This window comes from Aplidium turbinatum, chromosome 9 (assembly GCF_918807975.1).
Source record: "Aplidium turbinatum chromosome 9, kaAplTurb1.1, whole genome shotgun sequence".
Lineage (NCBI taxonomy): Eukaryota > Metazoa > Chordata > Ascidiacea > Aplousobranchia > Polyclinidae > Aplidium > Aplidium turbinatum.
In genome coordinates, this window is record NC_137480.1 from 27,667,949 (window position 1) to 27,812,127 (window position 144,179).

General features: G+C 39.9%; 6 protein-coding genes across 12 annotated transcripts in view; 4 read left to right on the plus strand and 2 right to left on the minus strand.

Moving 5' to 3' along the window:
- The window catches only part of LOC145777542 (uncharacterized), a 5,067-nt gene extending 4,091 nt beyond the window's left edge, over nt 1-976 (plus strand). Inside the window, exon 3 of the mRNA XM_082588948.1 lies at nt 1-976. This exon is cut by the window's left edge and continues 1,741 nt beyond it. The gene's annotated coding sequence lies outside the window, so the exon portion shown is untranslated.
- A 29,233-nt stretch (nt 977-30,209) lies between these two features.
- LOC145777287 (cyclin-dependent kinase 2-interacting protein-like) lies at nt 30,210-32,515 on the plus strand. Its single transcript, XM_082588637.1, has 2 exons — nt 30,210-30,348; nt 31,406-32,515. Exon 2 carries the CDS (start codon nt 31,413-31,415, stop codon nt 32,052-32,054), a length of 642 nt encoding a protein of 213 aa, XP_082444763.1. The 5' UTR covers nt 30,210-30,348; nt 31,406-31,412; the 3' UTR covers nt 32,055-32,515.
- Nucleotides 32,516-33,442: 927 nt separating this feature from the next.
- Nucleotides 33,443-50,090, plus strand: LOC145777285 (uncharacterized). Its single transcript, XM_082588635.1, has 8 exons — nt 33,443-33,508; nt 34,394-34,577; nt 38,511-38,715; nt 39,586-39,713; nt 40,004-40,165; nt 40,297-40,343; nt 46,492-46,714; nt 46,785-50,090. Exons 2-8 carry the CDS (start codon nt 34,407-34,409, stop codon nt 46,929-46,931), a joined length of 1,083 nt encoding a protein of 360 aa, XP_082444761.1. The 5' UTR covers nt 33,443-33,508; nt 34,394-34,406; the 3' UTR covers nt 46,932-50,090.
- Nucleotides 50,076-59,799, plus strand: LOC145777286 (metaxin-3-like). The gene is made up of 4 exons (XM_082588636.1): nt 50,076-50,535; nt 53,667-53,925; nt 54,615-54,746; nt 59,554-59,799. The coding sequence occupies exons 1-4, from the start codon at nt 50,159-50,161 to the stop codon at nt 59,695-59,697; spliced, it is 912 nt and encodes a 303-aa protein (XP_082444762.1). The 5' UTR covers nt 50,076-50,158; the 3' UTR covers nt 59,698-59,799.
- Nucleotides 59,690-105,759, minus strand: LOC145777284 (transforming acidic coiled-coil-containing protein 3-like). 4 transcript variants are annotated; one of them, XM_082588632.1, is made up of 13 exons: nt 105,584-105,759; nt 103,100-103,234; nt 84,189-84,373; nt 83,298-83,388; nt 80,061-80,139; nt 75,147-75,208; nt 74,436-74,802; nt 73,742-73,869; nt 71,873-72,040; nt 71,611-71,721; nt 69,549-69,658; nt 61,005-61,065; nt 59,690-59,935 (listed from the first exon to the last, which is right to left on the minus strand). In XM_082588632.1, exons 1-13 carry the CDS (start codon nt 105,665-105,667, stop codon nt 59,813-59,815), a joined length of 1,704 nt encoding a protein of 567 aa, XP_082444758.1. In that variant the 5' UTR covers nt 105,668-105,759; the 3' UTR covers nt 59,690-59,812. The 4 variants fall into 4 exon arrangements, with proteins under 4 accessions (XP_082444758.1, XP_082444757.1, XP_082444759.1 ...); XM_082588631.1 differs by having other exon boundaries at nt 84,189-84,418; XM_082588633.1 differs by having other exon boundaries at nt 84,327-84,418; nt 105,584-105,758.
- Nucleotides 61,667-64,297, minus strand: LOC145777729 (uncharacterized). 4 transcript variants are annotated; one of them, XM_082589171.1, is made up of 5 exons: nt 63,680-64,297; nt 63,221-63,438; nt 62,867-63,047; nt 62,356-62,508; nt 61,667-61,839 (listed from the first exon to the last, which is right to left on the minus strand). In XM_082589171.1, the coding sequence occupies exons 1-3, from the start codon at nt 63,820-63,822 to the stop codon at nt 63,016-63,018; spliced, it is 393 nt and encodes a 130-aa protein (XP_082445297.1). In that variant the 5' UTR covers nt 63,823-64,297; the 3' UTR covers nt 61,667-61,839; nt 62,356-62,508; nt 62,867-63,015. The 4 variants fall into 4 exon arrangements, with proteins under 4 accessions (XP_082445297.1, XP_082445295.1, XP_082445296.1 ...); XM_082589169.1 differs by having other exon boundaries at nt 62,356-62,456; nt 62,867-63,086; XM_082589170.1 differs by having other exon boundaries at nt 62,356-62,459; nt 62,867-63,086.
- Nucleotides 105,760-144,179: the final 38,420 nt, after the last annotated feature.

Sequence of the window (144,179 nt, forward strand, 5' to 3'; positions counted from 1 at the left end):
TGAGCAAAGCAGTGTTGAGATCAGTGTTGCCAACCTTGCGGTTTTCACGCCCAATTGGGCTAGTTAGTAGTTGGGCAATAGTAGGCCTAGGCCTAATTTTATCGGACCTGAACCGGAACTTATAAAACCGGTTTTAAGTTTCTCCGAACCTGAACCGGAACTGAACCTAATTTTGAAACAATCTTTGAACCAGAACCGGACCCGAACCGGAAAAATCAAACGGTTCGACTCCCTGCTCACAATGTTTGAGGTAGAGCAGTGTAATATCTCTACCAGGGGCGTTTCCTCAATGGTTGCAAGGGAAGCATTGCTTTCCCTGTCAAAATTGAAAAAAGAGAAGATAATATTTTCCAGCAAAACAATTTCGTAATTTCTTTACCTGAATACGAATTATAACGGTTTCTAACTCATGTCCCCGTATGATTTCAGCTAGATTTTCATTTTTAAAAAGTTGGAAGCTTACGAAAGCAGAGATTCGTATCGCTTCCCTTGCTCTCGTTTTTGCTATACGAAGAAACAAGGTGAGAAACAAAGGAAAAAAGCAGAGCAAAGTTACGCGATTTACGTTTCTTTTAATTCATCTATGAATGTTGAGAAAATCTAAGGCTTTGGGGTTATATCTGCCTCGGTGTTCACGAAATTATGGCCAAGTTATCTGTCTCCGTATTGTGACAGATTGTCGCGCAATCGTGACGTCATCATTGCGATGCACTGGCACGCTTGAGCGACAATCTCTCGTCATTCTTTCTCTATTTTTCTAACTTGTGTTTTCCAAACGTGTTGCGTCTTTCTTTTACGATGTGTGAATCTAACGGACGGACGTAATAAGAGTGTGAAGTGACTATTCCACATCACAATTGAACCCGTCTCATTTTGACAATATACCATCTTAACTCAACACATGTGGAACTTGAGTCAAAAGTTAGAAAGAAGACAGGTTGGGTAACAGTTAATGCATAGCCGTTACCAGAAAGAAAGAACACTCGGAAGGGAAAGTTTGAGCTCAATGTTAAATTTACACTGTTATCCAGTGTTGTGTACCACCTGCAAACCTCATCTATAAACATGAAATTGCAAAAATTATGTTTAAGTACAAAAGTGAACATCTGTCAACAATCTTTACTGGATACTTCCAAACTCAAAAAGAAATAGGGGAAGGTGGGGCAAGATGGGACGTGGGGCAGGACGGGACACCGTGGATATTTTTAAAAGTATTAGCTTTAGCGTCCTCTACCCATTTAGATGTTAAAGGACACCATGATTCTCGATGACTTGCAAAAAAAAGAGATGTTCAGAGAAAAAACGTGGTCGTGGCAACAAGATAACTGATTAGAGGCTAGTTGCTATAAGAAATCTTATCAAAACTTTTCACATTATAGCATGATTTCAGAAAAATTTGGAAGATGATACGTGGTCTGGAGATACAGTAATAAAAGTGCTTTTTGGGGTATCTGACTTTTTAGATGTGAGTTACATATATAATAAACAAACAGAAAATTTCAAAATGTCAGTCATTGGGACAAAACGGGACAGAGCTGCTTGGGGCAGGATGGGACATCTGTTCTGCTTATAATGGGCGTGGCAATTTTGTATGTGATTTTTATGGAAAAAAGTAGTCTGTCATTTTGCCCTGATGTAATTACGTGTGCTGTAAATGCAAGTCATTTTTGGAATTACAAGGTATTACCAGTAGATTTGTGGTTTTACAGGTGATTCCTCATATGAACAATACGCGTCCCGTCCTGCCCCAGGTGTGGGGCAAGATGGGACAAATTAATTTTTTTTGTTTTTGTTAATTATAAGGTCATGCGATACTAACTGAGTCTTTGTATCTTGCTGGTTGGTAGTGGTGTGCAATAGAAATAACATGATACCAAAGTTACCGATATTGATAAAAAGGAATTCTGCAAAACATCGATTAAAGTTAAGTGTCCCGTCCTGCCCCACCTTCCCCTACACTACCATAACACAAGATCTTTTCAACAGAATAACTATTTTTTGCAAAGAGTTGAAACGAAGTAGTCAAGCTCTGGCCTCAAAGTCCAAGGTCCAAAAGCATGGAATGAAATCCCACACGAAAAACGCACAATTTCCAAGGTCAAAGCCTTCAGTCATAAACTAAAATTACATTATTTAAAAAAGACGACAAACCAGTTCCCCACATGAAAAGCAACTTAGCCTACCTCTACAAACAATTACGCTGTTTAAGTTGATGATATCAAACACTGACTTATTGCCGTTTATTGTTTAATGCCATTAGCCAATTCGAGTGCTTTCTTCAATCCAATTGTGCCTTCATTAATGATCAGTTGGGAGCAGCTGACTTATTGCCGTTTCTGACTTATTGCCGTTTATTGTTTAATGCCATTAGCCAATTCGAGTGCTTTCTTCAATCCAATTGTGCCTTCATTAATGATCAGTTGGGAGCAGCTGACTAGATGTAGATGGCCAATTAGTCTTTCGCTGCTCCTGGTAGCCTAAATCAGATTGAATTTGTTAACACTGAGTGTACTTATGCGTTCCTCTATGTTCATGAACTGTTTGTTATTGTGATGTAAGCTTATTGTGAATCGTACTATTATAGAATCTGATTGGCAAATAAAGTTAATTCTCTCTCTCCTGGCTACTACAGCAGTAGGTATAGCTGTAACTGAGCAGTTAAGCTGAATTTTTGGTGTTCTGTAATTTGAGCCGCAGTTTTTGCCCGTTCGTGTAAGAGCTACCTTTAATAAGTTAATAGCTGTTTATCTGCTAATAAATTTCATACAAACATTATCCTAAAAGTGTTTCCAGAAAGCATTATAATCCATTATTTGAGTGTAATTTTGCAAAAATTTTCCGGTGGGGCATGCCTCCGGACCCCCTTAGAATACGCGTGCCTTTGGCACGCTCTTACCCTCCCCCCCCCCCCCGAGTTTTATTGCTTCTCTTGCTTAACTCACCAGGATACGCCACTGATCTCTACAGTCATCAACTTGGTCATATACAAAAACACAGGCAACAAAGCGTATAACAGAATAACAAGGCTGAATTAACTTTAATCTACGTTCATAGTGTGGTTATATTTTATTTAGCGTAACTTATAAACATGTGGTAATCTTTATTTAGATTATTTAAGTATGAGTTTAAGTATGAGAATGGTTTGTTTATAAGTTGAATTAAGATGAAGGCTGTCTAACTGCCTGATGAAATTTCTATCTATCTAATTTGGCTATCTGACTCCATGAACTAATTTCCACACAATTGTTATTCGAATTATAATTTTAAGTTATCAGAAGGTGTTCATATAATATTGTAGGTCTCTAACACAATTTAAATTTATACATTACAGTATAGTGAAATTACAGAACAGGAAAACATTAGACTATTACGAATTATTACATTTTAACTAAACAATCAATTTAATGTAGTCTTAAACGAAATACAGAGAAGAAGGGATAGATGTTCTTCACCCAATAAAGCAGCACCACACCTGACTGAATTCGAAAAGACAATCAGGGAAAACGGATACCCCAAAGACTTCCTTAAACAACCACCCAGACGACGACGACACCGACAAAGCAAACAACCCTCCCCTCAGACATCATACAACCCAATACATTTCGAATTTCCTTATATGAGCGACGACGCGGACCGTAAAATAAAGAAAATCTTCAAAGACCTGGACTTACCAGTCCGCCTCTTTCGGCGCTCCCGAACCCTCCGAAACGCACTTAAAAAACCACAAAAACCCGAACCCTGCCGGATGCAAAACTGCCAACTACGGAACGACAACATGTGCAACACCAAGAACTGTGTCTATAAGATTATATGTAAAAAATGCAAGGAAAGCTACATAGGCAGCACGATTCGCCCACTCCATTCCCGCCTCAAAAAACATCTCAGCTCGGATAAAAGTTCGGTATTTGATCACCAACAACAATGCCAAGCAGACTTTGAATTTAAAATTATTGGAAGAGAAAATGACGCGGTACAATTACGTTTCAAAGAGGCCATATTCATTATAGCAAACAAAATCCTAAAATCAACAACCGCGCCGAAAGGGAAGAACTACGTCACCTAATCTACTAATCAACTGATTGATTGATTGCTTGATTGCTTGAATCTTTATCCTCGGACTGGGAAAGCTTCTTGCAGAGCTTAATCCTGGCAGTTTCGCATACTTGTAGAGGCTTGGGATCACTGACGCAGGCCCGGTCACCGAGATTGACAGAGTGAAGTTTCCGATTTTTGAAGTCTTGTTGCCGGGGAACTATTCCATCCATTAGATGCCGCTGAATGGGGAGCAGTCCTTAACGTGCGTTGCTCAAGCGCACACCCCGAGAGTCGAACCAGCGCCGCTTGATCTTGAAGTTTCTTCGTTCCAGAAGTGACGCGCTAACCAATTGAGCTATCGGGGCGGACAATCCAACAAAACCTCACAGCAATAACGCCTAACAGCACAGAAACTCAACAGCCGGCAGCCTCAAGCTAAAACAATAAAGAGCCTTTTTAAAAAAACCACTCACTGACTTCAACACCATTCGTCATAGCACATGACTAGGGAACTGTGTTCCGAAAGCTAGTGTAATTTGATATTGCCAAAAAGAACCCGCAGCATCAGGCTATAACAGATCGTTTGAATCTACACTGTGAAGTAATCAATTTAATGTTTTCTGAGAGCTGAACTGGTCTAACTGGACTGGTTTGATGTGAGCTGGTTTCGTGTGAGCTAGTCCGATGTGATAGAGCTCTTTGTCTAATTGAGCTGGTTTGATGTGATAGAGCTGGTTTCGTGTGAGCTAGTCCGATTTGATAGAGCTCTCGTCAAAGGACGAACAAACCATTTTATTGTGTGCGCTCTTTTTTCTATTTTCTTTGGGAGCAGTTGCATGGAAAATTACAGAAACTTTAGTAAAAGGCAGGAAAACTTATATGTTGAAATAATGGATCGCTACAATAGACCTGTTTGTGTCCCAATTAAATAAACCATCAAAATGAAACATTCTTGTGTAGCACAAAAATACATAATATATTAAGCGGCTTAAGCTTTACCGCTTAAGCCTGACTGGATTCAATAACAAGTTGAACTGAGACTTCAGCATTAACTAGATAACAATTCCTGAATATTCATGTCGCCAGATTATTTGAAATCTCCAGCCCAACTTCAATAACAGGCCAGACCAAAAGTAGCTCAATATTTTCATTATCAAGATAGTTCAAAGACTCAATATTTGTAAATTTGCATTGAAAAAAAAAATAAAATGACAACCCATTGACTTACGGTATCAAACCAGTAACATTACTCAATCCATGCTACTTCAAATCTTTACAGCCTGAAAAGAATGTGATACTGTATCTTTAAACTTACACCTTCAAACAAAACTACTTTTAGTAGCCTACCACAAATATTGATGTCATATTACAATGAAATCATAGTCAATATTCTTTCACAACATCATTACCAAGATATTTTTACTTCAAAATGAAGTAGCTACTCAAATCAACATCCTTGATGGAGACCACGATCGAGAGTGTGGCTGGCAAGAGAAAAATTCGAAACCAAGTTCATGAGAAGTTTGCAGGAAATCTTATCCTTGCAGCTTTGCATGATGCTGGTCGAAACGCTGATGCCTCATCACCAAGATTAATTTTGCTCGCTTGAATCGCGGTCACGTGAGTATCTAATCCCCAATGACGTCACGTTTTAAAAATTTCGCGCCAAAGCATAGCAGTTTGCGCTAAAGTACAGCAGAGTAGACCAAGCAACTGACTGTTCTTTAACCATTTGAAGTTGTTGCAGTCTTTCAGTCATGGCTTCCCAGAAGTTGTGTAAAAAATGCTGCAAAAAGCGAAGGATGCAAACCCGCAATTTACTGCTTATTGAAGCATTCAGACACCTTAGTGAGGTTGAAATGTTGGAAACAGAATTTCGTGTCAGCGTGGGTGACTGGTAACAACCAGCAAGATCATTCCTCCGCTATTTTTATTACCCAGTGTACAATGGCAATAGTTTTCTGCTGAGATCCTGTTTTGGATTTGAAATTGGAAAATATTGTGCTTTCTATGGGCTATTTCGAGTAGGCCTACGGTCACCGCCAGTTCAGCCCGCAACATTAATAAGAACGGGTTGGGATCAAAACTTAACGAAATCCTTTAACGATATCGCCCTGCTTTGTCTGGATACTGAGCTGAGCGGGGAAAACATTTCTAAGCAAGAGAACTCACTTAAGCGCCCAGTTTTTCGCTCTGGAGCGTATTTTTTCTCGACGGCTCGCTTACTCGCCCATTTTCTTAAAAGTAAGCGGCACAAACTGCGATTAACTTAAAGAAACAAGAAGTTTGGCTAGCTTAAGCAAGAAAACAGTCGTCGTGTAGACGCACCTTAAGGCTCTAAGCCAGTGGTTCTCAACTGGGGGTCCGCGGACCCCTTGGGGTCCGCGAAGCGATTTCAGGGGGTCCGTGAAAGCTTGCAAGTTTGCAGCATGATTGATAAATTACGAAATGTAAAAATTGGTTGGTTGTGCTTTATTTGTGTATTAGGCTACCGTGATTTTCAAACTGTACTTCCCAACGAACCGGTGCGATGTCCTTTGAAAGTTCAAAGGTTTGGTTTCTAACTAAAAAAATATCATATAAATGAATTATTTTTTTAATAAGGCCATGTTTAACTTAATTTTTTTGAGACAGTAGTCTATTGGTCAATGCTTAACTTAGAAATACAAACGTTGGTCAGCAGTCTATCACCATTCACAGTTTTGCGATGACAAAGATTATAACGAATTAATATTGATTAGAAACGAAAAAAGGAAGAAATTGTTTCTAACGGTCGCAAAATTCTATTGGTTTTTGATAAAATTTATAGAAAAACATCAAATCAACATAATTATAGATTATATAGCCTACTGATTTTTGATGTGCCAACATAAAGCTCATAACATAATTTCTCTAATGTCATCAATAGTCATAAGTGTGTCGCGAGTTCACCAAATTCTTTTAAGTGTGTCGTTTCGAAACTCATAAAACATTTGATTCCATTATAATTATAGGAAAAGCGATATACCAAAAATTCAGATAAAATTTTTTTGGGGGTCCGCGACCGCTTCGAAGGTACCAAAAGGGGTCCGCCAAAACAAAAAGGTTGAGAACCACTGCTCTAAGCTATTCCATCTCTTAGGCAGGGGCGCCGGAAGCGAGGGGGCAGGGGGGGCGGATGCCCCCTGCCCACAATTTTTCTGCAGATGGGGGGGCAGGGGGAGCAATGGTGCCTTTTTAAAGTTATGTAAGCTACTGCACATTTTGCAGTATAACAATTTCTGCTATTCGCTTTTAGCCTATTTATTATCTTTCATTTTTGCCTCAAAATAATATCTATGGCACAAAAATTTGCAACTGCAACACAGTACAGGCCTTAAAACTCGTTTTTTTTTTTTCGGCAGCCATCGTGGCCTACCGGGAGCACCTTCTCGGCGGCCAAATCTGCGTGCTTGGAGGCCAAAATAAAAATAACGATAGCAAAAAGTAATAAAATTAAACTTGCAACAATGCTAAAATGATCACTTAGCGTTGTTCAAGTCTGGGCCTGGGCGACGTCCTACAATAGAATCGTTGCACCACGCAGTAACTGCTTTATCGGGGTTGTAATCCAGTAGGCTACTGCAGGACCATCTAACGACACTCGCACGGGTGTCTCCAATGTGGCTTATGTTAAAGAAGTTCGGCACTCCCCTAGAATTCTTTTTAGCAACGAAAAACAACGTTCGACATGTTGTGTTGACGATGACGGCAAGGTAATAAAATAAGTATTTCAATGATGTGAAGGACATTACTAAAAGAAGCATAATTTTTGCAAAATAGCCTAACTCAGGGTTTCCCAAACTGTTTTGGGCCACGGACCACTATTTGTGAATCTGTTTATTCGCGGACCCCCAATACAAAGGTAAAAATGAATAAAACCGAATTTTGTTTATTTAAAAAACTGACAACATCAATGGGACGGATGGGATTGCTTCTTATTTGTATAAGTGATCAATTCTCGGAGTTATTTGTGAAGGGCAAACTCGTAAGTCAGGGTCCACGGAAAGTCTGGACCTGTATTTTGTCTTCATGTTGGTAAGAGCTGAAAATGCTGTCTCACACATGTAGGTCGTGGAAAAAGGCAATAAAATTTTAGTGGCCTTTTGAGATAGCAATGGGTATTCCTCCACAACACTCAACCAGAAAGATGCAATAGCTGTTTGATTGAAACTAAGCATTAAATTTCGATCAGATGATAATTCGGCTAATTCTTCTTTTTCGCGTCTTGACAGATCAGTCTTTGTAACAACAAAAGGGTTTAAAATCCAGTCAAAATTCTCATATGTCTCTTCTAAAAAGTACTTCTTGAAATGTGCAGAAAGCAATTCCAAATGTTGTGTAACGTCAGAGAATATCAAATCTGTATTAATTAAGGATTTGTTGGTAGACTAATGTAGTCACACAGAACAAAAAACATATCCACAACATTATCATTTATCCTTGTTTTCCATTTGTTGAGTTACTTTATGAATACTGTTATTTTGTTTTGAGTAAGGAAAATGTTCACATTTCTTCCCTGAAGTGACAAGTTCAATTGGTTTACTTTAGAAGGTTAAAAATGCTTGCCAGGTACGCAAGTTTCCCAAGCCAAATCTCATCGGCTACTAGTGAAGCCAAGTCAGCATTGTGCTCTTGCAGGAAAACTGAAAGCTCCTCTCGCAGTTCCAATACGAGTTCTACAAGTAGTCCAGTTTTAATCCGGTGATGTCCCCGTTACCGAAGGTGGCCGGATTCACCTCCAAGTGCCGCAATCGCCTTCACACCCTACCTCCACATCAATCTGTCTAACGCGTCCTCTCTTGTCAAGCCCACCTTGCTGCTTTCCTCCTCAACTTGCCTTTTCCACGTTTTCTTGGGTCTTCCTTGTTTTCTACGACCCTCCACTTGCAACTCCAGCGTTCTTCTCAAAACATCATCGTCATCCCTTCTCAAAAACATGCAGAATGCCCATACCACCCCACACCAACAAGTTAAATGAGAATGTTGAATACGAAAATTTTTCGTAAACAACGTCTAAACTGCAACGAAGGTGCAACAACTAAACAAGTAAGATTTACGATACTGAATAGCAAAAGCTTTCGAAATCATTTAAGTTGTAAAGAACTACGGCAATTATCTTTGACCAGGGTGCGTACTGTATAACGTATATGTATGACTTTCTAATTTCTAATCATATCGCCACGGACCACCTGTGCAGTCGTTGCGGACCACCAGTGGTCCGCGGATCACAGTTTGGGAAACCCTGGCCTAACTTATGATCAAAAAATGTTTTCCCCTCGGATGTCAACTAACCTAGTTCTCCTTTTTAACAACGATTCAATGTCCGACAACATCGAATCGACATAAAAACGACAATATTGCCAGCCGAGGTAAATTAGCACTTCGGATTAAGACTTTGTTAAAATTAACGTCGGGAATTACAAACAAGACTTACAGCGCTGGTGATCGCAGATGGATATATTCCATCAATAACAAATATTCCCGCACAATGCAACAGTGGCGATTATGACGCGCTGACCTAATTCTGCGTCACTCTTTGATACTACATATTTTCGACATTTAATCCACGATCATTCTATTGCGAAATTGAATAATTGGCTAGACCGGCGGCAAAACTTGGCCGACTGAGGAAGTAGCACCGGCGGTCATTCAAGCACTACTTAGCGGCCATGGCCGCCGGCTGCTTTAAGGCTTAACAGTAGGTTACATCATTATAACATAGCATGGTGCCGTTCTTTGTGTACCAGACACTTGTAGGCTATCGTTACTCAATAGCCTACATAGTGAGCTGAAGGATTAGCATTATCGCTATATCTTAACTTAAAACTTGAAAAAAATTGGCCCTTTAGTAAACAAAAGTGCCCTTTTTTTGTAATCTTGCCCCCCCCAGTCAAAAATCGTTCCGGCGCCCCTGCTCCTAGGTGCCGCTGAAAAATCAATTGCTCTAGCGCACACTCGGAGACTCGAACCAGCGCTGCTTTATTTTGCCGTTTCTTTGTTCACAAAATTTCGCGCTAATCTGAAAAAGCTATCGGGGTTGCAATATAAGTAAATTTGTTTTCTTACATTGATATTTTTCAACAAATCGCAACAAATGTCTGATGCCAACCTCGTGATCTGAAGGGTCAGTCACTTTTAGTTCTCCGCCAATGACGTGTTTAATGTAAAGATGCTTCAAAGCGTTATTGTTTTGTGGACTGTAGACATCAAATAGGCCCCAATGATTCTTGCCGATCCAGTTTATTCGTTACATTATTAGCTATCTGTTTGACTGCTTTTATTTTGTGATAATAAATATATGTTGCATAAACAAATTTCAACAGAAATGAAATTGATTGCTAACTATAATGGTGTAGTTTTCTAACTGCTTTCAATTCAGCAGCACCTAGTGGATGGAATAATTATCGGCAACAACACTTCAACAACAATCGAAAAACTTCACTCTGCCAATCTCGGTAACCGGCCCTGCGCCAACTGCTTCTATACAAGTAGACTATGTGAAACAACTAGAAATAACCTTTAAAAGCTTTGTCAGTCCGAGGATAAAGGTTCAAGTCATTTTTCGAAAGGTCGCGAGACGTCTAAAAGTCCAATGTAGGCTATCGTTTTATTTTTGTTTTGCCAGAAAAAATTAAAAACTTTTTTTTTTCGCAATTAATCGACAATTTCTCGACCTGAGGTCATTCTATTTTTTAACCTTTCAGACGTTGCAAAACTTTAACAATCAAAAAGCATTCAATATTTTTTATCTCGTTTTTGTACGTTTTTGTCTTGTAAAGACCAATTGAAATCCGAAATAATTTACAAAAGATTAGGCTTACCTAACAATAATATCGACTGCTTGTGCTGTACTTTCATGTTTGTAGATATTAACAGCAAACGCAACACTCCATAATCAACATGACACGGCACAAAAGGGGATGAGAGCTTCATCAACATCATCAGGACATCATCATCTACCAAACCAGCTCATCCATTCCATCACCCACCAGGACAAGAAACAATAACTTAAACTGGATATCAAACCTCAATCGTCTTAGGCTACTGTGTGATGTGCAGTCTAACCATAGAAAGAGCTCAACACCTGCTCTCCTGGGCCACATCGAAACGGGCGTTTGCCTGAGGATGGGTTTCTTTTATGTCCGTTTTTTTTTCTCCATCCTATTTTCACTATGATGACTGTTCAATGTTCATCCACATCAATATTGGAACTGGCAAATTCAATCCACAACACTTTTCATTAGGCTGTTATTGCTAGGCCTATATGTGTGCTTCTCTTTGCTTTTGATTATTTTTCGCTGTTTGTTTTTTGGGTTTTGTGACCGTGCTAACTACAGACATAGCCTACTGTATAGCCTACTAGGCTGCATGATTTACTATTCAGGCACGTTTTAAATCTTTTAAGGTTTTGCCACCTTTTCCCGTTCATTATTCATTATTGTGCTGGTAGGCCTATATCGACCATTGTAGTTGGTGGTATCTTTTTGCTCCCGGGTGCGATAATGACGAAAAATAAAAGATATGAACGTTGCTTTGTGCAGAAGCAAACCAGTAACCACGCTATGGCAAATATGCAAAGTTGTTTGGAATCCTATATCACATTTGGAGTTGTCAGTAGCCTATTGTTTTGAATGGCATTTAAAAAATTCAGTGTGTAGCCTGCGTAGGCTATGTTGAAGTTCTTTCAGCAACAGGTGCACGCATTGACAAGCTTGTTAAAAATATGCAGCACCAACCATCTCACTGAAGCTGATTTCAATAACGCCATAAAAGATTGTAGTAAATGTTAAATGCGAAAATGTAGCTTAGTTTCATTATTTTTTCTCCTATAATCTAGTTAAGTTTGATAGGAAATGAAAGTAAAAATTGGAGGAAATGTAATGATACCGTGACAAGACGTTTTTGGTTTCAGAAGTTTGCATTAGAAGAACAGTGAAACGAAACATGATTGGATGTCGTCGTGAATCAAATTTGTTTAAATTTTGCATTAAATCTACTTTTATGGAAAATTATTATGGGGTTTGCGAGTCTATGTTGATTGCTCTGAGGAGGTCGCGGTGAAAAAAAGGGTGAAAACCCCTGCATTAGACGGTAGCCACTTAAACATGACAACTCCCTGGACACCGCCAACAAATGAGAACATAGCCTATGTTTAAGTGACTGCCGTCCAATTGTCAACTCCTCTAACATTCAGCTTGAGAGTTAGTTCCACTTTCAGTTCAGTTCTGTGACGAAAACAGAGTTATGATAGAGGTGGGAATCGAACCCACATCATCGAAATGTATTCCCTAGTCAGAAATGTTTGCGTTTTTACTCCGTTTTAACTGTAGCTTTCTGATTGGTTGAAACGCTGTTCCTGTAACTTCTGATTGGTCCTATGATTCCTTTGTCTTACCAAATATTTTTATGTTTAACCCTATCTGTAGCGATACGGTTTTATGAGGACGCTCCACTCCAGTAGTGAAATATTTCTCACAAGGAAATAGGCCTAGCCTATGCTAGAAATGTGAGATTTCTTGACTTTTAGTTTTTATTCTTTTCGAATTTTCTAAACCTTACACTGGTCATTTTTCTACCTTTCTGCCCTTCACAATAAACATTTTGTCTCAGGGGGCTAGACATTTTCGTGCGATGCTGGATATATAATTTAATGTAAGTTATTTCAATAATTTTGTTGGGTAAAAATTTACTTTCTATACGCACAATAGGCTACACAATACACATGGCTATTCTTTGGCTCTGCGATTTTTGGCTCTACTTTGGCTCCCGTTATTAGCGATTAATTAGCACGGGGCTAAGATAGCCGGTGACGTGCTATTCGCGTACCTACGAAAACAGCTCGTATTAAGATAGGGTTAAGTGGCTACCGTGGTTGGGTTAGGGGTGGTAGGGACTTTAACATACTGACATCCAATTCAACAACGAGCCATCAGCAGATGTTACGTTGTCCGTCCAACTGTGACCATTCCAGCATTCAGCCAAAGAGTTGATTATTACTTTGAACTTTTTTGGTAATTACAGAAGAAAAAGGAGCAGTAGCAGTGGTGGAAAGTTGCGTTTTCTTTTGTTCCGAGAAACGGAACCTTGATGACGTCATAAACAGCGTAGCTTCTAATTTGTTCGTCGTCGTCGTCGTGTGAGCGTGTGAGCGTCTGGGGCCGAGGGTCTATCCTTTTACCACCCCAGATTCACGATGTTCCCGGACTACACTGGAAGGCCACTAGAGAGCAGCCAGTCTTTAGTTTCATCATCCCATGACACGCAGACCTTCCACTCCGTTAGGTGGCTTGAAGATGGAGCAGTCATTGATGATGTAGTCTGCCGTCTGTTCCTCGGCACCACATTCACAGGAGGAGGAAGAGACCATTCCAATTGGTGCATGGTTGAGCGGAAAAGCCGACGCCCGTACGAAGACGGTTGAGGCGCACCCATGCCTGTCTTGGTAGTGTAAGATCGGTTGGGCGTGTGTCGGCGTCGGGGATAAACGAATAGAGTCTGGTGGCGGTTGACTTCCATTCAGAACTCCATTTATAGTCCGCCCAAGCAGCCGCAGAGATGTCTTGTACATCAGCTTCGTTGATAAGAAGTTGAGCGGCTGGCACGAATGGTTGTCTTGATTTCAGTCGATGGGGGTGCTCATTTGGGAGAGCAGAGATCTTGTGGTGGAGAAGGTAGTTAGGCTCCAGTGCCCGTAGACCGAGGGACAGAATGGTTTCTTTACGACGAAGCTCAGCGGGTTGGATGCCAGCGAAAATGTGGAGATTGTCCAATGGTGTGGGACGCAGGCATCCGGTCACTGTGCGCAGGGCGCTGTTTATGGCAGTGTCGATGTTATGGCAGTGAGCACTGCGGCACCAAACAGGTGCACAGTACTCTGCTGAAGAGTAGACAAGGGCTAAGGCTGCTATACGCAAAGTGTCAGCCCTCGCTCCCCAGCTAGAGCCTGCCAGGCGCTTGAGTAGCGCAGCGCGGGGTGTGAGTTTCTTGCGCAGTGAAACCAAATAGTGCCGGTATGTGAGCGATCTGTCCACTGTCACCTCAAGATATCTTGATTCGGGGCAGAAGGACAGAGATTTTCCATTGTTCTGGACGTGTAGCTCACGATCAGCTTCCCGATTATGGAGGTGGAAAGTTGTTGCCACAGTTTTGATTTCGCTGAGTTTCAGTCGCCAGTTCCGAAGATAGGCTGAGAGAGTTTTCATGTCCTGGCTCAAGGTGTCTTCTAGATATTTTCACGACTTTGTGGAGTGGAGAATTGCCAGGTCGTCCGCATAAGCATATTTTGCGGAGACCGTAATTGGCAGGTCGTGGGTGTAGATGTTGAAAAGAAGTGGAGCCAGGACCGATCCCTGTGGGACGCCGTTTTTCAGGCGTCTCAGTCTGCTTCGCCGTGAGCTACCGGTGGTGAGGGTGAAGCTTCGATTCCTGACAAGTTCCATAATCATATGAACTATATGTCGGTCAGGAAGCAGGCGAAGCAGGCGAAGCAGGCCAAGCAGGCGAAGCAGGCGAAGCAGGCGAAGCAGCTTGCAAGTAAGGCCGCGATGCCATACGGTGTCATAGGCAGCTGTAAGATCTAGAAAGACAGCGCCAGCCTTCTTTTTTGCCTCAAAGCAATCCTCGATGTCTTGGGTTAAGGGTGTGACCTGATCTACGGTGGATTTTCCGCGCCGAAACCCAGCTTGCTCTTTTGAAAGGAGCGGGTCGATGATTGGGTTGACGCGTGTGTAGATCAGTCTTTCGAAGATCTTAAAAAGAACACAGAGGATGGATATCGGATGATAACTCCTTGGGTCCTCTGGTGGCTTGTGAGGCTTAGGGATCGCAACTACTAAAGCTCTTCGCCAGATTTTTGGGATTGTGAGGTGGTGCAGGCAGGAAGAGAGGAATCTACGTAACCAGGACTTTAGGGCATGGCCAGCATGGAGCACAAGCTCAGGGCAGATCTTATCCGGCCCTGGAGACTTGTGTGGTTTCACTAGGCGGAGGGCGGTGGCGAATTCCTCTGAGATGAAGTCTCCAGAGATTGCTTCCTCTTGTAGTGTTTCCACTCGCAAAAGGGCAAATACTTCCTTGGCAACAAGGCGAGATGCCTTGCGGTCCTTTGTCTTGTAGACCCCGTTCTGCACTAGCTGGGAAGCGATGGCATTAGCAGAAACGGGGCACTGACGAGGGGAGTTTGCTAAGCGCCCAGTGAGGTTGTTGATGATGCTCCATGCTTTGCGGCTTGAGTGTGAGAAGTCGATGGTTTGGACAGCTTCGTTCCATCGCTCAAACTTCTTTGTGTCCAGCCGCTCAAGTAGTCTGGTGGCGGCGGTGTTAGAAGCAGCACCACTTGTGGCGCTTAGGTAGGAGCGATAGAGAGCTTCCCACTCAGAGTCTCAGCATGGTGTATAGCTGGTTCGATGGCCACGTGGTATTGTGGCCTTTGCCGCAGTTATTATGGCATTGCAGAAGTCCTGGTATGCCTCGTCTGCGTTGCATGTTTCAGGTGATGGTAACTTTGGAGCAGACTCATTGGTCAAGACTAGAAGCTGTATTGATTCCAATCGGCTTTTTTTAAGTTCCATCGCTTCACCGGTGAACTTGGGACAGGAGCCACAAGTTTTGGGGCGATGATGAGAGACGGCCGGTGTTGAGACCGCTGGAACTTCTCAAGCACACGTCTGTCTGGAAGAGAGCTGTCGACACTCGCGAAGGTCAAGTCAGGGTTTGTCCCTGTTCCCCAGCGACCGGAGTAGAAACTGGCTGGTTCCTTTGGGTTGAATAGGAGGGCAAGATGGTTTGTAGAGGCCCAGTCAGCCAGCAATTCTCCGTCGCTGCTTGTGTTGTTGTAGCCCCAGTCGATGTGCTGGCAGTTGAAATCGCCAGCGTAGAGACTGGGGGAGGGGAACGTTGAAAGGGATGGTGACAACATTCGCGAGGGTGGGGGCTTGTAGATGTTGACGATGTTGTAGTCTGAGATACAAATGTACACCCACTCAATCTCAGCATCAATTGGAGATTGGTCGACAAAGGGCCACTTCAGGCTCTCATGCACAAACGTGGCAATGCCGTGCTTCCTGCTTAAGGTAGACCCGGCTAGCGTGTAGTTGGGAATAGCTAGCCTATCTGCAGAGGTGCAGTGGGTCTCTTGGAGGAGGATGACGAGCGCCCGGTTGGTATGGGCAAGCTGCTCCACAACTTTGATCTTGCTTGTTGTGTAGCCTTCTATCTGCAGAATGGTGGGGCGTCTGAACTTGTCCATTGCCCTTTGCAGCTGTGCCGTCCGGGTGGAGGCTCTTGGTTGACAAGTTTCGTTTGGCATCTGCTTGGGTGCAGATGTTACTCACAGGATGGGGCACGAGGAGCCACTTGTCGTCCATCCCAGACATCCATCCAAATCTAATTTGTTGATGGCAGGGAATGGGATGGGATGGAAGATGGAATGGAAGACAAATTTTGGGATGGAAGATGGAAAATGTCAAGGATAGAAAGGAATGGAAGATTTCGATGATGGGATAGAAGACAATCTTCCATCCCAATTCCATCATTAACTTTCTAACGCTTTATCAAGACATGAAAAATATTACGTTGCTTGCTGAAATAATCCGAACGGTACGTAATCCCTAGGAAAATATTGCTGCTAAATTTTTAGCTTAAATTTAGCCTACGGTTTTAAGTTTATTTGTGCCATATTCAACGCGGAGATCACAAAATGTGAAGATGGAAGAGATTTCTGAGATGGAAGATTTCTAAGATGGAATGGAAGAAAATCTCAGGATGGAAGATGAAAAAAAACGTCTTCCATTCCATTCCATCCCATACCCTAGTTGATGAATCGTGGTTGAATTGGATATCACTATGTTAGTGCCTACCACATTGTTCATTACGTCATCAAGGTTGTGTTTAGACTTTAGAAAGAACAAAGGAAAAACGCAAATTCTAGCTAACTTAAGTCATCACTTTGCCATCGGTTGACTTGGAGCAGAGGGTTAAGGAGGTGGTAGTCATTTCATTGATGCGGGAATGCTGGAATGGTCACAACGTTGTATCTGATTGATTCGAGGTTGGATTGGATATCTGCATGTTAAAGACCACCGTCATTCTGGCAGAATAATTTTTCCGCTTTCCGCCTAAAAAAGTTATCCGTGAATAAATGCGAGGCACAAAATGCGACATGACATAAGTTTGAAAAATCTTAAATAAAACTCTAATCCACAACATGTGCCACTTAAATTTTACATGCATCGGATTCAGTATTAAATTACCTTTCCACGGATGTGCACCAATAGGATGGCATTTAGAAGGAACTTCCAGCAGAACGATTCAAAGATGCTGGAGGATATATTTACGATAAACATTAAAATAATAAGATTTTTGCAGAATTGACACCTCTTCAAACATCTTCGAATAAAACTATAATCCGCAATACGTGCCACTTAAATTTTACATGCATCGGATTCAGTATTAAATTACCTTTCCAGGGATGTGCACCAATAGGATGGCATTTGGAAGGAACTCCCAGCAGAACGCTTCAAAGATGGAGGATATATTTACGATAAACATTAAAATAATAAGACTTTTACAGATTGGACACCTCTTCAAACATCTTCGAATAAAACTATAATCCGCAATACGTGCCACTTAAATTTTACATGCATCGGATTCAGTATTAAATTACCTTTCCAGGGATGTGCACCAATAGGATGGCATTTGGAAGGAACTCCCAGCAGAACGATTCAAAGATGCTGGAGGATATATTTACGATAAACATTAAAATAATAAGATTTTTGCAGAATTGACACCTCTTCAAACATCTTAGAATAAAATTATAGCCTAAGCATTGATTTCAAAATGGAAAATGATCGCTCCACATAATTATGCTAAAGTAGGAACAAATTTGCCATAGGCTACAATGCTGGAGAAATGTCTCGTTTACTCAGCTTTACAATTGAATTTACATCATGTTTTCTAAGCATTTCTTAATGTTTTTTCTCAATTGCACAGAGTAGCCTAATGGTCTATGTTGAAGTGTCTAGCGAAGCTCAATGAACTTGAACCTCATCAGGGTTCACACAGAAAGAAGGAAATAGCAATAAGCAAAGTCTTTTTCAATTCCAGCAAAATTGCAAAAGCAGTTGTTGAATTCGCTAGCAGAAAAATCAATAAATGCTCGCCTACAAACAAACTTGATCTTGATCATTAAGAAACTTGATCATTAGTAGAAACTACAGTTACATACAACCTCGCCAACATCAAGTTTAATATAAATCCAGAAAAAATTAATTGTCACATATCTATGGTTGTCGTCATTGTTCTGTCAGATTCACTACAGGCAGGTAGAATATGGCTACTGGCGATAGGACCTGCCTTAACAAAAAACCTAGCGACCGCATAAGGTTGCCTCAATGGCGCGGTAGGAAAACCTTGCACATCACACACATAATAGTTCTATTCGAAGATGTTTGAAGAGGTGTCAATTCTGTAAAAGTCTTATTATTTTAATGTTTATCGTAAATATATCCTCCATCTTTGAAGCGTTCTGCTGGGAGTTCCTTCCAAATGCCATCCTATTGGTGCACATCCCTGGAAAGGTAATTTAATACTGAATCCGATGCATGTAAAATTTAAGTGGCACGTATTGCGGATTATAGTTTTATTCGAAGATGTTTGAAGAGGTGTCAATTCTGCAAAAATCTTATTATTTTAATGTTTATCGTAAATATATCCTCCAGCATCTTTGAATCGTTCTGCTGGGAGTTCCTTCTAAATGCCATCCTATTGGTGCACATCCCTGGAAAGGTAATTTAATACTGAATCCGATGCATGTAAAATTTAAGTGGCACGTATTGCGGATTATAGTTTTATTCGAAGATGTTTGAAGAGGTGTCAATTCTGCAAAAATCTTATTATTTTAATGTTTATCGTAAATATATCCTCCAGCATCTTTGAATCGTTCTGCTGGAAGTTCCTTCCAAATGCCATCCTATTGGTGCACATCCCTGGAAAGGTAATTTAATACTGAATCCGATGCATGTAAAATTTAAGTGGCACGTATTGCGGATTATAGTTTTATTTGAAGATGTTTGAAGAGGTGTTCATTCTGCAAAAATCTTATTATTTTAATGTTTATCGTAAATATATCCTCCAGCATCTTTGAATCGTTCTGCTGGGAGTTCCTTCCAAATGCCATCCTATTGGTGCACATCCCTGGAAAGGTAATTTAATACTGAATCCGATGCATGTAAAATTTAAGTGGCACGTATTGCGAATTATAGTTTTATTTGAAGATGTTTGAAGAGGTGTCAATTCTGCAAAATTTTTATTATTTTAATGTTTATCGTAAATATATCCTCCATCTTTGAAGCGTTCTGCTGGGAGTTCCTTCCAAATGCCATCATATTGGTGCACATCCGTGGAAAGGTAATTTAATACTGAATCAGATGCATACAAAATTTAATCGGCATGTGATGCGAATTATAGTTTTATTCGAAGATGTTTGAAGAGGTGTCAATTCTGCAAAAATCTTATTATTTTAATGTTTATCGAAAATATATCCTTCATCTTTGAAGCGTTTTGCAGGAAGTTCTTTCCAAATGCCATCCTATTGGTGCACATCCGTGGAAAGGTAATTTAATACTGAATCCGATGCATGTAAAATTTAAGTGGCACATGTTGTGGATTAGAGTTTTATTTAAGATTTTTCAAACTTATGTCATGTCGCATTTTGTGCCTCGCATTTATTCACGGATAACTTTTTTAGGCGGAAAGCGGAAAAATTATTCTGCCAGAATGACGGTGGTTGTTAAAGTGCCTACCACATTGAACATTGAACAATGCGACTCAGGGTTGCCAGTTTGGCCGTTTTCTCGCCAAATTGGGCTCCTTTTGACCTTGGCTGGCGTTTTATTTTTCGGTTTGGCAGGTGGCAGTTTTTTGGGCTACTTTTAAATGTTTTATTTTTGAAACATTGATGTTGCATTTTCATCTATAACAAGCTTTCAAAATATCTGCTTTGTTAGCTATGATTAAATTTGATAGGCTACGTTTGAAACAATGTTTTTATAGTCAAACTGAGTGAAATAGTGACTAGTGAGCGCTGAGGGTTGAGACTAATAGACCTACCCTACGGTGTAGGCCGTAGCGGACGCGGTAGTTAGCACGCGCGCTCATATGCAGCCGTCCGTGCTGACGGCGACATTCCTGGGCAGAACCAAGATCAGAACTGGCGAGGAATGACCAGGACACGATAGTCTTCTTCACTGTCATATCTTTTGACTGGCTTGACGGAATAATACTTGACACAAGATAGAATTCTTTAAGACCGCGTTGTTTATTAACTTGACCACTAGTTCCAGAAGAACAGAAATCCAAACATAGCAAAAAGAAAACACCGAACTATTGACAATCCCACTACCGAAATACTAGCATGTTGGCGTACTACATTAGGAACTTCATCACAACAAAAAGAACTTCAACTTTGGGGAAAAGAAACTTTGTTTACGACTGCACCTTGATTACAAATAGAATAATAGCGAGTCTGAGTTGAATAATCCTCGAATCGTCTCGAACAGTATAGTAAAGTATAATAAAGTCTAATATAGCAGTCTCGTCTAGTATCGTCTAGTATAGCAGTATCGTCTAGTGAAGAATCATAATTGCAGTTGCTTAAAAAGAACTCTAGTTTAAATTGGAGAGGCGCATCCACAAGCATTGCCAATTCTACATGCGATCATCTATAACGTAATACAACGGTGGATCCACTAGTCGCTGAAATACAGTGGTACTGCAATTCAGGCACAATGCAAAGATTAATTACAAGACTGCATTCCGAAAGTACGCGGTATTTGTTGATTGGGAAGGAAGATTCTGGAATACGACATGACGTCACAGTGACGCGCGTTGCGTCAGAGAAAATTAGCTCTCGGGCGCCACATAGGCCAACTACAGCACTACTGTACCTGTACCATCAGATTGTTAGACCATAGGGTTAGACCATAGATATGACACAGACATCAGTACTCAGTACTAGGGTTGCCAGATTGGACGCTTTTACGCCCAATTGGGCTACTTTTGATTTCTCCAGGCGCCAAAAATTCGCGTTGGGCGCGTTTTTTTGGCTGGCGCCCAATTGGGCTACTTTTTTTTAAAAATATAATATAACTTTTTATGTAAAAATTGTATCATGTTCAAGAGTTTTACCTAATTCGTAGTTATTTCATTGAGGAGCAGCGTTTTTGGAGGCCTCGGTCAGGCAGGGTTACCAATTTGGTATAAATGATTTGCTGTAATGATGCTCTTTTTAATATTGAAACAGAGAAATTAAAACAAATGTTCTATAATAATGGTTATCCAAAATTATACTTTGAAAAAATATTGAATCGCTTTATCTCCACGAATTCCGACCAACAAGAAAAGGCTGAAAATGAGTTAAATATGAAGCATTGTTTGTCCATTCCGTTTGTGGGAAAAGATTCTAAAACGTTTGCTCGCAAAATCGGACAGTTTATGAAAAGTAAATTTGATGTGGACGTTTTTCCTGTTTATAAAACATTCAAAATCAGTTCGTATTTTCAACTAAAGTCCCAGACGCCTTCGCCTCGCTGCTCAAATGTGGTATAATACAGTTTTACATGTCCGTGTGATTCGGCATTGACATACATCGGTATGTCCACCAGACATTTGACCACGAGAGTACGGGAGCATTTGAACTTTAGAGACTTAAAGAAAAGTGCCATCAAAGACCATATTATGGAGTGTTCCTTTTGCACAAATCGAAAATTCTCTGCTGACTCATTTAAAATTTTACGCAAAGGCAAATCCCAATTTGACACAAAAATTCAGGAAGCGCTATTAATCAAACGCTACAACCCAAATTTAAACAAACAATTATTTGCTGGCAGCGCGTCCATTCTACTAAACATTTACTAAGTTAGATGGATCACGTTCCCTGTGGTGCTAATTCGTTTGTAGTCATGTGTGCCTTTTTCTAATGTAATTTTGTTTTCCGTCCGTCTGTTTGTTTTCCACACTATTGCTTTTAACCGCTGCGTATTTCTTGATGCTTACAATTAGTTAGCTAGTTACCTTCAAGAAGTTGAAATTTATTGCATTTTATCAATATTTTCAGATTCCTGATGAGGGCTTAGGTTAAGCCGAAAACGTTTGAATGTTAAACTATTTTGTAAATATGTAAAAAATATATACTGTTGTAATGCCCAACCCTGTGGTATTGTTGTGTCTTGCCTGTCTTTGGTATAAAAAAAGCAAACTCTCTCCCGAAACTATAAATTTGGTATAAAGATGCCAATTTTCAAAAATGTGCATGTTTAGGCTTTAATATCTGGCAATCCTGGCAACTTAACTGATCCAGATTTTCACGATAATGCAGTGGACATCAGTTTAGTTCAGGGTTGCCATATTGGCGTTTTTCCTGCCAAATTCCACAAATTTGGCGTTTTTTGAAAGCGTTTGGCAGGAGAAAATTACGTTTGGCAGTTTGGCATTTTTTTGGCAGTTTTTACTTAAGTGTTTTTTTGGCATCTTTTGGCGTATTTTTGTAATTATTACCTGTACAACTCACCACTAAAGTTTTTCAAATACTTTTATCAATGAAAGTCCATCAAAAAAGTTTAATTTATGGTCTGGAAACTCTGAATTCCTAATTTAATCAAATGTTAGCTCCAGAGGCCACTGGCGGCTGGCCAGTCACCAACCAAAGTTGGAGTTGGACTGGACAGCTGGAGGGATGCGTTTTGACATTTATTTTCTTGCCAATGGACTAGTAAGTGTTAACAGGTTATGGTTAATGATGCGATGTCACACCGTTTGAGTTGAAAGCATAGCGTAGGCCAGAGACCTTGTAGAAATTTGAACCGGAACCGGAACCTGAATTGGTACCGGAAGTTCCTTAGTTAGTAAGTGACAATCAAGACCTGATGCCAGATGTAAAACACGTTTGTAATGGGTCGCAAAAATTATCTGTATTTTGTGTTTTCTACACCAATCGTCCAAGAAGTTGAGGGCGTCAATGCAGATGCCATGTATTTGTGCTAATAACTGTAGCCTCTTGACATGTAAAGTTATCAGGTGTAGGTGTATTTCCTTCATGCCATTAACATTGTGAAAATCCTTAAACCTTAAAAGTGTTTGTGATATTTACCAATGGTGTTTCTTGGCATTGTCCTCTTTTCACATGTTGAAGTTTAACACTGAGTTTTTTGTTTTTCAGACTTTGGCTATTGGTTATAAAGCATGCATTAAATGAATGGCCTACTGTAAAAAGTAGATTGTGGGACAGAATGTTTGTGTCGCCAAGCAAGGAAAACAAACTTGAACTAACATACCACTACCAGTGATTCTGATAATGAGGAATGCTATTGCATGCAGGCTAAACTTGTAAAACCTGCTAGAAAAGCAGCCCTCCCCCATAGATTCCCCCCAGGCCAATTGGTCTTTATCACCTTCTTCTAATTGCGCTTCGTTGATACTTCATAGCTCCAACTATGTGGCTGCCTCCTACAACCTTTGAAAGTTTGTTTTAATTTAGCTTGATACATACAGTTTGTGTTTCATTATTCATACTAAGTGGTCTATCAAGTTAAATTAAGACAATATACCATCAGAGCTACATTTTGCACCATATATAATGGTGTATGGCCTTGCTGGTTAACAGGACAAGCCGCACTAACAGTTTGGCAGTTTTTTTGAAACCCTGAAAAGTTTGGCAGTTTTTTGGCGGTTTTTACAAAACCTTTGGCAGGCAAAGCTATTTTGGATCTGGCAACCCTGGTTTAGTTTGTTTTTATTTCACATATTATATGTCAAACATAGCAGGGGTCTAGAAAAAGGTAGAAGCGACAAAACACGGACGCTATAACGTGCATGATGCCAAAGCAGGACAAATCAGTTATGGCATGGTCGCAACACCTTAATAAAGTTTTTACAAAATTTAGAAAGATGAGAAAAAAAGGGCTGGTGATTTTTTTTTTAACAATTTATATGTACTTGTTTGTAGTTTAGGTTTGGTGGCCCTGCTTAAATTTACTTTCATCGATGTATCCTTTAAATTTACATCGCATGCACGTTTTAAACTTCTTTGGTTTTGCCGCCGTTTCCTTTTGCTGGTTTTATTCCCGTAAACTATTGGTAACTTTATCATTGCTGTTGTTTTCCGAAAAATAAAAATAAATTGAATTGAAAAGTTATTTTAACAAACAGTTGAATTGAATAGTTATTTTAACAAACAGTTGAGTGAATGCATGGTTGCCAATCTGTCTGAAAGACATAAAGAACTGGAAAAACACTTATAATTTGGGACTGATGATCAAGCAATCAAGAAAAATTTTGTATAATAGCCTATTTCTTTGCTTGGGCTCCATTTTAGAACCCCCAAAAAAATTGGGCTAGTTTTGGGCTACTTTTTGCATAAGCTTGGGCTCTTTTTTATATTAACCTCTGGCAACCCTACAGTCAGTAGTCAGTACTCAGTAGTAAGTTAGTCACTCTCTTAGACCACTGTTGGGCGAGTTTAATGATACAAAGTCTGATACAGAGTCACTTTTTATTCACAAACTAAAACAACATTTAAGCAAAACGGACACGCAAAAGAAAGACAACGTGGAAAGGCTTTCTCGCATTCTTGTGAAGATTTTAGTGGAAATCCGAAATTATTTACAAAAGATTAGGCTTACCTAACAATAATATCGACTGCTTGTGCTGTAGCCTACTTTTATGTTTGTAGATATTAACAGCAAAGGCAACACTCCATAATCAACATGACACGTCACAAAAGGGGATGAGAGCTTCATCAACACCATCAGGACATCATCATCATCTACCAAACCAGCTCATCCATTCCATCACTCACCAGGACAAGAAACAATAACTTAAACTGGATATCAAACCTCAATCGTCTTAGGCTACTGTGTGATGTGCATTGTTCAGTCTAACCATAGAAAGAGCTCAACACCTGCTCTCCTGGGCCACATTGAAACGGGCTTTTGCCTGAGGATGGGTTTCTTTTATGTCCGGTTTTCTTTCTCCATCCTATTTTCACTATGATGACTGTTCAATGTTCATCCACATCAATATTGGAACTGGCAAATTCAATCCACAACACTTTTCATTAGTCTGTCATTCATTACTACATGTGTGCTTCTCTCTGTTTTTGTTTTATTTTTTGCTATTTGTTTTTTGGGTTTTGTGACCGTGCTAACTACTGAATCACTGATATACAGTCAACCCTCGATTTAACGGACAAATGTGGACCAGCAGCAGTCCGTTGCTGGAAAAAGTCCGTTAATCGAAAATACCGTACTCCCACTACTGTACAGTGTACAGTCAAGTACTCTGCTATAGCGTAGACCATCTGTCACCACTTAATAAACCAAATACTGTACAGTACAACACAGTAGCAGTTTAAAGACACATGAAATGCGTTCCTTGTTTGTATTTTGTATAACCTGCTCGACTACAGTACACAGGTACATTTACAGTACACAACTTAAATGTAGATTAATCTGAGTCAGAGATGATCATCAACTCATCATGTCCATCCTCCTGAACATCAACCTCAGGGATGGCGGGACGATGACTGCAGCATGGGGCATCATTGTTCAGATTTTCAGGGGCAGGTGGGATGCGTAAGAGAGATGGAGACGACACAGATGGGTTGGCTGGAGCACCATGTTGAACAGGGCGGCTAGGGGCAAAGAAGCTGTTGATTTTTGTTTGGCGACCCCCCATATGCTGTTCTTTGATGATATGCTCCCTGATCATCCTGAGCTTCCCATATTGGTGCGTCATCTCAGGTAGTTGGCTGTAGGCGGAGTAATCAATGAGGGCATCGATATAACTCCGTAGAGTTGACAACTTCACCTTGGGGACTTCAATCGCCTCTTCCTCGTCACTGCTTTCCTCTTCTCCACCATCCACCACAGATGCCACTATGTCGGCCTCAGACATGAACTGATACCCTGGGTCCAGATCTAATTCGTCCAGCCAGTTTGTTATATCATCGATGGAGGTGGATACCTCCCCAGTCCCCACCACGCTGCAACATTTGGAGAAAATCTCCTGCCTCTATTCCTTCAAAGTTGGCCTCTGAATCTTTGTCCTCTAAGATTTTCTTCCATGAATTTGCGAGGACAGACACCTTAATGTCTTGCCACGCTGCTGCAAAGTTATAAATGGCTGAACGAATATTGTAATTTTTTATGTTGCTTAAGGTCCGCTGGCCCCTGGTGTCGACCTCAGCATCTGTTTCGTCCTCTACAATGACCGGGACCCCATCCAAGTAACGTCGGATGTGGCGACTCTTCAAGGCGCTAATAACCCCCTGGTCCATTGGCTGTATAACCGATGTTGTATTAGGGGGCAGATAAAGGACCCTTATCTTGCCGTCAGCGCTTACAAGCTACTCTTCACTAGGGTGCGCTTGGGCATTGTCGAGTATTAGAATCGCTCGTACATCATCAAGAGAAATCTTCAGCACTTCTTCTTGATATTTCCGAGTCGCAGGCACAAAATGCGAGAAAAACCAATCAGTGAATATTGCAGAGTTAAACCAAGCTTTCTTAGAGTTGTAGTAAACTACTGGCAGGTCACACTCGACGTTTAATCCCTTAAATGCCCGTGGTTTCTTCGATTTGCCCACCACGGCTAGCTTCAGTCGGTGAGTACCGGTGGCATTGGACCCGACCAGGACCGACAGCCTTTCCTTGCTTGTCTTCTTCCCCTTAGTCTTCTCCTCACCCTGACGGACTTGAGAATTCTTCGGGAGAGAACGCCAAAAAGTTCCCGTCTCGTCTGCGTCTAATCTGTGGCGATTCCGGAATCGTCTAATCTGTGGCAAGTTCCCGTCTAATCTGTGGCGATTCCGGAATCGCCAAAGCCACCCATCACTGCCCTTAAAATCAGTTAAGCCAAGACTGGTGGCAAGTTTAGCAGCAGCTGCGATTAACTCTGTCCCACGCACATTCACTCCACTGAACCGTTGTTGAACGTACCACTTCATAACTGCTGCGTCCAAAGATTGTTCCTTACCCATCTTCATATGTTTTCTGTTGCTCACTTTACCACCCTTGGAAGACGTCGCATCAACACAATAAGACGTAGCATATTTCAACAGCTTGTCCTTGCTCTTCTTAATGTCTGAGACTGTTTGTTTTTTGACACCATACTGATCGCAAACACTCGCAACACTGGCCCCTTTTTCAAGCTTTTTGATCAGTTCTAGTTTCTGCATCACCGACAAGTTCACACGTTTACGTTTTTCATTTGGCTTAGACATAATGCACCGTACTAAACACAGGCAGGTTCTAACTGATTCTAAGGTGCACCAAATGAAGGCTCTTGCTAACAGAGTACAGTACAGAGTACGCTGACAGAGTACGCTGATAGATCACAATATGTATTGTGACGTTGTGAGAGACAGAGCTCTTTCTAATCTGGTGAATTTCAAAACAATAAAAACCGTTCTTTTGGTACATTCTTTTACTCATAGATCTGCGCATATTGAGTCCGTTAAATCCGAACTCTGTTAAATCGAAGTCCGTTAAATCGAGGGTTGACTGTTTAGCCTAATAACTACATAATTTTCCATTTAGGCACGTTTTAAACCTTTCAAGGTTTTGCCATCTTTTCCCATTCGTTAACGTGCTGGTAGGTCTATATCGATTTTTGTAGTTAGTATCTTTTTCGTCCCGGACGCGTTAATAACGAAAAACAAAATGATTGATGATTGATTAATCATCACTGGTTCTCTCAAGTCTTAAACCAAGCTGCAGGTTTGGCTTGGAATCTTTATCCTCGGACAGACAAAGCCTTGATAGGTTAGGTTCGCATCCAGGCCTACTTGTAGCAGAGGATTTTGACGCAGTGTCGGTTACCAAGATTGACTAAGTGAAATTTTTCGATTGTTGAGGTGTTGTTGTTGGGGATTATTCCATTCATAAGGTGGCACTGAATGGAGAGCAGTCCTTAGAATGCGTTGTTTAAGCATACACTCCGAGAGTCGAACCAGCGCCGCTTGATCTTGAAGCTTCTTCATTCACGACGTCACACGCTAACCAACTGGATGCAACCTATTTCGTCCTCTGCAATCGGTTGCCACAAAAGCCTCAATAAGACGTCCGAATGGAAACCAAGCAGATTGAAACCAACACCTGTGATGTCACAAAGCAGCAAAATGAAATAAAGCTGGACAGGACACGACATGCCGATGTACCCAACGAGGCTTCCTCGAATAGTGTTTTATGGTTAACTGAAGACAGTGAAAAGACCCCCGGATGACCGAAAATGAGATACAAAGATCAGCTTAAAGTCTCCGTCAACTAACCCAACCGTTGATCTGGATTCATGGAAACAGCTTGCTAGTAACAGATCACTCCAGAGAAAAAGAACTAGGGAAGGCACGGAAATTTCAAAAAAAAGCAGGTTGCAGAAAGTCCAAGAAAAGCAAAACACTAGAAAAGAAAAACTAAAACTACCACGTCCCCCAGACCCCCACCCTCCATACAATGAGACTTTTGTCTATGTCTTTTCCCTCATAGACTGGGCTCTAAAGCCACATTATACGAAATCACCATCCAAAGCCAAATTCGATTTGAAGACGAAACTAATACTTGGACAATGGACATGAGCTAGAGCCTACAATGACTATAAAGCCATTATCAAAGATATAACACTAGGCTATACTCGTACTCAGCAATAAATATTCTGATGAAATTGCTCACATTGCCAAACAATTACCCTCGTTTATTAAGCATTGCTATAAGAACTCAAAAGTGTTAAAGGAGCTTGGCCTGGCAGTAGCATTGTTTGATTAACAGCATGTAGTGCTGGGTATGAAATGCGTTCTTTTCTGGTTTAGGCCTAAGTGTCAACCTATCTGAAATTGTATTAGTGCTGCATTGGAGTGCCTGCCACAGCTTTCCTTTGTGCCAATGTGGCCCGCATGCAAAAAAATTTGACAACCCCTGATCTAGTGCATATGATCATTCATTTTCCCTAACAAGGCTAGTAATGACTTCGGTGCACTGAGACAAAATTTGACTCAGTTAACCAGAAGCAAACAATAGTTGTGCACTGTGCAGTAAGCCAGTAAGAGTCACATGTAAACTTTTTTGACAAATGTGGTATACACAATATATAGTAACCACAGCCAATGTGTTTCTATATAACTTGAGCTAAAGATATTCAGTGTAATTTACAATGTAACTCTGTTGTATCATGGTATACCATAATTATTTAGGTTTGGTTAGTTGTTCCTTTTGTGAAACCTGCTAGCAAAGTTTTACAGATTGGCAGTTGCTGAATGCTGACATCTGGTGTGACTTTACTCAAGTTTGCAATGTTTTGATGTAGGGATGCACAATACGGAATATCGAATCTTAGAGATTCGAATCTCAATGTATTCGAATCGCATTTGCAGTTTCTTTTCGGATATCAGGATTCGAAAATAAATCTGTTAAATGAACAGTGTGCCACGTTAAACAAATGTAAAGTTGATATTTTCCGCCTTTGCGTGCCGACTTTTTTCTTCATGGACTGTTTGTTCCAAGCGCCTTTTTTCTTCCTTCATAGGGTTTGCGCAGTTTTCAGAACTGCAGACAGGCAGTGCGTTTCCGTGTGACCGACTGACCGTATGATGATGCATCGTAGCCTACTGTGATGCTTGATTTATCATATGTTGTACTCTGTTTGACATCATGTGATACTAATACAATTCAAAATAAAGTACAAATATGTTTGCTTTTTGTTCAATATTATTTGGAAAAAATTGCCATGTAATTTCAGAATAGATTCGAAATTCTAGATTCGAAATTAAGTATTCTAGAATATTCTAGAATAGCCAGGTATTCTGTATTGTGCATCCCTAATCCCTATTTTGATGTAAATATTTCAAAAGATCATATTTTGTTTTTTCTTTGACAGAAATGAATTCATCCAACCAACTAAGGTTGAAAGTTTTGTTGGCATTTAAAGAATTGCACAAAGCTCGTCTGCAAGTGTTTCGTGGTGACAAGCGTTCATCGGAGTTGGCACGACTTGAAATTAACAAAAATTTTAGACAAAATCTACACAATACTGACCCTAAAAAAATTGAAGAACTTATTGTAGTTGCTCAAGACTCAGCCGATATATTAAAAAAACATGTTGTTCAATTAGAGGAGTTGAAAGACAACCATTTTCGAGTGAATTTAACAAAAGACACTTATACCTTCGATAACAAGGTTTATAAAGACATTCCAGAAAAGGAGTTACTAAAACGCAAAAAAAATTGTCACTCAAACTGCTCGGACAAAGGTGAGTTTTCACTGATATCAGTGGGTGTGACAGTAATGTGTTTATAGAACATGGCTATATTTACAGCACTAGTGCTAACCTAGTTCTAATTATCATCATCATTAACTTCCTTTCTCTTGTCAGGAGTTAAAGGCAATGAAGTGCCACGTTTCTCTTTTGTGAGATTTTTCTTTTGCAGTTTTGTCATCAAGTTCTGACCAGTCTTTAATATCATTAGTCCAAATTCTTGGTTGTCTGTCCCTATTTCATTTTTCCTTCAAGTAGTTGTCTGTGAATAGAATTGTTGCAAATCATATGGCCAAAATACTTCAGTTTTCTTTTTTTAATTATGTGTAGAATTTGATTGATTGATTAAATCTTTATCTTCGAACTGGGAAAGCTTCTTGCAGAGTTTTAATCCTTGCAGTTTTGCATACTTGTAGAGGCTTTTGAATTACTGACACAGGCCCAGTCATCGAGATTGACAGAGTGAAGTTTTCGATTGTTGAAGTCTTGTTGCTGTGGAATCATTCCATCCATTAGATGCCGCTGAATGGAGAGCAGTCCTTAACGTGCGTTGCTCAAGCGCACACCCCGAGAGTCAAACCAGCGCCGCTTGATCTTGAAGCTTCTTCGTTCCAGAAGTCATGCGCTAACCAACTGAGCTATCGGGGCGGAAGTACCATGTTTGTTTGCATTCAAAATTGTAATACATCTTTGTTTGTGATTTTATCCTTCTGTGAAATTTTAAGCATTCTTCTATAAACCCACATTTCAAATGCCTCTAGTTGTTTTACGATTTGTGATAACAATGGCCATGTTTCTGCATTGTAAAGTACCGTAGGCTACTGTTCACCTCTGGATATTGGTAGGCCTATAGTTAATGACTAACTTTTTCTGGCAATTTCTTGAACACTCACTCTGAGATATTGTATCGCTAATAGCAACAATGAAAAATCATGTTCCAATATAAAGCTGTGATTAAAATGTGTTTTAATATAGTTGTATGTATAATTGTATATATATTAAAAAAATGATTTGTTGAAATGTAGATAATGTTTGAAATTGCTGTATGTAGATAAAAAATGACCAAGAACAGATCATTGATGAGATCGCAGGGCCAACTAACTGGTGTTCCTCGACAAATAAAAGATTCGGTTGCGGATGTTTACAACTTGATTCAAAAGTGGAAAAAGCTGAACTCACAAGGTTTTGATGAGTTGACAAAACTTTCTGATGAGAAACTTTCATTGTTTGTTCCTCCACAAGGTCATGATGATGCAACAAGTCGTTACTCAGATGATTTGAACAAAGCCTGCAAAAGTCTTGTATGCACTCTGGATAGAATGGAAAACATTGTCAAAAAGTTGTTTCAAATTGCCGAAAAGCTTTTAAAACTTAGTAAACTTGATATTTTGAATTCCACTGCAAATAGTCCCACCGTTGCTCCATTTGTGCAATGGCCCATTGTACTGTTTGCTGACAGTACATTAGAATTAGCTGAGATGCATAAAAAGGAACTGGGTGTAAAACAATGCATTGTTGAAAGTGCAGCTCATGTTGATGTGGGGAAATCTGTTTCAGATCTTGCTGCTTTGAGCGAAGAGTGCAGGGACATACTTATGATATATGCATCTTGTTGGCTTCAACAACCTTATTATAATAAACGTATTTGTGACATAACCATTGAATCAATGTTGCTTGAAGTTGGCCATAGCATTTGTTAGGCTTGTGCTTGTTTTAAACTTATGTAATGATTGCTTTGTAGCTTTGGTCTAGATCAGTGGTTCCCAACTTTTTTTGCTGTCGGGCCAAATTTTAAACTTCAGAGTACGTATGGAGCCGCATGAAAACACTCAAGTATATAATTATAACGAAAATTTTAAAGCATGAAAGCATGTACCAACAAATAGCAACACTAACAAGAAAAATAACACAAATCAATTTAATATCTAACTTGGCATTGGCTTTGAGCTTTAACAAGTTTGTCAAAGCGAGGCGCAATTGCAGAGGATGCAATATGCAATAGCTGCTTGAGGTGGTCGTCGGTCAACCGATTGCGATATTTATTTTTGATTCTGATCATTTTGCTGAAAGTGCTTCACATAGGCTACGTAAGTTGATCCAAATACAGAGGCGTTTTTATGGGCATTGGTTTTCAATTTGGGATAATAGTCAAAAACATTTTTTAACAAGTCAAAAAATAATCGCCCTAATTATTATAAATAGATTTTTTATATTTTTGTGGGATTTTCAGGGGTCAATGAGAGCCGCAAGAAGGCTAGCTTGGAGCCGCATGCGACTCTAAGAGCCGCGGTTGGGGATCACTGGTCTAGATCCAAACATCAGTAAAAAAAGAACATATCAACACAGGTAGTTGACTTCAAACCAATCGTACTAACATATATCATGATTTCAAGATCATACAAGGAAAAAAAATTATTTAGGTAACTACTGTGTTGGACGTTAGTCTCATTTTTCAGTTGATTTTTTCACAATGTTTGAAAAATTGTTGAAGAACTCAATTTTGTATCAGACTGAAGGTTATTATTTGCTAGCGTGGATTTAAACAAACGGTTCCACTTTCCTCAATTCATAGAGTAAACCATTGTACGCTATGAATGATATTCCTACTACGAATTCAATGTTAGTAGTTTTAACCGGGACTTTGGAGCCGGCATAAAAATGAAACTAGCATAGTTCCAGCTCCTTTCTTGCGCAGGTTTAAGTTTGTTGTTAAGATTGTTGTTGATCAATAGTTACAACTGTGCTAACCCGGTTGTCTTCATAACAGACAGTGTGTTTATTGTGACAATGATTGTTTGCGAAAAATGAGCTGTGTTTTTTATCGGAATGGCCCGTTTCGGTGAGTCCGATCCCTTAACGGGGATTTTTTCAATTTTTTTTTTATATTATGGGGTACCGTAGCCTAATTATCATTGTCGTTTTAGGGTTAGGGGTTAGGGTTAGAGGTTAGGAACTCACCGAATCGGACTCACCGAATAATAGCAGACCCATTTTTTATTGTAGCCTCAGAACCTACTAGGCCTTGAGGATTTGTTATCATGTTTGTATAAGTTCAGAAATATTCTCTGAATGCTTTAAGCATTTTCATGCCTTTTACCTGAACAGCAATTAAAAGAAGTTATTGTGTTCAAGCAAGAGCTTTTGCATCAAGAAGGTCAGTTTTGTATTCTTTCTATCTGTTCATCTATAATATCAAAGTATTGCATTTGTATTTTGTACTCTCATGCGCAAAAGTGTGTGTTCACTGCAGTGTTTATTAATATTATATTTCCAAATAGTCCACTGAAATAGTGTAATATATATTTTGAGAACAGGTATATATGTGTTTTAGTTGAAGTCTAAAGGTACTAAGACTTTTGCTAACCGTTGTAGTTTTGAAGTTTGTTTAACAGACTGCTCAATACCTGAAGCAAGATAACCTAGAATGTAGCACGGAAATTAATTTGGTTTAATTTTAATCATTTTTTGAAGGTTTGCGAATCCTAATTTATGGTGTTGAAAGCGAAATATTTCAAAACTAATCAAAAGAAACTAGTGTATGTTGTCACTTAATGGGGAATAATCTTGTTCCAAGAGAACACCTTGCTTTGAGCACTCCTATTAACTACGGCTTGAGTAATGCAACATTAACTCCATTGAAGGATGTCATTTTTATTGGCCATCTAGATCAATTAATCAATACCAGTCTCGCTCCAATACATTTCTGTTTGAGGTCATGATTGTGAAGGCAGAGGGATATTATTATTCATGTTATGTTTATACCAGGGATATTATTTAAATAGATTTGGAATCAGTATTGTATTTTAACTTGCCCATTCTTAGCTGGCAGCAGCAACTTAAGGGTTAATAAGTCAGTTTTTGCTTTGGGTTAAGGTTAAACAAACCCTAACCCTTATAGAGTGTATCGTGCAATATCAAAATTGTATCATTCATTAAATGCAAGTTCCAGGAAATTGATCACGAGTAAATGGTTAGAGATGTTATGCAGAACATCGCAAGGGTTTTTCATTTATGTATAAATGTTGTCTTTGTAATTCAGACTGCACTTTAAGATGTTGCTGAACTTGAAAGCAGATGTGGTTTGGAAAGTCTCCACTCTGCACTCCTTCAATGCTGTGGCATTTGGAAAGTTATTTAAGCAAAACATTAATTCCATTGTGACGGTAGGCGAAGATGGCATGGTGTGGGTGTATGAAGTGCCCATAGCGGATGGCCAAATCACGGTGAGCTCTAATTTAAGCTCATAGAATTATCACTGAAGAGTTTTTCTAATTTAATTCAGTAAAATATTTTGAAGTCTTGCAACCTCTGTTCTGGATTCTTTTTGTTAGAGAGAAAATGATGAATTATACAAGAGTGCAACCAAATGATTAAAACTCCATTAAAAGTAAAACAGCCACAATTGTAGTACCAGGCCTCGAAATTCACGGCGGACATGTCCGCCGTCACAGCATATGATGTCCGCGGGAAGTACCATCTAGATCGGTCATATTTGTCCGCCGAGAAATTGCACAGGAACTAGCGATACAAATCGTCATTGCATAGCACGAACGTTGAACAATTGTTGCGAGAATATAATTTCCCGCGCATTCTAGCACGCATCTAGAAAATGGGAATACTGTAGGCTATTGTATCTCTTAGTTTTCATTCAAGCAGGAAAACTTTCGATTTTTACGTTGCTTCGATTGATGACACTGAATCAGCGTAACAAAGGTGAATTCTTCGCCAAGAATCGATGGGAGTACGGTCACGCGCAACTTATTTCAAGTCTTACGTCACAATGTCTGGCTTTGACCTCCGAGTAATATTGATAAGGCAAGGTTGGTTACAGTAAGAAAGAAAAGGCCCAGGGAAAATTCACTTTCGCTCACATTACACGCTAAAATAAACCTAAAGAAAAAAGCCTGGTGAAACTTTGCACAGCAGAAAATAGTAGCGTTAGTGTAGAAGTTTTCCGACTCGTGTCCAGAGCATTGTGACGCAAGAAGCCACACGACCTCGTTCTGTGGAAGTTAATCAGTTATGCAGGCTAGCAGCTACACGGCGCTTTGACTCTTCAAGCGCACGTCGTTGATCTGATGAAAGCCTTTCAGAGGGACTTCATTGCAATTTTAACAAGCCAAGTCCTCTCTTGTGAAGCCCACCTTGCTGCTTTCCTCCTTAACTTGTCTTTTTTCACGTTTTATTGAGTCGTCCTCCTCACTCCATTCGCCCTTGCCAACTTATCAACATTCTCATTCAACCCAAGCAACTTCAAAAGTTCTTTCGGTATTCCTTTTGTCGCCTTAATGCCTTAAAATCGCCAATTCGTTTTCCCGTAGGCACCATGTCTCACTTCCGTACAGCATTGCAGATCTCACACAATTAGTATAAATTCTTCCTCTCATTTTCAACGGAAGTTTTCTACAACATAACAACTCTCGAGCAGTTTCACAACCACCACTGGCATTCAAACTATCTCCTAGATAACAAAAGGGAAAAGGCATTCACTGATTCAACTTCGTCATTCAGCTTTTCAACAGGAGTGGACCAACCATTCTTTTTCAATCTTCTTGCATCTTTCACATTCAAAACCATCTCCGAATCTGCATGTCACTCTCTTCATTTTCCATGCACCCACTTCTTGCATTTCGTACCCATAACAGAATTTGCCATCACTCTTCTTATACGTACACCACAAGGGTCGATTTGCTCATTGTGGTATCCCCCTCCGTTTAACTTATTACAACCTTTGTCTTTTTAATGTTGATTGGCAAACAGTCTGAGCGTCAACATATAAAAACTCAAAGACAAACTGTAGCCTACACTTACTTAGGAAACAGTGCATTCAAGTAGGCTAGTACTGCAAACATGTTTCAGGGTCTTGTTTACCTTGCTCTTCCTGAGTGAACGCAAAAACATGATATTAATTAACTGATTGAAAATTGAATGAGGCTGTTCACCAGGCATTTAGTTAAATAACATGAGGCGTTCTACTGGTGCAAATTAAGCTGAACTATCACAAGATATATAAAGTGACAATCTGTTTTTATTCCGACGTTCCATCAATCAGACACGACTGGCTTCTTCAAGGAAACATCGGAATAAAAGCAGATTGTCACTTTATACATTTTGTGATAGTTTAGCTTAATTTGCACCAGTAGAACGCTTCATGTTATAATTAAACGCATTATTTAATTAACTCATTTTTAAAAACATGAATTTTTAACCAATGTTTTATTTTGGCCGCCGAACGCGAGAATATGGCCGCCGGAAAAAAGCTCTGGTAAGCCGTGCTTGATCGCCGGAAAAATAAAGGAGCTTAGAGGCCTGGTGTATATACGTATATAACAAGTAATGAGAAGCACATAGTGTGTTATCAACTTCTGTTTTTTGCTATAAATTTTAGCTGGAAAAGCAAAAAATTAACAATGACAGCCACACACCCATGTCTAACTCATCTGTGGAAAGTTACAAACTTCAAATTTTTACAGCAGAATGATTGTTGAATTTTTATTTGCATTGTTTATATTTTTGAAAATTGCGAGCAGAATGTTGCTCTTGGCTCGAAGCTGCAGGTTTTCGTCTGACTTTCTTCAGGAGGTTTCATCAGAATAAAATAAACCTAAATGCACATGGTAAAGTATTTATAGTAGAAGAAAAACGAAATAATAATTTGGCTGATCAGAATAATTCAAAATTAACGAAGAAGTTTTAACGCACAAACGAATTCTTTTTGGTGGCATAAGGTTGGATTGAAAGTTTTTATAACGATTGCTTCTTGTGCTACGAGGTGGAACGAGGAACGGTCTTTAGCAAGAATTGAAAACGTTTCCAGTCTGAAGTTCAATGCACATTCTTTGTTATCCTGCAGATGTTGTCCTATTGCAGAGCCACCAGATATGTTTTTGCCCTTTGCAGTTTTGCAAGCTCGGTTTGGTTGATTCCTTGTTTCCTTCTCTAATTATACTACGTAACATTATTTTTGTTTAAGTCACTTCTTTGATACTCCCTAATATTTATTTTTTGGGCGCTGAGTTCGAAAATCATGGTACTTTTTCGTATCATCGTTGCTTTTTGATATGATCACACTTTTGACTATTTTTGCCAATCTGTAATTGTTTGTTATGTTTATACCTCCCATGCTGTTTAGGTAATGGATTTTAACTCTTAGTGATTTGTTAGATCTATTTGAACACGTCAATCACAATTAAACAGCAATTTGTTAATCTCAAGTTTTAAAACTAACGAAACACACTCTTTTCAAAGACTTAAGGACTTCAAAAATGTAAGATACTGTTAAATGAGCTTTTATTTTATGACCAAAAGTATCTTCCCTTATCAAAAACCCCTTGCAATCACCCGTGATTGCACTGCCCTAGTATTCCTGATACCATCTTTGCATTGGCTGAAGTGAATATCGTGGTGAAATGTCTTATCATGCTTCTTGCTAAAGTCCCTAAAAGTTTGTTGAACGAAATCATTATGAAAGCATTGAAAATCAAGTTCAGACATGCGGCACTGTGGTGACTTGTGATCAGTTTCTTCACTAACCCTTTGTAAGTTAGATCTTTATTTGTTTCCAAAAAGAAAAATCAATCACACCTCGAAAAGCTTGCCATTCCTTCCTTTCTATTTTAGGCATTTTGTTCTCCAGGGTTCTTGACGTCAACATGGTAATTATTTGGGGGCCAACAAAATATTGTTTCCATAAGTTTGGCCTCCGATAATTTTGGAAATATTGTTTTCATTTCTTGAAAAACTTCTTGACTTCGTTTATGTCTTAAAACTTCTTGGTTAATTTTGAATTATTCTGATCAGCCAAATTTACAATTCATTTTTTTTCTACTATAAATACTTCACCACTTTTAGGTTTATATTATTCTGACGATAGCTTCTGAAGAGAGTCAGACGAAAACCTGCAGCTTCGAGCCATGAGCAACATTCTACTCGCAATTTTCATGTTTTGTAACCAATCAACTCTTCGAGTTTATGTTTTTCCTGTAGTTTTATTACCACGTTTGTTGTACTGTGGTAAGATATGAATATGTGTTCAATATCATAATGCCTTCAAATAAGAGTAAAGAATTATTGTAATGCTCTGTCGCCTCGCGAGTAGATTTAGTTGTTCATTTGAGAATGACTTCTTTATATATTCTGTGTTTTTTTTTTTATAGCCGATCCGCACCCTTGAAACGAAATGTGGCCCTCTGACTCATGTCTTATTGCATGACATCACCCGGCTGTCTCCAAATGACATGTTAGTATCTGACACAAGAGGTACCAGTGTGTTGTTTTGTGATGGACAAATCCTTGTTCGCAGATGCTCCATTTCAGGAAAAACTCCTCGAACTACTGCTTTAGAGATTGAAGAGAGCAAATGTGAGTTTTTGCCTAGATGTTGTTGACATTGACGTGGCATTTCCTTTGAAAGTTTCAAGCAACGTACAATAAATAAGGCATTCCATTCCGGTATGTGTATTTGCGAGTATTATTTTCACTTTGCTGGCATAGCTAGTACGGTCTGCTACTATTTGGAGAATTCAATTCGGAGAAGCCGATTCGGAGAAATCCTAGTTCGGAGAAAGCCTTTTTCGGAGAATTCTAAAATTCCACATCCGCCGGAAAGCAGCTCTGATAGGCCATGCATGCTTGGTTTCCACAAAAATAAACGAGCTTAGATGTCTACTAGAGTAGGCCTACTCTGGTTAGGCTTACATCAAATCCGATTCGATATATTTGCGCCATAGGAAATGAAGCTAATGCAAAATAAAGTCAATGTTTTGTTTGCGACAACAGGTTATTGCCTCCCCATTAAAACGTACATTTTTGGCAGTTGTACACTGTGTATATATATTTATTTTTTTTGGTTTGATGCAAAAGAAATGCAGTGGGTCACGTCTAACATAGTTGTCCTTGCAGTGGGTCACGTCTAACATAGTTGTCCTTTCGGTGGGCCACGTCTAACATAGTTGTCCTTGCAGAGGTCCTTGCAGTGGGCCACGTCTAACATAGTTGTCCTTACAGTGGGTCACGTGCCCACGTCTAACATAGTTGTCCTTTCGGTGGGCCACGTCTAACATAGTTGTCCTTGCAGTGGGCCACGTCTAACATAGTTGTCCTTGCAGTGGGCCACGTCTAACATAATTGTCTTTGCAGTGGGCCACGTCTAACATAGTTATCCTTGTAGTGGGTCATGTCTAACATAGTTGTCCTTGCAGTGGGCCACGTCTAACATAGTTGTCCTTGCAGTGGGTCACGTGCGAGTTGTTGCTGGCAACAGTGATGGTGACGTAACATGTTTCAACACATTCTCTCATCTGTGGAAGATACGGTTGAATGATCATCCGCTTCAGGCATTAAAAGACCACACACACCAGGTATGGTTGGACAGTGGACCAGAACAATGAAACCATCATAAGTTGATTATTTCTGGTTTTCTTAATTTCACAGAGATTGATGTCGCGCGTATTTTTTCGGTTAAAAGCGAACGCAGGAGAAAGGAGCCACTTTAAAATGTTTTCATTTCATCAAGTTCTTGTGTTTGGTATCAACAACCAGGGATGGGCTTAATCTTGAAGGTCGTCAAAACTGTTGATCTTGCCCGTCCCTGTCATCAACAATTCAACATGCTTCAGACTATTCTGAGGTATCATAGTTGTTTCATCAGAACATGAAGAAGTCGATTTCCTGCATTCTTGCAGTCCACGTTGTCATGGGAAGTGGCGCATCCGGAGACTTCATCCTCGTGGCGGACACAAGTGGATGCATCCACATCATCGATCAAGGGAAGATCATCTCTTCAACATCCCGGGATGTCATTGTGACGTCAGTGAGTTGCGTCTTGATGTTCAAGAGAGTTTCTTTGGTGGAAACAGCAAGTTTATAGAACATCAGCAAGTTTAGAGAACAATTTGATTGTTTGTTGAAACACCAAGCAGGCTAACCTTGTTCTTGATGCAGATGGCTGCCGGAAGGTTTGTGTTGGATGACCAAGATCAACCAGCATTGTGAGTTGGGTTTTCATAGCACGATTCTTACAGTTCAGAAGCGTTTTTACTGGGACTGCGGTGTATTATGTTCAATGAAGAGACATTACCACAATTTCAAACAAAACTGTCGTTAAAAATAATACCAACCTAAATAAACTAGAAGGCCTCTCATTCCCGCAACCCCCACATCAACCTAAATAAGCTAGAAGGCCTGTCATTCCCGCAACCCCCACATCAACCTAAATAAGCTGGAAGGCCTCTCATTTCCGCAACCCCGCACATAAGCGCCGACTCCGGAGGGGCGGCGCCCCCCCGTGAATTTACCTCGGGGTGGCTGCCCCCCGCAAATTATTTTTAAAAAAATCCTAAAGCAAATGTTTCTAAGTTCAAATTTGCGTTAGTTTGACCTTCATTGCGGATCGATCTGAATTAAAAGATCTACTTGTTGCAACAAGAGCGCTGCTACTAAGATTACAAAAGAAACAGAAGTACGGTAGCTGATAAACGCCAGCATGGTGCCGTTGAAGCATACTAACAATGATTGAAAAACGTTTTTCTTGTTTTCTTCCGCTTTGTTTTTTCTTGGGAGTGTCAATAACGAGGTGCTGTTTGCTCAGTTTAGTATCTACGCGTATTAAGAGCTAAAGTTCAAAGTGACTAGCATATAATTCGAAGTAGTCTACAGGCCTCGAAATTCGTTTTTGTTGACGGCGGACAAACGTGTCCGGTCTGAGCAGCTATCTCGGCGGACAAATCAAGTCTCACGGCGGACACACCAGTTTTAGCCATCGATCGTCATGCAGACTCATGCTTAATCACTTTATCTTGAGAATAATTCTTCACCATTTCAGAACTATAACTACGGTTTTAGAAGGCTTTTTAAAAAATCAGTAAAGTCACTCTGAAAGGCTTTCATCAGACCAACGACTTGCGCTTGAAGAGTCAAAGTGCCGTGTAGCTGTTCAATACGTCACATAACTGATTATTGCTACCCCCGAGCGAGGTCGTGTGGCTTATTGCGTCACAATACTCTGGGAGGAGTCGGAAAATTTTTACACCAACGCTACTATTTTCTGCTGTGCAAAGTTTCACAGGCTTTTTTCTTCAAGTTTATTTTTGCGTGTCATGTTAGCGAAAGTGAATTTTCCTTGGGTCTTTTCTTTCTTACTGTAATACCAAAACTTAAAAAAAATTTGTTGCATCTTGCTGTAATAGCCTACTCGTATAATCTAATTTAGTAACCAACCTTGCCATATCATATCATTATCACTCGGAGATCAAAGCCAGACATTGTGACGTAAAACTTGAACTTAATTGCGCGTGATTAGTGTAGAAGTATCTGTACTCCTATCGATTCTTAGCGAAGAATTCACCTTTGTTACGCTGATTCAATGTCATCAATCGTTGAAGCAACGTAAAAATCGAAAGTTTTCCTCCATGAATGGAAGCTAAGGGATACAGTATTCACATTTTCTAGATGCGCGCTAGAATGCGATGGAAAAGATATTATTGTAACAATTGTTCGTGCTATGAAATGACGATTTGTATCGCTAATTCCTGTGTTATTTCTCGGCGGACAAATATGACCGATCTAGATGGTACTTCCCGCGGACATCACATGCTGTGACGGCGGACATGTCCGCCGTGAATTTCGAGGCCTGAGCCTACATTATAAATCTTGGCGATATACAATGGCAGATAGACGCAAACAAACATCAATGCTGACAAACAAACATCAGCATTTTGAATGTAAGCAATCGGTCGGCTAGAAAGTTTGCCCCCCCGGCAATTTTCAAAACCCGGCGCCTATGACCCCGCATCAACCTAAATAAACTAAAAGGCCTCTCATTCCCGCAACCCCCGCATCAACCTAAATAAGCTAGAAGGCCTGTCATTCCCGCAACCCCGCACCAATCTAAATAAGCTAGAAGGCCTGTCATTCCAGCAACCCCCGCACCAATCTAAATAAATTAGAAGGCCTCTCATTCCCGCAACCCGCACATCATCCTAAATAAACTAAAAGGCCTGTCATTCCCGCAACCCCTGCATCAACCTAAATAAGCTAGAAAGCCGGTCATTCCCGCAACCCCCGCATCAACCTAAATAAGCTGGAAGGCCTCTCATTCCCGCAACCCCGCACCAATCTAAATAAACTAGAAGGCCTGTCATTCCCGCAACCCCGCATCAACCTAAATAAACTAAAAGGCCTCTCATTCCCGCAACCCCCGCATCAACCTAAATAAGCTAGAAGGCCTCTCATTCCCGCAACCCCGCATCAACCTAAATAAGCTAGAAGGTCTGTCATTCCCGCAACCCCGCATCAACCTAAATAAGCTAGAAGGTCTGTCATTCCCGCAACCTCGCATCAACCTAAATAAGCTAGAAGGCCTGTCATTCCCGCAACCCTCGCATCAACCTAAATAAACTAGAAGGCCTCTCATTCCCGCAACCCCCGCATCAACCTAAATAAGCTAGAAGGCCTGTCATTCCCGCAACCCTGCACCAATCTAAATAAACTAGAAGGCCTGTCATTCCCGCAACCCCCGCACCAATCTAAATAAACTAGAAGGCCTGTCATTCCCGCAACCCCCACATCAACCTAAGTAAGCTAGAAGGTCTGTCATTCCCGCAACCCCCGCATCAACCTAAATAAGCTAGAAGGCCTGTCATTCCCGCAACCCTCGCACCAATCTAAATAAGCTAGAAGGCCTGTCATTCCCGCAACCCTCGCACTAATCTAAATAAACTGGAAGGCCTGTCATTCCCGCAACCCCGCACCAATCTAAATAAGCTAGAAGGCCTCTCATTCCCGCAACCCCGCACCAATCTAAATAAACTAGAAGGCCTCTCATTCCCGCAACCCCCGCATAGACCTAAATAAACTAAAAGGCCTGTCATTCCCGCAACCCCAGCATCAACCTAAATAAGCTAGAAGGTCTGTCATTCCCGCAACCCCCGCATCAACCTAAATAAGCTAGAAGGCATGTCATTCCCGCAACCCCCGCATCAACCTAAATAAGCTGGAAAGCCTGTCATTCCCGCAACCCCGCACCAATCTAAATAAGCTAGAAGACCTCTCATTCCCGCAACCCCGCACCAATCTAAATAAACTAGAAGGCCTGTCATTCCCGCAACCCTCGCACCAATCTAAATAAACTAGAAGGCTTCTCATTCCCGCAACCCTCGCACCAATCTAAATAAACTAGAAGGCCTGTTATTCCCGCAACCCCCGCATCAACGTAAATAAGCTAAAAGGCCTCTCATTCCCGCATCAACCTAAATAAGCTAGAAGGCCTGTCATTCCCGCAACCCCGCACCAATCTAAATAAACTAGAAGGCCTCTCATTCCCGCAACCCCCGCATCAACCTAAATAAACTAAAAGGCCTCTCATTCCCGCAACCCCCGCATCAACCTAAATAAGCTAAAAGGCCTCTCATTCCCGCATCAACCTAAACAAGCTAGAAAGCCTGTCATTCCCGCAACCCCGCACCAATCTAAATAAGCTAGAAGGCCTGTCATTCCCGCAACCCCGCACCAATATAAATAAGCTAGAAGGCCTGTCATTCCCGCAACCCCCACACCAATCTAAGTAAACTAGAAGGCCTCTCATTCCCGTAACCCCGCACCAATCTAAATAAGCTAGAAAGCCTGTCATTCCCGCAACCCCGCACCAATCTAAATAAACTAGAAGGCCTGTCATTCTCGCAACCCCCGCATCAACCTAAATAAACTAAAAGGCCTCTCATTCCCGCAACCCCCACATCATCCTAAATAAACTAAAAGGCCTGTCATTCCCGCAACCCCCGCATCAACCTAAATAAGCTAGAAAGCCGGTCATTCCCGCAACCCCGCATCAACCTAAATAAGCTGGAAGGCCTCTCATTCCCGCAACCCCGCACCAATCTAAATAAACTAGAAGGCCTGTCATTCCCGCAACCCCCGCATCAACCTAAATAAACTAAAAGGCCTCTCATTCCCGCAACCCCCGCATCAACCTAAATAAGCTAGAAGGCCTGTCATTCCCGCAACCCCGCATCAACCTAAATAAGCTAGAAGGTCTGTCATTCCCGCAACCCCGCACCAACCTAAATAAGCTAAAAGGTCTGTCATTCCCGCAACCCCGCATCAACCTAAATAAGCTAGAAGGCCTGTCATTCCCGCAACCCTCGCATCAACCTAAATAAACTAGAAGGCCTCTCATTCCCGCAACCCCTGCATCAACCTAAATAAGCTAGAAGGCCTGTCATTCCCGCAACCCCGCACCAATCTAAATAAACTAGAAGGCCTGTCATTCCCGCAACCCCCGCACCAATCTAAATAAACTAGAAGGCTTCTCATTCCCGCAACCCCCACATCAACCTAAGTAAGCTAGAAGGTCTGTCATTCCCGCAACCCCCGCATCAACCTAAATAAGCTAGAAGGCCTGTCATTCCCGCAACCCTCGCATCAATCTAAATAAGCTAGAAGGCCTGTCATTCCCGCAACCCTCGCACTAATCTAAATAAACTAGAAGGCCTGTCATTCCCGCAACCCCGCACCAATCTAAATAAGCTAGAAGGCCTCTCATTCCCGCAACCCCGCACCAATCTAAATAAACTAGAAGGCCTCTCATTCCCGCAACCCTCGCACCAATCTAAATAAACTAGAAGGCCTCTCATTCCCGCAACCCCTGCATCAACGTAAATAAACTAAAAGGCCTGTCATTCCCGCAACCCCCGCATAGACCTAAATAAACTAAAAGGCCTCTCATTCCCGCAACCCCCGCATCAACCTAAATAAGCTAGAAGGCATGTCATTCCCGCAACCCCCGCATCAACCTAAATAAGCTGGAAAGCCTGTCATTCCCGCAACCCCGCACCAATCTAAATAAGCTAGAAGACCTCTCATTCCCGCAACCCCGCACCAATCTAAATAAACTAGAAGGCCTGTCATTCCCGCAACCCTCGCACCAATCTTAATAAACTAGAAAGCTTCTCATTCCCGCAACCCTCGCACCAATCTAAATAAACTAGAAGGCCTGTTATTCCCGCAACCCCCGCATCAACGTAAATAAGCTAAAAGGCCTCTCATTCCCGCATCAACCTAAATAAGCTAGAAGGCCTGTCATTCCCGCAACCCCGCACCAATCTAAATAAACTAGAAGGCCTTTCATTCCCGCAACCCCCGCATCAACCTAAATAAACTAAAAGGCCTGTCATTCCCGCAACCCCCGCATCAACCTAAATAAGCTAAAAGGCCTCTCATTCCCGCATCAACCTAAATAAGCTAGAAAGCCTGTCATTCCCGCAACCCCGCACCAATCTAAATAAGCTAGAAGGCCTGTCATTCCCGCAACCCCGCACCAATATAAATAAGCTAGAAGGCCTGTCATTCCCGCAACCCCCACACCAATCTAAATCAACTAGAAGGCCTCTCATTCCCGTAACCCCGCACCAATCTAAATAAGCTAGAAAGCCTGTCATTCCCGCAACCCCGCACCACTCTAAATAAACTAGAAGGCCTGTCATTCCCGCAACCCCCGCACCAATCTAAATAAACTAGAAGGCCTGTCATTCCCGCAACCCCCGCATCAACCTAAATAAGCTAGAAGGTCTGTCATTCCCGCAACCCCGCATCAACCTAAATAAGCTAGAAGGCCTGTCATTCCCGCAACCCCGCATCAACCTAAATAAACTAGAAGGCCTGTCATTCCCGCAACCCCCGCATCAACCTAAATAAGCTAGAAGGCCTGTCATTCCCGCAACCCCGCACCAATCTAAATAAACTAGAAGGCCTGTCATTCCCACAACACCCGCACCAATCTAAATAAACTAGAAGGCCTGTCATTCCCGCAACCCCGCATCAACCTAAATAAGCTAGAAGGCCTGTCATTCCCGCAACCCCCGCATCAGTTTTTGGTGTTCGTCTTTGATCCAAACCAACCAGACAGTTTCAAACTTGTCACACTGAACATTAGAACCAATCAAGGTCTGGTATCCAAGGAAAGTAATGACCCTTGATCTGTAAAAACAAATTTACATTCCCTAATCCCAACCATCACATAGGAAACGCTTTTAGGTCTCTACAACCGCATCCCCGATTTTAAACTATCTTGCTTTCAATATAAAGTTAAACTAATAAAAACGTTTCTTTTACAATTGAGATTGTTCACACTGATTCGTGCAGACCGACGCAGATTGCTTTGGGTTGTGATGACGGGTCGGTGTGGATAATGGCTGACTTCCTGATCGACACTACATCTCCCTATGCCCACATTGGCCACCCTATCAGTCATCTCTGCAGGATTTCCACCCTAAACGATTATGTCAATCCTTCATCACCACGAACCGTTGATATCCTTGCCTGCTGTGGTCACACATCGTCAGCTCAGCTCCTGCAACACGGGAAGGTATGTCAGTCACGTTACACTGCCATAAGATCATTGAACGAGTCTGAGTTGATTTTCTTTTGTTATGCAGGTTATTCATTCCATATCGTTGACTGCATGGCCTGTTTCAATGTACCCCCTCACTGAAGCTATGAAAAAACCTCGCGACGACGAAGATGTGAGCTTAATCCTGATTGGTTGTCAGGATTCTACGTTGCAACTCGTCTCGGTCACGTAATTTTTCATGGCGATAGAATTGTTGTCATAGCAACAGACTGTTCGATGGAACCTTCGCATTGTTTGCGAGGAAAGTGGGTTTTCGGAGTTGTGTCAACTTGATAATTTTTGATAAAAGATATTTGTTTTATTTTCCTCAAACATTTAGACCTGATTTGAAACAGTCCTGGTTTGGGAGTGTGTGGAATATCGCGGAAGCGATGCACTGGTCAGATTTGAAAGCTCATCGATATTTTGAGAGTGTAGAGATGCGCTCATGAAATGCTGGTACTCTGATGAACTCCGCACATTCCAGGCAATTGCAAACAAATAGTTCCATGAAGCTCCACGTTGGCAACGATATTCAGAAGCGACCTACAATTTGACGGTGGTCTGCTCGTACTTCGCATTTTATCAAAATAAAAAACTTCAAATCTCATTGAAAACTTGAAACAAATTGAATACAACGACGACCGGGTGCTTGTTAATTGCAGCCTGCGCCCTTTACTGATGTCACGTAAACTGCGGCTACTCGTGAAACAAACTTAATGTGATCTTGCGTAGTAACCTGACCATTACCAATGCTAATGTTGATATTTGCTGTATATTTTCAAGATGTTTTTCATTGCTAGAACGTGCATTTCATTTATTGCTTTGTGGAGGAGCAAGGCCATGGAACATTTTTATGGAACCGGAGTCTTTCCATAAACTTGCTGTGGAGCTGGAGCCACGAAAAGCTCCGGTTCCAGTTTTGGTTCAGGAACTCATGAGTTAACGAAACACTGAGAGGTCACATTTTGAAGCATTTTTACTGAGAAAATTGTTTCGTCACAGATCAGCTAACAGAGCCATACATTGATCAAATTGTCACGTGTTATGCTTCACATATTTTGCTTTGTTCGTGTAACTGTGCCGTATATTGTGCTTCCGTTCATCTTGCGTAATCTACCTGGATACTTCTTCTCTGAACAAGTAGTTTTTTTCTTTTTCAAATACTTGACCCGTTGTGCTGCGTAATCTTTCTGTATCGTTTCGTGTGTGAGCGAGTTAGGAAGTTTCTCAAATGTTTAGATCTGACCATATTCTTGTTGCTATACTGCATGATTCTCTTGTATTTCTTATAGAATGTTTTCTTATGCTTGCTATTCGCAAAGCCAAAAACGTTCGCTTTTCTGTTTCTATAATGTTGACACACTGTATTTGCTTTAGCAACAAACGCATGAACTGGCAGTATGATTCTGTAGTAACCCTTGAAGGCCAACACGTTGAGTTTGTGCAGTCAAGTAAATATCTTGGTGTGCTTATTGATTACTACATGTTGTGTGACCATAGTGATGTAAAAAGACAAATGAGAGCTTTGTATTGTGCCGCTAATAATGTGCCTTCGTTTGTCAATCGTTGTACTGTGGATGTAAAACGAGCTGTGTTTCGAGCCCGATTGCTCAGTTGGTTAGTGCGTGACTTCGTGAACGATGAAGCTACAAGATCATGTGGCGCTGGTTCAACTCTCGGGGTGTGCGCTTGAGCAACGCATGCTAAGGACTGCTCTCCATTCAACGGCACCTAGTGAATGAAATAATTCCCAGGCAACAACATTTCAACAATCGGAAATTTCACTCTGTCAATCTCGGTGACCGGCCCTGTGTCAAAAGCTTCTACAAATATGCGAAACTACCAGGAACAGCCTATCAAGGCTTTGGCAGTCCGAGGATAAAGATTCCAAGCCAAACCAACCAATCTTATTGCATGCTTCTATATAATTCACACCTGTGCGCCAATGTCTCTACAAAATGGAAAAAAAAGTTTAAAAGTTACCTACAAGGCACATGAACGATTATTTTGTTTACATAGATACGAAAGTGTGAGCACTCACCAAGTTCGTTGTGATGTACTAGCCACCGATGCTCTATTGAGAAAAATGCATATAATTCTGTGTTGCGCTGCTCAGACTCCGAAAATACTCTAATTTGTACCCTGTTTAATGCTGATGTTTATCTAAGATCGAAATTATATGACGTTTCTTGTAAATTATTGTACAAGGAGGACTGAGTTGGGCGATGACACTTTACTAATCAGAAGACTTCGTGTAGCAGCAATCCTCTCTTGCATTACCTTTGCAGGCCTCTAAGCTCCTTTATTTTTCCGCCGACCAAGCATGGCCTACTGGTGCTTCTTCCCAGCGGCCAAATTTTCACGCCTGGCAGACAAAATAAAACAAAATTCGTGTTTTTAAAACTCCGTTACCGTAATTAATATCATGTTTGTGCGCTCACTTATGAAGAACAACGTAAACGAGGTCTTGAAAGATATTTGCAGTCGCAGCCTATAAAATAAACTGCTTCCCATGTAACAGCAAAGCTAGTCATCGGGTTCTTATAGATCGACAATCGGACCTATTGCGAAACCTTTATCAGCAACGTTTCTAGTCGGCGTGTGAGAGACTTTGATTTGTTTGCGAGAAAGGTTGCGAATGCGAGTGAAGAGAAAAAAGTTTCACATACAAACGCGAGTCGAGAAAAAAATGCCAACACCGACAGAGTGGAGAAATGTTGGCTTGTGGAATCCGGCGCGATGGTTACGGCGGCCATGGCCGCCGAGAGCTTTGAGGCCTGCGTTTAGTTTTTCCCCTTTAGGGCTACTTGTATTTTTTTTATGTAACTCCGTATGGATGTTTAAACATGTGGCCTATGCATATCTGAAAGATGTAAATAATAAAAAAAATGTTTCACTTCATGACAAAGTCAACGCAGGTAGCCTATACTTTTTCGCCAAAAGACGCTTACAATATGGATTCATGAAATTCAGTACCGTAGCCTATTACTTTGCATGCGGAGCCTACTTACCATCCCCTGGGAACTTTGATATGTTCATATTCACTTAGTTTTTTAATGATTGCCATGTTTTGGTCCGTTACGATATTTTAGTTGGTTAATGGAGGCTTGAAGTGTAAAATTTACTTTTTTTAGTGATTGTTTAGTGTTGAAGATTATCCTTGTCAGAAGAATTGTTTGTCATATCTTTCTGTATGGTGTATGCAACGTAATGAAAAAAATTGGCTACCAGATGGGGCTATGCGCCTTGTAACTTTTGTCCGCGGCCAATAGCTTTTATGAAGCTATTCAAAGTGCTTGTGCCATTTTCTTTGAAAAAAAATTACTAACTTTTACGTCTGTTTGTCAGAGACTCTAGGAATTTCACTTATGAAGTTAAATCATAGGAATGCTTGATATGTTAGCCTAGCCCTTGAAAATGAATTTAAAATGTTGGGATGAGGGCTGGGGATTACCCTCAATTGATATTGAATGTCTATCTGCATTGACGTATGCAAATTTTGCAAAAGTTCCTATCACAAAGACTCAAGCTCTTCCGAAAGACACAATTACAGGAAACTTGCCGGAATTAGAAGAAAATGGTCTAATTTATTCTCGAACATTCACAATAATAGGAATTTTTCGAAGAGGTGGTTTCAACGCTGACTTCCAGCTCACTGAAAATCAGAATGCAGACACCTTGGCTTATCTTGCTATGATTAAAGCAAAGTTACTTCCAGCTATTTTATATACAATGTGGATTGATGCGGAAAACTACACAAAAGTCACCAGACCAGCTTATGCAAAGGCATGTGGGTATGTGCAGTTAGTTAAAATATAGCGTGTGATTCAACAAAGATGATTCTTTTTATTGCTTTCATAACACGTCTTTCCTTTAATTTAAAATCTGCAATGCATTTATCTGGCATTTTTGTCTTACACTGACTAGCGTTAATCAAATCATTTCTTGCAATTGGTCAATGCCAGCAACCACGTGAGGCTAGCACATGCAAAATGATGCTCAATTATTAACTGATCTATAATATTCAAGCTGCTTGAATTACTTGCGACTAGAGATGTAAAAAAAACGGTTTTTTTTGTTTTTAAAAAAAACGAGCTCGTTTTTTTTTTGTTTTTTATCGTTTTTTTTGTTTTTTATTCGTTTTTTTTGTTTTTTTTACCTATTTTTTTATTAAATGTCACAATATGCAGCAATTAGGGTAAACTCATTGCAATAGCGTCTCTTTCAACAAAAAAATAGTCTCATAACTCGTATAACATCTTTCAAATGAGACAATATGTCTCTCAAGTCTCAACACACGAGCCATAAAGGTTTCTCATCGACTCAAATAGTAACACAGTGTCCTATGGTTGGCACATCTCAAGTATTGTCTGTAATTTGGTTCAGCCAGTTGTTAAATGCAGTACCACACTCGTGTACAGTTTCGAAGCCACCTGGGATTTTGGTTAATGGGCATGTTACGTTAGGACTAGGTGGTCAGGGTCCTGTTTCTCTACTTCACAAAGGCACTTTTCCCCAGCACACCACACCATTACCAGTACAACGTCAAGAGATTGTTCCAGTTGATGTGCATTTGGTGCAAACGTGATGAAAATCACACAAGCGGTTCTCGAGTTATAAGTGAAATAACCTTAGCCACTAAGTGGCTTTATAGATAAGGAGCAATAGAAAAACGGCCATATTGGCCATATCTCAAGAAGCGCTCAACATATTTACATAAGTTTTAGCTCTACCACCATGTTTTATGGGGTGGGCTATCTGTTTATGAATATTAAAACAAGTTTTGGCTACTACTTTTTGAGCTAAAAAGAAATTAACCTCTTGTCGTTACGCACCAATAAAACCATGGTGCGTAAATTAAAAAAAAAAATAATTGGGTAGAAGAAAGATTGATGACAAGTTTGGCAAAAGCAGTGTAGTGCTAAAGTCCCAACTTTTAGCCCAAATCACATTTAAATGTAGTGAAAGATGGAAACGTTTTGATGTTTTTTTATTCTCCCTGAAGAGATTCAATAATCCTTTGTGACGTCATAGTCATATTTGTTTTCCCTTAATCACACCATTGTGCTGTCATAGACATGTTTAAAAGAAGTATGGTTATTGGTTGCACTTAATCCATCCAATTTGAACTAGTTTGCAGAACTTTGAGACTTTAGCACTTTTTTGTTTTTGCCTAACTTTTCGTCAATCTTTCCTCTGCCCAATAAAAAAAATTAAAGTTTGCATCATGGTTTTATTGGTGCGTAACAAGAGGTCAATTTCTTTTTATCTCAAAAAGCAGTAGGCCTAGTTCTCAAATAAAATAAGTTTTCATCTTTGATGTTTGTTTTGTATCTTTATCCTGCATTGTGGGAATATGGGTAAAACTTTATTCTTGTCAGGAAAAGCATTATAAAGCATTTATTCACTATGTGAACACTGAGCAGTGCTGAAAAACTCCACTTTAAAGGAAAAATTTCTTCATTCAAGGTTGGTAGAATGGTAGTTACTAGCAATAGTCAACATGGGTGGTGGGCATTTGAAAGGAACATTAACCTAAACCTTTTGCTGACAAATGCACTAACTTTTGACAGCTAAAAATATCAGTGATAAGGTCTCTTGCATTACATGTCCCAAATAATCTGCAAGAAGCATCAATGACGAAGTGTCCAATCCAAGATCTTACAACACACGAAAATAATACTTCTGTTTCAACATTTATAAAGCATATACATCGTTGGCAAGCTATCAGTTACAAAACATGTTTAAACAAGCTATTGGCAATAGCTTGCATTAGTAAATTACCACGTCCACAAACAAGGTAAATGTGTGTACTGAATACTGCCACCTTGTTTTGTCAAAATTTCGTCAACCCATTGAGTGTGTACAAGAATAACCAGTACCACAGTATACTAACATCATAGGCTAACTTCCATAAAAGGAAAAAGAAATTAACTCATCTACATTATGTCATGTATCAAATTTCATTAATTCAATGTTTGTCAGGTCTACTGCCACAAACATGCCAGAGAATGAAGAAAAAAGCGAAACAACATAGGTCCTCATAGGACTATGCAAGAACATATGCTGCCAAACACAAACACTTAGGAATTTCAGCACACCAATAAAACTATTTTTAGTAATTTAATGTTTTTCAAGAGCACTATAATGAAACTAAGCTGTAAATTGCAAAAAAATTGCAACTTTTCCAGAAAAATATGAAAAAAAACAAAAAAAACCAAAAAACGAGTGTTTTTTTTGGCTCAATTTTTTTTTGAAAAAAAACACGTTTTTTTTTAAAAAAAACGGTTCGTTTTTTTTGCATTTACATCTCTACTTGCGACATAACAGCTTCACATTTACCTACATATGTTCGAACAGTTCGCATCTCTAAATGGCCATACAATTTCTCTCCGAAGCGGTTTCTCTGCAACGGGATACACCATTTAATAACTGCCTTGCCGCCCGGATTTCCTTCTCACTTAAAAATGACCGGACACCTTTTAAAGATTTTCAGTTTTTGGTCAATGAATATCTTTCAGACGAATATCATGTGTTTGCCTGGAAAACATTATCCAGTACACTGAGAAGGACGAGTTCAATCAGAAGATTTCAACAGCAACTTAAAACACTGTGATCATCTTCTTGAAAATGTGACCATATTCTGACCCCTGGTTCTTCTCTCACCAATTTTCGGAGTGATTTTTTCAGGAGAGATTTGGAAAGTCTTGATGGTTACCCTGGAAGCTACACCGTTGTGGTTACCGTGGCATAGCTCGCTGTTTATAGCGAGTACTCAGCCTTGTGCTGGCTCCCAGGAAAACGCTCATTTCTACACAACCTTAATTTTGTTAAATTTATGTCAAAGACGAGTTCGCCACGTGAATTAGCCCAGTGACGTATCACTCAATCGAAATGACGTAACTTTGTTATGAATTTTTTGTAGATTTCCTTGGAGCCTCTGGTACCCAAATAAAATGCGGCAGAATGCGCAGCGATTTCTTGCTCAGTCCAAGAGAAACTTGTTGGATTTGTGTGAAATGGAGAAGACATTTTGTAGAGACGCACGCATCTGCCTCACCACATTCGACAGAATGTTGGACGGAAGTAATTTCATTTTTGGTGATTCTCCAACCACCTTGGATGCTTTTTTGTTCGGTCACCTTGCACCATTGTTACGTGCACCGTTTGTCACCGAGCTGAAGGTTCGTCATTGTGATAACAAGTTGGTTGAAGCATAGACTCGGTATCAACGAAATAGCCTTTAAATATCAAACATAAATATTTGAAAGGAAACATCACTTGTCGTTATGACATATTACTTCTTTATGTTGTTCTGACGTGTTTGATCCTTCGGCTGATTCTTGTTGGCGAACTAACTGCAGATCATTGCCTTGTGATTGTGTATGGCATGCCGATGGTGCTTTGAACCAAGGCTGCGCAAACTGTGCCCACAATTTTAATCTTTACCATAAACTTATAACGTCTGGTAATTATTTTATACTTCGGCAACTTTATAAAATCATTAAATGCCAATTCAACGGAACCTTCCATGAGGCAGGGCGGCAGCTGGGAGGTTATTTCTTAAGCGCTCAATTATTGTTGTCACATCTAGCGCAGCTGTGGCCTCACATCTGGTTTTGTATATTTGCGAACCAATTTGTAACCCACGTGTTGTAGATGCGTGGTGGTTGATGAAAGTTTTTTTCTTTTATCTATCAAGCTCCACACAACCCGCCCCCGAATTATCAACGACCCATTAGGATCACTATATTGTGGAATGTTTCCATCCGAGCGCTGGCCAGTGTGGCCACGGCATGCGGCAAGAACCAGGCCATTCGCTATGGAGAAGAACATTGTCTCACCTTCAAATACGTTTCATGATGCTTTTCAGAATCATTTGCAGTCATGTGAGAATCTCTGCAAGTTTATTTCTCGCACGGAGAAGTTTCACTCCGGACACGTGCGGTCAGCCTGCAAAAGTGATCCGGCCACTGAATCCACGATGAAATTGAAAACTAATCATGTGAGTGTCATCTGGGTCACTGAGTGATGTTTCAAGCGTGCGATGCAGTAGGCTGCTTTCCCAATGAATAAATATGAGATTGGTTGAGTAGGGTGGTCAGAAGGTACCCCTACACCAATTCATTGTGTATGAAAGCATCCATAAATTCTCCTCTTAAAACGCACGTGACGTCACTGTTATAGCATTGTTTGTTTGAATGGTTGAGTATCCTAACTGTTCTTCATAGTTTAGTTATTTATTTAATATGTAAATTTGTGTTTATTCGGGCTAGTTGTGCTGATATTAATCTTTTGTATTTTTTTGTTTCGATCCAGTTGTGCTGATGAATCCTTTTGGAAGAAAACCGGTTCCACAACATAAATTATAACTTTTATTGAAATACTGCTGTGCGTGTTAGCCTAGCCAAATATTTCAAGGTTTAGACCAGCGTTTCTCAAAGTGGGCGAAATCGCCCCCCTGGGGGCGATTTTGAGCGCCAGGGGGGCGAAAAAATCAAAGGGGGCGATCGGGGGGCGAAAATACTCGAAGGGGCGAATTTATCAAACCACCAATAACAGTCCAACGCGCTAACAACAGTCCAACGCGCAAACCATTTACTGCAAATAGATGATTCCACCTTGACCGACAATGTATCGCTGCTGCTTGGATATGTGCGTTTTGTTCATAATATGAGAACAAGAAGAAATGATTTTTGCGCTCAGTCTTCCTACAGATATTCGGGCATCAAGCATCTTAAATGCAGTAAAAAACTTCTACGAAGAGAAGGGGATTCCACTGAAGAATATTCTACAATGCGCAACTGATGGTGCTCCGGCAATGGTAGGAAAGCATCGAGGGTTCATTGCACTGATGAAAAGAGCAATTCCTGGACTTATTGCAATACATTGTGTAATTCACCGTCAGGATTTGGTTGCCCGTAGCCTAATCTCAGTCCTGAACTGCATGAATCACTGAATATTGTGATAAAATACGTCAACAACAAGATAAGTGCAAGTCAAGATGGTTAACAGTTTCCCAATTTGAGCGAGAATGTTATTACAGAAGAATAACGGCAAAAATACTGCTCACATTTAGACATGTTTCATAAAGACATGAAACTTCGCTTTCCAGATTTCGTGGACTTCCATGTTCCAAACTGGGTGGTACAACCATTTTCTACCGAACCTACATACATACTGTAGAAGTGGAACTTCAAGAGCAGTTCATTGATATGCAAACAGATGATGAGTCCAGTGATATTCAAAAATGATCGATACGATTTATTTTGGTGCCAGGTTGCTGGCAAATATGAGCTTCTCTGGAAAGAAGCTAGAATGTGGATTTTGTCTTCATATATGGTTGAAAAGGGGTTTTCGGCTGTGGCATTGATGCTTTCAAAGCAAAGAAACGCTTGCTAGTTCATAAACGGGGTGATCTTCGACTCTATCTTACGAAGACGTCGCCAAACATTTCAAAACTTTGTAAAAGTCGCCAAGCTCATCCATCCCATTGAACATTATCATGTATTTATGTTACAGTCAATTTCGTTGATTAAATTCCTAAAACTAAATTTGTCTATCCAGGGCCGTTGACAGGATTTCTCGGGCCCGGTACCCATTCATTTTCGGGCCCCCTTCACCGACAAATTGCTGTTAAAATGAGGATGACACATGCCGTTCAAAGTAGAAAATTAAGAGGAATATCATTTAAATATATTCTCAAAGATTTGTCGTATCCACGAATTTCCCCAACTGTGCCATTACGCATAGCCTAATTAGGGATTTCTCCAAAAACCACAAAATCCTTGCTCTCAATCATGATCTTCGTCGGTATGTTAAAATTGTTGGAGTTTTCGGCTGAAATTAATTCTTTGTAAAGTAGAGTAGCGGTAGGAGAGTAAAACATTTTGGGGGGGCGAACATAATTTGCCCAAATTTTGTCTTTGCGTATATTATATTTTCAAAAATGCAAAATTACTCACAATCTCTGAGGTGTTGCCAGAGTTAGGATTAAAGTTAGGAAGGATTAAGGAAAGGGCTAGAGTTAGGAATATGTTTAGGGTTTTGATCTTTGCCCAGGACTAAAAAAAATTCCAAATACAAGTTTTTGTTTTCAACAGCTTTAAACTTTGCTCAAATTAAGGCAGAATTCCTTATCTGGCAACAATACTGAGGCTATTCTTACACTATATAGTGTAAATATAGCCATAGCCAAAAAAAACACGTACAACAGCAAAACAAGGCTGAACTTACTTTAATCTACGTTCATAGTCTGTGTCCCAATTAAATAAACCATCAAATTAAAACATCCTTGTGTATCTCAAAAAAATATACGGTATATTAAGCCTAACTGGATTCAAAAAAACTTGAACTGAGACTTCACCAATAACTGGATAACAATAATTGCCGAATATTCATGTCACCAGATTATAATTTATGAAAATCTCCAGCCCAACTTCAATAAAAGGCCTGACCAAAAGTAGCTCAATCTTTTCAATTTAAAGATACTCCAAAGACTCAATATTTGTAAATTTGCATTGAAAAAACCTAAAATGACAATCCGTTTACTTATCAAACCATGCTGCTTCAAATCCTACAGCCTGAAAAGAATTTGACAGTTTATCATGCAGCATGCTATGTGCATCAAACTTCCACCTTTGAACAAAACTACTTTTGATACCAAAAATATTGATATTATATTACAATGAAATCATAGTCAATGTTTTTTCAGAAGATCTTTACAAAGATAATCTTACTTCACAATGAAGCAGCTAGGCCTACTCAAATCACAAGCACTGAAGAAAAATGACTCCCAGATAATAACTTCAAACTCAATCGTTGCCACAAAACACATACCACATTACCAAAACATGACACAAAAATAGCACTGTTTGCATTGCCTGATATATTAACTGCATGAATTGGATGACAAAACAACATAACATGTGTCTTTATATTTGATTGTTGTTGCTCTAGTCTATAATACTGTGTCATCGATAGTAAATAGCTGAGCATATCAACCCTGAGACTGGCAAAGACAAACAGCAGTTTATGCAAAAAAATTCAATATAGATAGCAGTTGAACCATAGCTCACAAAAACATGAAACTAAATACAGGAAAATTTACAAGTTGTTTTCATTTAAATTTAATATACTTTTTCACTTTGTACATAACTATAGTTAGTGGCCGGGATCAAGTGCTCACAAAAGTGGTGTGTATGTGGCCTCACAACTATTGATTATTAATATTATTAAAGTTTATAACAAATGCTTATTTTGTTTGACCATATCTAAAAATGATAAGCTATAAAGTCAAGTTTTGCGAGCATAGCATAATTCGTGGTAAAATTGACTTATCCAATAATTGGATAGTTTTGCCCAAACATTTTTACAAACAACTACGGTACATTAGTGGGATATAGAGAAAAAACAAAAAGCCTCATAAAGTTTCCAGTACCCAGTAGGCTTTTAAATCTTACCCATGAAGAAATGCAGCGTACATGTTAGTGAATATCATTAATAAGCTTACCTCTGTTTTCCAACTGTGCTTTTTTACAGTTCTATTTTGCAGTTGTCGAATCGAAACTTATCATTCTGCCCAGATTACAATAGGCTACCACATGCAACAGTTTTCAAAGTCGGTGATAATACATTTACATTTATTGGAAAATATTAATGTATCTCATAAATTACAACAACTATCATATGTAAAGTTTCTAAACTGGTGAGGCGTCGAAACATTGTGGTAAGATTGATTTGCCCAAATAACTGGACATTTTTGCCCAAATTAGCGACATTTTTTTTCAGTGGGGTAGCGACCGCCTCCCTCTGCCCCTCATCTCCTACGGCTATGATGTAGATGCAAGTAGCTAGAAGTGATTACCACCAAAAATATTTATATATTCAGAATTAAAGAGTGGGTGAAGAAAAATATTTCGTACGTATTTTTGAAAAAAAAAATCATGGTTAGGGAAATCGCAATACCCAGAAGGGGGCCCGGTACTTTATCATCTGACGGTTGAAGTGGCTGTTTTAACCTCTGATGGCAATTCCTTTAGATCTGATTATTTTAAGATCTTGATAATGTTTGAAGTCGCGGGGAATATTTTAAACCCGGGCCCCCTAAATATTCCGGGCCCGGGTCCAAAAGTACCACCTAAACCCCCCTGTCAACGCCCCTGTGTCTATCACTCTATCAATGTTTATTTTACTTGGCAGAATTAGGGGGGCGAAATTTTATTTCAATAACGAAAAGGGGGCAATGGACTAAAAAAGTTTGAGAAACACTGGTTTAGACTGTAGAGAAAAAAAACTATTGATTTGTTTTCTTAGTGATTGCTTCTGTATTAGGCAGATCACCCATTTGAGGAAGTGTCTTAGTACCAGACCGCCTCTTCCAGTTAGTTTTTCCACTTTTGAGAAATCGACAAAATTATGAAATATGCGATAACATTGTTACAATGTTTAATACAGTATAATAGTGACATCAGTTGCAAAGTAGGCAACTGTTTTTATTTCGTGCAGGCAGAATTCTCTATTGTGACACTTTATGATGGTTCCTTCAGGTGGACTATCTGTAAATGTCATTGAAGGTGAGGCCCAGCTGCAAGTTTACCAACGTGTCCGACCTTGCATGTCAACCCCTACTTTTAATGCCCACGCCGCTATTTTGAAAGCAAATAGTGAAGCTTTTTTTCCAAGTTGAGCCATTCAAGATCACTGAATGAAACACAGTTCCCTGCAGAATATGAGGCTCCTTTCGGCTCAAAAAGTGTATTCCTTTTGTAACACCGTGATGCAATCAACTGACCTTGTGCATGCATTTGCAGGTGATAGCTGCATGCGTCGCTGTGGCTACAATGTCTATTTATGCCGTCACAAGCGGGGTTCTAACTGAACGACGAAGTAAGCTGGCTCAACGGATCGAAAACTACAAATCGGCACGGGGCTCCGAACTGGCGTCGATTGATTGAACAAGACTTGCTATATTTTAAGATTATGTGAAAACATACAGAGCAAGTGGCGACCTCAACGATACATCAGCAGCTTGTGGAAATAAAATCAATAAAATATCACGCCTCGGTGGAGCTAATGTTGCTGTTGTTCAATGAGATCGTCGCAAATTTTTGTTAGTTCTTGATTTTCTTTCGTCTTTTGGTCGAATTGGGATTGCAATGACTTCGATTGATTTTCCAGGAATTTACATCTGGCCTGCAAAGACAAACGTTTCAGTTACACGTGTCGCGCGTTGACTACCTGGCCAGACTAGATCTTCGTAGAATCAACACGTGACAGCAGCCGTGCATTGTACGCAGCACAAACGAGCGTCAATTTTTTTTTTAGATAATCTTCAATAAAATCGGCTGCGAAAGCAGTGGGCTTTGGTAACCTAAACCGTCAGTATCGGACAGAGAAAGAAGTCGTTGAATGTAGAGCAGTCCTTGAAATGCGTCGTTCAAGTGCACGCCCCGAAAGTTGAACCAGCGCCGCTTGATCTTTCCGCTTCCACAAAGTCGGTCGCTCAACCCCGAGGGTTTTATGTTTGGGTTGATCCATGGCTGCCTGGAGGTGCATTTTGATTGCAGTTACTGTCTGATTGAGATGTTTTTAGTTTTGCCGACTCGTAATGATATAAAAGCTTTTTGTTACCTTAGGGAGCAGTAAAAAGTACGCTCAGTAAATCAGACTGTTAGCAAGAGCTTTGCTTTGCTTGCTTGCTTTTTCATATATTTACCCTGCATTGCGGGAAAGCGGACTTGAGCGCTATGCATCGGTGTACGCCTTCCGACGTACACCTGACCCACGCCAGCCGACGGCAATGTCTGTTTCTGATTGTCTACTCTACTTATAACTTAAATTTGGTACTACCCATTACTCGAAATCGATCACTGGGTAGAGGCAATTATCGTAAAGTTTCTTGCCCAGAGAAACAACAGCAAGTGGGGGTGGCTGGAGTCGAACATGCAGGCTCTCGACTGCGAGCCCAACGCGCTAACCACTCGGTCATTGCTGCACTCAACAGCACTGCAGATCAACACTCAACAGTCTGACTGAAATTTTCTGAATCAAATTGTCTTGTTCTTTTTTACTTCACCTGGCTTTGAAACACAATGTTAAAGTTCTATTGAAAAAAATTAGACAGTTACAACCTTAAGTAACAAATCCGGCGATATCTCCAGGTAGCCGTGGTTGACCACACCAAAGGGGCCAGCTATTACGAAAAACACATTTGCATTGAAAGGTGGTTATTGCTGTTGAATACAAACAGACTCTCTCGTACCTTGAGGCGGGTATTTTGTGACTGAAGCTCTTTCTCTCTTCCTTCATGTTCTGATTCGAGTCTGAGAGAAAAACAAATAAATCCAAGCACGGCGTTCAATGTTTTTTATTTTCCGTTTGTCGCTGTGACTCACAAAAGTCCATTTGTTTAACATTTTCATTCCCTTAAAGGGGCAGTAAACCCCAAACCATACTTTTCGATTTTTTTGTTTGTAAGTGCTCTAGACATGTATAATAAGTAATTGTCGTTGAAATTTTCCCTTAATTTCATTGCGTTTCCTTTGTAGGGCCGTTTTAGTTAGCCCTTAGTTTCAGAGCGACGCGTGCTCACTGAACCGTGCGATAATCACGTGTGACGTCATGAGAGTACTAGCCGATCTTATGTTCGAGCAAGATGCATTGTAAGCAAGTGTTCGTAGTGTCGTTTCCAACAAATACAATGAACTACATGTATTTATGTCGATTGTAAGCGGCTTAGTAGTTGATAAAATGAACACTGAAAGTAACTACCTTTCGACAAGTACCATATTAGTTTGTAAAGAACTAGGTCAAGAAGGTTCTTAAGACCTCTAGTATAGCTTACTGTACTGTCTGTACATGTACAAAATTCACTCTCTCTGTGCACACGGAAAAGATTTTTTCAAAGCAGACTTTGAATTCTGACTTTTTATTTCAAATCAGGATATTTAAATCCAACATATTCGCCGCTATCTTGATTTGAAAATTTCGACCTAATTGCCGAAACGACGCATGACGGCAGAGGCACACGGATTGAACGTCCAAGGTAACCCCAGATCCAGCGAACAAACTGTCTATAGGCAATGTGCCTATAACGTCTGTAAAAACAACTTTTGGTTACATTTACTCTTGTTACGGTAACTCCTTCAAATTCAAAACAACTTTTTAAATGGCCGCGAGTGTTGTATGTGCCGATTCGATGGGAGACGGCCAATTTTTCAATTTTAATCAATGTAAAAAGCGACTGATTTGTTATCTGGGTATGTTCACACTGAAACGACCATTTATTAGGTTTAAATGAAGTAAGAGACGAAGTACATCTGCAAAACACAAGCCAACAATATAAAACGAACCAATTAAATCAGCCTCACACGATCAGAACTTAAAGAGAAACTTCTTCTTCTTCAATTGCCTTGCCTGAACCAGGCATCGACGGCCTCAGATGAATAATTAGACCAAATGTTCCTATTATATGTTGCAAAGAGAAACTATAACGTACAAACATACGTAAAAAACGTAAATTTGTTATAAGACACACTGGCTTTTCAATGAGTCATGTAAAAGAAGCTGGATTTGCTAGCTAAACTATAAAATGTACTGGCTGAAGCCCATACCTGAAGAAGTTGCAAATCCACTATTTTATTCAATCTTGTATCCATGATCGTGTATGTGCCGTGCTTCCCACAATGTCCAGGAGAATCTACCCTTCCATCTCCTGCTAACATGAGGTCAATACCATCACCTTCCAATTGTTGAAGTACAGTGTTCTGCTCAATGACATATTAAAAATTCTTATCAATGACACTATTTTAAAGAAAAGATTGAGCACTTCCGTTTACAGTATGTGTGTGTTTCCATACATCAGGAAGCATTCATAAAATATCTATAGCAGATATATCATTGTTTACAAACTTCTATTTGAATAAGTTTATACTGATGAAGCCACACTTGTGTGGCGAAAGCTCTGTATTTAAATAAACCGATTCTTCTGATTTGGTGTGATATTGTTTACTTTATTTAAAATGTTTTGTCACACCGTGCATCCCAGTGGATCATCAGTTGAATTATAGGAAAATTTGATGAAGTTTAGGAACGAAGTTTTGTTTTGGAATTTTACAAACTTACCCCGGCTTTTCACTACGTTCACTGGTAGACACCTCCGAAAATGTATTTATTGAGAAATTTGGATAGTGCATTTCATTATCTTCAAAAGATATGTCTTGCAAAGCCATTCCTGCTTTTTTGGGAGTGGAAGTAAGGTAATCTGGTGGAATTCATTTTCTTTCTTGCAAGTTGCATGTCACACCTACAGATTGTGTTAATACCAGGGCATTAGCCTGAGTTGCTGCAATAAACATAATCCAAATCAAGCAAAGCAACTTTTACAGTATTATTTGGCATCACTTCTCTTTCCAAAGCTATTAAAATGTACACTACTGTTATTTCATAATATGTTATATTATAGTCAAAGTTTCTTACCTTTCGCCGCACTCATTGGCTTCAAGGCAGCTTGGCATCCTTTTGATGAACAAGCATGGAAATCTAACACGTTATATTGTGTTACAGCATCACAAGTAACCATTTCTGTTTGGCATGACTTCGGCTTTTTTTTAATTTTTTCTCTCGATCTTTTCAGTGTACGAATTGGGGGTAGGAATTGTTCAGGGTACGAATTTGGGTGCATCCCTAGCCAGTAACTGAAAAAGAAAACAACAATGTATGTATATATAAAGGAACATTTTTTGTTAATGCACTTGGTGAATTATACATGGGACGTTCTAAAAGTGCATGTAGCTGGGAATCACTATACCAGCAGGGAGCATACATATTGTAAACTTATGGAAAACAATTTCTCAAGGATGCTACTTCGCTACTTATGTACGGTACTTTATATCAAACATGTAGTTACTAGTAATATAATTGTTAGCTTAAAATTACCTCAAGAACTTGCCGCTTCCTAGCAGCCGGTCGCATGGATAAAGTGGAATTTTGTTGTGGAGTTGTCTCTCTACTGGACTTTGAATCCAACGGTTGCAAAGTTGTTGAAATGTTTTTGTTTGGAAAAATTGAAGGGCATGCATTAAAGTTTAAATTGAGACGTGTGGCATGACCCATGTCAAATTGAAAAAGATTTTAAAAATCTGTTTCCTTGAAATGGAGTCGCCATATTGTGCCGGACTCTGTTGATCCTGGCCACACTCTTGTGGTGTTTACAGACTTGTTCCATTTCTTTTTTATGGTACGATTTTATGGAAAATGGAACAAAGAAATTTTATCAGTAGCCTACAAGAACTGCCAGATGAACAGTTATAAACGGCACAACACACCGATTTGGCATGATGAGTACCAAATTGTAACAGGTTTAGCTTAGTTTACTCACACAGCACTGGGGAAGAATGCATATTGACACTGTCAATGCCATCGTTTGGAGAAATTTTCCTCCTGCTCTTGTTGCCATGGTAATTAAAAAATATGTTGCCAAAAAATCGGAACGCTCTTTGAAGATTTGGTGCAAATCGGCGTTGCGACTGATCGGTGAAACAGCATATTGCATTTACAAAAGAGCGTCGCGCCAGTCAGCAAATCAGTTCATTTTTACACAGAATCAACCCATTCAGACATGAAATCAATGTAAAGAAAAACGATAGGTCAACTGGGTGATTCAATGTATTCAGACGTTGAAATAATGTAACAATGAACTGTTAGGCTAACTGGGTTCTTGGAACAAATGGAAGGGCTTCTGTAAATGTTTCTCAGCTTCAACGTATCCTAGTCTGCAAAAGTTCCCTTTTCTACACGATTTCAACGTTTAGCGACGTTGAAACGATATAAAAACGGCAATTTCTGCTGGTGGGGATAACTAAGCTACCAGTACGGTGACTAGGCTACCAGTGCGGTAACTAGGCTATGCTACCTGCCGAGCCTAAACGACCACTAGCCTACATCTAACTAAAACTTAAATTATTTATGATCTTATTGAAATTAAGAAAAAACTTACACAGCAGCACTATCCAGAATCATTACCTGAATACAGCGCAGTTGCGTAGCCTATAAAAAAACAGTCTAAGCTGCCTGGACCTGAAGTTGCAGTTTGCCATAGAAACGACAAGGAACTCTGCAGCTCCTCTGGCGGATAATTTGCACTTTCACTTTTTAAAGGGGATCAATGAGTATAAAATCGTTTTTGGGGTTAAAAAAATAAAAAAAACTCTCAAACCCCAAGACTGGCAGCACAGCAAGCCCTTTTGGGGCATTGTGACATCATGGGGCGTCTCAATGCTACGTGATTTCGCGTAGGCGGCACAAACAGTGTTGAGATACCAGTATAGGCCTACTTGTCTAGCCAATACACAATCACAAATTGAAATACATGAGTAAATACTAAGACTGGTAGGTAGGCCCATCGTGCATACAGCACAGGATGAAGCACTGACTAATCATTGTCACGATTTCTTTCTATCTCTTACCAGGAAAAAGACTTGGAAAGGTTCAATGACGTAGTTTAATGGGTCAAACCGAAAAGCAGTCAATTAAATTCACGGATAGTTCTACTGGTGAAATGATATATAAAAACGCTTGAAGGACTCCAACGAATGGTTCACCACTTCCAACAATTAATCAAAGTAATAGTAAACAGCAATAGATTCCAATGCTTGCGACTATTGATCGAGTTTAACGTGATCCACTCACAGCTTCTCATACGATTCTAATTTCAATCAGAAATTATATTAGCATCAACTTTGCTTTACAGTACTCGTATTCAATACTTCCACTCTCGATCAACAATAATCTTTGCGTCTATTAACAACTGCTACTACTACAATAATGAACTCTCATCACCAACTCATCATAATACAACTCCCATAATAATAATCTCAGAATCTCATAATAAACATTACACAAACTACACCACTATTTATAGTTGGCTGTTCAGTCCAATAACTTCGAGAAGGTTACATCATAAAGAACCATCGTTCGGTCACGTAGCATTTAAATGTAAACAACCGAAGTCTATAGAAGGTCACGTAGGGAAAATGATTCCAGAAAACACGTTACATAATACAGATTTCGTCATCAGAGGTTACTTCAGGTCATAACCGACAATAACACAACGCACCAGAATTCCATAATGAAAACAACACGCTTGTTGAAGATACAAAGCAAGCCATCGCGAGGCATTTGCACCTTGATTGTGACATACGCCCCCCCTTAGAATATTGTTGCAAACAATATAACAACACAATCAATACAAAACACAGCATAAAACAATTAATTACTCAATAATCAGTTCTCATAAGTCTATCGTTGCATGATCTACCAACGATAGCTTTTCTTAAAACAATAGTCACGTTTTCTGCGAAAGTCTCCAACGTCCTCAACATCTTCAGTGCATCGGCGAGCGAGATGACCCATTTTCCTACATCGGAAACATCTCCTCTCCGGACAGTCCTTGGCGAGATGACCTTCTTTACGACAATTGTAGCAAGCCTTTTCATCAAAAGGGCAGCTCCTGGCTATGTGTCCAATCTCCCCACATCGGTAGCAATGGTTGTCACGGCAACGTCTGTTTTCTGAATGTCCGCCGTTAGCAACGCATTCCCTGGCGAAGTGTCCGCGTCTACCGCATCTATAGCAAACTCCAAATGGTCGTCGCCTGCCTCTTCTCCTCGGTTCTTCGCGCTCATTGTATCCATGACCGTGAGATCGTCGCTGATTATCTGCAGAACAATCTCGAGCAAAGTGACCATTCTTGCCACAAGAATAACAAGTAACTTCAGAATTTCTCTCAATAACATTTCCGATTATAAGATCAACTAAAGAGTTTTGTAAACATAACGCTTTCACAGTCCCACTACAATACGGAGTTTCGATAGATATCATCGCTAACGGTCCTTGGATTGAAGTGGTATCTATTTTTGTCACATGGCCAGTTTTTCCCGTTAATTGACTGTCTTTAACCAAATCTCTCCTCACTATTATACCAGTAGAACCAGAATCACGTAAAACTTTTACCTTTTTGTCTCCAACTTTCCCATCCACTACTGGCAGGTGATCTTCAGGTATTATTTTTCCGCAAACATCTTCATCCGGATTCTCCTCGTCAAGCGTGGGTTCAGGAATCATTAACGCACAACCGCATCGATAAACGTCCGTGTCTTTATCTTTTCCAGACTGATTAGGTAAGGAAAACGACTTGTCCTTGCATTCCTTCGCTTCGTGTCCTTGCCTATTGCAACGATTGCACCACTTCCTCGATTCCTGATGATTTCTGTTAGTCTTCCTCCGGCAGTTAACAGACTTATGACCTAAGCCATTACAATTAAAACAACGTACTTCTCTTGGAACAGCACCTCCTTTAAAATTATTTGTTTGCTCTTCGTCATTATCGCATGACAACGTTTCTTCAGTCGACAACTTCTCATCATGAGCAACTAAGTACTGTTCTGCCACACTGGCTATTTCTTCTAGAATCTTTGGACTTCTCTCCATTAAATAAACAGACAGATCTTTTGAACATGAATCTGTGAATTGTTCCTTAACTATAAGGTTTGCCAATCCGTCCAATGATTGATCGGCCCCCGAAAGCTCAAACCACTTTAACAAAAGGTTTCTTAAACGTTCAATAAATTGACCTGGGCTTTCGTGTTTTTCAGGCTTTGCCTCACGGAATCTTTGACGGTATCCATGCTCGGTAAAATTGTATCGCTTTAACAGAGCTAACTTCAATCTGTCGTAGTTCATGGCTTCTTCTTGCGAAAGTCTTGAATATACATCAAGAGCTTGTCCCGATAGTAACATGCTTAGCTGGGTAGCCCACGTCGACTTCTCCAATTTGGCTATTGTAGCATATCTTTCAAATCTTAACAAATAACTATCCAACTCATCTTTTTCTTCAACAAATGATGGCAAATCTGGACGTCTAACTTGCGCCACAATAACATCTCGAGCATTATCATTAGTAGAATTAGATCGCTCACCAATGTCCAGCTTTTGTCTTTCTAATTCAAGTTTTAACTTTTCCAATTCATATTGCGCTCTTCTTTCTTCTGCTTCGCGCTGCGCTTGTTTCTCTTCAGCTTCTCGTTGAGCTTGTTTTTCTTCAGCTTCAGCTTCGCGCTGCGCTTGTTTTTCTTCAGCTTCAGCTTCGCGCTGCGCTTGTTTCTCTTCAGCTTCTCGTTGAGCTTGTTTTTCTTCAGCTTCGCGCTGCGCCCGCTTCTCCTCTGCTTCAGCTTCAAATTGTGCTCGCTTTTCTTCAGCTTCAAGTTCTGCTTTCCTTATTTCACGAGCAGCTCTTCTATCTTCTCTTTCGTCAGCTTCTCGCTGAGCTTTTTGGTCCATTATCTTGTGATACTCTTCCATCACAAACTGAGACTTTTCATTACCAGTCAGCCCCATTCGTTCAGCCATGCTCCCTAAGTCTTCAATCATCTCATGTTTGACAGTATCCGCCATCTTGACATTAATTTATTATTCTTTCAATAAATCTTTGGTATTCTTCGGTTTTTCGGTTAAATCTTTTCGGTTTATCCCGGACGAGCCCCCAGAATGTCACGATTTCTTTCTATCTCTTACCAGGAAAAAGACTTGGAAAGGTTCAATGACGTAGTTTAATGGGTCAAACCGAAAAGCAGTCAATTAAATTCACGGATAGTTCTACTGGTGAAATGATATATAAAAACGCTTGAAGGACTCCAACGAATGGTTCACCACTTCCAACAATTAATCAAAGTAATAGTAAACAGCAATAGATTCCAATGCTTGCGACTATTGATCGAGTTTAACGTGATCCACTCACAGCTTCTCATACGATTCTAATTTCAATCAGAAATTATATTAGCATCAACTTTGCTTTACAGTACTCGTATTCAATACTTCCACTCTCGATCAACAATAATCTTTGCGTCTATTAACAACTGCTACTACTACAATAATGAACTCTCATCACCAACTCATCATAATACAACTCCCATAATAATAATCTCAGAATCTCATAATAAACATTACACAAACTACACCACTATTTATAGTTGGCTGTTCAGTCCAATAACTTCGAGAAGGTTACATCATAAAGAACCATCGTTCGGTCACGTAGCATTTAAATGTAAACAACCGAAGTCTATAGAAGGTCACGTAGGGAAAATGATTCCAGAAAACACGTTACATAATACAGATTTCGTCATCAGAGGTTACTTCAGGTCATAACCGACAATAACACAACGCACCAGAATTCCATAATGAAAACAACACGCTTGTTGAAGATACAAAGCAAGCCATCGCGAGGCATTTGCACCTTGATTGTGACAATCATGAAGTAAAAAACAAATGCAAATCTCTGCAACCTTTGACTGTCTGAACCTCTTGCTGTTAAATACCATCAAAACTATGCAAACACTGCAAGGTCTAGCCCAAAATGTTTAGGTTAAACGTCCAATAAAAAGTTTAGTGTAGTCTGTAAAATGATGTAAGTTAGCACCAAGGCTACAATAAACTAAATCTGAACTTCAATTGTAACTTGGAATAATCTTATCCACTGCTGCAAACGCATGCCACACCTCAAACAAGCAAAATATTTGTCCAGCAGTACTCTCATGACGTAACCCGAGAATTTTTTTTATTTCGACAACAGTTCGTGCGGTGTGTGTTCGAATTACAAAACCAAAATTTTGTTTTAAGATTGCGTGAGAACAAATGAGTATTTTTTCATAAAAACAAGTGCAACGTGTTTTTGAATATCCCCTTTATGTATTTCAACTCTCAATTTGCATTTGAAAATAGAGTTGTCTGCCCCTTTAAATTTCTTTCTCACCTTTGCTGGTTTTCCTCCATGGTGGCTTTGAGGCGATCATGACGTTGGCGGGTTGCTTCCTGGGAACTTTGATATTCCGAAATCACTTTCTTATACGTTTCTTCGTTAGTCTGCAAAGTAGTTTCAGATGATGCCTAACAATCGCTTGTGCATTACCAACCCAAAGAACTGGCAACACTAAAAGGTGATTACAAGAACGACTGGCTCTGGTCGTCGTCGTCTGAGCTTCTGGGGTCGAGGGTCTATCCTTTTACCACCCCAGATTCACGATGTTTCCGGACTACACTGGAAGGCTGCTAGAGAGCAGCCAGTCTTTAGTTTCATCATCCATGACGCGCAGACCTTTCACTCCGTTAGGTGGTTTGAAGATGGTACAGTCATTGATGATGTGGTCTGCGGTCTGTTCCTCGGCACCGCATTCACAGGAGGAAGAAGAAGCCATTCCCCATTGGTGCATGGTTGAGCGGAAAAGCCCGACGCCCGTACGGAGACGGTTGAGGCGCACCCATGCCTGTCTCTGTAGTGTCAGGCCGATGGGGCGTGTGTCGGCGTCGGGGATGAATGAATGGAGTCTGGTGGTGCTTGACCTCCATTCAGAATTCCATTTATGGTCCGCCCAAGTAGCCGCAGAGATGTCTTGTTCATCAGCTTCGTTGATCAGAAGCCGAGCGGCTGGCACGAATGGGTGTCTTGATTTCAGTCGGCGGGGGTGCCCGTTTGGGAAGGCAGAGATCTTGTGGTGGAGAAGATGATTAGGCTCCAGTGCCCGTCGACCGAGGGACAGAGTGGCTTCTTCGCGACGAAGCTCAGCAGGTTGGATGCCAGCGAGAATGGGGAGATTGTCCAATGGTGTGGGACGCAGGCATCCACCATTGGACCCAGCCATCCACCTCTGGTCTTTCCAAGGAATAATATTAACAAATAAATTATTGAAATTCTTCCATGGTCGTGAAAGAAAAACATTCAATACGTAATTTCAGTTTTAAATCAAACCTTGGCACTCAAACTTCTAAAGAAAACCATTTGTAGTTTGATGATGTAGAAAAAGTAGTCCGGTTATAATCCGGTGAGGTTACCGAAGGGTGGCCGGATTCACCTCAAAGTGCCGCAATCGCTTTCACACCCTGCCTCCACATCGATCTGTCTAATGAGTCCTCTCTTGCTGCATTCTTCCTCAACTTGCCTTTTCCATGTTTTCTCGGGTCTTCCTTGTTTTCTACGACCCTCCACTTGCAACTCCAGCGCTCTTCATAAGATCTTCAGTATTCCCTTTGTCCATCAGCTTCACACCACACATTGCCCTCACCTATCGCTCACCATCTCTTCTTGACATCGCCAATTCGTTTTCCCGTAAGCACCATGTCTCACTTCCGTACACAGCATTGCAGATCTCACGTAACTAGTATAATATTCTTCCTCTCATTTTCAACGGAAATCTTCTACCACATAACAACTCTCCACCACTCCCTGATATTCAGTCCCCAATCAAACTTTATTCTTGCAGTCACTGCCGCTTCACAACCACCACTGGCATTCAATCTATCTCCTAGGTAGCAAAAGGTATTCACAGATTCAACTTCGTCATTCAGCTTTTCAATAGGATCAACCATTCCTTCTTCAATCTTAAACCATCTCCGGATCTGCATGTCACTCTCTTCATCTTTGCACTTCTTCCATGCACCCACTTTCTGCATTTCGTTCACATAACAGAATTTACCATCACTCTTCTTCCGCATACACCACAAGGGTCAACTTTGCTCATTGTGATTTCCCCTTCCGTTTAACTTATTACAACCTTTGTCTTTTACTGTTGTTGTTGTTTTTTTACTGTTGTTGTTTTACTGTTGCTCAAATACAAGGTGTGCGTCTTGATAAAAAAAAAAAAACATGATTGGGCCTAAAAGTGCGCAAAAAATAATCAAAACAAGATTAAATTAGCCAAACTTTTGCATTGCCGGTCCGCGAGGCTCCGTCATAGAAGAAAGGTTGGGACCATTGGTTTATCTTGGTGCAACAAACAGCAATCCAAGTAGCCTCGTTCGGCAACACAGGACTTTCTTACCTTATAGTTACCAATTCCTTCTTTCATCTGCTCGCATCGCTGGAGCAGCTCAAGGTAGGCCTTCTCCACACTTTCAAGATGACTCAGCATTTTAGCATTCTCCTTCGTCAGCTAAATAACAACAGCGAGGAAAATTCAGGTTTGACTCCGCCAATAAAATCCTTAAACAAAAGCGCTCACATTTAATGAAGTAACGTTCTGGAAGACAAACATCTAGTTCGCATGCAAACAACGTCACGTGACTACCTTCTGCACAACAAACCTCTTTCTGATTTTCTTCTTTTTGTTTTATTTCTTCGCTGTGCTTATTAGTCATCTCCACCAGCGTTCCATCGAACTCCTCCAGGACGACCTGCATCTGACTGATCATCTCGCGCTGGGATCCTACTTCGGCCTTAAGCGATGCAGCTTCTGCTTCCAAGGAAGATATCTGCAATGAAGCAGCTGATCACTGAGTGAGGTTGCAACTTGCAAGATGGCACTGACTACCCCCGAGATCATTCAAGCGTCAATCACAAAGACAGAATTGAAAATGTAACAAAACAAGAACACGTCATGTAGTTTATATAATACACCACATAATACACCACACCATCGTTAACTTGTTGTAAATTCAATTAGTTTTAACTCGGTTTTGTGAATCAGAAACGAAAAGGGCTGTTTAGTGAAAGAATGATGACCCAGTGTTGCCAAGTTATCAGTAAGTAGTATAGTGAGGATTAGCAACTGTTTCCGGCAGTATTGATTCATTTGTTGAAAACTTGGCTGTGGTTGGTTCTTGGACTTTCAAACCGAACAGCGAGAACCGTCGTATCACGAAGCATCCGGTTTAGAAGCGAAGCTGTTCCTCGTAATAACCAACTGGTGGAGAAAAAACAGTTTCACCGGTCTCATTAAAATTATTCGATGTGTTTTCGTATTTTTTTTTAGTTCTTAATTTGTACTTTGGCTCGGAGCTGATATTCGTTAAACTTTCTTGCCTTTTATTGTGCATTCTTGAGATTTTCTGGATGAAAGTGGTATGCAAAAACTGACGAAACTGCCAAGTGTTACGCAAACACAAACAGTTCAGGAATCTCTGCCTTAAGTTAGTGCTTTATAACAATAGTACGATATCAGAAAAATTACTCCAAAAAAAAAAGCTTCTTTAAAAACAATTTCAACCATGGCTGAGAGCAACAACACAAAATCGTGAAATTATTACATAAACAAAATGTAACATAATATACTGTAAACGAGATAGAAATAACATCATGTATTCAATACGGTAATCATTATAAATCTGTCGCTTGTCACTGCTTAGACAAAACTGTAATGTTTGTAGATAGAGAGCATAAACAAGTAAGGTACCATAACGCAGTTGCATGCACATATAGTTAAAGTTCTGTCGAGAACATACCGCACACACCAGTTATTGACCTGTAGATCAAATGCTAATATAACACTGAAGAAAATAAAGAGCAAAGTAATTTGTGCTTTGTGAAAATTTTATGCCAAGATAAATTTTATTAACATTTATGCCAATTATTACAAAATTGAAGTTTTAGTGTTTTTTTTATGATTTTATGCAGAGTGGGACCTCTGATTATTGCATATTACACAGCAACACAGGTTGTAGAGTGGGACCTCTGATTATTGCATATTACGCGGCAACACAGGTTGCAGAGTGGGACCTCTGATTATTGCATATTACACAGCAACACAGGTTGCAGAGTGGGACCTCTGATTATTGCATATTACACAGCAACACAGGTTGCAGAGTGGGACCTCTGATTATTGCATATTACACAGCAACACAGGTTGTAGAGTGGGACCTCTGATTATTGCATATTACACAGCAACACAGGTTGCAGAGTGGGACCTCTGATTATTGCATATTACGCAGCAACACAGGTTGCAGAGTGGGACCTCTGATTATTGCATATTACGCAGCAACACAGGTTATTATAAAAGAATTGTTTTTACATTCTTAGTTCCCATAAAGTGATATTATTTAATTTTAATCAATAAAACAAACTATAGCTAAACCAAGTCACAACTCCGTTGGTGCGCTATCTACTACTGCAGTGCTAAAGTTACCAGACAATGACAACAGCAGGTAACCTTGTACCAGGCGTCAAGATGGTCTCACCTTGTTCAAAAGCGGCTTTTGCAAATTAGCAAGATCGACGTCGGAATATTTGAGAACTTCGATAATTTGTTCGTCTTTAATGGTAGCCTGTTCCTCTAGACCAAACACATCGACAACACTCTCCATGGCTGGACATAAACACAAACATGCTAAAGTTAAACAAACAACAGAAAATTAACCAATACATTTTACACCATGTTGATAATTTAATATCCAATTTATACTAAGTGATGTCACAACACGTTGTATGACGTACTATTCAGTCATACACGCAGAGCCTGCACAAGAAATTTCTTATAATCGACGCTTTTGGTGCCTGAATTGTCCAGTGACAAACACGATGTCGTTGAACAGAAGGGATAAATAGCTGAGCTGTACCGTTGATAGCACAAACAGCATCGCAATGTCACAACACACTTTGCTGCACTGGCGCATGGAATAAAAATACATCTCTTCAGCACCTGATGATTTGTTATTGTGTTTTTAACATGTCAAGATGAGCCATTGGCCGGGCCCAACTGGTTGTTACATGCCAGTGCTGAACATCCAAACAAAAAAACACAGTATGGGCAACGTTACGAAAAGAAATTTAAATAAACGTAAATTTTTCAAAACGTTTGAGTAAAATCGGATATTTCTTACTTTGATTGTTACTTGATAGCACAATGTCGGTATGTTCAATTCAATAAAGTACCTTTCACTTGCTTAGGCGGGCTCTCACACAACAGGTCGCATTGAACAGCCTCCACATCCTTTCTCATTGGCTGCTTTGAAACGGGAGGAAATCTCACGTCATCAATGTTGCCTTGGACGTCTGGACCAATCAAAGACGGTTCAGTGGCCTTATCGTCTCCCCCCAAAAGAGGATGGCCAATCAGAGACGGTGCAGTAGCCTTATTGTCTCCTCCCAAGAGAGGATGGCCAAACAGAGACGGTGCAGTGGCCTTATCGTCTCCTCCCAAGAGAGGATCACCAATCAGAGACAGTGCAGTGGCCTTATCGTCCCCTCCCACGAGAGGATCAAACTTCAAATACAGTGATTGCTTGCGCAAGTCTGATGTCTGCAATTGTAACATTGGACTGATGACTCACAGGAAGTTGAAAGCTAATGGGGATAAAATCTGTTACACATTTCGCTTTAGGTAAAATATAACTTCTTTTTTAAAACACACCTATTGAACCCCAAAAACTTTATAAATACACTTCTAAAAACTCCAGTAAGATAAAATTTTATAGCTACAAACTTCAGACCATTGATCCCACAAGACCATTGGCTGTCACCACAGCGTCCACACTCTTCTCTTCAGTTTGCAACTTAGCTTTGTAATAGCTGAAGATTTGAGTATTCATCGTTGCATTACAGGTAAGAAATAAAACGTTGAAATGTGCAACTGGTGACACTTACTGCAACATCGTTTCCTTTATTTTCTAAAAAATCCAAATTGAAATCAAATCCTTGTTGAATTACTGCAACAACAAAACATACAAATCAAAACTTTGATAAATTATCGCAATGATAAATACTGTGAACAATTAAGCTTCGGTGAGCCATTGCAACACCAAAGTATCTTAAAACATCCTTATTATTTCTTCATATTGCACAAGCGTATGTGAAGCCCTTACCTCTTAACATTTTCATAATTATTTCTCTATTCAATAATGAAAGATAAGCTTGGAGCCACGTCTTGTGGTTGGGTCACGTGGTAAGGAGAGACGAAAATTACGTCGCAAGAAGAATGAGACGATTGGAAGTTGGTAGCGAGGAAGAGCGAAAAGGTGGAGAGACTGTATGGCAGAAGATATCGAAATAATAGGAGTGAAACAAGAAAATATTGCTAACAGAGTGATGAGGAGAACTGCAATCAGCACCGAGACCTCACTTGAAGTGAAAATAAAGCCAGAAGAAGAATTTATATATTCAAAAAAGCAACATTTTCTTTCTCTTTTGTTTAAGCCCCAACATTATCATTCTACCACTCTAGAACACTTATTCTTCTTCCTCTTATGAGATATGATTGTTTAGATTTCAGAAGTGGTGAAAACACAGGTTAGTGAAGCTTCGGCCTGTGATTCTAGCTTTCTGCAACTGTGGTGCTGAGGGAAAAATGGATAAGTGTAGAGCAGCAAAGTGAAAGTTTCATTATTCTAACAAATCATGGCTTAACTAAGCATCAACGACCCGCCTTGCCACAAACTGTCTAGAGCAGTGGTTCTCAACCCCTTTTTTAGGACGGGGACCAAATTCAAAACCTAAATTTTGTAAAGGGAGGCAACATTTTGGCTTTGACTTGATAAGTTTCCCAAAACGAGGGTAATACTGAAAGATGCAGTAGGCCTACTAAAAACTGGTTAAAACGATGGTTGGTCAATCGGTTGTGATATCTGGATTTAATTCCAACCATTCTGTTGAATTTCACTAATGCAAGTTATACTGAACAGTCATTTTTCAGTGCATTGCAGTGCATTGCCTATTAAGTTGAGCTACTTTCAATCTGGGACTCGACTCCAAAAATGAAGTAGATGATCACATTTAAATGCTTCTTCGTCTTCGTCTTATGAGCTGTCTTCTTCCGGACTATATGTTTGGGCATGAGGTCATCAGCCACTCGACAGTCTCATCATCCAGGGCCTTCAGTCCAAGCGTTCCATGTGGTGGTTGATGAATTAGGCAGTCATGGACGACATGGTCTACTGTCTGGTCTGTGGCACCACACTTGCATCCCGGTGAGGGAGCCAGGCCCCATCTGCACATGTCTGAACGAAAGCGACCGACGCCGGTTCGTAGGCGGTTAAGCCGGACCCACACAAGTCTTGCGAGGGACATTCCCGGAGGGTGGGGATCGACGTCGGGTAGGAAATCATGGAGTCGGGAGGTGTTGTTTTGCCACTCCATGTTCCATGTGTAGTTCGTCCAGTGTGCTGCACTTATTCCAAGATGTTCAACGTTGTTCAGAAGCTGTCGTGCGCAAATGGGCGTCTTGATTTCAGTCGCTGCTGTTCTCCATGTAGGCGCTGGAATGTACTGTGGAGGAGGTGGTCGGGGTCCAGTGCGCGACGAGCAAGGAAAATCATGGCTCCTTTACGGCGAAGGTCAGCAGGTTGAATGCCTGCAAGGACAGGAAGGCATTCCGTTGGAGTGGGACGCAGGCATCCAGTCACAGTGCGTAATGGGTCGTTGATGGCGGTGTCAATGTGGCGGGTGTGAGAGCTGCGGCACCACACTGGTGCGCAGTACTCAGCGGTAGAATGGACGAGGGCCAAGGTCGCGTCAGCTCCCCAGCCGGAACCCGCCCCAAAAGTGCAACGCGCGCAGATAGTTTTTTGCGCAGTGACTCCAGGTGTCGTCGGTACGTGAGTGACCTGTCCAGGGTTACGCCGAGGTAGGTGGGTTCGGCGCAGTATGGCAGGCGTTCGTCATCGGTGGTAATGTTGATCTCACGTTTTGCTTCCTTGTTATTTAGATGGAAGGCCACCGACACTGTCTTTGCCTTGCTGAGCTGTAGCATTTAAATGCTTGTTTCAGCTTTACATCTGACTGCAAATCTAACAGCTCCAACTGAATATCATTGGAGGACGGTGGTTGCGTCTATTGCCATAGGTCAGCAGTGTCCAAAGTCCGGCCCGCGACACGTTTTGTATAGGCCGCAGACACACAGAAATCGTACAAATTCAATGAAGATTTTTTTTTGAATTAGCGACGACAGTATTTTTTCAGAGAAAAGTTGGAATCGTGTGTTTCTCGGCGGTCGAGTGTAGCAAGAATTGACAGCGATACACACGTGTTTCGCCCATGAGACTGGGCTCATCAGCATCGCACCACTAACTCATGCCATATAGTTCTCAACAGCTGCTTTTGTCAGTCAATTGAATCATGGACCTTTGTGGAAAGAAAACAACTAAACTAAATGCTAGCAAATATTGTTGCGTCATAATTGCGAAATCAGCTATTATTGCCTGGAGACTTTGAGAGTATAGTATTGTAATGAGTGATAGCTTACAGTGGAGCATTCATGTATTTTCTTTCTAGCAAATTCAACGACCGCTTTTAAAATTTTACCGCAAATGTAAGGAACTTATTGTTATTCACTTCTTTCTTCTTGAATACTGATGAAGCTCCAGTTCACCTGCAGCTAATTGAGCTTCTCTGCGAAGCCGACAGCAACATCTTTCTCTGGTGCCGTTTACCAGCAGCTGGATAAAAACAAATCTTCAGAAATACGAAAGATTGCAAAGATCTTGTTTGGCTCATTCTCCGTAATAAACTCCAACCGCTTGAGATCAGTGAACGAATGTCAACTACGTGATATTTTACGCTCATACACCATTAACCTCGAACCAGACCTGACCTGGATATCAAAATCAAGACGTCAGTTTCATCCTTCACATCAACACAGTTGTGTTTTATAAAGTTTCTGGATGTGCTAATTTCGGATGGAAAGCAGATCTTACAAAGCCTAACTTGCCATATTTATCCCGTGATATGCATAGGCCACAACAAAATACTTGAACAAATATATTGCTTTGTTGTATGAAAATAACGTTAAATAATACAATATTGCTAGAGTTTGTGCAGTTTTCTTTACGTAAAAACAGATTGCCAGAGGCTGTTGGCCCGTGGGCACTTCCGCATTATCAAATCTGGCTCGCCTGAGAAAAAGTTTGGACACCTCTGCTATAGGTGTTTCAAATATTTTCATCAGATACAGGAAAGAATTGATACCGTTAATGAGACTTTCAATCTCATCAATCATGTCGTTAATAAGCCTTGTGTACTTTCGAATGATTCATGGACTTGATGCTCTGGCTATTCTGTATTATTCTGTAACTACTAACTCTGTAACTGTAACTAACCACCAATTTACTGTTGAGTGTTGATGTTACGACTTCGGTCAAATTAGACATCTTCGGTGACTTAACCACGATTATTGCTTGGTGGAAAATGTGTTGATGCCACATCACAGCACAGGGTAACATTATTCTCTTCACGTCATCTGTTAACGAGTCAATGAAGACCTTGTTTCTTCCCCAACATGGAAGAACACTCATCTGTTGCAACTTTGACGGCTCAAACGTACTATGAAAACTTGAACGTCATTAATGGAACATGAAATATTTCCAAACAAGCTTTTATCAAAATGGCCAAAATACTGAAATCCAACTCAAACTGTCTAAACATTAGAATAACGTACGTTTGGTCAGTTCTGCTATATGGCTGGGAATCCTGGACTATATGCTCGCAGATAAACAAGATCAACACTCAACAGTGCTGGAATTTGGTTCATATGGAGATTGATGGGAATTAACTGGATAGATAAGATCACTACCTAACGAAGAAGTGTGGAGACGCTCTGGGTGCACCCCTGCCCTGGCGTCATCATCACAACTATCAAAAAAAGTCAAATTACATTTATCGGGCATGTCTACCGCAAACGCGGAATTGAACATTCGGCCATGATGGGGCGAATTCCTGGTCAGAGGCACCGGGGGCGTCCACGTTTGGAAATTTTTAAAAATCTTTCAACATGGACAAACCAAAATTTTGAAAACATAATAAGAACTATGGACAATCGATCGCTGTGGAGACTCACGGTAGCCGACGCCTTATTCAGGCATGGTCGATGATGATGTATTTTCGCCATTTTGGGCAGTTCTTCTAGCACAAATAATATTTTTTGCTTGATTGACGAAGGCTGCAGGACAAATGGTTGCGGGCCACGGTTGAGAATCACTGGTCTAGAACATCCGTCTCCAGTTCCGGCCATTATTTTCAAGTCTGGCTCCGAGCCTGATGTGTGTGTGGTTGTGGTCAAGTTCATGACCTTTGGTAAATCTAATCTATTGAATCAGCAATTCTTTAGCCACAACATCCGGTATCAGGCTAAAATGTTGCCTCCAGTGCATCACATGCTTTAAGATTCATAAATCGTGCACTGACCTGCCTTACCACAAACTGTACAGAAATTTGAAACAAATTAATCTCACCATAAGATCTGTCGTTGATAGACAAACATAAATAAAGGCAAGTTATTTCATGGTCGATTTCAATGCAATTGACCTAATGGACTACACAAGATAGTCTGCAAATGTACAATCTCGCTGTGAACTGTTTTGTGAGACCTTTTATAGTTTGAGGTTTACAATTTACATGCAATATCCTACATTTTAGCTAACACAGCTCTGCTATTTCAAAAAGCATATAAGATATAGGATAGATACTGTACCCTGGTTTGTCATGTGCTAATATCACACGGTCTGATGTCGCACCCAAACATTACATCATAGCCTAATATTCGAAGCAACGTGAAAAAACGTTGTTTACGTTCTGTGGCATCGTTGAAGTCTTCTTTATCCTGATTACACAAAAAGTCGAGAGATTGATCTGGCAATGCACCTAAACCCTGAAAAGAAAATATTTTAAAACAAAATCCAGAATATTAAAACGATCCAAACTGATATACACATTTCAACTACTAATCGATGTACATAAAAATGTTTTATAATTTTTCCTATGGAATTTCGTTGAAAGTTGGTCTTATTGATTTTGAATTGCTATGAAATGATTCTGGCTTTGTAGGAGTTAGTCATATGAGCACAAGCTATTTCTTGAAAGTGGTGGATTAGCCATTGTTATGTATTTTGCTCAATATCGAAATTCAGGCAAATTCACGTTACTATAACTAAAATTTTGTAGCGGCACTGTTGATAGCAGGGTTGAGAAAAACTCGGGTTTTTTAGGATTTTATTTAAAAAAGATGCAAAAAAGGTAGATTCATGTGTCACAATCAATGTGCGAGGTCTTGCGACGGGCTGCTTGTATCTCGATCGAGCGTGCTGTTTTGATTGTAAAATTCTTATGCTATAGGTTATCATCGGTCATTGTCCTGAAGTAACCTCTGATTACGAAATCTGTATTATGTAACGTGTATTCTGGGTCATTCAATTGCTACGTGCAGATCTAGAGTCTTCTTTAAACTTGCTTGTTTACGCCGCTCAGTGCAACGTGACCGAGCAATGAGTTCATGTGATGCAACATTACGTAACCTTCTCGAAGTTACTAGACCGAAAAAACCTTTTATAAATAGTGGTGTAATTTGCGTAATGATTATGATGGGAGTTGTATTATGACGAGTTGATTATGAGAGTTGTGTTATGAGTTGTGGATTGGTAGTTGGTGCAGAAATTATTGTTGATTGAGAGTTGAAGAAATCGAATACAAGTAGATGAGAATTGGTGCTGATATAAATTGTGTTCGAAATTAGAGTTATTGAGAAGCCGTTCGTTAAAGTCCTTCAAGAAGTTAGATTATCATTTCACTAGTGGAACCATTCGACATTTAATTGACTGCTTTTCCGTTATAACCCATTAAACTATGTCATTGAACCTTTCCAAGTCTTTTTCCTGGTAAGAGATAGAAAGAAATCGTGACATCATGCTTATTTCACCTCAAATACTACTTTTTACCAATGAAGTGCCTATCACTCATAGTACGTGCTGAGTTGTAAACCTCATTTCTTTTCTCGCTCTTTTCACTTTGCTTTTATCTATGACTGATTGACAACTCCCGCATCTTGTAGAAATGATGAAGCAATAAGTGCTGCAGACCTATCTGAAATACCAGTACGATCGCATGATTCAGCAAATACTACTAAACTGGAAGTGACCTTGCTTTTTCTGGGGTTTTCCGAGGCAAAACTGGGTTGATAATTAAAATCTTCGCAGCGTTCTTCATTGGATGACAAATTTTCTGAGCTTGAATAAGAAGTTTAACCAAAGCGCTACTTGTGCCTGCTCCTGGGTCTTCACGTAAAGAACGGAATTGTTCTGATCTTGCGAGTCTCGGAAAATGTTTAAAAGTAGATTTTGTGGCCGATTTATCATGTTTATCAATCACCATTATGCGAGTTGTTCTTTGATCAAGAAGGAACTGTTGTTCTGTAACAGGGACACGATTTTCCTGCGGGCAAGTACATTGCAGAAAATTGAAACACTAAGGCTACAACAACCAATTTCAAATATGTTTGCTTTGCAGCTTCTTTCATTTGGTCCAAATTTTGCTGAAATTTAGGCCCACCTCTAGAATTTGACTTCAAAAGGTTATTCATTTTTTTTTGTAACTCTTTATCATAAATATGTACTGATGTCCGTACCTCATTCGTATCATCCTGCGAAGTTAATGGACAGAACATAAATGAGCGTACAGCATTAACACCATCTCGCCCTTTTGCGACAAGTTTGTTTATTGAGCAATGACAAAATAGCATCTCAAATTGGTGAAAATTCAGCATTTCGGTCGTCGATGCGGGGGCAGTAAACCTTAAGCTTCGAACATGCCTTTACATAGGAAAGTTCTGGGTACATCCCACTTACAATTTATAACTAGCCAGTAGAAAAACCATAAAAAAAATTATGTTAAAATGGAAAGTGAAATTTCCTTTTTTTTTCAAAAAATTGAAAGTTTGACCCCGCTGCGGGGGCAGAAGATGCACCCTCAAACTAATGAAATTTTGCACACGTAATTTTTTCATGCATGTGCCACTTTTTATGACTAGCCGTTTTTGAGTTTCGAAAAAAAGTCAAAAACGGCCCACCCTAGTCTATACTCTTGCGTAGTAGTTTATTACAAAAATCAACTAGGTTAGGTTAGCGAATTGCAATATTTTAACGTTGCTGTCTTCTGAAACTGTTTGAAGCAAAGTATTTCAAAAGAAAATTCCCAATTGATAAAAAAATTATTTACTTTCTTTCATTGTGACTTAAAAATGTCTTAGAACTTTGTTTGTTTCCCAAACAAGATGCGTTGGGTGATCCGCGTGGCCATATGGAGCTCAGAACACTTTTGAACACTGCTAATATGTCTTGAAAGTATTTGTAGTAAAAGGTTTTCTAGCAGCAAGATCAAATTGCATTTTAAATACTAAAAAAAAGTAATCTTTTCATAAGAAAATAACAACTTTTAAAATGCTACGGAAAAGTCATCTGGGTTGCCCATTCTTATGAGAATGACTTGCACAGGTCAAACCTAACGGATATATAACTTTCGCATTTTTACATCGAATTGGTGTTACCGTGCCACACATTGATGATGATGATTAACTCAAATATAGTTATTAATATTTGATTTAATTCGCTCTGCTTAGATTTTTTGCTTGGCTTTGAGCACTTTTTGTAGTATTAATAGTTTTCATTGTTTTGATGATGATGATTAATGATACAGACGTTGGCGATCATGGTCTTCCAAACTTCTCTGTCATAACCTTTGTGTCACAAATGTCTAATGAAAAACTTGTGATGGAAATGCAACACTGGTAAACAAAAATACCTGCACAATACAAGATAAAATAGAATGATTCAAACAGTCTAGCAGTGAGATGTCCTTGCGACAGGTCGGCCGCTGCAAAATGTCCTGATCGTATTTGTTAAGTTTTGATTCACAGGCCTACACGATTTCAATTCTCCACTTGGATGGGACTAAGCCGAAGTTATTTCAGAAGAATGTTGTAACAAGATTATCTCTAAGCGACCCGCAATTAGTCAAATACAGGCTTTTGTTGCTTACATTGCTTTGGGTGGAAGAGGAAGAAAATTCAATGGAAAAATCGCTTGATTCTAATAATTCCGCAGTATCTATCTCTTTTTGCAAAAAAGGTCTGCGGAAATAATGTAACACTGTAGACAAAGTTTAGTAAATAACAGTAAACGATCCATATACTTTTTGAGATGGTTATTGTTTATCCTAGCCTTACTGTGCTACATTATAATTCACATACATGTAAGCAGCTGCTGGGAACAAGCTTCCCAGAAAGTTTTTTTACATCGAACAATACAACCTTCAAACATGAACAGTTAGCCTATGCAATAAATTGATTTTCGCTTTTAGCAGCATGATCGTTGCTTCCTTCACAAATGATTTCTAGACACAAATAACTTGTTTTAGCATGATGCTGCGACATCGCTGTGATAGTAGCAGTTTGCACTATCCTTCAAAACACAGTTTCCTAGTTATTTTCTATGACAAATTTGTGTTCCGAAAGCTAGTGCAAACCGCTACTACCACAGTGAACTTGCAGCATTAGTCTAAAACAGGTTGTTTGTATCTACATTTGTGAAGTAATCAACAGTTAAATTCAACAAATGAAAACACTAAATGACTATAAAGTTTGTCTTTCCTCAGAAAAAGGTTTAATTTGTCAGATAACTTGGTATGTACCACGGCCTGGGACCAATCAGAGACTCCGATTCGAAGACGACCAGTTTAGTAATTTCTTAAAAATCCAGCGACAGCTTCTGTTTATGTAGAGAATCCTAGGAATCATTTAGGTAGGCAATTTTGAGTCTACTTTCCCATACCCATGCAAACGAAACGGTTTATGTTGTAATTATTTCACAGTGAGGTAGATATAAATTAGCTAATATACGACTATTTTATAGCTGAGGCAATTAACCTAACCTATAATCGTTGATGTCACAGACGCTGTTTGTGAGATCTTTTAATCGCGGAGACTTTTCGGTCATTTGTCGGAATTCTCTGATAAGGGCTGTCTCCGAATTGGAGTCTCCGAAACTGGTCATTCCGTGTTTACTGCACCTGGAAGCCAGGGTCACTGCGTTTGTGATTGCGTCATTGATGAATTCCTTGGCAAGAGTAATATAATCATCATGATCAATCTTTGTGACAACCTGAAATATTGTCACCATTTGAAAAGGGCCAATGCTACATTCAGTATGCAAGATAATGAGTAATCACAACCCTTGTTTTGCACCGACTCAAAAATTAAGCATATATTAACAAAGCTTGTTGACCTACTTTTGGCTACCAAACTAGTTTTACACAATATAATACAGAATATACAGTATATTATACATCATAAAAATACACCTTTTGCAAATACATTTCTCATTGTAAGACCAGAAAAAGTATTGATGTAACTAAGCACAATTAGTTTCTCCGTTTCTGTTAAATGTTGAGCAACTTATGGTCCGTTGATTTTCATTTTAAGCTAGTGAAATTGCATCTATCCAGGCTCAGTACACCTGTGCACAACATTTATGACAGAGAACACGTTTTTTTTGCATTTCTTCTTTATTTATCTGTGACCAGTCAAAGCTTCAAGGGTTCTTTCCTTTACCACCCTCAAGACAGTGGCTGAAGCTGAATGCCAGGCCAGGTATCAAACAGCCACCGTGAACACATCATCTGGTGGAAAGGTGATTGCATCACACACAGGTCTTCTTTTGTGAATACATTCCACTTGGGTGAAGGACAATGTTAGAAATGAACGTTTAGATCTTGTGGAGTTCCAATTGATGGACCGCTCAACAACTTGCTACCGTTGGCTGTTGAGAAACAAATAGATCAGTGGTTCTTAATCTTTTTGTCTTGGCAGCGGCAGGCCCCTTTTGATGTCACCGAAGCAGTCACGGACCCCTAAATAATTTTTTATCTAAAATGTTGGTAGATACATCGCGTTTCCTAACGTACTCATAGCATAATGCTAACGGAAACAAATGTCTCATAATTTCGAAATGAGTAACGACATACTGAGAAGAATTTGCTAAACTCGTAAGGCATCAATGAAAATTGAAGACTTTGAGGAAATTATGTTATGAGCAATATGTTGGCACACAGGTTCAAACATCAGTAATCTATATGGCATGCTGATTGCTGATGCAATACTTTTCTATTAATTTTATCGAAAAGTTGTAGAATTTTTGAGGCCTTTACAAAGAATTTCTATATTTTTTTTATTTGTAATGAATATTTTGTTGTAATCACAGTCTTGGTAAACTGTAAGCAGGTTGATCGGTTTAAACCGGGGCGGTTTAAACCACCCGGTTTAAACCGGGCAGTTTTGACCACCTATTACTGGTCAAAACCCCTTTAGTGTATGAATCAAGTTGATTTTCAATTGAATTAAAAATATTAAACTCCATGTTTAGTAATGATGTTCAACTATATTTTGTTTTGATCAACAATAACCTAAATGCTGGATTTGGAACAAAAAATATTCAATTTCTCTGTTTATTTTTGATATTTCAATCAGTTGGTTACCATATTTTACGGACCATAAAGCGCATCCGATTATAAGGCGCACTGTCAATAAATTGCTTTGATTAGTTTTTTGTTCAGACATAAGGCGCACAGGGCTATAGAACGCAACGTATTTTAAGGAGTATGGGTTACCATATAATAAAGCTCATTAAACAAAAATGTGTAAGAAATGTAAGCAAGTCACAATATTACAATGAGCAAAAGAAAAAATGGGCCAAGTGAATATCACAGTTGCTAGTTGCTTTTACCGTAATTTATTGTGTAAGACGGTGGGTTTATTTATGTATATAATAATAGTATCGGTACTGGTTTTGAGTGTAGGCAATAAAGCACTACTTGATCCATATATTAGGCGCACCGGCTTATAAGCCGCACGAATTGCGCCTTATGGTGTGTAAAATATGGGTATTTTAATTATTGAGAAAATTCAAATTCTAAAAATAAGTTTCTGATGAACCAAAAAATGCTTGGTAGAACGATGAACAATTTGCACAGCCAACTGAAGTACAAGAATTTATTCCAACAAATTTTTTTTTATGAAAAACATTTGCCATCAAATTTTGCCTGACAGGTGGGTATTGGCGGCCATTAATGAAAGTTCAGGCGGCCATGGCCGCCAGCTATTTCGAGGCTCAGGCCTTAAAACTCGTGTTTTTTTTCCGGCAGCCATCGTGGCTTACCGAGAGCTCCTTCTCGGCGGCCAAATCTGCGTGCTTGGAGGCCAAAATACAATAACTATAGCACAAGTAAATAGCATTAAACTTGCAACAATGTTATAATGATCACTTAGCGCTGTTGAAGTCTGGGCGATGTCCTGCAATAGAATCGTTGTACCAGGCATTAAATGTTTTATCGGGATTGTAATCCGGTATTGCGGGACCATCTAACGACCCTAAATTGTTTTCACTGCTCGCAGCTCAGTAAATTGTTTCAACTGCATAGTGCATACCGCCTTTCATAAAACCTGACCATTTATTCCGTTATGATGTCACCATTGAGGGTGTGAAGTCACTAAACCACAGCGTTCTCAACTATGAAGACACGTGTTTTACCCACGGATGTCAACTAACCTAGTTCTTCTTTTTAACAACGATTCAATGTCTGACAACATTGAATCGATATAAAAACGACAATATTGCCAGCCGATGTAAATTAGCACTTCGGATTAACACTTCGTTAAATTAAACATCGGGAATTGCAAACAAGACTTACAGCGCTGGTGATAGCAGCTGGATATATTCAATACAACAGTAGTGAACTTAGAAAAGAACTTAGAACTTATAACTTATTCTTAACTTATTCTTACTTATTGCAATATTGGAAACGTGCCTTTAAACTTTTAATTTATTTGAGAACTTGCCCTTTAAGTTTGTACCTTGTGTTTCACATTTTGCCTTACGCGTTTTCCATGACCTCTTGATTGGCCGCTGGTAAATACGCTTTCCTGACAGCGATGCGGCATTCTCCAACTCGAGTTCAACTAGTTGTCAAAGTCAATCGTTAGTGCCGCAGCTATGTGGGCGTGTACATTGCCAATTTATGTTTGAGATTCAAATAAAGTTATCTGTTCGTCTTTGGGAGTTCGTCCGAAATAGTCAGACGTAAAGGCTGGCGCGAAACATTACATGGTGTCAGATGGATTCGACGCAAGCAACGAAGAATGAAATGAACTTTCAACGAGGAAACGTCGCTGATAATTTTAAAAAATGGAGGCAGATGATCGAGTTGACGTTTAGTGGGCCTCTATCTGCGAAGTCAAATGTCGAAAAATGCAGCTACTTGCTACTGTACATTGGAAAGGAGGGCCGTGACATATATAACACATGGACACTGACAGAAGACGAAAAGAAAAATCCCAAATCAATTCTGGATAAATTCGAGCAGTTCTGCGAGCCTAGAAAGAACATTACCGTTGAACGTCACAAGTTATTCACTCGAAGTCAAGGACTGGATGAACCATTCGATTCGTTTGTTACCGATCTCGGTTTGATGGCAGGTCGTTGTGAGCTTGGCAATCTACGTGATAGCCTGATACGTGATAATGTGGTGAGAGGCGTACGGTCTGACGATGTACGCAAAAGATTGTTACAAGAACTGAATCCAACGCTGGAACGTTGCATCGAAATTGTGCAAGGCGAGGAGATTTCCCAACAACAAATCACTCACGTGTTCCCTGAATCCTCACACGTCAATTACGCGAAGTTCTCCAGCCATCGTCGTCACTTCAAGTTAGAAGATCGAAGACAACAAAGAAGTGGACCGAACTGTTCCAAATGCGGGTATAAGCATGGGAGGAAATGTCCAGCAGAAGGAAAGAAATGCCACAACTGTGGACGGCCGAACCACTTTTCTTTCGTTTGTAGAAATCGACCAATTCGTCAGCTAACAATCGAAGACAACAATGGTGAGTCATCATATTTTATTGGCTGCATAGACAAAAATGACTCCAACCCTGATGAAATGTTTGTAAATATCTTAATGGCTGACTACAATTTCAATGTGAAGTTTAAATTGGACTCTGGAGCTCAAGTTAACGTAATTCCAAAAAACGTGTATGAAAAGTTTTCTCACTTAAGTGAACTATCTCCTACCAACGCTACGCTAACTGCTTATGGAGGAACCATCATTCACCCACTTGGAAAAATATCCTTAAATTGCAAGTATAGAGATATCGTTCAAAACCACACATTTTACGTTGTAGATAGTCATTCACCGCCACTTTTTTGTCTAAAATCAAGTACTTCAATGGGTCTGATGAAAATTGTTTTACAAGTTGAACATCGCATGCCGAAAGTCGCTGATAGATATCAAGATTTGCTTAGAGAATATAACGATGTATTTGATGGCATTGGTTGTTTTCCTGAACCTTATAAAATCGTAATTGAGGAAAATGCCACTCCCGTTAGAATTCCACCTCGACGAATACCAATTGCCCTACAAGACAAAGTTAAAGCTGAATTAGATTCATTAGTTTCTCAAAAAATTGTTGAACCTGTGAACGAACACTCTGATTGGGTAAATTCTATTGCTATTACATGTAAAAAGAATGGCAAGTTGCGTTTATGTTTGGACCCGAGACCGTTAAACAACGTTGTAAAGCGTCAGCACCACCAGTTACCTACGTTTGAAGACGTTGCTTGTAACATTTCTGGAGCTACATATTTTTCAATTTTGGATGCCAGATCAGGCTACTGGCAAATACCTTTAGACGAAGAAAGTTCTAAACTTACAACATTTTCAACAAGCTTTGGAAATTACCGATTTTTGCGATTACCGTTTGGTTTAAAGGTTTCACAAGATGTGTTTCAGAAGCGTATGGAAGAATCCCTGCAAGGAATTCCGAAGCAAGGCGTTATTATTGACGACATTTTGCTGTGGGCTGATACCAAAAAAGAAGCAGTCGAGAACTTGAAAACAACACTTGATCGATGCAGAAAAGTAGGTATAAAGCTAAACCTGGATAAATGCAAATTTGGTTTGTCCGAAGTATCTTACTATGGACATATTATTGGCGAAAATGGTATTAAACCAGACCCAAACAAAATCAATGCTATTACAAACATGAAGCCACCGAATTCAAAGAAAGAACTCCAAACTTTTTTGGGATTAATTAATTTTTTGAGAAAATTTGCACCACAGTTATCAGAGATTACAGCGCCATTGCGAAATCTCCTGAAGCAAGACACGTGGACGTGGAATTCAGAAAACGACGAGCAGTATCAACACGTGAAAGACTACATCACAAGGCAACCAGGTACAGTCTTACAATACTTTGAACCGAAAAAACCTGTGTGTATTCAAGTTGATGCCTCTAAAGATGGACTTGGTGCAGTGCTATTGCAACACAAAGGACCAATCGCTTATGCATCCCGCGCGCTCACACCTACTGAACAAAACTACTCTCAAATCGAAAAAGAAATGTTAGCCATCGTTTATGGTTGTGTTAAATTCCACCAGTATGTTTATGGCCGACATTTTACCATTCATTCTGATCACAAGCCTCTACAGTCCATTTTCAAGAAACCACTTTCAAGTGCGCCACCAAGACTACAACGCATGATGATCAAAATTCAGCCGTATGACCTCAACGTCGAATTTCGACCTGGAAAGTCTATATCAGTTGCAGACACGTTGTCTAGAAAGCACCCTGAAGATGTTGGTGAGCCACAATTTGATACAGACAGCCAAGTTTTAATGATAGCAGAATCGTTTCCTGTTCAGACTGACTGTTTAGAAAACATTAGAAGTGCAACAAAAGATGACAGAACATCACAAATCTTAACAAAGTATCTATTGAACAATTGGCCCAAACATAAAAAGAGCCTTGATATCCATGCTTGTCCTTATTGGAAACTCAGATCCGAGTTATCTTTGCATAATGGTTTAATTTTGAGAGGTGAACGTATCGTTGTGCCATTTGCACTTCGTAAAGAAATGCTTGAAATGTTGCATGCTTGTCATTTAGGAATTGTGAAATGTACCCAAAAAGCCCGAGATCTGTTTTATTGGCCTGGTATGTCCTCTGATATTAATGATTTGATCTCTGTTTGTGACATTTGTAAACAATTGCAGTACAACAATCCCAAAGAGCCTTTAATTCCTCACGAACCACCCAGTAACCCATGGGAAATTGTTGGAGCAGATTTGTTTCACTGGAACAATGCGAACTATTTAATTGTCGTCGACTGTTACAGTAGATTTTTTGAAACCGCTTTGTTAAATAGGATCACTAGTCAAAACGTAATTCATCACATGAAATCCTTCTTTTGCAGACATGGTATTCCAAAAACCCTCCGATCAGATAATGGCCCTCCATTTCACTCAAAAGAGTTTGCAAATTTTTGTGATAGTTGGAAAATTAATCACAAAACTTCTAGCCCATTATACCCACAATCAAATAGGCTTGTAGAAAAGTTTGTTCAAACTGCTAAACGTTTATTAGACAAAGCCTTAAGCACCAACCGTGACCCTTATCTCAGTATTTTAGAATACAGGAACACACCCATTGGACCTGAAGGATCACCTGCTCAGTTGTTGATGGGGAGAAGATTGCGAGAACTAATACCAATGACAGAAGACCAATTACAGCCCGTCTCAGTTGACCCCGCTTTTGTGAAGAAACAATTTGTAAAACGTCGTACTCGCAACAAAAGGTATTATGATCGCTCAAGTAGACCCATGACACCTCTTGTTAATGGCCAAAATGTTCGCCACAGAGTTGGAAAAAAATGGGAGCCAGCTGTCGTAACCGGTCGTCACAATTCACCGCGATCCTATAATGTGCGTGATTCTTATGGCAACACCTACCGGAGAAACCGGAGATATTTAATTAATGTGGAGCCGACATTCAAATTTAATCCTTTGGTTCCTGATGCACATGTATTTGATCAATCTAACGACGAGCCCAATGCGCCACGCCAAAATAATATGCCAGCACCGTATATGACCCGTTCTGGCCGGGTAGTAAAGCCTCCTGAGAGATATGGTGTCTGTGCAACCTAAGTAGTAGTGCACATAGTGTGATAGTATCGTGGTACGTTCAGATTTCGTGTTGTGCAACGTGCTATAAGTTGTTCTTATTGTTCATCCAAGTTTTTTGAAAGTAAATTGTGTAGTAGATGTGATTTCGTTATTTCATGTGTATCTGGCAGTGTACCACTCTTCATAAGTTCATTTTAATCTGTTTGTGTATTGTGAAATAGTTTTCTTTCTTCAGACAAAGGGGGATGTAATATTGGAAACGTGCCTTTAAACTTTTAATTTATTTGAGAACTTGCCCTTTAAGTTTGTACCTTGTGTTTCACATTTTGCCTTACGCGTTTTCCATGACCTCTTGATTGGCCGCTGGTAAATACGCTTTCCTGACAGCGATGCGGCATTCTCCAACTCGAGTTCAACTAGTTGTCAAAGTCAATCGTTAGTGCCGCAGCTATGTGGGCGTGTACATTGCCAATTTATGTTTGAGATTCAAATAAAGTTATCTGTTCGTCTTTGGGAGTTCGTCCGAAATAGTCAGACGTAAAGGCTAGCGCGAAACATTACAAACTTGTGAACTTGTGAACTTAGAACTTATTCAATACAACAGTACTTAGAAAAGGCATTTGACAGAGTACCAAGGAAAGTGATGGAGTGGGCAATGAGGAAAAGAGGTATACCGGAGGTATTAGTGAGAGCTGTGATGTCTATGTATGAGGATGCAAGAACAAAAGTGAGAGTTGGATCAAATTATTCAAACGAGTTTTTTGTGAAAGTTGGTGTACACCAAGGATCAGTTTTGTCACCTCTGATAGTTGCTATTGTGGTTGACGTTGTAACTGAAGGAGTGAGGGAGGGCTTATTGAGTGAAATTTTGTATGCAGACGACCTGGTCTTGACAAGTAATAGTATGGAGGGAATGGAGAGAAAGTTTGAGAAATGGAAAGAAGCATTTGAAACCAAGGGTATGAAGGTGAATCTTGAAAAAACAAGTGATGGTGAGTGGAGCAGAAGGAACAGTTGTTGAGAGCAAAGTAGATCCCTGTGGAATATGTGGCAAGAGAGTGATGAGAAATTCAATGCAATGCAAGGAATGTGGAAAGTGGGTACATGCAAGATGTGCTAATGTCAAGAGAGCCGCAACAAGATTGGCGAAGTGTTTTGTTTATGGGAAATGCAGTAAAGAAAGGAATGAAGTGGAAGGTCATGATGATGAGTTCTGCCATGGCATAGAAACAGTGACAGACTTCTGTTATCTGGGTGATCGGATAAATGGAAGTGGTGGATGTGAAGCAGCGGTGACAACAAGGGCAAGATTGGGCTGGGTAAAGTTCAGGGAATGTGGGGAAATGTTGTATGGCAGAAAATTCTCACTAAGGATGAAAGGGAAAGTATATCGGAGCTGTGTGCGGCCTGCAATGCTATATGGTAGCGAGACATGGATATTAAGAGAGAGTGAACTGGCAATCCTGAGAAGAACGGAAAGGTCAATGGTGAGAGCAATGTGTGGGGTGAAAACGAGAAGGGAAAAAAGGACTGAAGAATTGTTGGATATGCTAGAGATGAGAGAGACCATAGACCAACTGGCAAGGGAAAATGGAGTAAGATGGTATGGACATGTGATAAGGAGGGAGGAAGGAAGTTTTCTTAGAAAGGCACTAGATCTAAAGGTGGATGGGAAGAGGAAACGCGGTCGTCCAAGAAGAACGTGGAAACAACAAGTGAAGGATGAATTTAAAAAAGTCGGACTGAAGGAGGAAGATGCAAGGGACAGGGTGAAATGGAGAAAAGGGATTAAAACAATTGCTGCGCGGAAACAATCGGCCACCCCCACTAGTGGGGAACAAACCGACGATGGATTATGATGATGATGATGAGTAGTGACTATGATGCGCTGACCTAATTCTGCGTCACTCTTTGATACTACATATTTTCGACATTTAATCCACAATCATTCTATTGCAAAATTAAATAATTAGCTAGAAGAAACCGGCGGCCAAACTTGGCCGACGGAGAAGGTAGCACAGGCGGTCATTCAAGCACTACTTAGCGGCCATGGCCGCCGGCTGCTTTAAGGCTTGGAGGCCTGCATATCAAAATGGTCACTACTCACAACTGCTTTTATATAATACATACATATTTCCTAAATAGCCCATAGCCCAGGTAGCCGACCATTCACTACATAAAAATATTTTTCTGGGTTTTGACCGGTTTAAACCTAGTTTTGACCGGTTAAAACCAGGTTTAAACCGCTTAGTGGTCAAACCAGTTTTGACCACTTAGAGATCAACCCTGACTGTAAGGCTAATAGGCTGCTGGCTACCGTAGGCTCTAATGTTTGTATATTTTTAAATTAAGCATTGATTAACAATCCGCTTTCTTATATTTTAAAAATGTTTTTTTTATAGGCTTGAAAAGGGCTGCATGATTAGCCGAAAACGTTTGCGTACGGCCGTACCGTATTGTTTTTGTAATGTTAAATGCAGTGTTGTTGTTGGGTTACGTCTGTTTATAATCTGCTTTCTCAAAATAATTAAGTTGAGCATACATTATGTAGTCTTACAGGCCTCTAAACTCCCGGCCAAGAAGTCGTTAAATGGCCTCCGAAACTATTGCGATGGTAAACCATGTTTAGTCGCCAGCTTCACCCTTTGAATTTGGCGGAAGTAATACAGAAGTAATCGAACAAAGTGTGAAATTCGTCGGCAAATAAATGCCGACGCAAATTTTGGACACATGGGTCATTCCATGTCAAATCACCCAATGGGTTAAACACCACCTTCTCCGATTTTGATGAAATTTAGCACGTTTGTTGCATATGGGCAGAAACCCTCAAATATAAAATTTTATCGTGATTGGACCAATGGTTCTGGAGATATTGACCTTTGAACTTTTGACCTTTTCGACGAGGCGCCAAAGTTTAAAACTCAATTTCTTATTAACCGCTTGACCAATACCCATGTGTGAGGTATCATTTTAAAGGGAATTGACTCAGGAATTCATTTTTGACAATAAACTCTGCATTTAACTTTGTTTAGAAGTAATGACCTTTTCACCTATATTTTGACCTTGAATTTCACCTTGTGGAACAAGTTCGATTTTTATTTTGAAACACCCAAATTGTAGTCAAGGTAATGGACTATTACCTCTGTAAAAATCAGAACACTATTATTTTTCGTTTTTGAGATATGTGGATGTAAAAATTCTGTATTTTATGAAAAGTAACTTTTTTTTGGTTGTCACTCAAAATCTAGGCTTTTGGAACTTGATATTCTTTATTTTACAATTAGCATCATGAACTGCAGTATAATTTAGTATGACTCAAAGTTACTAGACTGCATTTAAAAAGTGACCAAACTTATTTCAGGTCCTGACCAATAAAAAAAAAACAGGCATGAAGTTGAACCAAAATGATTTTGCAGTGACCTAAAAAAAGTTATGGCCATGTTGGTTAATTGACCAAAAAATAAACGACAGAAATGCTAAAACAATTTCAATTTGCATAGCAGTGGTAAATTGATTTTCTCTTTATTTCTCTTCGTGTATGAGGTAATGCCGTCGCCCGTCGCGCATGCATCTGCGTCAATTTCACAATCAGTGCAAGCATTTTACAGCTGATGCGCTGACCCGTCAAAACTGGAGGCTTGGCAGTTGGCACCATCAAGCAAAAAATCAAGCTAAAAAGAGGGACAATCAAACTAAGGCGTGGTCTGGAAAAGCTCTATGAAACTCAACTGGAATTATCAGAATCAGAGACTGATAATGAAAACCACGATCTTGAACTATACAATTCTATGTTCGGTGAGCTGATAAATAGATTCAAACAAAGTAATTCCTATGCTGAACGTGTTCAAATACTGATTCTCTCTCCGTTCACCATTGAGCACACAATGCAACTATTTGAAGCAACAAACTACATGGTTAAAAAGAGCAGGACTGTCAAAAATGAAAAAAGAATATTAGGCCAATGTGACAAAAAGGGAAAAGCTACGGATTTGACACTCCGGGATAAAATAATGCATTTTTATGAAAATGATGACAACAGGCGTATGTATCCAGGAGCGAAGGAGAAAGTAAGTGTTTATAACAAAAATGGGGAAAAAGAAGAACACAAGAAACGTTTGGTTCTATGTAATTTGAAGGAACTTCATGCACAATGCAGCTTTCAATGAGACTCAAATGCAGTTTGGTTTGAGCAAAGTAGGGTTTTCTACATTTGCGGTTCTTCGACCAAAATGGTGCGTATTAGCTGGAACTTCAGTGACACACTCTGTGTGCATGTGTAGGATACATTAAAGTCCAAAACTCATGGTGGAATCATTCAGTTTCACAACAAATCAATTAATGGCAAGTTGTGTCTGTTCCACTGAAAATGAAGCGTGCATGATGGCATTGATGGGTTATTGTAAGAGTTACCCTAGCAAACAGGAAACTAACGTTTTTTTTTTGCAAAACTGTGGTGAATTAGCAGATCTGGATGAGATACGTTATAAGCAATGGGTGACTGACTGACTGTTGATTGTATTCAATTAATCAGCATTGTAGAACCAAAAGAAGAATTTGTAGATACATTGAGTAATCAGATTTAAAAACTTACATTACACGTCACAGCTATATTGCTAAATCTCAAAAAGGTTACGGTACATGAACAATCTCAAATCTACCAATGACGCCCATGAAAGAAGTTGTTGTACAAGCAAAGGTGATTTTGCAGAAAACTATTCCTTTGTTATCCAAGACGAGATTCAAAGTTACCATTGGGAAAACTCACAAGCTGCCCTCCACCCCTTTGTTGCATACTACCGCTCTGACGATGAAAGCCTTGAACACCTTAACATGTGTGTTATCAGCAACTGCAAGGAACACAACACTGTGGTAGTCCACACCTTTTTCAAGCATGTAATCCCCTATCTGAAACTTAAAATTCCACAACTTGAAAAAATTCACTACTTTCCATCGGGTGCGGTGGTCAATACAAGAATAAATACAATTTTATCAATTTGTGTTACCACCAAGCAGACTTTGACCTATAGTGCGAATGGATCTTTTTTTGTCACCTTGCATGACAAGAGTGCCTGCGATGGCATTGGAGGTACAGTCAAAAGACTTGTTCGCAAAGCAAGCCTCCAAAGACCATCCACTGATCATATTTTAACCACTACATCAATGTTCGAATAGTGCCTCCACAACTTTTCTGGCATTTATTTTTTCCATGTTGACGTGGCTGAGGTAGCTATTTCAGAAGAGGAACTACAGCCTAGATTTGAGTGTGCGAAAACTATTCCAGGTACACTCCAATACCATCGCTTTGCTCCTGCAACAAGGGCAACTCTTAAAGCATTTAAAATCAGCTCTCAATCTACTACTCCTAAGCTGGTTCCGATTTCAGATGTTGAACCTATGGTTTGCAATGATGAAATGTTGCAGGTTCCTTTTATAATAAAGGAAAAAACTTATGTGTGTTACATGTATGATGAGTTTCCCTGGATAGGAATGGTGGAGAAGGTATCTGAAGAGTTTGGTGATTTCCTAATTTCCGGTGGCCATTACAAGTAGATCGATGTTGGATACCAGAAAAGGTTATTCTGTGCATAGTTAATACCCCATCTTTGACTTCTTCATCATCGCGCAACTGCCTGCTGAGCAGATATGATTTATTGCAAATATCCAAAGTTTGTCCAAATTGGTCATTTATTTCCTCCATTGCAGAAGAGTAAAACTGTTTTTTCAGTAACCACTTTCTCAAATTGTGCGGCTTATGAATTTTCCAAGTCAAACTACATGCTCTGAGTCTGAGGTAAAATGATCATAAACTCTTGTGCTCACTATTTAATGTCTTACTGGGTATTTTACCCAAAGTAACCTTGTATCGTACACATTACTATCATTGAAATCAGAAAAATAACATTTTTGTCATTGTGTTAATTGCAATTTTTCTTTGTCTTGAAAATACGCATGCTAATTATAGCTCATGAAGTTTTTCTTAATTTGAGCATTGTATTTGCACTAAATAAATATTGCAGGTAAATAGAAAAGTCAAAAAACAACAAAAACGTTTGAAAACACATTTTTAACTTAGACTAACATTCAAACATACTAAATTAATGATTAGAACAAGTCTGTAAATTAGTCAGGAAGGTGGTAAATATCACAAAACTGCTCAAATTTGAAAAAGTCTCAACTATTCTTCAAACACTGTAATTCACCCTATTAATTCTGTATGGTACTTAAGATGTATGATATTACACGGTTGTGTCATATCATTGTAAATTTATGCATATCAAGCAATTGGAAAACTCCTAAACGGATGCAGATTCATCCAATATAATTATATACTGCCGCTGTTGCTTTATCATGACAGGAGAATAATGATAAAACATCAAAGATCAATGCTCTTTTCTGATGTATTTATTGTGAAACTATTTTGTGATTCAGTCCTGAAGTCTAGACTTCAAATTAGCAATCATTCAGATACCATATTTGACCTTGCAAAAATTTTTACTGAAAAAATTTTTTTTCATAAAATACAGAATTTTTACATCCACATATCTCAAACACGAAAAATAATAGTGTTCTGATTTTTACAAAGGTTATAGTCCATTACCTTGACTACAATTTGGGTGTTTCAAAATAAAAATCGAACTTGTTCCACAAGGTGAAATTCAAGGTCAAAATATAGGTGAAAAGGTCATCACTTCTAAACAAAGTTAAATTCAGATTTTATTGTCAAAAATGAATTCCTGAGTCAATTCCCTTTAATATGATACCTCACACCACTGGCGCCGAGTCCCGGGCGGGCGGGCGGGCCGCGCCCGCCGGACATTTCAGGAATTAAAAAAAAAAATTTAATGCAATTTTAAGTCCCAAAATTTCTGTAACCATCTGCCACCTTCTAATACTAGCCTACTTACCTTATTCGCAGGGTTTTTGTCGCCATATGATAGGCCCTACTAGACCTACTAATTAAGCGATTAGTTTTCGTCAATTATTGCCATTGTTACATTCATGCAACGTTAAACAACGTTGATTCGCCGTTAAACCAGCAAAAGTGTCCGGCCGCGCCGTTTGTCTCCACTCTGCCGCTCGTAGCCCAGTGCTATAAATCAAGTAAATTGCGCAAACCTGCAAGGAACTTCATTCGCGGCAAAAGTCTGACCGCAATATCCACTGCTTTTACATCGTTGGTTGTCATTAGTTGCAGTTCAGCTCCTTCGTTATATAACTGTTCTGATTGTAGATTCAATGTAAGCTCGGTTCAATAGCGCAGTTTATCGCTAGATGGCTTCTCGGGAGCTGAATTGTCGTAAAATCGCTTCTGCGTTGCATTACAGAATCTAGTTTCTTATCTGTGCGCCCGCTAGGAGCGACTTATCGTATGAACCCACCGATGTATTGTGTGTGTGTTATCGTGTTGTATCAACAATAGCAATGTAATTATGGAACTAGTACAGTATTGCAGTTTTCGTCCCGCAACCCGCACATACCAATCACAAAAAATATGCGGAACTGAATTACCAGGACCAGACGTTGTTGCGTACCAATTATATTTATTACTTGTTTCCAAATCGTGTTAGAGGAGACATAGACTTAAATGCAAAACTAGGCTAGCCCAACAACCTAGCAAAATCGCCCTTTTGAAAAACGCACAAAATAACCTTTATGAAAGTTTATGACGTGACAGTATGTGTTCGCCCGCCCAGCTATTTTGAAAACTCGGCGCCTATGCCTCACACATGGGTATTGGTCAAGTGGTTAATGAGATATTGAATTTTATAATTTGGCGCCTCGTCAAAAAGGTCAAAAGTTCAAAGGTCAATATCTCCAGAGCAAATGGTCCGATTGCGATAAAATTTTATATTTGAGGCACTGGCGCCGACTTACGGGGTTATGGGGTGGCCACGCCACCCCGTAACCGCTGTAGCGCGGTGGCAGCCACCCCGTTTAAGCTACATTACTTACTGCAAATAAAGGTAATTTGAACGGACGTTTAAATCTTTTTTTGATCATTTGTTTTCGCTTCAAGTCAACATAAAGCAAGAGGTGAACCAATACAGCATTGCGAAGAAAATGATTGTTTTGTCACAAGCATGATACTCGCGTAACATCAAGCAAGCTACGTGAAGATTACGCAACACGTGGCTACGAATTTTTCCTTGTTGTTGTTGCGATCGTTTTATTTGTTATTTGTCATAAGTCATTGTTACATTTGTTAGGTTTGCAATGGGATTTTTTAAGCAATAAAATACGATCTTTCTATTGCCTCCCTCAAAAATCTTTTTTGAAAATTTTTAAACTGCTTATAATATCGCTATAAATTATGCTAGCTATAAAAAAATTGTAAATAAAATTATCTCGATGATTGATAGCTCCACCCCCTAAATGAATATCTATTTTCAAATTTCATTAAAAAAATGCAATTTTCAAAACTTTCGAAAATTTTCGAAAAGCAGCTCCCAGTGTAAATGCTTTTCTTGACCAGTATGAGGTCATACTAGATTGGCTTGACACGGCATCGAAAGAAGATGGCATGGATGCTGTCACTCGAAACAATGCCACTAGCCATGTTCCATGCACATGGACAGCATCCATGCCATCCATGGATAATTTGGACTTTTACTTTTTCTTGCGTGTCCTGCAAAAGCTTTTGCTTATTTTAAGCCCTGTACATATCACTGTTCAGAAACGTGGGATCAATGTCGGAAAGGTACGTGAATTACTGGAAGCCGTATCATGAACGGTTTCTTGGAATGCAGCAACATAAAGTGAGGCATCTGCGTTGTTTGAAGCATGTAAAAAATCAGCTGTTGATATGGGTTTGCAGTTGCCATCTTTGCTGCGTGGCCGTGGTGGACGTACTGCAATATCTTTCGATGACCAGCAACAGCAACCGTTTATTTTTCTACCGTAGATGCTTACTACCAAAGCATTTATTTAGACGTATTTAAACAGTGTTCTTCTTCACTTTTGTCACATTATTCACAGCAGGACATGAAAACGATAATGACATGGAAACAGTTCTGCTTTCCAAGGATCAAGCATCGGAAAAGAACAGAGCTGCTTTTGAAAATGTCGCTGCCACATATAAAGATGACATAAACCCAACGCTTCTGCGTCTGGAATTGCAACAGCTGGAAAGTTTTCAACAACAAAAACAGATTTTTGTTTCAACTATGTCGCAACTGCTTGATCTATTTGCAAGCAATGAAACAATTTCATTAATGCTTCCAAACGTGGTCTGCATTGTGAAAATATACTTATCGTTGCCTTCCACCACCTGCGAGGCGGAGCGATCGTTTAGTGCACTCAGGCGCATAAAAACCTCCTTGCGATCTACCATGACGCAACAGAGATTGAACCACGTCCTAATTTTAAATGTTTATCAAGCTGAAGCTTCACGGTTACAAGTTGACGATTAACAATTGGATTGACAGAGCTGCTGTTCGCAAAAATACTTTTGCCAAATGTTAAGTGTCAGAGCAGCAACGTAACAATAAAATTCACGACATACCTCCTGTGCTTTGTTTTAAAGTTGCTTTGTAAATTATCGAGCTACAAATCAGGTGTGAAAAGATAATAGCATCTACGAAACACGCTTAGTAAAAATCAAACAAAAACATGCAGTTTGAAAGTTTTTAGGTTGCCATATTGTGCTATCCGCCACCCCGTGCAAAAATAAAAGTCGGCGCCTATGATTTGAGGGTTTCTGCCCATATGCAACAAACGTGCCAAATTTCATCAAAATCGGAGAAGGTGGTGTTTAAAATTTCAATTTTTTTGGGTGATTTGACATGGAATGACCCACATGTGGATTACAGAAACCCAGTCAGCTAATCAGTCTGTAGATATATTGATGAATCAACATAAAAAATGACTGATTTGCTGCCTGGGTCTCCACTCCATTAGTATTTGAAACTTTCTTTTCTCCACTCGCGTTCGTTCATTCTCTAAGTACGTACCGAATAGACATCCTAGACACCATGCACAAGATTCAGAACTGAAGGCTAAACTCGATTGCAGATAAAAGTATACTTGGGTTCATTTGCTTCAGAAATGTTTCTTCAAATGTTTCAGTGTTCAGTGTTTGTTTTCATTTTGTAATCTGAAATTTAGCAAATTAATAGTTGATAAAGTAATACCCGCCAATGCAAACTATTGAATCCAAATTTCTATTTGTTTGAATTACAGTAATGAATTGTGTTTATACACTGCTTGATAAAATGCTAATTTTTTGTATAATATCATATAAAAGCTTCTTATGATAAAAAAAATCAGTTGAACACTGAAACAATTGCAGAAAAACACTTGATGTCGTTTATCTGTAATCGACTTCAACCTTCAGTTCTGAAGGCTTGTGCACGGTGTCTAGACCATAGCAGTGCATTTAAATACAACTACAAATTTGTTTCAGGGCATTATTTGCGTTGTTCTTACCTGAGTGAATGCAAAACCGATATCAATTAACAGATTTTTAAAACCCAAATTTTTAACGAATTGTTTATTCTAGTTGTCGAGCGCGAGAATTTGGCCGCCGGGAAGATACTCTGGTAGGCCATGCTTGGTCGCCGAAAAACAAAAGAGCTTAGAGGTCTGGCCTTATAAAAGGACAGAACTCTTTTCTATCAAATTTGCTTAGTAAAGAAACTGATCGTTTGTGCGGCACCCTTAGAAATTTCAAATGATGCACAGATTGAGAATCACTGTCATACACAACACATCAAAGCACAACCAATTTTTAAATTTTGTAATTTATCAATCATGTTGCAAATTCAAAAACTTTGATTTGATTAACTTTGATCAACATGATTTGCAACAAACTTTGAATTTGATTGAGAACTGCTGATATAGATGATTGAATGGTCTAAATGGCCAGCATGGAAGCTACACCAGGTTTATGGTTAGTAAATCACAATTGCTTGCTGTACTAGTGAGTGCTCAGGCTTGTGCTGCCAGGAAGAACGCTCCCTTCTTGATGAAAAACAAATGTAATAGGCTAATAGCACAATTTTCTGATACAAATAGATTTATTACTGTGATGATATGATATGAGGAAAAACTTTTATCTCTTTGAAAGTTTGTGTAACAAGTTTCCAACAAGTTTCTTAGATCTATTTTAACAATTGAATATGAGAAGGGCATTGCTTATCACAATATCACAAGTGAACTGAATAGTTGTCCAAAAATGCCAAATTATATGTTTGAGTTCTGCAAACAGTGGACTACCTAGTCCTAGAATAACAAAAAATTGTTTTTTTGCAAAATACATTAAAATTCAGAAAAAGTTTTGTATGCTCAAAATGTTTATGAAATTTCCTATCTTTTATATTAAAAAAAAATTGAAAAAATTTTTTTTTCACTCAAATTGTCGCCTCGATGAAACCATTTCGATTTCATAGAGCATAGTTGGTTGGACCATCAGTATGTTGTATGCAAATTTTTCATCCAGTTTGGCACTTTCCTATCACACAATAATGTTAGCTTTCTTCAACTTTGCCAACTCGCTTTTAACTCTTCATCCAACTGTATGCACCGTAAATTGCGTTATTATTATGAAAGTAACCCTTACAGCCTGTTTCAACCTTTGTGAGATCATCAGAAAGTGTTTATTTAAATAGAATGTGTTGGCCTAGTGAAACATCATACACATTACACAGCTTTCATCATTATATTATTAAAGCAAAGTACGCTTCCACTACCTATATTTATGTTTCAATACTATTTCCAAAAAAAACATGTTAAAGAGTTCTTTTTGTTCAAACAGCCTCACACATATACAAAATTACAAGGTTTACAATTTGTATGCCACAAACTTGCATTTGGATTTTGGAATACCGTACCTCAATTCTTTCTTTCCATTGAAAATCATCATCTTGAAGTTCATTTAGTTCTGATTTTGGCAACTCTGTGTTTGTGGAAATAGGCAGATTTGGCTGTGTTTGGCAAAAAGGTTGAACAGGAGTTTGGAAGCTCACCTGAGTAAAGATAACTAGATTAGTGGCAAAAATGCAAAGCCAGATAAAGCACACCAGGTGGCAGGTTATACCAATATAATGTAGGCTAAATATAGGCTATATATAGCTATATATAGCTATATGTAGGCTATATATATGTAGCCTACATATGTAGCTATATGTAGGCTATTGAAAAGTGTCACAAGTAGTACCCATCTTACACAATTTCTTAAATGTTTACATATACAGACGAAATCGGTTAATAGTATACTGCTTAAACGTATCAATCGTTTATTTGAATCAAAACCTGAAATCCCAACCCAAATCCAATCTAATGTTAAGTAAAAACATCGGTTAAACGAATACCACTTAAAAGAATAAGTCGGATAAAAGCATCAGGATTTGCTTCTGGTTTGCATACTTCATTCATTTAATCGTATAATTGTGCCTGTTAGGGAAAAAAGAATGTCTCTTTTTTGCTTCGCATAATTGTCTGCAATGTTCAAAGGCGAAATGAAGCAGAGGTGAGACATAGGCATGCGATCAAAACAAAGACAAGTGTCTGTAATCCCAGGCCATAATCTAATAAACATCGCACTACAAAAAAACAATTTTCGCACAGCTGGGCTTCATTAATTATTTTACCAGACAGCGCAAAAGACTTGAAAAAAAAACCTTTGCGATTTCAAAACAAACAATGAGTGTGAGCCGTGTTTTTCTACCATACCACTATTTTCGTAGACCATGTTCCATACTCAAAATTACACAGCTGGTGTGGAGCTAAAAATAGCACGCTTGAATCAAAAACATCAATGTTCGCGTTGTGACGTCACAGATATCGGTGAGATTAAAAGAAGTCCGATTGCCACAGTTTGCAGAAAAATGCTTTGATCATAAATGCTCTCCCAGTCATCAAAGCTGGTCTCTTTTACATTGTTTCAACGTCTGCAGATGATAAATCAATGTAAAAAGGACCAGTTTTGCTGGCTGGAACATACAGCACAGTGTTATGTAACACAGAACTAGTAAACTTTTTAAAATTTTCGTAGGCCATGTTCCATACTCAAAACTACACAGCTGGCATGGAGCTAAAAATAGCACGCTTGAATCAAAAACATCAACGTCAAAGTTCGCGTTGTGACGTCACAGATATCGGTGAGATTAAAAGAAGTCCGATTGCCACAGTTTGCAGAAAAATGCTTTGATCATAAATGCTCTCCCAGTCAGCAAAGCTGGTCTTTTTTACATTGTTTCAACGTCTGCAGATAATAAATCAATGCAAAAAGGACCAGTTTTGCTGGCTTGAAAATACAGCATAGTGTTACGTAACACAGAACTACTAAACTCTTTAAAGTTTAACCAGAATTGTAAACAGTTGTAGGAAGTATCAGTTGTAACGTGCGCTGCAGCCTAGTCAGCACAGACATCTCAACAATTACGCCCATTCACAATAAACCTTTTTTTTAGTAAATTGGTTAAACGAATCAATCGGATAATCATATCAAAACGTCTGGCAAATAGGTGATTCGATTAACCGATTTCGTCTGTATAACAAATCTTTCTGATGTGGTATGATACACTTCATTCCCAATGATATGATCGATCAGTATGCTACCATTCCCAATGATAATGATCCATATGTTATTATTCCCAATGATATGCTTCATATGCTATCATTTCCAATGATATGATCAGTATGCTACAGGGTTGAGAGAAACCCGTTTTTTTGGTTTTATTTTAAAAAGATGCAAAAAAAGGTAGATTCATGCTTATTTCATCTCAAATATATACTACTTTTTATCAATGAAGTGCCTCTCACTCACAGTACATGCTGGCATAACTCGATAAAATAATGCACTAGGGTTGTTTAACTATGAGGCCTTCTTGCATAAATGAGTTTTAGTGTAGTACGAAGTGGCATTAATTATATACTTGATTTTTGTGTACAGAAATATCCACTATGTTTTCAATTTATCCTTGGAAATTTCCTTCACAATCACATCCTTAAGTCCTAATTTGAAGTTTGTTTTAAGTACCTTGTAGTAGCCTACTTTGGTTTATTTTTTCAATTTTCTGATAAAAATTGGACAAATATGATGCTCTGGGTTTTTTTTGTTTTTTTAAGTAGGTTTTTAAAAAAAAACCAATCGTTTTTTTTGGGTTGGGTAAAATACCGACAACCCTGGTATGCTATGATTCCCAATGATATGATTCAATTTGGCGATCGATAGTCATGGTCTGTGACATGAATTATTAGTGGTACGATTAACGGATAAAGCAAAAAAGTTTGGCAGCCACTACGGTGCAATATGTTTATTTCAATTCATAGCAATAAAATTGGGAATTCAATAAAGTATCGTGCAGCATTACCTTTAAGTGTTTTTGCACTGGAGTGTGAAAACAAGCCTCATTATTGTGATGGCTTGGTAGCTTGAGAATTGAGTGAGAAAGCATGAGTAAGAAAATGAATTCCTCAACTTGGTGTGTAAGTATCAACTTCACTGCAACTTTAAAGTGAGTATATATAGACAGAACTTAGCTTTAATTAAAACTGTAAAAATGGTTTAGGGTTAGACTTAGATGCAAAAAGGTAGATTCATGCTTATTTTACCTCAAAACTATTTTTTATCAATAAAGTGCCTCTTACTCACAGTACAATCAGTACATGCTGGCATAACTCAATAAAATTATGCACTAGGGCTGTTTAACTATGAGGCCTTCTTGCATAAATGAGTTTTAGTGTACAATTTACATGGTACAAAGTGGCATTACTTGATTTTTGTGTACTGTACAGAAATATCCACTGTTTTCAGTTTATCCTGGGAAATCTACTTCAAAACCACATCCTGAAGTCCTAATTAGAAGTTTTTTTTATGTGCCTTGTACTGTAGCATAATTGTTTTTGTTCATTTTTCCGATTTTCCAATAAAAACTGGACAAATATGATGCTTTGGGTTTTCTTATGTTTTTTTGGGGGTTGGGTAAAATGCTGACAACCCTGCCTGGTCCCCCTTCTGTTTAGCATCTACTGCACCCATGACTTGCCAAACACGGTATCCGCAAAGTACGACAATGGCTCAGGCTGGAGAGGACACCCTGCACAGTGCCACCATTACGCTAGTTCACCCTTCAACAGAATACTGTGCACCTGTCTGGAGACGCAATCCCCACTGCCATAAATGCCGCCTTGCGTATCGTGACAGTATGCCTGCTACCCACACCATCGGACAATCTTCCTGTCCTTGTAGGCACCCAACCAGCTGAGCTTCGTTATAAAGAAGCCATCCTGTCTCTTTCTCGCCACGCTACAAACCTCAACCACTTGCTCCACTCAAGTCTCTACGAGCCTGTGAGTGAGCAACCCCGGAGACTGAAATCGAAATACCCATTTGTACATGCCGCACAATTCATCATCAAAACCGATGGAGCTCAGAGAGGAAGAACTCAAGACCCCAGAATTTTATCTCCGACACCGGTCCCCAGCCCCTCACCCAACCGGAATGCATATGCCAAGGAAGGCCTGGGTGTGACTCAACTGCCTGTGTACTGGCGTAGGACTATTCCGCTCCAACATGCACAAATGGGGGATGGCTCCATCTATGAGTGTGGCAAGGAGAAACAAACAGCAGACCACACCATCTGTACCATCTCCCAAGCACGAAATGGTGTGCATGGTCTGCATGAACTGGATGACAAATCAATTCAGTGGCTGCTCGACATCTGTCCAAACATCCCAAACATCTAGATCGCGACGTCGCCACTGCCCGAGGGTGATAAAAAGCAGAGACCCTCAACCTCTGGAGTGGTGAAGAGGGTTTAAAGCTGAAGGCACATACATGGAGCACTAATTGAGCATAAAACAACAAGCAATGCTCTATCTTCTTCTTTTCTTGTCGCACTTGATTCCAAGCATTGACTGCCTCGTGTATGAAAAGTTTCCAGGATTCTCTGTTGTTTGCATTGTGTATTAGGTGTATGTTGATGTTAGTTTTGTCGGTTTGTTGGTTTAAGTATGTTAATCTTTGTCTGCCTTGGGCACGCTTCCCTTCAATTTTGCCTGTGAGAGAGAGATGTTCTAACTTTCCTTTTCGCAGCACGTGTCCTAAAAATTGAAGTTGTTTTTCTTTGATATTTTTTAGAAGATTGTTTGTTTGTTTGACTTGATTTAAAACAGTTTGGTTGCTTTTTCTGTCAGTCCAGGAAATCCTCTGCATTTTTCGGAATGCCCACATTTCAAACCCATTTATTCTTTTATTAATTGATTTGGTAATTGTCCAGGTTTCTGAACTATATTTAAAAATTGGATAAATGTAACACTTCAATACTTTGAATCTGGTTGCGAAAGATATGTTCTTGTTGTATAATATTGTTTTCATTTGCTGGAAAGAGGCTTTTGCTTGAGCAATACGTATATTGAACTCTTTATCATCTTTGGCATCCCAGTTTATTGTTGTTCCAAGATATCGAAAGCTTTTTACTTGTTTTATAGTTGTTCCGTTCATTTTAATTTGACAAATTGGAATTTCATTTTCTTTTTTCTTTGTGATTACCATCGTTTCCGTTTTCTTTTCATTCATTTCCATTCCAAATTCTTTACTTCTTTCATTTACTTTGTTCAACAAATTTTGTAGTTTTGCTTCCGAATCAGCCACCAAGACAGTGTCATCAGCATACCTCAGGTTATTAAAGTTACTTCCCCCAACATTTACGCCAGCTTCATCATCAATAGCATGAGTAAAAGCAGTTACAAACTTACCACATAGGTCTAACAGAACTACCGTAGGCCTACTCAGTTTAATATTAATAGTACTGGTTATTGACAGTTATTAAAACGTATGAAATAAGTAAGCAAGATATTTGACACCAAAGCGAGAATCTGAAAAACATCTTGACTATGATCATATGGTCACCCTACATTCAAAGTCAGATGTCAGGACGCTTCCAAAATCAAACTGAAAATAGCCGAACATGTTAGTCATGTGCTATCAGGCGCGGATTTATGGGGGGCCCAGGGGCCCGGGCTCCCCGAAATTTTGTGAAAAATTGTATGTTTTCGCATCAAATGGTTTGATATGCTTCTAAACAGCTGATATTAGTCCCTCGGCATCACAATTGATGAAAATGGTTGTTTTAATGTCTATTTTCTAGCATATTGTATATGTCGTAGTATCATTGTTCATATCTGTTTAGCTTTTTCTTTCTTTTTAATTGATTTTCAAATTTTCTGGCCCCCCCCCGAAAAAAACTCTTAGATTCGCGCCTGTGTGCTATCATCAATAGTTTTTTGCATATCTATTTGATTTTTTAGAGACAACAGTTTAAAATTAAATGCTCTTATTTATTGATACAGTAATATTTTATATCAAAGTTTCAAAATTTATAATTTCCACATTACAAATTACCGTACATTATTACCACTAAATCACCACAAATTTTTCATTGCCACATTTTTACCACAAGCATAATGAAACTTCCACAATTGTGATAATTTCCACCAAAGTGGAAACGTTGGCAGTGAAACCAGCAACCAGGGTTAATTTTTGTTTGTCATATATTATATATGTTGTTTTTTTTCGTTGTGTGATGGTCAGAAAAAAAATAAACTGAACTGGATTTGGAATTGGAAATGGGACTTAAATTTGGCGCTTTCAACTGCAGAGTTGCCACTTGCCTGATGCTTGTGCAATATAGTTTCCTTTATTTTATTTCCCATCATCAACTGATCATTTCCTCTTATTTCCTCATATTGAAAACATTTTGATGTGATTAAGTTCATCACTTCCAGTCTAGCTAGGCTAGAAGAAGAAAAAGCTAGGCATCTTTTGGTTGTATTTTTTCTGAGTTAATGCGTCCTGATGATTTGAGGAGTTGTTTTTTTGCAATAAACTCACAGAAATCAAGATATCATTCTCGGTTCATCCCCACCACCGATGTACTCGGGATGTTGCTGCAATATTACAACTAGTTATGAGCGGACGTTCTGGACTATTCGACGTCCCTACAGTTGCATAACTAAATTTTAAACCAGTGGTTCTTAAACTGGGGGGCACATCCAGCACAACCCCCTTGGGAGTTATAAAGATTCTTCAAGGGGATGCAAGTGTTCCAGACGGTTGTTCGCCTGGTCAAACGTCATGTAAAAACCGTTCGGGTCTACTGAATATTACGTCATGGAAATTCCTAAAACATGAGCCAAAATTGCACCATCGTCCGTAAGACTCGTGTCAAACCTGTTTAAACCTGTTTCAGTTGAAACCTGTTTGGACATGAAATTGCGTCACACGAACTGCTCTCGTGCCTTTGAGTTATCACAAATTTTTCTGATTCATTCTCGAAGTTGTTTGTTGGAAGTCGGTCGCACATTTAACTGGTTTATTTGGTGCTTGCTAGCTGGACAAATTCTCCATCTTTTATCCAAGTAATCTGTAGCGTAGTGACAGTTTTTTTAGAGGTGTAAGGCATTGCACCTCGATTTCGATAGCCGCGGGCTAATTTTACAGGAATACACTTTAAGAATAGACGTTTCAAGAAGTGTTTCTTTCTCGGTCGATACATACAGACGAACGGATTCGGGAATCTTATATTACAATTTTCCCACGAAGAGATTATGGTTTACCGCTGTGACCATAAAAAAATAAAAGACAAGTTCTTGTCAGTTGGTAGGTCAAGAAGAAATTAAAACAAGAAAAATAAAAGACGAGTTCTTGTCAGTTGGTAGGTCAAGAAGAAATTAAAGCAAGAAAATAAAAAACAATTTTGTTAGCTGGTAGGCCAAGAAGCACTTGAAGGCATAAAAATAAACGACGTGTTTGTTGTCAGCTAGTGCAGAAGAACTACTTAGAAGTACAAGAAATAATAAAAGAAGATTTGTTGGTTGGTAGTCTACACTCTTACAGAAGCAAAGAAAAGTAAAGACAATTCTTCTCAGTTTGGTACAGAAGAAAAATAACTTTGACATTCATTGGCAAGAAAGAAGATTAAAAGACAATCCATCTGTGCTTGTAGATTCAAATGGAAAAATCCAAGCAAGTTTTGTGGACTTTAGGACTTCATACCCGTACAGCTACGGTATCGTGCATTTAAATTCTTTTTTGTATTTTTTACGGTCTTTGCAGTTAAGTTTTTTATAACTACTGTAGCCTAATAATTTTGTGTGTTTGTGTAACTTCATTTTTTTTTTAATTGTTAATTTAGCCCCAACATTTAGCCTAATATGTCTACACTCGGTGGCGACAAGGACTCGACCGCCGTAGACTCGACTGAGTTTAAGCCTGATGATGTTCTTTGCGGTCGGGCAGGCCATTCTGGGGAGGGACCCAATAACGATGAGGCTAAGTCAGTTCGAGAGGCCCGGCATCTTAGAAGGGATATTTTGACTGAAATTGGGGAACTTTCTGTAGCCCTAGGTTCTTTGAGTGATAAGCAGGAATTGTTAATTTTTCGATCTAAGTTATCTACTTTAGAAGAGGAATTACGGCATTTCCATGCTCTTTTGACTACAATCTTTAACTCTGCAATCTTGGCAGAACTTCGTGATAGGGTAGTTCCCGAATTTAACTCATTAAAAAATAACTTCGAACAAAAAGAAAGTGAGTAGCCTACTCCGAAATGTTGGATGCTGACATACATCCTGAGGATAGCGCCTCAAATGTAAGCACTAGGATGTCTAAGAGTTCGTCTCGGATAGTTGCACAAATTAACCTACAGCTAAGACGAGAGGAGCTCCAGATCCAAGCTGAGGCCGAAGCAAGAGCTGCTGAGGCCATCGCGAGAGCTGAGGCCATACGAGCTGAGGCTGCCGTGAGAGCTGCTGAGGCTGTACGAGCAGAGGCTGCCGCGAGAGCTGAGGCCGAAGCGAGAGCAGCTGAGGCCGCCGCGAAAGCCGAAGCGAGAGCTGCTGAGTTCGCATTCAAAGACGCTCAGTTGAGGGCTGAACAACGTAAAGAGGTAGTTTTAGCTGAATATCGATCAGAGGCGGGCTCCCGGCGTAGCTCTAAGAAGAGCTCTTCTAGGCATTCCAGAAATGAACATCAATCGCAGTTTAATTTACATAACCTTTTCCAAACGCCCGTTCAACCTGTGAGTGGACCAGGGCAATCCACACGTTTTCCAGCTGTTTCAGGAGGTCTCGGGGCCGCGGCTAAGGGTCTTCCGAATGCTGTAGAGCCAAGGTCTGCGAATTACAACCGAACTCCTCCCCCAGAGCGTACAGGTCACGGGGCCGCCATTAGCAGTAATGCTTTGCCCCCTTCAAAGTTTTCTGCGCCGCTAGTTGTGGATCGCCCAGCTACACGTAATTTGGGTGGTTGTGAGAGGCGTATCGCGTCTCCTGATTTTAACGTGTGTGAGGATCGTGATCGGGCTGTGCATGTGACTGAGCCCACTCAGCCCCTTAAGGGATATAGCTTGTCTTCTCCCGCTAAATCGAGTTCTCAACAGCAGGATTGCTTTTTTGAATACCAAAATAGTAGGCCTAGGACGTTTTTCGATAAGGCGGCCTTGATTGGTTACGATGGTAATAATATGCCATTTATCTTCTTTAAAAATCGTGTTACGGCCTTAATGGCAGCTTCGCCCTTTAAGGGGACTTGTTTGACTTTGTTACAAGCAGCTTGTGTTAGAACAGCTGCGCAAACGATTGCTAATTTGGTTTCTGACACCCCTGGCTTGTCAGAGGAAGACAGGATAGAAATGTCGTTAGCTCGCTTGTCCCAGCGTTTTGGGGTTCGTGGAGGTCTTTTTGCAGAACCGGAAATTAGAAAGTATCGCTATGGTAGCAAATTGACTTCGACCTCTTCCAGTGATCTGAAAGAGTTTAAAGATGAATTATCGCAGTGTTTGCTTTACGCGCAAGCTTATGGTCAGCGTGACAAATTGGAAGGACGTTTTGTTTTGGATTTGGCCAGGGATATCTAGAGAAGGGGATATGAAGGCTCGCAGCGATTGCTTTATTCTCATGACACTACCAGGGCGGTAGTTTGTAGTGCTTTAAACATGTGGTTCTTTTTAAAATGGCAGAAAGTTTTGTAGTGCAGCTGGTACAATGACCTACACAAGACAGTTAGCAAATGTTACGTAGAGCATATTTAAAGAATACTTGTCTACAAAGACAGTTGAAAAGTTACCAGTAAGCTGTTTTTTTTAACAAAGCCTTTGCAGGAGGCTAGATGTAAAGCAACTATACGGGGAGTTGAATTACCAAGCAACCATGAGCAATGAGCATGTTGTGAACATCCAGGCCTGATGCTAATAACGCAATGCAAGTTATCATAACAAGATTTATTAAACTACTATCGGTGCCAATTGTTATTTTACGGTAAACAGAGGTTATTTATGATAAACAAAAGCCCTTCTATTGTCAGACGTAATAAAAGCCTTCGTATCCCCTTCTTTAGATATCCCTGGATTTGGCTAAGCGACTCCCGTTTGACGCTAAGCAGCGTTATCTTGACTTTTTAGGTGATCAGTTTGGTGGCACTGATGAGCCTACCTTTCAGAGTTTGTTTGAATTTGTAGTATGGGAGGAAACGCGTAAGTCGACTGATTTTAGCATTATGCTAATGGGCGATTCTGGTGAGTCGCAGCAATTTAAAAAGTTTGGCAAAGGAAAATTGCCTTCATGTCCGGTTAGGCAGACGTCCGTAAAACCCCATGATGATGTGATGTTAGGGAGTTCGCAGTACTCGACTGTTGTTGGCGCACCGCGCGGTGGTGAAGCCAGACGTAAAAACCTACCGGCATGTATTTGTTGTTCGTCACGTGGTCAAGTTGAATATCATTTTTTGTCTAATTGTAAAGAATTTTTGCGCTTGACACCTAAAGATCGGAGAGATGTCATTGTGAAAGCTGGCAAATGCTTGAATTGTTTGCGCCAGCATATGGTTAGGGATTGCGTTCATGCAAATAACTGTCGTAAGTGTGGGCCTAACAACGATAGGAAACACTATTTTCTTCTGCATGATTTTTATGTGACGTCACGTGATTCTCTGGATTCGGTTGGGAAAGATGATGCTCGTGCCAGAGTTCCTGTGCGTAATGTTAAGATTGGAAATGTTAAAGCAGCCTTTAACCGCGTTACTGCTGCTCGTGTTTTGAATCCAATAACTGGCAAATCGAAGTTGGTGTATTGTCAGCATGATCCTGGTTCGCAGTTGACGTTTGTTTCGAGTGATTTGGTGTGTGAACTTGATCTTAAACCGTACGATAAAGCGTCGTTTAAAATGGATACCCTGGCTGGTCAGAAAGCTACTTGTGCTGACCTTGTCAAACTCAACATCCAGTCGTTAGAGACAGATGAACTGTTTTGTGATATAACTTCGGTGGTTAACCCAGCTTGGGCTGACGATGTTAAAACTTTACCGCATAAACAAGATTTAAATGGTTTCCGTCATTTTCATGACGTGAATATGTTTCATTTGAATGATTGTAGTACTGTAGATGTACTGATTGGCAACGACAACGCTTATTTGATGTGTGCAAAAAAAGAGCGTGTTGGTGAAAATCGTAGTGAACCACATGCTTTGCTCACTCCTCTCGGCTGGTTGGCTTGTGGTGGTAAGTCACCCTTAGATGAAAGCGTTGCTAAAGTGTGCAGAGTGCAGACGTCTTCAGAGTCGGATGTCATCTCTGGCTTTCAGCGTAAAATTGAGTCTCGTGATATGGAAATAGCAGACCTGAATAAAGTCATTCAGGATTTGACGTTGCAAAATGAAACCTGTGAATTGTCTCGCAATGATAATTTGGCTAGAGAACTTGTCGAACCGAATATTGAGTTGAAAGATGGTCGATTTGAGATACCTGTTCCGTTGAAGGAAGATATTGATCTACCTAACAATTTTGTGTTGGCGTCAGATAGAGCTGCTGCTTTAAGAAAGAAAGCTTTAAAACAACCTGAACTTCGTGATTTCCTTACTGACACCATGAAAGATCTTAAATCAAATGGCTATATTGAGCGTACTGGTGAAGCAGGAAATGTCAAGGGATTTGAATGGTATTTACCATACTTTGTTACGTCACAATTAAAAAAGCGCATTGTTTACGATGGCAAGTCTGAATTTCGAGGAACTTGTGTTAATGATGTAATGTTTTCTTGTCCTGACTTGTTAAACCCTCTGGTAGATGTCTTGGCTAGATTTCGGCTTGGTAGATTTGGTCTCATGGCTGATGTGACTAAATGCTTCTTTCAAATAAAGTTACCTGAGTCGCAAAGGGATTTGTTTCGTATATTGTGGTTTGAAGATGATGACCTTGAAAATGGTAGGATGGTACCATTTCGTTTTTGTGTACACCCTTGGGGAATAAAGAGTAGCCCGTATATCGCTTGCTTGGCTATAAAGAAAATGATCGAGCAGAATCCCAGCAGTGCTGGTGAATTGACTCTCTGCAATATTGCAAATAATATGTACATGGATGATTTTATATTTTCGGCTGATAGCTTAGAGGAAGCTCAGCAAATCACTCATGAATCAATTGCTTTGTTTGATAGCCGTGGGTTTAAACTTGGTAAGTGGAGTGCTAACAAGGAGGCTATGATTGTCTTGTCAAATTTGGATAATGAGATGCTTTCACCTTTGATTCGTGACATTGACTTTCAGACTGAAAATATGACTTTGCCATCAGCGAAGACATTGGGTTTTGTGTGGCAAACCGAGTCTGACGAGATGCGTATCGCATGTTCCTTAAAGCCCTTAGCTAAACACACGCGCCGAATTATGCTCAGTCAGCTTGGACAAAATTTTGATCCGCTAGGCTTTGGAGCGCCATTTTTTCTAAAAGCACGCCTTATACTTCAGCAATTGGCGATAGACAAGTTTGATTGGGACACCGAGGTCCCTGATAGCTTTGTTAAAGAGTGGGAGTCGTGGCTTCGCTCTTTGGACCTGCTTAAGGATTTTTCGTTACCGAGATGGTATTTTGCAAACTCTGGTGTGTGCAGTCCGGATGATATTGTTTCATATCAATTGCATGGGTTTAGTGATGCTTCGAATCAAGCTTTCTCTTCTGTTGTTTACTTATGTAGACTGGTTAACGGAGTTCCGAGTGTGTCTTTCGTTCTGGGTAAATCTACCATTGTTGTAAAAAATCAGTTTTCTTTGCCGATAGCTAGGAAAGAGCTTGTTGCCGCTTTGAATACAGCAAGACTCGTGAAGCAGGCCTACGAGGCATTGAAGATGCCCGACTGCCTTAAGTATTTTTGGTGTAATTCTCGTACTGTGTTGCAGTGGGTTAAAAACCCTGATTTACGTTTGAATAAGTTTATTACGCGTCGAGTTGAGCATATTTTATTGTTGTCTGGAGCCCAGGATTGGCGTTTTTGCCCTACCAATATGAACCCAGCTGATGTTGGCACAAGGCCAAATCTTATTACAAAGAAAGAATTTCGAGAGTTGTGGTTAAATGGTTCTAGTCTTCTCTACCAGTGTGAGGAAATTCCATCTGTAGAAAATGCCACTCCAGTACCTGTCCATAGCCTATATCTTCGTGACGAAGAGGAGTCGCTTGACGTTGGACAGGGTGGTCTTCACAGATTGATCGAGGCCGCACCTTCTTTGTATGTTATGAAAAAGAGAATCGCTTATTTGGTTGCTTTTGTTGAATTTTTGTGCTGTAAAACGAGAAAGCGTAGCTTTGTGAAGCCAAAACTGGATGCATCTTATCTTAACAGTGCTTCAGAGTTGGCTGTGAAGTTTGTTCAGAAGAGCGTGTATGGCGATGTGGTACATTTAATGACCAAACGATCGCCGGATGCCCTTGAGGAAGTGATAAAGCGAGGTAGTGTTGGCGCTTCGCAACGTGAGAAGGAACGCTTGAAAGAATTGCGTTCACTTAAAAAGTACAGACCTTGTGTAGATGACGCTGGTGTAATCCGCATTGAAGGGCGCTTAAGTAATTCTCCCGAGATCTCTCTTGAAGCAAAGCATCCGATTGTTTTGCCTTCGAAGCACCCCTTCACTAGGCTTGTTGTACTGTCGCATCATAATGGAAATGCGCACTGTGGAGTACAGCACACTTTGTTGTCTACGCGACAGAAGTTTTGGATCGCAAATGGTAATGCCTCCGTGAAGAGGTATCTTAACGACTGTGGTGTATGCGCGATTGAGAAAGCTCGACCTATAAGGCAGCTCATGTCTGATTTACCTTTGTCTCGCACAACTGCGCATAGGAAACCCTTTTTTGATTGCGGCTTAGACTATCTTGGACCTTTAACCTTTGTTGAAGGTAGAAGTCACAAAAAAGCTTGGGGACTCTTGTTCACATGTATGGCATCTCGCGCTATTCATGTTGAGCTGGTTACGTCATTGTCGCTGAGTGATTTTTTACTTGCCTTTACAAGGTTTACAGATTTACGTGGGCAGGTTAATGCTATCTATTCCGACAATGGAAGTACCTTTCAGGCAGCATCTAAGAAGTTACCCGAGTTGATAGAATCAGCTGAATTTCACAACGCCCTGAGACAGAGAAAGATAAACTGGGAATTTATACCTCCGTATGCTCCGGCGCAAGGTGGCGCCTGGGAGGCAATGGTTAAACAATTTAAAATTGCATTTTTTCACATTTTGGACTCTTCAAGTCGTAAGCCCAAATTTATTGAACTGCTTACGTACACAGGCAGTGCCGTTCGGATCGTGAACGAACGCCCTTTGGTACCCTTGAGTGACGACCCTAGGGATTTTACTGTCATCACCCCTGCCTCACTTTTGACCCCATACTTAGACCCATACTGTGCTGTTGGGCAACCACATGATCGTGACCAACTAAGAAGGGATTATCGGTTCAATTTGTCACTTTCTCATCAGTTTTGGAGTAAATGGATCGATTTTTACTTGCCAGGTCTTCAGGGCCGGAAAAAATGGCTAAAAATGGCCGAGAATTTGGAGCCTGGTCAACTTGTAGCGGTAGGTTCTCTCCAGGACATTGGTAAACGTGGGAAGTATCAACTTGGGAGGGTGCATGAGGTAGTTCCACAAATTAGGAAAGGGAAGCCTGTGGTTCGTAGAGCTAAAGTTGCCGTCTGCAACTATGATGAGAGTACGGGGAAAGTGAAAGTAGACTGTGTGTTGAGGGATATTTCGTGCCTCGCCCCCGTAAAGAACACCTAAGTGTTAGGGTTTGAGCCTGGTTTTGTCTGCGGTGGCCGACACTTGTCTGAGCCCAGAACAGTCGGTTATTATCGCAACCATGGTATATAGCGTCATTTTTTGCGTGTACCTAATACCTATGGTACCAATTTCATGTATCGTCGTGTTTATTCTTATTGCTGTTCATTCTTTGCATGCCCTTTGTATTTGCGTATTAACTTAAACGTGAGTGATTCAAACAATTTGTGTATCATGTGTTTTTATTCATTGGCTCACAATTGTCGTCAATTCTTTTTTAGTTATGCCATGTCAGACTGTCATAACTAGGGGCCGCTATGTTCCAGACGGTTGTTCGCCTGGTCAAACGTCATGTAGAAACCGTTCGGGTCTACTGAATATTACGTCATGGAAATTCCTAAAACATGAGCCAAAATTGCACCATCGTCCGTAAGACTCGTGTCAAACCTGTTTAAACCTGTTTCAGTTGAAACCTGTTTGGACATGAAATTGCGTCACACGAACTGCTCTCGTGCCTTTGAGTTATCACAAATTTTTCTGATTCATTCTCGAAGTTGTTTGTTGGAAGTCGGTCGCACATTTAACTGGTTTATTTGGTGCTTGCTAGCTGGACAAATTCTCCGTCTTTTATCCAAGTAATCTGTATCGTAGTGACAGTTTTTTTAGAGGTGTAAGGCATTGCACCTCGATTTCGATAGCCGCGGGCTAATTTTACAGGAATACACTTTAAGAATAGACGTTTCAAGAAGTGTTTCTTTCTCGGTCGATACATACAGACGAACGGATTCGGGAATCTTATGTTACAATTTTCCCACGAAGAGATTATGGTTTACCGCTGTGACCAGCAAGGATGATAAACTGTTGTACTACAAGGCTATGTTACTGTATTATTCAAGTCATAAACAGAAGTGCTGATGACCTCACACATTACTTTGTGTCCCTATAGTAATCTATTGTGACTTAATGATATGAACTAATGCACTTTGACCATTTTATCGTTGAATAATCATCAGCACCAAATATTAAAGCTTTGTAGCCTATTTCGACACATTATAAATGGATATTTGTCTCTGTTTTGACTTTTGTTGCGAGTGCAGATACTTTATTAGCGTATGAGTATGAAGCCTATTGATTGATTGAATCTTTTTCCTAGGACTGGGAAAGCTTCTTTGTGAGCTTACTTCTGGCAGTTTCGCATATTTGTAGAAGTTTTGAACCACTAACGCAGGCCAGGTCACTGAGATTGACAGATTAAAGTTTCCGATTGTTAAAGTATTGTTGTTGGGGAATTATTCCATCCATTACATGCTGCTGAATGAAGAGCAGTCCTCAACGCGTAAGCGCATATCCCGAGAGTCGAACCAGGGCCAACTTGATCTTGAAACTTCTTCGCTCACGAAGTCACGCGCTAACCAACTGAGCTATCGGAGCAGATAGCTTGCAAGTGAAGTAAACACACGTGCTCATCAGAACAAACTTTACTGTGAACCTGACATGCAATTTGCATTATAGGCTATTCAACTATATAGTCTTCTTCTTCTTTTATTGTCGCATTTGATTCCAAGCATTGACTGCCTCTTGCATGAAATCTTTCCAAGATTCTCTGTTGTTTGCTTTGTTGTATGTTGGTGTTAGTTTTCTGGGTTTGTTGGTTTAAGTAAATTAATCTTTGTCTGCCTTAGGCACGCTTCCCTTCAATTTTGTCTGTAAGAGAGAGATTATTTTTCATGAAAACTGTTTATCGAGGTTTATGTGGCCACGAGTTTACTGTAGTAGGTCGGCCAGTCCTGATCTACAGTGCCTCACCATCTTGGCTGCTTCGGGTTAATCCTCAGCACTACTAATTCCGCCGCGTAGAGACGATAGGCTAAGCCATGATTTAAACTGCTGGTTTCGTAAAATCAGCTAGACCTAGGCCTATATCTTTCTCATTAATGTGCACGGTCTTCGATTATATAGCCTACTTGATTACACTGATGGCGCGTGACACTTGAATGCATTAATTGACAAAAAAATCAGAAATCAAACGAAACTGCCTTTGATAAAAATACCCTGATGCGACTTGACTATAGTAATGCGACTAGATGTCAAAACATACACAGCCAGCAATGTCGGCAGCCGTGGCCGAGTGGTTAGCGCGTTGGGCTCGCAGTCGAGAGCCTGCATGTTCGACTCCAGCCACCCGCACTTGCTGTTGTTTCTCTGGGCAAGAACCTTTACGATAATTGCCTCTACCTAGTGATCGATTTCGAGTAATGGGTAGTACCAAATTTAAGTCATAAGTAAAATAGACAACCGGAAACAGACATTGCTGTCGGCTGCAGCGTGGGTCAGGTGTATGTCGGAAGGCGTACACCGATGCATAGCGCTCAAGTCCGCTTTCCCGCAATGCAGGATAAAGATAAACCAACAAACAAACAAACAGACAACTGAGGCCCATCTGGATACCAAAAGTGCAGTATATTTGGCCCCAACTGGGTCTTAGTTACATTTGTCCGCGAGTTCAAGTTCCTACCCAGCTGGGTTGCACAATATTTCGATTAAATTACTGATATTAATAATTGCCTCGAACCAAGGTATCTTGGGGTGACACTAGACAGATCGCTCACATACCGGCACCATTTGGTGTCAATGGTAAGAAACTGACATCTCGCGCTGCCCTACTCAATCGCCTGGCAGGCTCTAGTTGGGGAACGAGGTCTGACACTTTGCGTATAGCAGCCTTAGCCCTTGTCTACTCTTCAGCAGAGTAGCCTACTGTGCACCTGTTTGGTGCCGCAGTGCTCACTGCCACAACATCGACACTGTCATAGCCTAAACAGCGCCCTGCGCACAGTGACCGGATGCCTGCGTCCCACACCATTGGACAATCTCCACATTCTCGCTGGCATCCAGTGCATCTAACCCGCTGTGCTTCGTCGCGAAGACGCCACTCTGTCCTTCGGTCGACGGGCACTGGAGCCTATAACCACCTTCTCCACCACAAGATCTCTGCTCTCCTAAACGAGCACCCACGTGGACTGAAATCAAGACACCCATTCGTGCCAGCCGCTCAACGTCTTATCAACGAAGTTGATGAACAAGACATCTCTGCGGCTACTTGGGCGGACCATAAATGGAATTCTGAATGGAAGTCAACCGCCACCAGATTCTATTCGTTCATTCGTTCTATTACGTAAGCCATGGTTCATCCCCAACGCCTACACACGCCCCATCGCCTGACACTACCAAGAAAGGCATGGGTGCGCAGCAACCGTCTCCGTGCGGGCGTCGGGCTTTTCCGCTCAACCATGCACCAATGGGGAATGGCCTCTTCCTCCTCCTGTGAATGTGGTGCCGAGGAACAGACCGCAGACCACATCATCAATGACTGCTCCATCTTCAAGCCACCTAACGGAGTGGAAGGTCTGCATGTCATGGATGATGAAGCCAAAGACTGTCTGCTCTCGTAGCCTTCCAGTGTAGTCTGGAAACATCGTAAATCTGGGGTGGTAAAATGATAGACCCTCGGCCCCAGAGGCTCACACGAGGACGATGAGTAATATTTTGAACTAATGTGGGAAATTCAACTCGCCAACAAGCCAAAATTTTATAAAATGTGCCAAATGGGCTGCCCAGAATGAACCCACATAAGATCTCACAATAACCCTTGCAATAAAGTTGTTTTTATATAGTCAATAATTTTTTTTGTAAAAACATTGTTTTAATATTTGGCAACCTGCCTACTAGTTACTACCCATGTTCTGATAATTTTTAACTGGGGGGCTACCCAGATGCAACCCAAATTAATGCAATTTCTTGCTTTCTTTTCGAACTAAAAGAAAATAATAAGAAATTGAAATTACCAGATGGGGCTCGTTTTTGGGTAATTAATTAAACAAGCGTAAAAAATTGTAGTTGTAACTTATTAACACAGTGATGACCCATAAATAACCCACATGGTATGCCAACAAGCCCAGCAGGTACCCACCTGAATTTCCATTAGGGGAACGTTCAAATATTACGTAACGCCTTCGAGGGGGAGGGGGGGTTTATGCAAAGCGTTACGTTAGCGTCACATCGGGGGGAGGGGGTTCAAGCAAAACGTTACGTAACGCTTTCGAGTACAGAATGGTGGTTTTTTGTGCTGAATTTGTAGTGAAAAAGCGTTACATGGGGGAGGGGGGGATTGAAAAAAGCGTTACGTTGGCGTTACATGGGGGAGGGGGGGGTCAAAAATTCGGAAAAAAAGCGTTACGTAATATTTGAACGTTCCCTAGGTCCCAGTTCTGCCGTGATTTTGGTAAACCTAATATCCGCCATTTTGCCAAAATGATTTTTTTTGCATTTTTTTACGAGACTTCATGCATCTCCTGACAAAAAATTGTGCCCCATTGTAGTATGGTTTTCGAGATAATTGGTGTGTAAAACCTAACATATTCTAATCTGTGCAAGAATAATTTTCTGATATCTAACATAATCGTCTACTCCAATCACGCAACAGGATATCGTGACGTGACAGGCAAAATTTCAGCAGCATTGCAGCAGGCTACTACACCACATCTTACATCTCTTGAGTTGCATGAAGCGGATTTAAAAGCGTTCGATAAAGTAGATTGGACTAAAATGTTGTTAAGCACTTATAGGCCTATAGGTAGGCTAAGCTATTAAATTATGCAGCCTAAAAATGTCTGTCTGAACACACTAGCTTTTCTTTTGATTAAATACCGTAACATTTACGTCTCGCCGATCAGTTTGATTTCTCGTAGCCTACGGTACTGCACTGATGGCTTAGTTGACCTTAAGGTACCGTACTCTAAATAGCTTATCTTGCATACGATTATTACTATTTTAAAGCAGAGTCCCGGGAGTAGCCTACGCACCCAGTGGGTTTGGTCATTTCTAATCAACCGTACCAGATGCTGTATAGCCAATGTAGTACGGTACCCTCAAATGAATGCAAAGTAGGCTAATCCACAGCTTATTCCAACCCAGTCAGCAAAGGTTCGTGGGGCCCACTTGGGCTGCATATGGGTTACCCACATTGTACTGCGTGGGTCCCAGTACCTATGTGTCCACAGTTTGCAGAAATGTCCCAAGTGGGCAGCCCACCTACGTCTAATGGGTGGGCAGCCTACCATGAAACCATTATTAAAATGTAAACCGCCGTCGCATTGTATCGTTGTATATATTCAATTTTTATGATTATTGCACTTTAATATAGCATAATGGACCGGTGCAAACGTATATTTTATAATTTTTCATCATGGTGGGTAGCCCACTTCATGCCCACAGAAAGCACAGAAAGTTTATTTCAAAAAATAAAAATAAATTCCCAGATACATTTTCATGATATGATAACATTATTAAGATAAATTCAATAAAAGATGTCGGGAATCGGTTGTAAAGAAAAAAAATATGAAGTAGGCCGCGCACTTGGGGCCTAATCGGAAACATCAGATAAGCTCACCTTAAGCCCACAAGCCCACGAATGCCCATGGAAATCCCACGTGGGCCCCACGAACCCTTGCTGACTGGGAAGGTACTCACATTAAACGTCAAATTAAAAACTCTGAAAAGGCAATTTAGCAGCCAATAATCTTATAATAGGCTTTAGGCGTTTTTCGCTTTTACGCAAATTCATTCTCATCAGATGAAATGCTATATTTTGCTTGAAAGTTTGGGTACTAGAACATCGGCAGAACCTTACTGCATACATTTATTTTGGCAATACACACTTTGTAGCCTACACACGTGGGCAGGTCATATAGCCTACCTACACTACACTGCACCTGTGTATGCGACGTATGGTGGTAGACCTCATGCTGTAGTTGCAACAAATTTTGTCATAACTTCATGACCAGTGTTGTACGCGTCAATGAAATAAATTGACGGCGTCAGCGTCAGCGCGAATTGCCTAAAAACATTACGGCGTAAAGTACTGCGTCATCTCTTAAAGAAATTGACGGCGTCAGCGTCAGCGCTAATTTCTAGCGCTATTTTAGCCAGGGTCTCACAAAACGGAAGTATTGCAACCAAGTTTAAGCTAACAATGGCTATAAATAAAGAGCAGGTTTTATGTTTTGAGACTGCATTGTAATTAGCTGCTTTATTAGCTTATTAGTCGTCGTCGTTGTCGTAGTGTGAGCGTCTGGGGCCGAGGGTCTATCCTTTTACCACCCTAGATTCACGATGTTCCCGGACTACACTGGAAGGCTACTAGAGAGCAGACAGTCTTTGGTTTCATCATCCATGACACGCAGACCTTCCACTCCGTTAGGTGGCTTGAAGATGGAGCAGTCATTGATGATGTGGTCTGTTCCTCGGTACCACATTCACAGGAGGAGGAAGAGGCCATTCCCCATTGGTGCATGGTTGAGCGGAAAAGCCCGACGCCCGTACGGAGACGGTTGCTGCGCACCCATGCCTGTCTTGGTAGTGTTAGACCGATGGGGCGTGTGTCGGCGTTGGGGATGAACGAATAGAATCTGGTGGCGGTTGACTTCCATTCAGAATTCCATTTATGGTCCGCCCAAGTAGCCGCAGAGATGTCTTGTACATCAACTTCGTTGATAAGAAGTTAAGCGGCTGGCACGAATGGGTGTCTTGCTTTCAGTCGAGAGGGGTGCTCGTTTGGGAGAGCAGAGATCTTGTGGTGGAGAAGGTGGTTATAGGCTCCAGTGCCCGTCGACCGAAGGACAGAGTGGCGTCTTCGCGACGAAGCACAGCGGGTTAGATGCACTGGATGCCAGCGAGAATGTGGAGATTGTCCAATGGTGTGGGACGCAGGCATCCGGTCACTGTGCGCAGGGCGCTGTTTAGGCTATGACAGTGTCGATGTTGTGGCAGTGAGCACTGCGGCACCAAACAGGTGCACAGTAGGCTACTCTGCTGAAGAGTAGACAAGGGCTAAGGCTGCTATACGCAAAGTGTCAGACCTCGTTCCCCAGCTAGAGCCTGCCAGGCGATTGAGTAGAGCAGCGCGGGATGTGAGCTTCTTGCGCAGTGACACCAAATGGTGCCGGTATGTGAGCGATCTGTCTAGTGTCACTCCAAGATATCTTGGTTCGGGGCAGAAGGACAGAGATTTTCCGTTGTTCTGGACGTGTAGCTCACGATCAGCTTCCCGATTATGGAGGTGAAAAGCTGCTGCCACAGTTTATTAGTCATTTCCTTGTAGATTATTAGTCATTTCGTGTAGAAACACAAGCATTTCAAAACGTTTGTCTGACAATCTGCTGCGTTTGGGACGCATAATGTCCTTTCCAAGTGAAAACATGCGTTCCACAGCAGCGCTGGATGGTATTGGTGTGTTGTATTTCAAAAACAAGTCTTGAAAACGTTTACTCCGAAAGTTATCACTGTTCCAAGCGTGCTGTGATGGCTTAGCAAATATATAAATCTTTTAACGAGGTCCACTGCACCAGCATCGCTCTTTTCAAGGGCATAGCTCTTGAAATAAAGCATCTTCAACCTCCGCGATGACATTCATTGATTTTTCTCTTTCTGATCCCTCGACCTCGATACTGCTCATTATATGAGTCTTCTTCTTCTTCTTCTTCTTCTCTCGTTTGACTTGTAGAATCTTAGATTGGCAATGCCTCATCGTGCAGCCATAAAACGGTAGTTGGGTCCATGTCGAATACCGATGATTCTACTTGGGGGCCTTAAGATGGGACATTCTTGGAGTATGTGTTACATTGTTTGTTCTACCGCTCCGCAGACACATATCGGCGTATTGTGCAACCCCCACTTAAACAAATTAGCTCCAGTGCAGCCAACGTCGCATCTGATCCTGTTCAGTGTGACCCATGCCTTTCTTGAGAGGTCTGCTCCAGGAGGAATGGAGAGTGCTGGTATAACTGAAAACTGCAGACGAATTACACCATTAATACATGAAAACATTGGAGATGTCAAGAAATCTTTTAACAGGATAAAACGAATTGGGTGGCAATTTCAAGAACATGCAGATTATATTTCAATTCAAAAGAATGACCTTGTTCTTATTGTAAATATCTCAACATTACAATACAAATTTAGTGTGTCTAACTTTCATTTTAAAGTGTCTGAGGACAGTCAGGACACAATGTTCTGTAACAAGCTTGGTGCCCAAATCACAGAATTAGAAACACTTCCAGCAAAAATGTGTCCCGGTATTACAACAAAGCCGGTCATTGGCACCAGGGGGGGCAATGGTGCCCCTTTAAAGCTACTGCACATTTTGCAATATAAAAATTTCTGCTATTTGCTTTTAGCCTAATTATAATCTTTCACTTTTGCCTCCAAATAATACATACGGCACAAAATTTTGCAACACAGTACAGGCCTTAAAACTCTTTTTTTTGCGGCAGCCATCGTGGCCTACCGGGAGCTCCTCTGCGGCCAAATCTGCGTGCTTGGAGGCCAAAAATACAAAATAAAAATAACGATAGCACAAGTAAATAGAATTAAGCTTGCAACATTGCTAAAATGATCACTTAGCGTTGTTGAAGTCTGGGCCTGGGCGACGTCCTACAATAGAATTGTTGCACCACGCAATAACTGCTTTATCGGGATTGTAATCCAGTAGCCTACTGCGGGACCATCTAACGACACTCGCACGAGTGTCTCCAATGTGGCTGATTTTAAAGAAGTTCGCCACTCCCCTAGAATTCTTTTTAGCAACGAAAAACAATTATCGACATGTGTTGACGATGACGGCAAGGTAATAAAATAAATATTTCAATGATGTGAAGGACATTACTAAAAGAAGCCCAATTTTTGTAAAATATGATCAAAAAATGTTTTCCCCTCGGATGTCAACTAACCTAGTTCTCCTTTTTAACAACGATTCAATGTCCGACAACATTGAATCAACATAAAAACGACAATATTGCCAGCCGATGTAAATTAGCACTTCGGAGTAAGACTTTGTTAAAATAAACGTCGGGACTCGGGAATTACAAACAAGACTTACGGCGTTGGTGATCGCAGATGGTGGTCACAGCGGTAAACCATAATCTCTTCGTGGGAAAATTGTAACATAAAGTTCCCGGATCCGTTCGTCTGCATGTAATGACCGAAAAAGAAACACTCCTCGAAACGTCTATTTAAAAATTGTATTCCTGTAAAATTAGCCCGCGGCTATCAAAAATGAGACGCAACACCGTACGCCTCTAAAACTGTCACTACAGAACAGATTACTTGGAAAAAAGACGGAAAATTTGTCCAGCTAGTAAGCACCAAGCAAACAGTTAAATATGCGACTGACTTCCAACAAACAATTTTACGAATGACCAGAATAGATAGCAATATCTCAAATGCACGTACGCAGTACTGTGACGCAATAGTGAAAGACATTGTCACGCAATTCAAACCGGTGTTCAAAGGTAGTGATGCAATATTTCATCAGGTCTTACGACCGATGGTGCAATATTTGGACATTTTCTAGCAATTTCCATGACATAAGATGCCAGCTAGGTTAAGTAGACCATAACGGTTTTTATATGACGTTTGATTTGGTAAAAATTGTCGGGAACAGATGGATATATTCCATCAATAACAAATATTCCTGCACAATGCAACAGTGGCGATTATGAAGCGCTGACCTAATTTTGCGTCACTCTTTGATACTACATATTTTCGACAGTTAATCCAAGATCATTCTATTGCAAAATTGAATAATTGGCTAGAAGAGACCGGCGGCCAAACTTGGCCGATTTCGGAGGTAGCACCGGTGGTCATTCAAGCACTACTTAGCGGCCATGGCCACAGGCTGCTTTAAGGCTTGACAGTAGGTTACATCATTATAACATAGCATGATTTCCTTCTTTGTATACCGGACACTTGTAGGCTATCATTACTCAATAGGGGAGAGTGGGGCTAGTCGGAAAGATTTTTTTTTAAAGTGAAATTTAAAACAATTCGTGCATAACCTGACAACTTGAAGCGGCTTAAATTATCACCTACGGTGTCCTCTATCATACAACCAAAAATAAGTATTGAGTCAATTAAGCTTTTAATAAAAATTTAAAATAAACAAACATACAATGGATTTTTCAACTAACCCCATGTCTGGGGTTAGTTGAAAAACGTCAGTTTGATGCCCACCAATGAACTGGATACTATTTTTTCAACCAACAAACATTAACATGGGGTTGTAAGCAAATATGTTAACTTGCTTTAAAATCAAAATGCAATGAATTCTACATCAAATCATCGTAAAAACATTTTTTAATAAACGCATTGTTAAAACTTGTAATGCCGCATATGTAGCACTTTCCAAGTTATTCAAATTAAAATTTTACAATGTATATCTGCTTAAAACAAGTACATTTTGGAGCTTATACTACTTATTATCATACCACGACGATATACTCGTATCATACTACATAGTCATACCGTTATCAAAACGTTTTCCAACTAACCCCACCCACTATTTTCCAACTAGCCCCATTAACATATGACAAACTATTTTCTTAAAATATTGAAGCATGGTGCGTTGGACTAAAATTTGTTTATTTCTTAGTGTTGTAGAACACCTACAGCTGACACACACTAAAAAACTTCTGCCTATCTTTAACGATATCGACGCATAAGATGTTTTTCAATACGCCAAAAATTTTACTTCGAAAGTAAGAAAATACAAAATTGTCAGCCAAACAGGTATACCTTGACTCAACAAATCGAAACTAACATGGATTATGTGTTTTTATAAACTACTTCACATGTTGGCAACAAATATTTAAAAAAGTTATCAAGAGTTAAAAAAATGACCATTTTTCAACTAACCCCGCCTTCCAACTAACCCCACTCTCCCCTACATAGTGAGCTGATAGATTAGCATTATCGCTATATCTTATCGTAAAACTTAAAAAAAATGACCTTTTAGTAAACAAAAGTGCCCTTTTTGCGTAATCTTGCCCCCCAGTCAAAAATCGTTCCGGCGCCCTTGATTAGCACTAATTGCATTGTATATTACAAAGCATACAATGTATTACAATGTTGACTGATTTTCAAAAAATATTTTTTGAAAGTCAACTTGAAGTTAATCAAAAGAATTGTAAAACAAAATATCATCCTGAGATTATCCGATTTGCTCTCAGCCTGCAGTTAAAAAGTTCCTGTGCATATGATCAACTCGGATCAACTTCGTAGAGTTTTGCGCTTGCCATCAAAACGTACTTTATTTGATTATCGTCATGTGCATCAAAACCAAACGGGGACATTCAACAATCGTATTCTGGATGCATTAAAAAATCAAAGTCATTCATGCAAAGATTTTGAGAAATACCTTTATGTAACGTTTGATGAAATGAAAGTACGATCTAATTTAGTATTCAAACCGGAAACCGAAAAATCTATAGGTTTTTACAGATTAGCCTATGGATCAAATTTATCAACCGATTTAGATGTGGCCAATTATATGCTTGTGGTTTATGTTGAAAGTTTTGCAGGAAATACCAGTCGTTCTCTGGCCTTTTATTCAACAAACACAGCTAAATGTCATCATTTAGTGAGCATTGTTTGGGGAGGTGTAGACAGCTTGGAGAAACATTGTAATTTGCAAGTGTTGGGAAACTGTTTGTGATTGTAGCGCAAACAATCAAAAGTGTTTAGAAATTTTGGGATCTGGTTCTGAAAAAGTAAAAAATCCATTCACTGAAGAAGATAGGTTTATTGATTGAATTAATTTATTTAATTATTAAATGATTCGCCCCATCTTATAAAAATAGCAAGAAATTGTTTATATGCAAGCCGAGTTGGAGGAACACGATTGATGCAATACGCTAATGGAGAATTGATCTTGTGGGATCATTTTAAAGAAGTGGTCTTTACTGGGATGAATCGAGAGTTGCGATATTTGCCAAGAATATCAAATAGTCATGTTTACTTGACTTCTTTTTCTAAAATGAATGTTGCTGTTGCTGCCCAAACACTAAGTCGCTGCGTATCAATGGAGTTGAAGAAGTAGGCTATGGTTTTAATGCCACAGCTCAATATTGTTCCATGTTTAACAGGTTCTTTGATTTGATGAACACAACATGCAATTTCACAGCAGGTAACCCGGATTTAAAACCATATTATTCAACTACTGATGCCAAACTTGAACGATTGCAAGGTGTATTTTTGCCGTATCTTAATAATTGGCATGAACAGATAAATGCAGACACTCAAGTGGCAATTAGAAAAAAGAAATTCATATCTGACCAAACCTTTAAAGGATTGAAATTATCAGTTAATGGCATGATTGGAATTATCGAATGCCCTTTCTTTTGTCAAACAACATGCCATTTGTTTTAGTCCGGCAGCCCGTGACGTATATGTAACATCATAAGGTACAAAAAGTTTGGGTGTTTTATCAACCTTGCCCCACTGTGGGATGTTCAGAAACCCACATCCGAAGTTTCACTGCTGGGGCGTTTGGGGGTTACGGCCGGTGAAAAACCCATTTTGGGGGTCAAAAAAACATCATAAGGTACAAGAACAAAACCTACGCCAGATTTTGTGCCTTCACTTGTAGACTTTGGAACAAGTCGATCTGAGTGCCCCAGGTGGGGCATTCCCGAATAAGGGGCCCCCAAATTTGGGGCAAAATACGTAAAAATAACATCATAAGGTACAAAGATGGAACTTGTTTCATCAGTTAGGGCATGTTCCACTGAGTTCGAAACAACTTTTTTTATGGCCCCAAGGTGGAGCTGAACCTCATTTTGGGGGTATAACCCCTAAAATTCACTAAATTAACATCATAAGGTATGATGGTACATAGATGAAACCAAGTGTAGGTGATAGTACCTCACTAAGGGATTTCAGAACATTAAAATTTGGTCGCCCCAGGTGGGGCATTCCCGAATAAGGAGTCTCCAAAGTTGGGGCAAAATACGTTAAAATAACATCATAAGGTAGGCTACAAAGATGGAACTTGTATAAAACTTGTATAGTTAGTATTCGAAGATAACTTCTCAAAACAGAAGATCTCGTACCTTTCGCAGATCAACCAGTCTCCCACCAGTCTGCAAGAGGTTGTTGAAACAATGAGAAGATCTTTGCAGATAGCACATGAATGCCAGCAAGAGTAGGCCTACATGTGTGCTACATACGACCTGGCCATTGCAAAACATGTCCTCACCATTCAAGAGCAAGAAAGTCCAAAATATGACCGTTTGTTCATATTACTGGGTGGTTTCCACATTTGCTTGGGTTAGGGTTAGCCCCGCAGAACCACAGGTTAGCCCCGCCTAACCTTAAAGCTATGGTTAAGTACTTGGATGGTTAAGGTGGTCCATACATCCTAACAGAAGCTGGTATTCTTGCCGAAGGATCCCTTAACGGTTTTCTGCGTGGTAGCCTACTCATTACAATAGGTGCAAACGAATACACGTTCTTTTCGGAGCAGCATTAGAAATCTTGCATTTTCATCAATTCTTGTTACAATGCCCTGCTCCTGAAAATCTGGAAGAAGAACTACGTCGTTTATGTATTCGTCCATCCCAGTCAACAATTGGCTTTTTAGAAGACGATGTTAAAGACGTTGTGTTCCTACCAAGAATTTTCAAGGAAAACCGAAACAGGAGAAAATGGCAAGACTGCCCAGTAGCCTACTGGTATGGATACTTAAAACTTGTCAAGACGTACCTCCTCTTTGCTCGGAGTATTCATTCTGCAAATCATCAGTTGTTTGTGCACTGCATAGGAGAGATGTCAAGCGTGTTCTTCATTTTCAACCAACCAAATTATGCAAGATGGATTTTGCGACTGCAGGATAACATGCTAAAAATGGAAGAAACTCACCATGGAATAAGTGATCTTTTTGAACAAGGCATCTTGTCCGTAAAAAGAACTGAAAAAAACTTCTGTGGATGTGCTGTTGATCAAACTTTGGAGCAAACAATCAATGCAGAATCCGCCAATCGACTCAGTGGGTGGTATGTTTCTTCTTCACACTCTTGGAGATTTTCCGATGACGTTTGAAGATGTTGCAAAGACGACTTTGAAGAAATTGTGCATACACAGTGGGAAAACAATACTCGTTGTTTTCTATAGAACTGTATCGCCGTCCATTAAAGATGCCGAGCGAGACCGCCGAGCAATTCATGGCTTTCGCGATCAGCAATACGTCATCGAAGGAGAGGCCATGAAACGACCTGTTAATTTTGCAGCCGCAATGAGGAATGACAACTTCAAGCAAGCACTGGTGCATTTTCTTGTTATTTCTTGGAAATCAGATGAGTATTCCAGCTTCTTCGACTTAAAGGTTCTTTATGCTACACTTGATGAAAAATGTTATGTTTATCGAAAAGATGGCGAAAAAATGTTCTGTGGTGAAGAGGAGTCCTTGTTATGCTACCACGAAGAAGCAGATGCGCGCCTGATGTACCACATCGTCACCGCATGCCAAGATGTGAAAAATGTGGTAGTCCGCTCTAATGACATGGATGTTCTGATTATACTGTTGGGAAATTTGTCGTTCGTACAAAAAGACGTAAACATATGGATGAAAGTTGGTGTACAGGCAAACAACACTCTGAGATATATTGTTGTATCAAAGCTTGGCAGTAGGATACTTTATCTCCAGACATGCTTCGGTCGCTTCCCGGTTTTCATTGCTTTACGGTTCACAGGCTGTGATTATACAGCTGCTTTTTCGGGTAAAGGAAAGGCTCGACCCCTTAATATATTGGGGAAAATGTGCATGCTCAACATGCCTTTGCTGCTTTGGGATATTCGAAAAATCTTGATGAAACCATTGAAAAGGGCATTGAAAAATTTGTGTGCCAGATGTATGGATGTAAAAGTGGTCATTGCGTTAATGAATTACGATTTAAAAAATTCATTGAGACATACAAACCGAAAGGTTCCAATTCATTGCGACGACTGAAAGGTTCAGATGGAAGCAACTTTCCCCCGTGCAAAACTGTGCTCCATCAGAAAATACTCAGAGCGAATTACATTTGTGGCATTTGGAATCATGCTGCCGAAAAAGGAAGCTTTTTCCAGACACCAGTTGAAATCGGCTGGCGTTTGGAAGATGGTAAATTCACTCCAGTTTGGTTTCATGGAGATCCAGTTCCGTCCACGCGGGACAACGTTCTGCAAAGTGAGAAGAGTTTGGACCAAGACGGAACAGAATCAGATGATAAAACAACAGAAACGGATGAATGTGAATTTTCTGACGACAAACCTGCAGACCTATAATGAATAGATGTTTTTGCCTTTCTCCACCTCAAGCATACATAAACTGTAGGCTATAGCCTACGTAAGCAACTTTTTACCGTTATTCTTGTAAACATGAGAATAGAGTATGATTTGAACTTGTATTAATTTCACGGTTTCCACCAGAACTCACAAAACCACATGGAACAAACTGTTAGGATTAATCTTTTCACATGGCTGCAAACCGGGGCCAATGGTGCATAGCCTACTCGAGAGAGATTATGCAGGAGGCATGCTTTTTCAAGAAGCCTTTTGACTTGATGAACAGGGCATACGTTTTCAAATAGTTCAATGTGCATCTTTTCGTTCTAGTGTAGGCTATAGTTTAACGTTTCTTTCGCACGCTGTTCCAGGTTTGTTATTTTGTAGCGAGCACTTTTTCCATTCCTTTCAGCACAAATCACATGTTATTCGAGAAGTCCTCTCAGTTGTTTAAATGAGACCACATAGTGTGATTTGTTTCTGTTCAGTGTTTAGTCTGAGAGAAACTTAAATGTAGGTAGGCCTACGTACAATCAGGGGCGTATTAGCAAACTGAATTAGACCGGGAATTTAAAAATCATAACGGTCCACTTCTATCAAAACAGATTTAGCATAAAAATGCTCGTTTCACAAACAATTTATTTCATTACAGAAAAAGTCTTTCACTGGTAATATGATGTAGGCTATAAAATTAGACATTGTGCGTATGTCTATAGCAAGCTTCGATTTGTAACTTGAATCATTGTCAGTGTTATTCAAACAAAGAATAAGGATATAGTGCTACGACTATTATATTTCAAATAAAATTTTCTTTTTTACATAAAACAGGACAGTGACCCTCTGACCGGCCAACCGGTAACGTTCTCGAATTCCCAGTAGGCTAATGATTAGCCGCCAATCCACCCCTGCGTACAATATCTATTTTCATAGTGAGAAATTTTAACCTAATAAGCAAATGTTATGCCGTGTAGATATTATATCTTACATGCTTCGTTGATTTTCCAAAATATTTGCAGACGCTTTGAAATATATACGAGAGACACTTGGTTTTATACCTTATGATGTTAATTTTGTGAATTTTAGGGGTTATACCCCAAAATGACGTTAAGCCCCATCTTGGAGCCATAAGAAAAGTTGTTTCAAACTCAGTGGAACATGCCCCAACTAATGGAAGAAGTTCCATCTTTGCACCTTATGATGTTATTTTTACCGGTACGTATTTTGATCCAACATTGGGGACTTCTTATTCGAGAATGCCCCACCTGGAGCGACCAAATTTGATGTTCTGAAATCCGTAAGTGAAGTACTATCACCTACACTTGGTTTCATCCATGTACCTTATGATCAGTGTTTTTTTAAGGTGTTTTTCAAAATTTGGACTTGCAACTACAGTAGAAAAGTAATGGTTGTTTCTCGCTATGTTTTGTCGATAATACGAATATAGTCTACGATCAATAGTTCACGTCCGGAAAAAGAATAAAAGGAGGACAGCTAACAGCTGAATCAAAGAGTTATTCACAATAGAAGTGCTCCTTCGATACTCGTCAATGTTTATTTCTGATTTATGGCGCATAATGATCAGTTTCTACGTGTGGAAACATAACAAGCAGAAGCCAACAAGCACACTCTGTTTGATTGTGCAGCAAACTTGTTTGGCGGCCGTGTTGGGTAGGCTGTTTGGTCGCTGTCACAATCATTTAAGCTGTGCCTTGTCGAATAATTCATTTTATGTTGCGTTGATTGTATGTAGTTATAGCTATTTTTTGGCTATTTTTTGGTATTTAAATGAAACACTTGTGGACTCTTAAAACTACTTAGCGGTTACCCAAACTAAACCTTAAAAAAACCCTGCTTATGATGTTAATTTTGTGAATTTTAGGGGTTATACCCCAAAATGAGGTTAAGCCCCACCTTGGGGCCATAAGAAAAGTTGTTTCGTACTCAGTGGAACATGCTCCAACTGATGAAACAAGTTCCATCTTTGTACCTTATAATGTTATTTTTACGTATTTTGCCCAACTTTGGGGGCCCCGTATTCCCGAATGCCCCACCTGGGGCGACCAAATTTTAATGTTCTGAAATCCATAAGTTAGGTACTATCACCTACACTTGGCTTCATCCATGTACCTTATGATGTTAATTTTGTGAATTTTAGGGGTTATACCCCCAAAATGAGGTTAAGCCCCACCTTGGAGCCATAAGAAAAGTTGTTTCGTACTCAGTGGAACATGCCCCAACTGATGAAAGAAGTTTCATCTTTGTACTTTATGATGTTATTTTTACATATTTTGCCCCAACTTTGAGGGCCCCTTATTCGGGAATGCCCCACCTGGGGCACTCAGATCGACTTGTTCCAAAGTCTACAAGTGAAGGCATAAAATCTGGCGTAGATTTTGTTCTTGTACCTTATGATGTTTTTTTGACCCCCAAAATGGGTTTTTCACCGGCCGTAGCCCCCAAACGCTCCAGCAGTGAAACCTCGGATGTGGGTTTCTGAGCATCCCACAGTGGGGCAAGGTTGATAAAACACTCAAACCTTTTGTACCTTATGATGTTACATATACGTCACGGGCTGCCGGACTATTTGTACAAAACGTGTGATCCAAGACGTATTGGAACATAGATAAAACTTCCATTTTCCTATAGCCTAAAATATATCGTATGCTTTTATAACCTTCGTTTTCAAAACGTGAACTAAGTGAACTCCGAAATCGAAAATACTGTAGGCTACTGAATGCCTCGTAGCCTTTCCCTTATCGTTGTTGATCCATATCCACGCACCGTGATCTCTGGTTTGACAGCGACGTGCTGTTCTAAAAAATTAACCTAAAGTCTGAGGAAGTGTAGGGGAGACTCGGGTAAGTTGGCCCAGCAAAATGAAAATTTGAATTTGTGAGCTGATAACAAAACATATGTTAAAGCGAATGCTATTGAAGAGTAGAGAATTCATCACTCTAAAAGTGGACATATTCTTGCATCAAACAAACATTCTTAGGTATATAATTTTTCAAGTTTTCCGAAAAAAATAAAATGGACCATCTTGCCTTCATGTGCGGGTAATTTGGCCCACCATGGAAGGTAAGTTGGCCACGTGGGAAACATGTCCATCTACGGTATATTAAACAGTGGAAAAGTTCTCTTTCTCCCCAATTTGATTTTCTTTCTAATTATTTCTTGGTTTTATAGAGGCATACATACCGTACATAAATTATTCTATGTATGCATTCATGTATGGTTTATAATAAAATCTACTATTAGGCTATAATGCTGTACTTTACCTCAGTAAACTTTTTTTACATGAGTAGCCTACACCAAATAAGCTTTCGAAAATAACAAAGGTTGTATCAAACATCATGTAGTTGGAACGGCATGCCTTTATTCCTAACGATCTGGTCACCTTAACGATACTGATAGGTGGGACCTTGTTTGCAATAGGCTACAAACCCCATTTTTGCATGGGTACCAATATCGGAACATTTTTTAATGTATCTCCGAAACGAGGTACGTTTTAGACCGTCGCTTGAGAAGTGGTTGATACACATTTCCGCGATTGGTTTTCTTGATTAGGCTACTTAGCCTACTATTATTACCATATGGGTTAGGAATAATTTGTGGCATAAAAACGATGTTAGGAAGTGTATTATTGTTATTGATCGCTTAATGCTGATGTAAAGCCGCGATTTACTTACTTTGGATACTTGATGATAGGCTACTTCAATCTTGCAAAAATAAGTCATCGTATTAATTAGTCAATTATTATCATTCTATGTAATACCTCATGAAGGCAAGTTGGCCATGGTGGCCAACGTACCCACCCACGAAATGGGCCAACTTCCCTGCATGGCAACCACATTGCAAAAACTAAAATTTATGTCAAACTATCGAGCTTCTAACAACGGTTTCACAGTCAAAGTGAGCCTTAATAACCACTCTAGCGCTGCACTCACTAAATAATAACCTTTCTTATATAGTAAGAAAAAAATCACTCGACATCTAAAAAATTCTAAAATCCAAAAATTTCAAAAATCATAATTTTTCATACAAAAATCGTGCTCACATGTTTATACTGCTTGCTAGAGCCTCCCAACCTGGTGATAAGATAGTTTCAACAGCACTTTCTCAGTATGCGTACGATACGTAACAATAACTATTTTAGTTAAAAAATTATTTAGAGTGGGCCAACTTGCCTACTGGGCCAACTTACCTGAGTCTCCCCTATACACAGTAGCCCACAGCTTGCGCGAGTAATGTGAATCAAGGATGCTAGCGTTAGGTTTTTCCACCTAGATCTATTTTTTTTACCACATCTGGGTTTTAAGTATTTTTTTTCAAGTTTAGGTAAATCTAGGTTTTCGGTTTGCAACTTTTCTTAGATGCAAAAAGTTGCTCCTGCAGCTCATAAAATTCGAAAGCTAGCACAAACATGATGGCTTTCTTGAGAACAGGTCATCATCAGCATATTAGGACAGTGGTAAGCGCTGGTTTGGTATTTTCAGTCTCAATGTAAGACTGACAAGTGACAAGGTTGATGGTGCAAAGCGGATTTATGAATGATACACATTGTTAATCATGGAACAAAGCATACCACAATGGCCGAAGTATCCCCATGGAAAAAATCAAACTTAAACATAATCTTACTTTCATATCTTTTGAATAATGTATTGGATTTTAAAGACATAATGGTGCTGACATACAAAAGAAAAGCAAATATTGAATATGCCTCCTCTGAGAGAATGAAGCTAGCCGTTTTGGCAGTGGTTGAAAAGGGATACTCCTACAGACAGTGTGCCGACCAGTAGGCTATGGAGTAAATAAGTCAACTCTTTCAGATTACGTGCAACGCCATAGAAGAAATGGTGGCTTTGCATCATATTTTCCTAATTTTAGGCAGAAACAAGTCTTTATAGTGGAGATGGAAACAGCTTTGGCAGACTATCTTCTGAATTGTTCTAAAATGTTTCATGGCCTGTCATCAAAAGCCACTCGCCGATTCGCGTACGAATACGCCATTGAAACCGCGGTAAAGCTCCCAGAGTCATGGACATTAAACCAGACTGCTGGAGAAGACTGGCTTTCCGGATTTATGAAACGAAACCGAAATTTAAGCCTCCGAAAACCAGAAGCCACCTCTTTAGCCCGAATGACGAGCTTTAACAGAACGAACGTGACGTTATTTCAAAATAACCTTCGTGAACTGTAGCCTACGAGAGATATTACTTTAAGTCATCGGAAATTTACAATCTAGACGAGGTAATTGTTGATTGTTTTATGTAAAATGTAGTTGCCTACAATAATATCCGATTAAACGAATTTGTTTAGACTGGAATTACCACCGTAACAAAGCTTCCCAAAGTTGTTGGTCAACGTGGAGCAAGCCAAGTTGGCCAAGTAACGTCTAGAGAAAGAGGAGAGCTCGTGACTCAAGTTGGCATCATCCGTGCCAGCGGAGTAGCACTGCCGCCAGTTTGGGTATTTCCAAGAGTAAGGCAAAACCCAGAACGGATGCTTTGCGGACTTTTAAGTGGACCTATGGCTTTGGTTCATAAATCAGGCTGGATGACATCCGAAAATTTTATTCACGTCCTGGAGTTTTTGTCAAATTTACCAGGTGCTCTGAAGAAAACAAGGTATTGCTCATCATGGACAACCATGAGTCGCATTTAAGCTTCAAAGGAGTTGAATATGTTAAAAATAATGGGATTGTCCTACTAACACTGCCACCCCACACATCCAACAAACTTCAACCATTGGACAAAACAATATTTGGCCCGTTTAAATCCTTTGTCAGTCAAGGGATTGATGACTGGATGATTGCCCACCCAGGTCAAGTCATTTCAATAGGTATATGATCTTCCAAAAATAGCCTTGCAATCATGGGATCGAGCCGCGACACCAGTGAATATTATATCTGGCTTTCTATCCACCGGAATTTGTCCTTTTGATCAGAACATATTTTCAAACAACGACTTCTTGTGTTCTTTTGTCTCCGACCGTCCTGAACCTGAATCTGACAATCGACCTTCAGAAGCAGCTGGCAATTTGATGCTTGATGAACCTGTTGCAGTTCAAATAGAGGCTTTCACCGAGCCCAGTCAAGAAGAACAGGAGTTTGATATAAACCCAAGTAATGAAAATCTCCCACGACCGTCGAGTAGTGAGGATCTCCCACGACCGTCCAATACCTCTTGTTCAATTCAAGTTACGCTAGAATGCATAAGACCATATCCTAAATCTGGGGCACGAAAGCAAACTTCAAGAAAGGGAAGAAAAAGAGGCCGATCTTTTATTGCTACCGACACTCCTGAGAAAAATAATTTGGAAGAGCAGGAAAAACAACAACAACCAAAAAAATTATCGACTCAAACAACAAACAAAAAAAAGAGGCAGCCAAAACGAAAACTTTTGATCGAAAGTTCTTCTAGTGATGAGTCGTTGACCTCTGAAATAATGCATTGAAGTGATGACATGTCTTGTGAAGAAGAGTGTCCACCACCTATTTCAAAAGAAAACCAGAAGTGGGGAACTTTGTAGGCCTACTGGTCAAATATGATTCAAAGGGGAATAAACCGTTTTTTTATGTCGGTGAAGTGGTCGATTTCGAAGAATCTGACAATGACGGAGAAGAACAAAAACTTGACATTAAATTTTATAGAAAAAACTCTAATGCGGGATTCACACTGAGCTTGCCTAGCATTTAGCATATAGCGGGTGGGCGTGTTTTCATGTCTGGCGTGTTTCGGCTTTATGATTTGCGCTGACATGTTCACAGTGGTTTCCATAGAAACAAGACGTTAAACGTGTGGAAGCCATTGACTAAGTAAGCTTGTTCATATATCCGTTGACAAACTTTCAAAGTTATAACAAAACCCGACATTGCATTTATATCCACTCTGATGCTTCGTCAACAAGAAAACTTGGTATTTTTTTTAAAAGTAGCCTATGCAAGAAGATTACTTGCAAATAACAATGAAGTTTTTCTTCTGGCATAGACCTAGGCTACTTTAACAAAAATTTTGTTTATTGTTCTTTACAAGTAGGCCTAGTCTAAGCCTACTCCACTTCGTGGCTGATTAACCAACAAAACAAACTGAAGACGGTAGCCTACGGTATTTTTAATAATTTTTTTACAAAACATTTATATGGTTGGTGCGGACCAGATTTCAAAGAAGGGATGACCTGGGAGAACAAAATCTTGTGACATAATTGAGGAATGCTTCCATCGTTAGTTTAGAATGAGTAGTAGGCTAGTAGGTCTACCTTAGATGATCTGTTTTCTTGACAAAACGTGACAGATCCGCTTTGTCGCTTCTACCCTTTTTTAGACCTCTGCTATGTTTGCCATATATTATTTTTCGTTGTGATGGTCAGAATAAAAACAAACTGCAAGCGCAGGTTACTTTTATTTCAGCGATGTTGGGAAATACAATTGGTCATGAATTTAAGTGGCCCATTTGTGAAATTTTATTTGGAATCTTGTGTTAACTTTTCCGCTTCTCTTACAAGTTTTATGGTTTGTCCTTAACCAAGACGGTCTTGCCTTAACATATCTCCGCATCACAACTGTCCAAAAAGTATTGGCTGTGGCTGACATCAGATGCTCTGCAAACATCAACAGTCATCATATAAGACTGGCAATATAGGCTACAGCTACACGCGTCGGGCTCTTCTTTGCTCTAAAAACTACCAAACCAAGCACGGATGTACCGAAGCAAGCAACTACGGGGTACTAGTAACTTATATTGTAAGGCTTCGAAGTTGAGGAAAACGAAAATTGACGATAACTACAACGTAACAAACGTAAAAATATGTAGTATGAGTCAAGCCGAAGATAGTGTAGCTACATTCGTATCTACACTGGGCAAATAGGCCTAGCATAAGGCTTAGGCACATGATGAAACCAAGACCTGAACATACACTGCAATAGAGATGTACCGATACCAATATTTTGGCCGATACCGATCCCGATATCACTTTTTTAGGCCGATACCGATACTGATACCGATATTTTGGCCGATACTTTGGTGTTACAAAAAGAAGCAATTTTGGTATTTGCAAGGAAATATATCAAATGCTAAGTTTTACCTTATTTGCATAAAACTTTTAAAAAAACTTTGAATTGGCATAATTTATTAAAGATTCAAGAATCCAATCTCAACCGCATTGTTGTGTCATAATAGTAGGTTTTAGTAATGGAAGGCCACCGTAATTGAGGATTGGGGTATAAGGGAAGAAACATTACATCATAATTGAGGTTTCTGACAAATTAATAAAATGTTTGGGCAAACTCTCCAAATAGGCTATCATAATTGATAATAAGATGTAAAATGTAAAGTTTGGCGCTTGTCGTTTGGTTGAAAAGCTTTTGCCAGGCCAAGACTACCCAGGTAGCAAAAATGTGCAATTCTGCATCGCTCCCACCCCGCCAAACGCTCAAAAAACCTGTGCAACTCGGCTGCCCCCAGCAAGCCGGCTCCACCAGTCGGCAATTCAACTTCCACCCTTAGCCGCAACAAAATCACCAAGCCCAAACAATGTCGCAGCTGAATAAGTAGGCCCAAAAAGAAAGCAATGGGACCACAAATCCTCAAAAAACCAATCAAAATGGTCCCGTTGCGCCCAAAATGACAACCTCATTGCGAAGAAAGGAGCGTCCCCCCCCGGCCACCAGCACAAGGCTGAGCACTCACCAGCACAGCGAGCTGCCGCAACCCGCCAACCACAACGGTGCAGCTTCCACACTAGCCATTTTCCACACAAAACGGCTGCCGAGAAACATATAGTTGGTTAGGTTGTCTAAATGGCTAGTGTGGAAGCTACACCGTTATGGCCAGCGAATCGCAACAGCCCGCTGCACCAGTAAGCGCCCAGCCCCGTGCCGACAGCAGGGAAGGACACTTCCCCCCACAATGAGGCCGCCATCCTAGGCGCAACAAGACCACTTATTGATTAGTTCAGTGAGGATTCGCAGTCCCACCCCGAGCCCGCCCAATCCGCCACGATATTGTTCAAGCCTGGTGAGTCCACCACAACGAAAGGCGGAAACCAAACCACAAACTGACAGAACCAGCCCACCAAAAATAACCAAGCCACACGGGTCCCTCAAACGTCCAGCAATGCAAAAACGATGCAAAACTACACATTCCCGCCACCTGGGTACTGGGTAGTCTTGGCCTGGTTTTATCCTCTGCTGAGAGTAAAAAAGAAACACAAATGAAAAACATTGGAGAAATTGAGTCTCCTTCACAACTTAAGAATCGAACAACACAAAACTGCTGAAACAAAACGTTTTGTTTGAGTGAAAGAATCACTGTAAGCAAACAATGCCAAAAGGTGCGCCCATGAAGTCATGGGAGTGTGAGGTATCAAAAAGTTGAACAGGTTGTTATTTTTCTACTTCAATGTGACGACATTGACGTTAGTGACTACTTTAAAAAATCTATATCTTTGCTTCTGCAGAAAATCCGCAGAAAACGCCTTTTTTTACACGTTTAGTATCGGCCACAGTATCGGCCAAATTTTGCCGATACCGATACTAAAAAAATGGCCGATATCACCGATACCGATGCCGATATATCGGTACATCTCTACACTGCAATATTGAATCCTTCGAAAAAGAACCTGCACCAATCATCACTTAAACTCAGTCTACTCTAACGACCAGAAAGATTCATATGATAAGTGATATTAATCATACCAGTGGCAGTAAACGCTCTAAACACTGATTGAACCAAGTAACACAACGAATGATTACTATAGCCAGTAATAAGCTAATCTGGCATAAGCGTGAAAATGACGGTACAGTGCATATACGTATATAAGTTCACAGATCATTGTGAATGCACATTGCACAGCCCACATATTAGCAGACAATAAGCACTTTTATCAGCCACACATATTAAAGTAAACTAGATATAAGTTACAAATTCAAATAATTGCCAACAATATACAGAACAACATATATACTGTATACTGTAACCAGGGCTGTGGAGTCGGAGGAATTTTAGCGTGTCCGGAATGGAGTCATTTAAAAGGCTTACTCCGGATTGATACAAAATAATGAAAAACAAAATTTTTGTTTAGACTCTTTTCAAAAGAATATAATTTCTTGTTCGCCGTATTTGGGTCTAAAACTTCATCTGAAAATAGAAGTGCTTGTTTTTGTTAATTTTGTAAAAGTCGCTGTATCAATTTCGATCATAACTTCGATGAAATTGAATTTTAAAAAAATGGAAAACGATAAAAATTATTAAAAAAAATGGAAACGCTGAAGCCGGAGTCGGCTAGTTGTAAAACGAGGAGTCGCATATTTTTCGCCCGACTCCACAAACCACAGCCCTCTCAGACAGCCACTTTATCTGGTCCAAATGTTTACCAGATCGGGTACGGTGTTGACCAGATAGAGTGGCTGTCTGGGTTGCATATTTACGGTGTTCAAATAAACTCAAATGAATGGAATAACGCCAGTGCAAACCACATTGTCTGAGGCAAACTTCAAATCACTACAATAGGCCTACATACAATTTTAGTGCCAAACTCCCCTCCAATCCTTTATCACTTTTCAAACCAGTCACATTGCAATTTGCAACAAACTGATGGCAAGCAGGTGATCAAGAAAAACACAACTAATTTGATGTTCACGTGCGCTCACATATCGCGGCAGATTATGTAGCATGCTAAACTAGTAAACGATTAAAACAAAAAAGACGATTTTATGCAACAGTTACAAAGCATAAAAAGACGTGCAGTATGAGCGAAACAGAGTATTCTTAACAGTCGTTGAACATTTATAAAATAGCGATTTTCAGTTGTTGGCAATGTAGCAAAGTGAGCGCATTTGCCGCAAAATATCCAGTTCATTAGACAAACAGTTACATGTATAACACTTAACCGACCCAACAAAGGGAAATTTCTCAGGCTCAAGCGAGTGGGATTCAAAAAAGTTTAAAATGTTGAGGAGAAAATAACAAACCAAAAGATTTTTTTACAATTCCAAACAATGTCATATTTGGAGGCATAACCGATTAACCGTTACAGCAGTTTAGATTAGAAGGTATTTGTTTGAGACCATGTAAACTGGGGGAAGAGTAACAAATATCATCTGCAAACTTTATGTGATTAACACAAATATTAAAAAATCAGACAAGTTAAATCACACAAGTTTATGTGCTTTTCTGTTGAATGGTGCATACATACTAAACACTGTGCGGCATGCACATATCAGAGGTGTGTTTGTCTATGCTTCAAAGTTTGGCGCGGTTAATCAATTGGCTAAACAATGCTTCTTCATCTGTACTGTATGTAGCAGTAGACAGTGCTGTCTGTATTGCTGACGAGTTTTCTTTTAACATGGAGAGCAAACATTCCTGAAAAAATATTTAAGTTATGATGCAGGCCGTATAAAAAAGAACTACAAAACGTACTGAAGTTCCTTGATTTATGTCAAAAACAAAAACCTTCAACACTTAAGTAACAATATTTAAATAACATGCTTGGTCGACCTTGGATGTAAGAGGTGGATGTAAAAGTTTGTAGGCCTACAATATATAATGAAAAGCAATACATCTTACATACCTAATTTGGAGATAGTTAATATTTTTAATATCAAGGACAAGGGACACAATTAGCTCGACGTCTGCTATAGTTCATACAATGCAATGCTTTTTCATGTCCTGATGTTACTTGCACTATCCGCATATCATCAGACAAGACAAAAG

Bases quoted from the DNA above. Each gene is read 5' to 3' on its own strand.
- LOC145777286 (XM_082588636.1), top strand. From the start codon at position 50,159: ATGAATTTAAAATGTTGGGATGAGGGCTGGGGATTACCCTCAATTGAT. The intron at 50,536-53,666 runs GTATGTGCAGTT...AATTTTTTGTAG, and splicing joins GCTTATGCAAAGGCATGTGG to ATTTCCTTGGAGCCTCTGGT. The intron at 53,926-54,614 runs GTTCGTCATTGT...GATGCTTTTCAG, and splicing joins CGTTTGTCACCGAGCTGAAG to AATCATTTGCAGTCATGTGA.
- LOC145777729 (XM_082589169.1), bottom strand. From the start codon at position 63,822: ATGCATGCCCTTCAATTTTTCCAAACAAAAACATTTCAACAACTTTGC. The intron at 63,439-63,679 runs GTAATTTTAAGC...TTTCTTTTTCAG, and splicing joins GGAAGCGGCAAGTTCTTGAG to TTACTGGCTAGGGATGCACC. The intron at 63,087-63,220 runs GTAAGAAACTTT...TGTTTATTGCAG, and splicing joins GCCAATGAGTGCGGCGAAAG to CAACTCAGGCTAATGCCCTG.
- LOC145777285 (XM_082588635.1), top strand. From the start codon at position 34,407: ATGTTGCTGAACTTGAAAGCAGATGTGGTTTGGAAAGTCTCCACTCTG. The intron at 40,166-40,296 runs GTGAGTTGCGTC...TTCTTGATGCAG, and splicing joins GGGATGTCATTGTGACGTCA to ATGGCTGCCGGAAGGTTTGT. The intron at 46,715-46,784 runs GTATGTCAGTCA...TTTGTTATGCAG, and splicing joins AGCTCCTGCAACACGGGAAG to GTTATTCATTCCATATCGTT.
- LOC145777287 (XM_082588637.1), top strand. From the start codon at position 31,413: ATGACCAAGAACAGATCATTGATGAGATCGCAGGGCCAACTAACTGGT.
- LOC145777284 (XM_082588631.1), bottom strand. From the start codon at position 105,667: ATGCTTTCTCACTCAATTCTCAAGCTACCAAGCCATCACAATAATGAG. The intron at 84,419-103,099 runs GTACGGTATTCC...ACAATATTTCAG, and splicing joins AATGGAAAGAAAGAATTGAG to GTTGTCACAAAGATTGATCA. The intron at 83,389-84,188 runs GTTAGGTTAATT...TTATTTCCGCAG, and splicing joins TGTGACATCAACGATTATAG to ACCTTTTTTGCAAAAAGAGA.